The following is a 144,179-nucleotide window of genomic DNA, read 5'->3' as shown; positions in this document are numbered from 1 at the left end:
TTATGAACTCATGACCTTAGCTACCTATCCTAGGGACCACACAGGTGAATACGGGGGTGGGGGGCGAGGGGATACCCATGGTACTTGAGACAAGTGTTGCATCACTTTCATATTAATTATCGAGGCTGTCCTTGTTAAGATCAGGTACTTGCACCAGCAAAAGCTATGGTCTAGAGGTTAGTGTAAGTTTTTTTGATACCTTCAATGGTAGGCTTGGGTCATAATTATCCCAAACTATCTTTGGAAGGTCCTTATCCTCACTTTCTTCTATTTTGGTGTCCGGTACTAATCAACCGGAGCGAAAATACCTGGAATTTTATTATTTGGTTGTATCCTTAGGGACTTTATAGTGGAGTTCTCTTTTCTCTTTGTATTTATCTAGAATTATGTGGATTAGTCTTGTCACTTCTGGACCTTTGATTCTATGTGACTGATCAACCACTCCACTAGTATTGAAAGGCTTTTAATATTTCTTTTGAAATTGTGGAGTTTCCTATATAAGGGAAAAGGTTTGATCGTGCATCTCTCTTCCTTGATAATTCATTTGAACAATCCTGTAAGGGAAGTATATGCATATAAGTTGGGCATGGCCAATATTCCCATGGACGCCAACCAATGGACCCCTCCAAAAGTGGATCCTTGTGCTTTTCCTTTCATTGGAAATGTTGGTACCCCCTTGATGGCCACTTTGAATATTCCTAGATTAAATGTTGGACTACCTGTTTGGTTGTGTTCCTCTCTGAATATTCCATATGTTCTTGAAGCTTCTCAGATGAATGATTTATTTCAAGGGCATAAAATGGGTGTTTATTTTTCATCTCCTTCATAAGATAAATCTAGGCTTCCTTTCTCTCCTCCATCGTGTAGTAAGAAATCTAAAAAGAAGAGAAAGAGGAAGAATAATAAGAAGCATAGTTATCTCCATGAATCATCACCTACATCTACAATTCATGTTGGAGATGAGCCTTCAATCACTACAAGTCGCGCTAGGGGCGTAAGTTTAGTCACTGCATGTCATACTAGCAACTACGTTTGTGATTCATATTTCTGTTGACTCGCCTACTTCTGTGAGTAGTATTGGGGGCACAAGTCATATATCTGTCATGAGAGCATCACTAACCTCTGCAAGTCATGTTGTAGACTCTCCAGCAACCACTTCTAGTCATGTTGGGGGCATGGGTGGTTATCAGAAACCTAGGTGTAGAAGATTTAAAATTAATTTCCCTTGTACGACATGTAAGGGAGACCATCTTACTAATTTGTTCCATGGTATTTCAGTGGTACAAAGGTTATGGTCTGATTCTGAAGGTTCTTCCACTTCTAAATCTATTCTAGTTTCTAAACAATGTAGTCAGCCATTATTTAATGAATTGGTCAAGCTAGTGAAATTTTTAGCTGATTCCACTCCTCTATTAGGAGGTGAATTTTCTTAACAATAAAGTCATCTTGATTTTTAGTATAGAGTCTTTTGGTCTAGGGGGAATTCTAATCCCTTCGAGTGTACCCCCTCCAAGTTCTTGGAGTGTCTCCTTTGATAGGGATAATATTGTTGATCCTCGTCTTCCTTTTGATGAACCTTTACAAATAAGGGTTAGAATTAATTCCACAAATGTTTATCGATGTATGGTGGATCAAGGATCCCATGAAAATGTTATATCATCCTCAAATTGGAAATATTTGGGTTCTCCAAGGTTGTTGGAAGCTGATAGTCAATTGTTAGCCTATGATAGAAGACCCGGTGAATTTAGGGGTGTTCTTCCTTAATTTCCTATTACTTTAGGTGGGAAGACTCTCTTAATTTATATGGTGGTGGTTGATCGCCCTTTAGATTTTAATATTCTACTTGGGCATGATTATGTCTATGATATGAATTTCTTCACCCTTTTGAGTGATGTATTTTCCTCATAACGGAAGTATTGTCACTGTTGATCACCTTGCATTTAATAATCACCCTCCTATTTCAGTTTTAGTTCATAATACCCCTTGGTATGTTCCAAGTGTTCAAGTAGACTTTTACTCACCACAATGTGAACTATATGGCATTATATCCTCAATGCTCAATTTCTTCTGAGAAGGATCCTTTGAACTATTATTTTTCTTCTTGGGAGTTGGTCCTAACAATTGATCGAGTGATTTCTCCTATGGGGGCATAGGACCCATTAATTTCCTCTTTTGATCCTTCTAATTCTCATGATTTCTTGGAAGCTCAGTTGCCTTCATAGGGGAATTTTTTTGAAGTCATGAGTTTCAACTACCCAAGGTGTCCTTGGCATGAGTCCCATAAGGGATTTTCCTGAAGAACTATTATGTGTAAGCCACAAGGTTGCATGGTTCCCTATACCATATTGTATATATAACATACATATTTTCAAGTTTTGTATTCTATAACACAAGATTTTATCTGAATTTTATACATGGGATGTATTAACTTCTTGCCTAGTGTTCCTATTTATTTATACAGAATTTTGAAGACTTCTCCTCTGGGAATTTTTATGGTTGATCTAGTCTAATAGGTATTCATTCTTGAAACTGGCTCATAGGTTAGGTTTCCCACTTGCATTGTGCATTTATCAGTTTCATTTTCTGTTTTTTCCTTAGGATCAACCCCACCGGTATGCGACACAAAACCTTCTCATTGCTTAGAAGTTTCATAACTTGTGTAGTAGAGCCTACCTTATCATGGGTGCCCTAGATAGTACTATGTTGTCACTTGGAGCCCATGGTGAAAGTTTGTTCTTAGGTTTAGGAGTCCTCTTTAGTCCTATCATGACTTCGCACTGAAGTTGCATTATTTTTATTCTTAGCTATCATTCTAGTGTTATACCCTAGAGGCTCCCAAGTGTTAATTTGTACTGATACCTTACATATTAACTAATTGTACATTTTCAGCCTTAAGACAACTTCATTTGAACTCATGTATAAGACACTTCTGACCATCACATTTATGCAAGTTCAAACCATGCATTCATTAGCCTTTGCGACTTGAAATATTTTAGCCATGGAAGAACATTCCTTTGAGTGTTGACAACCAGGATCTGCCACCTTGAATTGAAAATATGAATCTTCCAGTGCCACGAACTAGTGCATTTTTTTTTAAACTCGTTCTTTCCACTGTATTATAGGTATTTTTTATTCTTTTTCATTTGTTGTCATATGTATAACCTATGACTACACCAATGATGAACAGAAGTTGAAACTATTCCCATCCACTCTCAAGGATGCAGCATTGCACTGACTCATGAGTTTACCTGGGGATATCATCACAACTTGGGCTCAGATGCAAGAAATCTTCAACAACAAGTATTGATACTACTGCACTAAAGAGGAATTTTTTAGGATGACCTTAGGGAATGATGAATCCCTAGAGGATTATGAAGAAAGATTCCAGCTTAGCTACAAAAATGCCATGTGCACACTTGACAAGATTCCAACTTAGCTACAAAAGGGCCAGATGCACACTTGACCCTGAATCACTAAAGATAGTCCTACTTAGAGGTGTAAGGGAAGATCTTCCAGATACCCTAAAATTGTTAGTAGGAGGGGACATCTACCAGTTTCCCTATGAGGTTATCGGGACTGTCTTGAGAAACCATTCTAGGATAGCTAGGAAAAAGGGTAGGGGTAGTCAACCTATGGTCAGTCCATCCTCTTCCAATACATCCATCAAGGGTGAAATTGGAAACATGCTGGAGGATTTGAAGAGTGAGATGATGTAAACCCTTTCCCTACATATGGACACTATGCACATTAACATAAAAAAATAGGAAGAAGAGAGAGCATTAGCCATTTTCTACCCTAGGTGCACAAGGAGGAACCCTAGGAATGAATGTCCATTGAATTTGATTGAAATTTTCTTTTTCTGTCAAGAAAACCACTCCACAGACAAGTGCCCTTCTCTACCTTGACTAAAAGTTGTATATCAAGGAGTTGAAGGGGTGATTGAATAGCTCTGCTACATAAATCAAAGGATGCCTCATGGGTCTAGGCCATACCAACAGGGCATGCAAGGGTCATCCCATGCATATTACAACCCCACCCAAATCACATCCATTCCCTCTCGGGGGCCTCCTACTCATCCTTCCTGGTCTACACCTCCTCCTTGGTCATTTTCACCTCAGTATTATTCCCAACCAACCAGCCAGTCATTTCAACCATATGCTCTGCCACAGCCTCAATGGAATGCACCGCCCCAGGGGTGGAGGCCCCCATACAACAATGCTCCATCCGTATTGCCTTCACCACTTGCTCAACCAAAAATTTTACACTCTAATCCACCTAAACAACCCCAAATGCCTACCTAACCAAATCTGAACCTAAACAACAGACGAGCACATCAAGTATACAGTGGAGAGACATCCTATCCTGATTATGCTGTGGAGATTCAGGAAATGAATTTGTGATCTTGGAGAGTACTCCAAGACAACCAAATGCTACCTCAACCTAGGGAGGTTGAGGAAGAAAGAGAGGAAAGAATTCCTAAAGTAAATCCACCACCCTTTTGTGAGATATTAACCCAACCACTCCAACCTACCCCAGAAAAGACTAAACTTCTGGGAGAACTGAAAAATCTATGTGTCAAAATTCCACTTTTCAAAGATATAAAAGATGTACCTATTTAAAACAACTTTATTAAGGAGAATTTCTTCAATCATCCAGGGAGGCAAAAAAGAGATGCCCCTACCATTAATGTCATTTGACAATTGTCTGACTTAATGTTGGGGCAGGTAATTAATCTGAAGTATTTGGACCCTGGAATCTCTATAGTAGATGTGCACATAAATGGCACCACTGTCCCACACACCTTGATTAATCTTGGGGCTTCCATTAATGTCATGACCAAGGACACCATGCTCAATCTCAACCTCCAGGGTTCATTGAGAAATACCACAATAGTCCTGCAACTTGCAGACTGCTCCACACTGACCCCTGAGGGGATTATGGAGGATGTGATGGTCTCCATTAAATCTTGGGAATACCCCACAAATTTTATACTTCTCTAGCCTAAGGCTAAGCTTACTGGTTACCCTCTCATCCTCAGGAGGCCCTGGTTAGCCACTCCCGATGCCTATATTAGTTGCAGGGCTGGAAATATGACTATAGAAAATGGGCATATGTCCAAGTAGTTAGTCCTATACCCTCTTGCTCAGCCATCTCTAGAACATGACTTACCTTTATGGCTGGAAGAGGAGGAAGAATATGAAGTCTATTCTACCCAACTCTATACCTTAGAAACAACCATTGGAGTGGGACAACCAGATGAAGATGATTTGATTGAGCACCTACTCCAAAGTCCAACTCCGAGTACATTGTCCTTAGAAGAAGTAGTAAAGGAAGCCAAGAACAAGAATCAGATTGATCTATGATCAGTTGATTCCAACCCTACCTATGTCAAAACCATAGAATTCAGCCCTGAGAGAACTTTTAAAATCAACCCTTCTCTTTCTATTCACCAAGAAGAAAAATTGTGCAACATGTTAATGGAACATCTGGATGCCTTTGCTTGGAGTTACAAAGAAATGAAGGGAGTACAACCCTCGATGTGTACTCACCACATTTACATAAAATAAGGTTGCAAACTAGTCTGACAACCCCAAAGGTGGATGAATCCATCTCTCAAGGATATAGTCAAAGAAGAATTGCAAAAGCTACTAGATGCAGGATTCATTTACCCTATCTCAGAGAGTAAGTGGGTCTCTCCTTTGGTGTTGGTTCCAAATAAAAATGGTAAGTGGAGGATCTATGTCGATTACAGAGAGTTAAACAAAGCTACAAAGAAGGACCATTTCCCTCTACCTTTCATCGACCAAGTGCTAGATGGCCTAGTAGGAACAAAGTTTTTCTCTTTCCTAGATGGATTCAACAGGTACAATCAAATCCAAATCAGCCCATATGACTAGGATAAAATGACCTTCACTTGTCCTTAGGGTACTTTCGCCTATAGGTTCCTTCCTTTTGGCTTATGCAATTCTTCTGCCACTTTCTAGAGAACAGTCTTGAGTATCTTTGTCGAGCAAGTCCATGATGCAGTAGAGATTTATATGGATGATTTTACACCTTATGGGTGTGATTTCAAGAGGCTCTATCCAACTTAGGTAAGGTTATGAACAAATGATTTGAAATGAACCTGTCCCTTAGTCTTGAAAAATGTTAGTTCTTGATGATTGTATGGACTGTGCTAGGTCATTCAATATCCGAGCAAGGACTGCAAGTGAACCCAAACAAAATAGCTACCATTGAAAGGGTCCCACCTCTGCAAAAGCAGAGAGATGTCAGAAGCTTCGTAGGTTTAGTCGGATACCACCAGAGGTTCATAAAAGACTTCAGAAAGTTAGCTTCTCCTTTATTTGGGTTGTTGTCCAAAGACTCTAATTTTGTATGGTGAAAAAGTTGTCAAGAGACCCTAGACACCCTGAAGGACAAGTTGACCACTGCACCAATTCTTCGAGGCCCAAATTGGCCCCTTCCTTTTCATATACATGTTGATGCCTCACACAAAGCCATAGGAGAAACTCTAGGCCAAATAGATGAGAAATTACCTTATGCCATTTACTTCATCAGTAAGAATCTATCAAAGGATGAACTGAACTACATTGTGACAAAAAAGGAGCTCCTGGATGTTGTGCATTCATTGAAAAAATTTATGTATTACATTATAGGTTATCAAACATTTGTACATACTAACCATGCTGCAATTAAATATTTAATGAATAAACCAATTGTGAATTCTCGTATTATTATATGGTTACTTTTATTATAGCAGTTTGATCTAACTATTGTTGATAATCCTGGCAAGGAAAATGTTGCTACAGGTCTTTTGTCCATATTAACTTTCCCTGTAGGTGAGGAAGGAATGGTTGATGATCAGTTACTAGATGAACACTTATTCGCCATTTTAGTTCTCTCTCCATGGTTTGCTAACATAGAAAACTATTTGGTATCTGCATAGTTCCTACCGAAGTTGTCCTCCAAAGAGAAAAGCAAGATTGTGAGGAAGAGCGCCCCATTCACTTGGATTAGGGGAAACCTCTTCAAACTAAGCCCAGATCAAATTATGAGAAGATCTGTCAAGGAGTAGGAAGTTTTTGACATCCTTTTGACCTGTCATGATGGGCCTTGTGGAGGTCACTTTTTAGGAAAGACGACAACATTCAAGGTGTTACAAGTTGGTTATTATTGGCCTACTCTTAATCAGGATGTGAGAAGATACCCTAGTCAGTGTGATCGATGCCAAAGGATGGGAAAGCATACTCCTAGGGATGAAATGTCTCTGCAACCCAAAGTGACGTTCGAGCCATTTGGAAAGTGGGGCATGGATTTCACTGGACCTATTGGCACTCCTTTGGTCCAAAAGTAATATATAATTGTCCGCACTAACTATCTAACTAAGTGGGATGAAACCAAGGCAATCAAGGTAGAAACAGAGGAGAAGGTGACTGAGTTCTTAAGGGAAAATTTCTTTTACAAGTTTTGATACCCTAGAGAACTGGTCATTTGGTCAAGGTAGTCAGTTTACATCCAACATGATTGAAGACTTGTTAAGCTAGCATAAGATCAAGCATAGGACCTCCACTCCCTATCACCCACAAGCTAATGGGCATGTGGAGATGACCAATAGAGCGCTGGAGGGCATTCTGACCAATGTGGTTAGAAACAGCAAAAAAGATTGGGCAATAGATTAGTTAAGGCCACTTGGGCCTATAATACCACCCGGAAGACCACCATTGTATTCACACCCTCTGAGTTGTTCTATGGGAAGAAGGCCCTGTTGTCCATTGAATTTGAGTACAATACATTGAGGATGGCAGCCTAACTAGATCTATATCTCAGCGGTGCTCAAAAAGAGAGATTGCTCCAGTTGAATGGGTTAGATGAGTTTAGAATGCAAGCCCTCCTACACACAGAGGTGACTCAAATTCAGAGGAAAATCTGGCATGACAAGAACATCAAGGACAAGAAATTTCAAGAAGGTGATTGGACTTTGTTATATGATTCAAGATATAAAGAATTGAAGGGAAAGTTAAGGACTAGGTGGTTAGGGCCTTATGTCATAGAAAAATGTCATGATAATGGTTTAGTGTATATTAGAACCATAGATGCAGAGGCCATTCCTTTACTTGCTAATGGGCACAGTTTGAAAGTTTACAAGAGGCCATTATCAAAGCAAGAGTTCATTGAAGGTATCAACAAAATTGTGATGGTGGTGGAGCAAGTCTCAACTCCCACCTCATCAAGTCACTGAAGATAAAAAAGGAAAAAAAATAAAAATAAGGAGACTCAGGTGAAAACCTTCATGAGGCGCCTGAATCCCACTATTAGGTTGAAAACCTTTTGAGGCAGCCCAATGATGTCAAAACAGAAGGAAAAAGAGAGAAAAAAAAAAGATCTCTAGGTAAAAACCTCTCTTGAGGTGTCCAGAGCAAGCAAATAGGATGAAAACCTCTTGGAGGCAGACTAGTTGTTTTCAAAGAAAAAAAATAAATTAAAAAAAGGGGAGAAAATAAAAATTAAGAAAGTATTGTTTGCAGGTCAGCAAGATGATGATCAGAGCAACAGCGGAGAATCAAAACGGACATATCCAACTCATTTTTTATTTATCGATTCATTATCATTCATCGTTCCATCATTCCTTCCATTTTACACTCATTTGCCTCGGTTCTCAAGGGTTTTATGTTTTCTATAAGATTCCCTATAAACCTACAAGATTCCCTAAAATCCTATAGGATGATCCTGTAGGATTTACAGTGGCTTGGGAATCCTAAAGGAAGTAACCCTAGAGCAAGGGAATGACCTACCCATGTCAAAAGAATAAATCCCTACTTCACCATCTCCTCACCATACCTATCTTCACCATGATCACCCCTGCATTCATCACAAAAGTCAGTTTTCAAAAAATTACAGTTTTCAAGAAAAAACATAGAGGACGGAGGATGAAGATGGAGAGAAAGGGGATAAAACCGAATGTTATTTTTACTAATGCACAAATCCCTAGACCCCTTATATTCCCATGTTAATCATCCTTAGGTCCCAACAATATAAAATGACTAAAATTGTTGAGAGAGAAGTAGCTACAGGACATCCTATAGGAAATCCTATAGTAGGCTATCCCACAGAACAGAAATCATAGGTTGCAACCAGCTTCAAACATGGATATCCAAAGGTAGAAGAAGCTCCTCCAGAGACTAGCAGTAGCATCGATATCATGATCATAAACACTAGGTACCTGCACATCAAAGAAAATCATCAAAGGACAATAAAAAAAGGGAGAAAAGCACATGCAGCCAACACACAGCAAATACTTCATTTCTTCAACAAACTATAGCAAGGTATTATTACTACAGGTAAGTATCTCGCTTCCACTCTCTAATTAGCATAATGTGATCAAAATATGTAAAAATTTTCAATGGTTTGGTTTATAAGAAAAAGGTAGCCAGTTAACTTGGCCACCTTCATTTAGTCAACGAGGAAAAAAAAGTTAGTCCTCACACGCGTGGTAGCAATCAAGTCAAATGAAAGGAGGATGAGGTCGAAAGTAGTTAATCTACAAATGCCCTAAGTGGGAGTTGATTACAAGGTGAGCAGAATGATGATGTGGTAGTGGGATGAATGGTCCAAAAATAGACATTCATACCTCACTTCCCATAGGAGTTCCTTGGAGAAAGGAGGACAAGGGGAAAAGCCAAACTACAAAGAATAAATTCTTTTTAGAGGGAGAGGAGGCCATGGAAGATAGAAATGGAGTGAGAAGAGCTAGCCTACCATATCTCTAAAATGAAATAAGGTACCACCTTATAAAATATATATCTTGTTAAGGTAGGTACTGTGTGATATATGGATACCACTTTAGGCTTCTTAAAGATTTCAGGTTTGGGGAAGACACACCTCCTCAACATAGACTCAGCTTACCTTACTTCCTTCTCCAATCAATGATAGATATTAGTATGAAGGTGCAGGAAGAAAACCATCAATAACTAGCCCATCATGGGTTAATTAGACTAATCATAGAAGATGCCCTCTATTGGGTTATGTTATATTCTTTCCACAACTGGCTCTCCTAGTTAACTGAGGGGTTAGATGAGGGGCAGAGCCCCCCCTTCGTTGCAGATTGTGCAGTGGGGGGTTACATGGGGGTTTGAGGGGGGAAGTTAGCCCCCCTTTATGGGGTTCAGGGCAACACCCCAGGGAAATTTTTTCTGAACCATATATTAGGTGAGGCAAACCTACCTATGGTTTTGTGCATGGTTTTCGCACATGGTTTTGGGTGCGATGGTTTTCGGTCCATGGTATTGGATGCTTCGACATGTATATATATGTATTCTAACATTGAAAGGAACATAATAAAAAATCAAGTTGGTAGTCCCAGTTTTGGGATCCAAGGTAAAATCTTTGTGCATATGTGTTTTATGTGTTATGCTCTTGCATTCTTTATTTTCTATGTTTTAGAATTCGTATGCAGGTAATTTATGTATGAGGTTAAAACCTACACCCTCCAACACCTCATAATTCCTATCACATGGGCAACCTTCAGAGACATGCAAATAGAGGGAGATATAAAAACCCTTGAATATGACAAGAGCCCCACTGCCAGTGAAGAGGATGAAGAAGAAACTAAAAAAGAGGAAGAAGAAAAAGAGAAGGATGAAGAGGAAATAGATGAGGAAGAAGAAGAAGAAAAAGAGAAGTAAAGTGGTGAAGAGATAGAAGGAGATGCCAAGGAGGAAACTGATGAACAAAGTGAGGAACTAGAGGAAGAATAAGAGGAGAAAGACAAACATGAAAATGGGAATGGAAAAGAGGAGGAAAAAAACAAGGAGTCACCCAGGGTGTCTCCAGAACCCACTGAGAGAGAGGCAGTAGCTGCCCTCACTACGCTTAACACCCCTATAAAAAAAAACAAAGGACAAAGACAAACTCCATTGTACTTTAGGACAATAAAAAGTACAAGAATAAGGTAGGGAAAACCTAAAACTCCCACCAAGGTTCCTATTGTTATTGAAGACTTAGCTAAGCCGTAGGAGAAGATGGCTCCTGTTATGCAAACCCAAGGAGGCTGGATCCTTAGGACAAGCCTCCCCTAAGTCTGCTATCACTTATGTGAGAAGGCCTATGACTAGATTAGCCTCATCCAAAGGAAAGGACATCCTATAGTGTTGTAGGGAAAAGTATCCGACTCGGATGACCCTATCCCACTCTAAGGGTGATAGTTCCTTAGCAACAACTGTAAAACAAACTACTTAAGGTTTACTTCTTTATGAAAGCAAAAGAGAATGGAGAAATGCACTAACCGTTGCCTTGCGCTTAATGTCGAATCCAAACTCTACTCTTTGGCCGCTTGCTCCTAGCTCCTTGTTCTTTTGCTTGCCCAGCTACAATGAAATCCTGCAAAATAACAAAGAAGGAAACTACAAGAGGCATGCAATCATAACTGGTTCATGGATTAGTGTAAACCAAACATGCAATCATCACAATATATTATTGAAACAAGAGCACATAGAAGAACCTCAATAGCTTTTATTAATGAAGAAGTAAAGGTTCTGAGAGTATTACAACCATTGAAGGCTCCAACCCAGCAACACCTCCCAGCAGAAAGAATTGCTCCTCTTCACCTCTCTCAAACAATCACCCAATAGCTCAATAGTGAAACCAACAGCATATCATTACTTTGCACAAAATTCCAGCCCCCTGAGCTCATAGGAGAGAGCTCAATATATAGATGAATTGAGAAAGGATGAGTCAGCTTGCAACTGATGTGTAGCTGCCTTGTGTCCTCTCTCTCTTCAGTTAATCTTTAGTTAGTCCACTTGGAGAACTTTGCTTCCACTTGGAGAAACAGAGCCTCTGACTCATCACAAGGCGAAATACCTGATCCAAGTGTCATTTTTGGAAGATTCCAAAGCAATGACTCACTGTGCCACTTGTCCCTTCTCGCTCAGCGCAGGTGGCCTTTGTCCCACTTGCTTTGCAACGCAGGTACACCATGGAGCAACTGAGTTTCAGCGCAGAAACCTAGTGGAGCACCTGCTTTGATTTCAGGATTGTTTGTTTTTGAGTGTTTTCAGGTGGAGAACTGATCTGAGAGCTGTTGGTTTACTGACCTTGTTCCTCTAGGGGTAGGAACATCATGTTTAGGGAACTTTGGATCCCTTGGATTATTGACAATTCATGCTTGTTGCTGTAAGGCACAAAATTGTCTATAACAGATGCCCCCTAAAGTATGAGGTCGTTTATCGGGTGAAATGCTTTATTGAGAGGATCCGAAGTTCATTCAATCTGCTGAGAAGTGTCCTGTAATAAGATACAATACAATACATTATTTTTCATACATTTTTCATGATCTAGCTGAGGCGGGCATTCCCATGCTCAGCTTTATAAATACATTTTGGTACATAGAACAGACGATCTTCTGATTGTAGACTGATAATTCTCTGCTGAAATTATCATCCTTTGAGAAGGATGATCATCTGCTGTAATGATGTACATATCAAATGTCTTTATGTCCTGAATATATATCGCAGCCCGGATGGATGAAACTAGATCCGGGGTCTTCAATCTCTTCTGATCTTCACTCGATGTACAAGTCGATCCATGTGAGAATTTCTTGAAGTCGAACATGGAAAGACATCGCTTGATTACCGGTCAATGATGTAAACCGTTAACAAGCGCAAGAGGAGTCACCGATAAGGATGATGACCCTCAAGGTACGGCAGTACAATCCACGTGGTGGGAATAAAGGACTTGGCGTCGACCACCATGCAAAATCTTATGGTCGAAGGTCATTGATGTATACCTGTCGCCGGAAGTGAGAAACTTGCCATTGAGGCATGCAAGCTTCAAAGTACTGAGGGGGGTGTTCCTAGATCAACTCCTTGGATAATGAGCTGATGTCGACAAGGAGCGATCCGTCAAAGGAGGGCCTTAATGAATCCCACATCAGTGACACGGAACGGAGCTAGTGATTGTGATGAGGTGAAAACAAACTGTGATGTATGATTCAGGGTGGCGGTCATGAAGTGGATGAAGGATAATGTATGGCAGTGGGTGGAACATGGTTGACTCTTTACAGAACCACATCTCTTGAACATATAACGACACTGATGTGATGGATTGGTAGCATTACCCCAATTGTGGATGGTGTGGCGAGGACCATGGTTATGAGACCGGTGAATGAAACAACCCAACCCGATGTGATACGGAGGACAAAGTGTCATGTTCAAGAGCGACTTGCTACCATTAATGCTGTGAGGTTCTCCCAATTTTTCCCCAGTCATTGCTGACCAGTACCTCTTTATTTTTGTCAAGCTTGAGGAGGATAACATATGCTTGTTCTATAACCTGCCCTTCGGGCAAGCCCATCGCTATGTTTTAACGAGCCTAGCGATAGGGAAACTTGTTCTCGTCTAAAGACAAGTTTGTCGCTATTTAATCATTTTAACGAGTCTAATGACAAAGAAAACTTGGTCCTTTTCATTTTTAGAGAGTCTGAAAAGGTACGAAAAGTTAACTCCAAAATTCCTTTTTCGTCTTCTAATCCCTTAAGTCCGAAAAAGTATAAAACAATACAGAAGGGATGAATTTTCGATTTCTTTAACGAGCCGAACAAAACAAGCGCTCGATCTTTTTGTGTAATAATCCCTCAGGTCCAAAAAGATTAAAATCTAGAGGAGGGATAGCTCTTCTTGTCCTTTAACGAGCTGGAAGGCCAAAACTCGGCAAACTTTTCATATTTTACGAGTCAGTGAAAAGAGCTCAAAGAAGACTCGTCTTTTGAGGAACGAGTGATGAACAGGGATAGCAGCAGATTCCAGGTACAGGTTGGAATTCTCCAATCACGGCAGTGTCACAAGGATGGCTAAGTGGAATCACTCTTCGCAGCTGTTCCTCAAAATGGGTAAACAAACACATGGAGGTGAACGATTGGCCAAATGAACGGTTGGAGGTGATGGCATATAAACACGACCAAGGGCTTTTAATATGGCTTTCAAAGGTTACATTTCTCGAGGTTGTTTACCGGTTCATTTTTTCTGGATGAGCTTGAACTGTAGGGAAAGATTGCTCACAACTTGTGTTTATTTTTTAATGAGCATGAACTCTGTACAAAACTGCTCGATTCTTGCGTTTATTTTTTAACGAGCATGAACATTGCTAAAACTGCTCGATTCTATGCATGCCCCCAGCATCATAATAACGCATGTCAAAGGAGGGTGCCCCCCAAGCTTCATTGCATTCAACTTGGTGGTTGGAATGAAGGTTTACCTTTGAATTTTGAAAAGGGGATTTGTTTCATTTTTTAATGAGGTTGACATAGTAAAAGAACTATCCTCGTGACTTTTTGTTTCATTTTTTAACGAGGTTGACATGAGATAAGAACCGTCCTCGGGGCCCAATGTATTTACAGTATTTCCATTAGGGTGACGATCCATGCTGAAAAAATATTTAGGAATCTTCTGAATCCGTTGGATATAGAAGATTTCATATTGTAGGTTTCCACTGTGGCTACTTCCACCAGATTACTCGCCGGCAGTAGGGCAAAAGTACCCATTAAGGCAGGGTCTTTTAGGAGACCTACTCCGATATTTTGGAGTGATTGATTACTTTCATGGATCATTGTGCTGCTTCCCGTAACTTGAGAACTGTTGGGGAGAAATGTTTGTTGGTCGACGATTGTAATTTTTCCTTGAAAAGGAAATACAATCCTCCTGAAGTAGGTCGACACAACTGCAGCCATGGCATATATCCAAGGCCTTCCCAGTAGGATGTTGTAATCGAGGTTTCCGTCGATTACTTCAACATCAACTTCTACTGTTTTGCCCCCCAGTTCAACTTGCAAGTTACTTAAAATCCCGTATGGAGTGTATGATCGTCCATCAAATGCTTTTAAGGTCGTCGACGATTTCGACAAGGGTGGTGAGCCTAAATTTTTCCAGCAACTTATCGACATAAGACATGTAGATGCCCCCTCATCAATAATTGTTCGATGAACAGTTTTGTTGAGGGCTTTCACTTGAATAAGGAAAGCTAGTTGAGCTGGTATCTGAGGGTCATATCCTTTATGATCAAAGGCCACAAGATTGGAATCCATTGGGCCAATCCCACCTATGGCTGATAATAAAGCTTGCTCTTGGGAGGTGCAATTTTGCGCTACCTCAACCGTCGACATAGCGGATGACGATTGGGTCAGGTCCTCTATTATATTATAATTCTGTGCTACTTTTGCACGAGGATTAAATGTCGAGTTGTGTACTACTCCCTTTGGCGAGTTTATTATTGGCTTAGGAACGATGGGTGGCACAACTTCGTTCAAAGTTGTTGTCGAACTACTAGGTTGTTTATCAGCCTTGTTATCCGACCGCTGTGGATTCCGGTAACCTTTATTCCTTGTCAAAGCGTTATTCTGCTGCTTTGAGGTGGACAACATAAGCACTTGGGATCGGGAAGCATTTTGATTCGCAACCAGATTTTGTCTTGGATTAGGAAACGGATCAGTCAATACTGCCGGGGTTTTTGAACTCTTGAAGAGTTTCTTAACTTTAGGTATATGTGGACAATCTTTTGTCCAATGATCCTCATCGCATATATGACACCCTATCAGGGGTCTCCCTTTCCGTTTCTTTTTCTTCTTGCCCCCTGGTTGCTTCAGTTGTTTGCCCTTGTCGGTCAACATGGCATTTACTTCTGAGGCAAGAAGTCCCTCATTTGCATTTTGACTAGAAATTTTGCGTTTGCCAGTCACGCCATTGCTGGCGTGAGAGTTAGTATTCGATTCAGGAGGGGGAGGAATTGAAAATTCAGGTCTAGGGGCGTCAGGTATTTTGTCGTAGAGCGTGCCCGACTGAGTATATACTAAGTCTAAGTATTGAGCACGAGCAATGACTTGCTCCTCTGTTACGACTCCTCCCTTGGCCACATCTTCCGTTATAGCCGGAAGTAATGACTTTATAAACCATTCAGCTAACAGCTGATCGGGAACGTAAGTTTTCACCATCCTACGACGACGTCGCCACTCATGTATATGATCAGATATGTGAGTGGCCATTGTCTGTTTGAAGTTGGTAAGGAGTTCTGTTCCTGTTTCATACCTTATCGGTAATTGAAAATGGGTTAAGAAAGTCGTGGCTAAGGAGCTGAAATTGTCGAAAGAGGCTCTTGGCAATTCAATGTACCATTTAGCCGCTGGACCTGTCAATGTCCTCTGGAAGAGGCGAAGTCTTATCGAATCACCATTCAGGGTGTTTGATGAACACCATAGGTGGAATGTCATCACATGATTCGACGGATCTTCACCTGGATTTCCATTGAATTTAGGAATGTCCGATGGAAGTTTATGCGGAATCGCTGGCCACCAAGAGGCATAAGCAATTGGATCATTAGTCAGCCAGTTTAGATCTGGTAATTCTAGAGTTGCTATAAAGGGCAACTGCTGGTTCAGGTTAGGTGAAGCATATCCGGGATAAGATGGTATCGCTTGAGCAATGGGTCTTTGCAGACCAGCATAATGCTGACAACCTTGACAAAGTTGATGGGTATAACCATTATAGCATGGTTGCCCATTACTTACAAAGACTTGTTGCTCAGGTCCTTGATATGATTGTTGGAATGGCGGTTGTTGAGTTTGAACCAGCTCTGGTTGTTGGACCATTTGCTGTTGACCAATACCGGATGATTGACCAAGATGATGAGTCACAGTACTTGTTTGAGCCTGAGTCGCTCCAGATAAGGAGGCACTATCCTGAGATTGCGATTGAGTCGTTGAGACAAGCGGTTGTTGTATTGCATCCTAAGATTGGGGTTGACATACAACAGGTGGAGCTTGTACTTGCGACACATTCACTATAGCAGGTATGGTGGGAATATTCGACACAGGGTGTACTGGTTGCATCGAATATACAACTCCTGGTTGTTGAGGCAGTATTGGTACCCAACTGCTGGATGTAATTCTAGTTTGACCTGAACTTTGTTTTGAACTCACGTATGGGTATCCTCCCAGAGGAGGTAATGAAAGGGCATACTGCCCCCCATACGGTATCAATCCGGAACTCAAGGGGATTGATTGCCCAGATTGACCTCCAAATGGATCAATTTGGCGAGTTTCAACATAAGAAATACCAGATGATAATCCGGATGAAGAAATAGGAACTAACCATGTCGTTGTCCCTGATTGGACTCCGGCTTGTTGTTGACAATTCGCCGGGACAGATGGTATACCAGCGAACATCGTTGGAGTAGCAGCAGGAGGCTCTGCTGCCGCTGTGTCGGACGACACAGTCCTAGATGTCGACGGTTGTTTAGACATATCTAGTCTATCCAAAAGATTTCTTAGCGATTCTACAGGAACTTCCACTTGTGGTGGACTAACTTCGAAGATCAACGAGGGAAGGGTGATGATTATTCCGCTTAAAATAAATTTTATAACGACGCTTTAGACACAACTTGCTTTTTCAGTTTTAAAGAGTCGAGAAAAAGCTAAAGATGACTCTAGTCTCCTTCGATGTTTTAACGAGCCCGAAGTGACAAATGCTCGGATGAACTTTTTCAGTTATAGAGTTTGAAAAAGGCCAAAAGAAACTGCTCCGGAGATCTAGGCAGAGGGTGTGCCAAACTTTTCGCAAAACCACGGAATACGTTTTACGGTACGTGTGGTCAATCTTCGTGAATGATGTGTTCACTGCATTGCGATCAGTAGGGCGGTCGACACGGCTTCCTAAGGATAAAGGATATATGCCTATAGGGGTCTCCCAATATATACTCGACGGTACGTGGGAGCACAAGTCCGTATTAGTGCCACCGACTCTCAGGAGGAATCACCCACCTTCTTCGAGATCGACAGTCACTATGTTTAACGACGCCGGAACACGTCTCTAGCTTAGACCTCTATGTGTTTGCGTTATGTTTCAATGCGTTGTTAGGTTCATTCAGTATATTTTAAGTTGATCTTTTTAAAGTTTGCCTTTCAAGGTTCACCACGAGATGTATATGAACAATTCCTAAATGCAGCCTAAGATGAGAAGCAAGCTTTTTCAAATCTTTTTGACTGATGAAAATCTTAACTACTGAGGGAGAAGAAAGGCAAATCTTTTCACACAGTTCATACAGCACAAACTAATGCACTTTCTCCTAAATCATCATGCAAACTTTTTCAAATGCAAAATGCACAATGCATGTATTTTCTTTTCCCTTTCTTAATGTTGATGTACTACAAAAAGAAAGTTGTTATATAACTTTGATTTCGATTTAAAGCGAAAACAAACAAGTTTGTCCAAAATCAAAAGACACCTTAAGATTTACTTGTTTAATCACTGGAAATACATGAAATCAAACCATAATGACGAAAGTAGAAAGACTAATCAGCTATGGACAGCAAACAAGCTAACTCTTTAGACCAGCAAAATGCATAACACAGGTTCAGATCTAAGAGGCCAAGGCAAGACTAGTTTACTCTTCGTTATGGGAAATTGTAAACGATGTAAGAAATACAAAAGAACAAGTACAATTTCGTTATATAACAGAGGTGGAATGATGGCAAGTAAGGTTGGTTTCAGAACAGGTACAAGAAAGACAACTTGTTGCAAAAACTATAGTGAAAACAGGCAAGAAAAAGGGAGGAAACCCCAACTGCACAAGGCAAAATTGGGCCAACGCAGGTGCTTCTCAGCCAGTCCGGCTCTCAGCGCAGGTAGCCCCTTCGGGACCTGCGTTGCAAAGCAGGTAGCCTGTGTACTACCTGCTTTGGAAAACGAAAGTTGCGTTTTCACAGTTTCCGGGTCACAATTTTCTCAAAAATTCACGGTTTTTGCTCAAATCAGAAGCTATCAGTCAAGCACACTCTAAGGGATGACAAGGAAGGTGAAAAGCTATCACTAAGAGCTTACAAGGATCCTTGTAGATCAGCTCTTCAAATCATGAACATGCTCAGAAATGAGCTAGAGTAGCTGCCCTCTACTTCGCTTTTAATATAGTCAAAAGCTTTTCGATTTGGTACTCTCTTGTTCAGGAAATGAATAGCAAAATACTACAAACACAATCAAATGGATACGATCCCCAGCATAGTCGCCAGTTTGTTGTAGGGAAAAGTATCCGACTCGGATGACCCTATCCCACTCTAAGGGTGATAGTTCCTTAGCAACAATTGTAAAACAAACTACTTAAGGTTTACTTCTTTATGAAAGCAAAAGAGAATGGAGAAATGCACTAACCGTTGCCTTGCGCTTAATGTCGAATCCAAACTCTTCTCTTTGGCCGCTTGCTCCTAGCTCCTTGTTCTTTTGCTTGCCCAGCTACAATGAAATCCTGCAAAATAACAAAGAAGGAAACTACAAGAGGCATGCAATCATAACTGGTTCATGGATTAGTGTAAACCAAACATGCAATCATCACAATATATTATTGAAACAAGAGCACATAGAAGAACCTCAATAGCTTTTATTAATGAAGAAGTAAAGGTTCTGAGAGTATTACAACCATTGAAGGTTCCAACCCAGCAACACCTCCCAGCAGAAAGAATTGCTCCTCTTCACCTCTCTCAAACAATCACCCAATAGCTCAATAGTGAAACCAACAACATATCATTACTTTGCACAAAATTCCAGCCCCCTGAGCTCATAGGAGAGAGCTCAATATATAGATGAATTGAGAAAGGATGAGTGAGCTTGCAACTGATGTGTAGCTGCCTTGTGTCCTCTCTCTCTTCAGTTAATCTTTAGTTGATCTTCAGTTCTTGAGTCCACTTGGAGAAATTTGCTTCCACTTGGAGAAACAGAGCCTCTGACTCATCACAAGGCGAAATACCTGATCCAAGTGTCATTTTTGGAAGATTCCAAAGCAATGACTCACTGTGCCACTTGTCCCTTCTCACTCAGCGCAGGTGGCCTTTGTCCCACTTTCTTTGCAACGCAGGTACACCATGGAGCAACTGAGTTTCAGCGCAGAAACCTAGTGGAGCACCTGCTTTGATTTCAGGATTGTTTGTTTTTGAGTGTTTTCAGGTGGAGAACTGATCTGAGAGCTGTTGGTTTGCTGACCTCGTTCCTCTAGGGGTAGGAACATCATGTTTAGGGAAATTTGGATCCCTTGGATTATTGACAATTCATGCTTGTTGCTGTAAGGCACAAAATTGTCTATAACATATAGGATACACAACAGGACCTATAGGAAGCAAAAGAAATCCTACAAGAAACTCTACCAAACCTAGAGGAAACTTATAAATTGGATAAAGAATGGAGTATGCAAAAATAAACAAAGAAGGACGATCCAGAGCTAAGGGAACCTAGTCCTCAACCTAACCTTGACTTCTACTATAGGTTTATTGAAGGGGGTAGGTTCATTCCATAAAACATTTCCATCCCATTATTCTTTGAGCTAGAGAAAGAAAGAGAAAGAACACATAGATGGATGCAAATTTCCATGTCCAAGGAAGTGGATGACATAGGTCACATGGAGGAAAATATTAAGGATATGGGTAGAGAGAACTGAGCAGCCTAAGGGACAAAGAGGCCATAATGAGAGCTCAGTTGGAGGTAGAAAATGCATGGTTGAAAGGAAAAATACAAGAAAGAGATAATAAATTAGCATCCATGGTCAGTCTATCCTTAGAGGCAATCCAGTGTAGGATGCTAGCTAAGTCCTATGCATTATACCTTAAGGAACAATGGCTACAGTTCCAAATCAAGACCCTAGCACAAAGAGGCACTATTCCAATCTAAGATTATAAAAAATTCATTAATCTTTGTGATCAAAGCACACTGGAGGATAGGGCTAAGATGTCTAAGTTATACCTACATAACTTAGCCTTGACAGATATGAATGTATGGGACCCTAATGGAAAACTAGGGGATTTACAGTTGATGGCTTTGGCATCATGGATGAACCATGAGGAAGCAAGCATTGTTAAATTGAAGAAGATAATGGGAAGGGAACAAACAAAGCACTCTCATCAACAAGCATAACTTAATTGCAAATGATCCTGAACTTTCACCCAGGTATCTTACTACCCAAGAGCAAGCAATTACACATTTTGAGGATATGTTCAAGTTGTTAGGGGATGACAACATTCAAGCTTTCCAAAGGAGATGGAATACATTGTCGTGCAATTTGAAAATCAGAGAGTGCCATTCTCCTCAAAGAATGAGAGAAGCACTGAACATGACACCTATGTACAAGCAAACCCTCCAAAGACTCAAAGTCAATTGGATTTGCTTGAAACTCAGTCTACCATTGCTCTTAGGGATGTTAGAAGGAAGGAAGGAAGAAGAAAAAGAAATCAGTGGGAGGAGATAGAAAGGAAGGCATGATTCTATGCATAAGAAGAGGAAACTACATCAGAAGTATGGGATGTCAGGGAGGCCACTAGAGCTATGGAAGACATGGATATTGATTGAGTTGCTCAAAGGATGAGACACACTTTTAGTAGGGGGTAATAATGAGCCTCATCATTGGGTAACTATATGGACCTGAATTCACCTCCTAGCTTAGCCAAATCAACTCTTGTCACAATTTATTAGATATTTTGATTATATTTTGTTTAATGTGATGAGCTAAAGTGAGATATTATTCCTAGTGGACTAATGTGCATTGAATGCAGGTTTGTGAGAGAAAATTGAGGAATTTTGGCAAGATTAAGGGGAAAAAATCGAATGGGACAAGGAAGAGAGATTGTAGGAGGTAAATCCTCCTCATCTAACTCCTCCCTCATTCAAATATTCCTCCATCAATCGCACTAGCTGAGAGCACGAGAAGCCAAGTCATGGAGATCAAAAGGCAGCCAAGAAAGTCATAATAAAAGAGTTAGTTTATCTTGAGTTTGGGAGCCGAGCCTCCCTAGATTTAAGGAAGACATTGTAGACATCAGTTTTATAAATAAAGAAGCCTAGAGCCTCATTAGGATTCGAATTTTGGATGTACAAACACTAGTCATTTTCGAGTTCAAGACTTGTGGAAGACATTCCTGTGTAATTTCTTGTTTTGATAATGAGAATGAGCATTTTCTTTATCTAGAAACTATTTAACTTAGAGGGCTGAAGCTCTTGGTTTAGGGCCCAACTGTAGCAACAAAGGCTTCTCTTCTTGTATCTATATACTTAGATTGATTTCATAGTTGAATTGTCTTTATAATTATTTCATTGCAAGTAGTGTAGATTTGATTAGCCTGCTTATTAGTTTTCTTCCATTTGTTCTTTACTTTAGTAGTAGTTTAGAAGAGATAAAGGAACATAAAATAAATATGTCAATAGATTTTTTGGGCTCACTTCTTCCTTTAGGGATCATGATTTGAGGAAAGGACTCATATGCAGCCCCAAAAAGACAAGAATCTACTTTCTCATAGAATTTAGGGTTTTCTATACTGAAGAAAGCATTTGATCAGTGTACAAGAGTAGGATTTAGTTATGAATCCTTCCATATTTAGTATTACATTAGATCTCATCAATGATTACATCTTATTTTTCAAGTTTTCCTCATGCATGAGGTAGACAACTAGCTCATTAAACTTTGTTTTCCTAGATCATTGAATTTCTTCTTGTTTACATGATTTTTGGGTAAATGTCAATGTTTGATGCATTGCATGTGTTTTAGAAGTACAAAGAGATATCATAGTCAGTAACCTCCTTCCAACTTCATCCATGCATGATCATTCCTTGCTTTCACTAAGACCCTCACCAATTTCATCATTTTACAAGGAAGCTTCTCCAAGCTTGTTAAGAAAATCCAACCATCTTCCAACGATGGTTTTGAGTTCTAAGTGATCCTAGATATTTTCTTGCCTCATTCCATCCTCCACCGACCTTCCCTAAGCCTTCCATCACCTTCAATACCCATCATTTTTCTCTCAGCTGTATCATGTAGAAATACAGGGAATCCTGTAGGTTTCTAGGACATCTTGTAAGTTTTTCTGTAGTTGCCTGTTTTGAGGCTGAATTGAGGGAAATGCCTCTAGGAAGCTAAAAAATGGCCACTTAATGGTCTCCCCAACCTTCTAACCATTCACCAACATCCCTAACCCACCTACCACATGACCAAGAGAGATTAGATTTTACACTTTTCCATAAGAAAGACAAAAAGAAAAATAGATTTATTTTAGCCATTTATATGAACAGTAGTATAATGCTTGATGTTTTGAATTTACATTCTTAAGATAGTAGGATTGTATACATGTTAACTTAGAATTCTTTTTCAATAATAGTCTCTCAGCAGTTAGTCAGAAAATGGTGTGTTTTAGCATTTGATTTTAGTCTTTTTCCTTATTGCAGTAGACAAGATTTCTCTTAGAGTAGATTTCTCTTTCCCTCATCAGTAATCAAGCTTCGTATGAATCCATTGAAGTTTGGCTTGAAAAACCCTAGTGTTCTATCACCAGATGAACAGTGACAAAGGGCAGAACCATCACTTTTACTTGTGTATACAAAATTGTCACCTCCAAGTTTGTATGAACCCTGGGTTGATAAAGTAAAGTTAGTAGCCCTAGGAGTTACAACATTCTTGCTGTAATATTGTTACTCATCGGACATGACAAGGAAACCCTAAGTTTGATGATGCCCTAGCTTGAAAAAATCCCTAACATTGATGCAAACCCTAATCTTATGCATGATTCCTTAACATTGTTGAAGCCCTTGCTAAATATTACCCTAAATTTGATGCTCTAAGAAAGGCCTAGTTGAAACCCTTGCATTGAAACCCTAATGTTTAGTTGAAGCAATGTATTTATTATCCTTGTTCTTCATTTTATGAAAAAGACTCAATCCTAGCCTAATGACTTAATTATAGGAGATGTGATAAAAATATAGGGTTGACATGGAAAAACAATTCTCACATTTTTCGAGCAGTAAAAAGGGTCTTTTTCACCTCTATTTACCCTACATTAATTATCAATCCAGGGACGATTTTTTATCTCAAAGAGTGTACTCAGTCTGAGGCAGTCATTTTGTCAGAGTATTGTTGGTAGTATAACGCTTTTGCAAAAGTAACTAAATACTGGAAACAAATTTGTAAAGGTAATGGCAGGAACTAGGAATGCTTGTAACTAAATCATTCATTTAAAGAACTACAACACTTTATCAGTCAAGGGTGTAGTAATAATAACTCCTCCCTTTGTAAACTAATGCAATTGAAAAGCAATTAAGGAAAATATCCTCAACCTGGGAACTGGACAACAACTGTCAATGTCCTCTACAGTTTCAGATCATTCTGTGCACGCCAGAGCAATGATAATTCAAATAATAGGAAAAGGAACAAAAACAAACTATTTAACAAGAGTAAACAGCAAAGCTTTGACCTACGGAAATGAATGAAGAAATAATTATAATCTACAGGAATTAAGCAACAATATTTACCTCATAAATGATTTGAACAACGAATGGAAATGGGACAACAAACTAAACGAAGTTATGAAATATTGAAAGAAACCCGAATCAAATGTCAATGCACAGCAAACCAAATCGGATATTGCACACAATGCATCTATATTGAAAGAAATAGTAATCTGAGTTTTGGCACAACAATTATTAACCACGGTTCTGAAGAAACAACAATTGCGATCACGGTGGAACAACAATCCCAAATGAATAGCAATCACGTTTGGAAGTAAACCATAGATAAATACACAATAGTACCATTTTATGAATACACAGCACTACTACTCTGTAAACGAGCAGTAATGGTAATCTGTAAGGAACAGTAATGTTATACAATAATATTAATCTGTAAAGGAACAACAATACGATATAACTTTAGAATGAATAGCATAACATTCCAGTTGTAGAGAATAGCTTTAATATTCAAATAGGAATGAGATATAACAGAGCCGATACATGAAATAATAAGGAATAACAGATTACTGAACAAAGCGAATAAGAGAAATCAAACCACACATGACTTGGAATCGGAAAATAATGGTACATGAAGCAAGTGATCCACCAAGGCCGGGCCCTTAGCCTTCAGGGACGCACTGCTATGATTACTCCAGAATCAAAGATGAAACAGCAACAAAGTTTATATATTAAGCATCAAAACAGAGTTACAGTAATCACTCTTTTAAAGAGAGTGGACGATCAAAGTTTAAGTTACAATAGTGAATTTCATAAAAACAATAATTGTCTACCCCCTAGGCTAGGAATGTTGTCCCTTCTTATAGCAGCCAAGTGAAAATATCAACGATACAGATAATATTTAAGGTATTGATCCCTCAGGATCAAAGGATCCTAAGGGATTCACCATATCGTTATTTCTCAATTATCTCTTTGTTCTCTTGTGCCGATTTGGTATCTCCTCTTCTGGATTGCCTCGTTTGGATGCGGTTCCCTGTCAAAGGGACAGTAGTTGATTTCATCTTGTCTTTTCCTTTGGAGTGGCGATTTTCTGTTTTCCTCTTTTTCTACATAAGAAAAGGTGATTATTAGTCTTTTTATGTTGCTCACAAATCTTCTAAAATTTATCATAATATTTTACCATATGCCTATTTCATATTACAAAGAAGTTATGAATTTAAGGAAAAGAAAATGAAATAAGTAGTAACTACATACCTTCTCTAATGCTCAACACACCCCCTTGCTTATCCTTTTTCATGCCCTCATGAAAACATTGTAATTGACATGCAAGGCAATTAGGGAACAGGCTGGAGAAGGGATCTCATTAGGTGGTCTACAACCATGATGCCTAGCTAGGAGTTCAAAAATATGTCCTGTCTAACCTTCAGGAATTTCATATAAGGCTTGATATCCTGGTGCAGGGTGCCAAATCACTGGACTTCGGAACCTACAGCCTAACCAAGACGAGCATTCTCTCAAAACGAGGTCACCATAGATACCCAAGCGGTCAACAACTAGATTAAAGTTCTCATAGTTGAATGATTCCCTGTTTTGGATATTCTGATTAGAAGTCTGGTATTGGAATTTGGCCGCTGCTATGGCAAGGTCTTTGATGGTAAAGAAGTATTCTACCCATTGTTGGATGACTTCTGTGTGGATAGGTCCCAATGCCTCGATCACTCCCCGAGTTCTCATTAGGCTCCTATGTTTATTCCATAGTTGGAGAGGGTCTCTAGGTTCACCCCTCACCCATAAATCTAATCCGTTCTTTTGTCTTTGAAAGACATTGTAGGCTTTAAGCTACTTTATTTTATTAACACCAAAAGAAATAAATTCCTACAGTTGGACATCACCCATAAAAGGGCTAGGGTTCTGCTATGTTTCTCCATATAATACAAGATTGTGCAAATAGAATTCACATAACAATCACTGAACTTTCACCCCGTAATTCTTACAACAATTTATGAAGTCATCAATGGTTTTTTTCTCTATAGATACTCCTACCTTGATAGATTTAATTTTCAATTGTAAATATCTTTCCATTAAAAACAAAGCATAGTTTCTAGCAAGTGCCCTACACGGTATAACGTCAATATACAGAGAACATAAGGTATCCATTTTTTTGATGGCTATGCCTAGTCTATGGGTTACCTTTTTGACACTTTCTTCTACCTTTCGCCATCCTTCAAAGGTCTGGCTTTCGGATGAGTTAACATTCCTCAGCTACTGTTGTAATTTCTTGTATTTTTCTTGAGGGACAGTCTGCTCTGTAAGTTTCTCTATTGTTTGTTGTGCTTGTGCCAAATATTTTCATAGAGTTACTATCCTCAGGTCCTTATTCAACATAATAGTTGTACGCAGGAGATCTACTTGGATCTTCTTATCACAGGTCAATATGTTATCCGTTTGTACTTCGACATGGGAAATAGCTAGATGTTGTTCCTTTCGGTTTTGAATGGTAGGTTGGACTTGAGTCCTCTTGATCTTTTTCTTAAGGGGTTTTTCCTAGGCGGTTGTATTCTTTGCCACATCAGTTCCTTTTGATTTTTGCCCCATTTTCAAAACCCTTATCTATTGTCGAAGTTGCTTAATCAAGTCAAGCAATCTCTTTTGTTCGTTTCGCAGTCTTTTAATTTCCTCTATTTTCTTGGAAGGAATAGCCATTTGTTTACTCAGGCCTGAGCTTTTTACTTCAAGTATTGTACCTTCATTTTTTCCAATTCCCTTATTTTCTTCTTGGGGTGCTTCTTCAGTGTTATGTTGATAAGGTTGTTTAGGGGTAAAAACTCTAGCTATCTTTGTCGTTTCCTGGGTAACTTCTTCTTCTACCCCTTCTTCGTCGTGGAATTCTTCTGGTGTATTCTAACTAGGAACAAATTGTTCCTCTTCTTCATTCTCGTCAATCTTCTTCCCAGATACACTTTCGTTATGAGTGGAGTGGTCCTCTTCTCCCTCCTCCTCATCACATAGTTCCTCGGATGCACTTTTGTCATGATCAGAGTGCTCCCACGGTCCTTCTTCCTTATCACACAGTTCCTTGGATGCACTTTTATCATGAGCAGAGTGCTCCTGCGGTCCTTCTTCGGTGTGGGGGTTAAGTGGGCTACAAGGTTGGACATATTCGCCCATATTGGCCAGAATTTGGGCCAATTCATCTTCTTTCGGTGGGTTTTGTAGTGGACTTTCACTGCGTTGCTTTGCTTCCTCTTCTTCCTGACCAGATTGCTCAATCTCCTCCTCTGGTTCTCCTTCATTGTTTTCCTCCAATTCTTTTTCGTTCTCCCCTCCTTCCAATTGTGGGGGTTGTTCATCTCTTAAATCATGTATCTCCACAGATTGGCTACTATTTTCCTGGTAATTTCTCAGCATTCCTCTTATCCTTGCCAATCTAACAGATTTTATCTGTTTCAGTGGTCTGCTCGATGTACTGGCAACATGTTTTAATTTTTGGGCCTGGAAAAGCAAGTCCCCCGTCTATCACAAAAATCAGTTCTTCCCAATTGCTCTACTATTGGGCAAGACTGTGGCTTACTATTAGTCGTATTAACCCATGGTGGCTTACTACTAACTCTAGATGGCGATATTTCTTCATACTTCAGGAAACATCATGTAATAAACAATTTAAAAATGCAGGCAAATTCACAACACACTTTTGCTTTAACACAGCTAAAAGTTTAAGATAGCGTGGTCTTACCACATCTTTCCTGTCGTCGCAAGTGATGTAGCTCTAGATAATTCTCACTAATTCTACCCACGGCTCTCCCAAGGTTGTTGGCAGAACTCCCTTCACTTTTACAGTTAGGTTCTGCCCTTCATCCTAGAATATTTTTATGGCGTCTCGTAGTCTCACCTTTTTTAGTGTCCACACAGTTCCAGTGGCTGGAAATCTCGAAACTTCTGCAATTATGTCGTCAGTGACTACTATCTGTCTCCCTCTCACCATGGAATGATGTTCATGCAAGTTCTATAGAAACTCAATTGCCACCATCTCATTGGATTTTTTTAGATGGTTAACATAAATTATCCATCCTGCCCTTACTAGGATTTCTCATGTAGCATCAGAGACCATCAACACTGTTGGGACTCAGAAATGTCATATTTTCATCCACCTTTTTCTTCACTATTCCTTACATTTCATCATCCCATTAACCTTTTATCATATCATTTTCATACATACATTTGGGTTTCACCTTCTTATTTTCCATTTTATTCATTTTTGTATTATAAGTGAATTTATGATTAATTATTAGAAAATGTACATATTTTTATACATATCTCAAGAATATGTGAGTTTTGTGATGTGTAGGAAATATGTGAAGAATTAATATCTCCTCCACCATATCAAGGAGATAATTATGCAAGCCTTTTTCTGAGGAGAAAATCATGGAGGCATATCTTATCCAATTCCTAAGGAGAAAATCATGGAGGCATATCTTATCCTAAGGAGAAAATCATGGAGACATATCTTATCCAATTCCTAAGGAGATAATTAGGAGAAATGCATGGAGGATTTGGTTGGCATATCTTATCCAAGATATGTGAGAGATTTATGGGATCATGTTTGAGAGATTTGTGCGATCATATCTTGTAATAATGGGAAACTAGTTGAGAGTGCTTGAGAGAATATTGGATATGTAATTATGGAAAGGTTATCTTCCTCATGTATATAAGAGAATGCTCTCTCTTCATTGGGAGGATGAATAATGAATAATAGAGAATGGAGATTAACTTTGATTCATATTCTTTTATTGTTATGCTTTCATGATTTGTAATTTAGTTCTTGTAATATAATTTGACATAGTTTTATTTTTGTGAGCTCACATATGTTGTTTGTCATTCACTTCTTCACATGTTATAATGGTTTTCCTTTATGCAATTTCCTGCTTTCATAGTTAATGTTTCAATGCCTTCTTAGAGTAATTTGATTTCAGTAATTTAGATTAGATTAGATTAGTTCCACTTCAGTCCTTCATATATATTGCATGTGTCTCATAAGTCTACGAACCTCGGATTGACAAATTAAATAGTTGGGTAAGTACTACAACAAAATTAAACGAACATAGTTTTACCCAACATTTTGGCGCCATTGCCGGGGAGGCACGATGGATTGAAGTTTAGTTTGATTTTCCATGCAAGTGTGTTTAGACATGTTCCTAACTCCAAGGTGTTAAGGCGGTAAGACGTGGGGAACAGCCTACGCATCACATTCGAGATACCGTAACGGGCTCGACCTCTTATGGATCAGGGCATGTAGGGTGTGTTTACATTCATGCAAGTGTGAATTTCAGTTTCTGCAAGTGTGTTTGATTTTGGCAACTATGAATAATGTTTGATGAATTCATGGTTCATGGTTATAATTGAAGCATTCAATTACTCAATTAATGAGCAGTCCTTGTAAGAGGGTTTAATTGAGTATTGAATTCAAGATTATTTCTGTGGTCCTTTTGTTTTTAATCTAATTTTTAGTGTGCTGATTTTTTTTTTTTTTAGAATCTCTTTCAACATGGTTTTATAATGAGTGTCAGCTTGGAACTACTCACTCAGATCCTTGCAGAAGTTGGAATTTCCTCTTCCCTGGAAAAGGAGATCTTGACAAAAATTGAGAGTTCAACTACTCCCCAAGAAATAAACAAATATTCAACACTTGAAGAATCCTGTGTATCTGATGGCGAACAATCATTCGAACAGGAGATCGAGGAAGAAGAACAACAGATCGGAGTAGAAGAAGAGGAGTTACAACATGATCTGAGTGAGAGTAACTATGCTTATCAAAGATTTATCGACCAATGGTTCCAGGTAAGTATTAGATTAGATTCATCTTTTTATTTTTTAGTTGATTTTCAATTCCAACAACTAGACTCATCCACTCTCGAATATTTTCATTTTTCATTTGAAAAATTGCTACTAAATCTATTGTTGTTACTGCTACATGAGTGGATTCATTGGAAGTTTAATTACACGTAACTAATTTTTTTTTTCTAATTAGTATAGAGTAGGTAGGCTTTCATTTTTAGTTTTTGCTTTCATTTTCAGTTTTGCTTAGAATAAGTATGCTCTCCTCCTGCGTCTTTGTACGATCTCGAGGATCAGAAAATAGGGATGATTTAGGCGACTAAATTCAGGAATAAATAAATGTTTTGCAATATGCTTCATCAAAAATATCTTTCAATATGAAAATCTTTGTGTCCATTTGTTAAAAAGAAAATTTAAAACTAACCATTTTTGTTTTTAAAGATAGGGTTAATTTCATTTTCTATATTGTTAATAAATAAATAAAAAAACAGTCAACCAACTCAAAATCAAAAACAACTCTGCATCATTCATTGTATATACAAAACATCAAACAAATCCAAGCTGAGTAGCTGATAAACCGAGCACGGTTCAATATCTGAGTATTCCATTCGAGCCCAGCCAATGAGCCCATCCAAGCTCTCACTGGCAATGAATGTCATTATGCCTCTATGCCTCTATGCAATGTTGTAGTGACCTTGTGTTTTGTATGGCGGTGCCCTTACATTCTATACAAGCATGTGGTTTCACAAGCAGGTCGCTTTTCAATCAATCTTGTCCTGTCCACTTTTAGCTTGTTCCTCCTTGCACACAAGTAAAATTCCACTGCAGTAAATACAGGACGACTAAAATCAGCACTTGAACGCCGAGACTCAGGCAATGCAGCTACAAATCTATCCTTGTATAAAGACAATGCTCTTTGGGCAGACCCAATTAATCTAAGACACCCAAATTGGATTACCAGTTCTCTTATGTCTAGCTTTGGTCTGACACCGAGAGCATTGTGCATCGCATTCAAGGATCTTATGTAGGCCTTCTCTGACATGCCATCGAGCTTAATGGCCTTTTTTCTATCAAAAGGAACCTTCCGTTTGGCAGCAGCTAACTCAAAGCAGAGCACAAATTTGCAGACCTCGAACACACCAAATGTTGAGGAATCAAAATGAACATTGCTAAGGCGCCTCAGCTCCTCGGCTTTTCTAATAGATGCCACTCAAATCCACCATCGAGGATTGGGACTATTTTTCCTAGAGATTGATACTGGTATCCACTTGTCATGAGATCCATAAACGGTCTCTGCCAGAGCCTTGGCCATATTCCGCTTGCCAACCTATCAGGGCCCAACACTAGCACCCACGCATCGCTTTTGAGATTTAGGTTTCCAGGACTTTCTGCACGCCGGATCTGCAGTCTAACACTATGCTCGCAATGGCTCAGATATTGTTCTCACTTTTCCATGGAACTTTATCAGAAAATCTCCTGCAGAATACTTTCAAGGTTTTCGGATCCTTTCATTTCCCATTGATATCACGGACTCCGGCGGAGAACATGGAAGCCATTTGAAGGATGTCGGCAGAGCTGAAACAATGCAGTTATCAGATTCATCGCTAGGTTTTGCTGCGTGTTCTAACTCGAGAGCGAGCGTTGTTTTCACAATGGTTCTTGGATTGGAATCTTCGGTATTGGAGTTCACATCTTGGCAATTCTCGGCTCCTGTGCTCCATGATAACTGATGGGGAGTTTTAATCCAAGGAACCGAAGGGACTGGAACCGACTGGCTTCGTGAAGCCGGCGCGAACTGCTGGTTTGAAGGAGCTGACCACATGGTGCCTTTTGTGAATCATTCATGCTATTTGGCATTTTCTAATTTGGGTGGTCGATTGTTGATAGTTTTATAACAATTTTTCTGGCATTTTCTGATTTGGGTGACGTGTTTTTTATTTACGCCCTGTAAAAAATAAATAACATTAAAAAAAAAAAAAAAAAACAAATCAACAAAAATTTTGCGCTCATTCATTCCTAAACTCACTACTTGTTCCCTCAGACATACCGTAAAGGTTTCGTCAAATTTCTGAATGCACTAGGAGTGGCACTGTTCAAATTTCTGTATCGGGATTCCAGGCATAATGGCTCTATCTGCTGCTGGATACTCTATAATAAAAAAAAAAAAGAGACATCACCATCTGCATTTACCCACATGATCCTACTATTTCCTTGGGCAGCTTTTCTATCGTATTCTTGTTATTATCATCGATTTTTGGTGTTGTATCAATATTTATCCCTACAAAGGCAAGGCAGTTCCTGTGTATGCTCTTCAGAGAAGTCCTGCTCTTGTAGTGTTTTCAGTTATTGTTGTGGCTATCTTTTTCCTTACAGAAGGCCTCCTGATGTGGGTTACCATCACAGGTGGTCTGCATCAAACCTACAACACACATCATGATTTACAGACAACTTGCCCAATTGTATGTTTCACTTTCTCAGCTGTTGATTCTATAGGAACATCCCGGAAGTTCAATTCATGATCACCATCAATTGTGTGTTTCAACTTCTCAGCTAATTCTATAAGAACATCCAGAAAGTTCAATTCATGAGCACTATCATATTGAGGATCAGTAGTCTCAGTTGATTGATAATTAGATGATGGTTTTATGGACTTGTGAACTTTAACAGATGAGATAGCGACACTGGTTCTTTTTGTTCACCAAAATGATCCTGGTGGGGAAGATCTTTGGGTTGTCGCAGCAGGTCTTGAATAATTGTTAGGGTAAAGCAAAAGGCCATACATGTATGAATCTGATGTCAAATATTCTACCAATGCTCTCAGAAACGGCCTGCGCCGACTTCTCTGGGGGCGCTTGCTAATTCCGTTACGTTTCATTGGAAAATACGATCTCCTTGCTCTGAAAATTCTGGTTTTATGTGTATATTTTCAACAGAGGCTCCTGCATTATTCTTTTTTATTATTAGTTTTGTTTTTTTTTTATTAAAAAAAAAAATCGATAATTTTTGTTTTTTTTAATTTGTTATTTATTAATAATAATAAAAAATAAAAAAATAAACTTGCCCTCATTCTTTCATAAATTAACTGCTTGTTCCCTAAGAAATACAATAGCCTTTTCAAATGTTTTCAATCAATTTTCCTGCATACCACTAAAAACATTTTGAAAAAGTATTCCACAATCAATGAGTACATTTCATGGGGACATGCAATATTTCTAGTTGGGGGGAAATCAAAGTATGTTGGATTTTTTTTTTTTGTGAATTTATGGGCAAAAGTTAGGATGCATATACTAACAAGATAAATAAGATTGGTGTTGTGTAGTTCAACGAGAAGCTTATGCAGAAAGCTCAGCATTACGATACGACACCCTTTTCATCCACAACTAGTGTAACTTCAAAAAATAATTTACAAATGGACATTTCATAAATTCTTGAAAATGCGCTAATTTGTTTTTAAGTCACTTCATACAGGGATGATCGATGGATATGGCACACAAAGGTGACAATTTTTATGCAGGGATGGTGCTCAGAATTGAAGATAATCTCATGCAAAAGTGATTTTTTGAATCACAATGAAACATGCATCATTGGACGTTTGAAGGAACTAATCCTTCACTGCACATATCATGACATTTTCCACTACACAAAAATCCTTTTGCGTCATTATTACCCCCCTTTTTCCTTCCAAACGCCTAGACCATCCTTGTGTTGCAGCCCATCTTCCATTTCCTTATCTTTCACGACTTCATGCACACCTATTTTTCTGAATCGCATACATCCCTTTATCATTTTCAGTTTATTTTTGCTTTCTAGTTTGCCTTCTGAATAAAACTCATTCCCTTTCCATGATTACATTACCTTGATCCACACTGCTTGTCTGTGAGTTCTTTCCATTTATAGTCCTACCAAATCTTTTTTTACAAACTCGCGTTGACTGATGTGGGATTCCTTAAGGCCCACCTTTCAACAAGTATTGCCCCATCGACATCAGCACCTTATCTGGGAAATAGAGTAGATTTCCTTTTGATTACCTAGAGGCTTGCATGCCTTAATGGAAAGTTCTCTCGCTGACGATCATGGGAATACATCAATGTCCCTTGATCTTCAGATCTTGCAAGTGGCTCGACCTCGACACATCCATTCGCACTTCGCAAGATGTACTCCGGTACCTTGGCACTCATTGACATCAATGGTGAGTTGCCTCGCTTTGGTTAACAGCATACATCAATGGCCAGTAATCCAATGATTTCTATTCATGCTCGACATCGACACATTCATTCACATGTTTAGAATTGTACCATCGGGTTTGTAGCGGGTGAATACTATACACTTTTTCATGACTCCCTCAGCAGTTACAGCAGCATGCATTCTGATCTCTGAGAGTACCACAGTTCCACTTTCAGCATTTATCTTTTCCATGATTCAGCATCAGCAGTTCAAATTCCTTCATTTCCCAGGATCCGGTTACATCAGTCACATTTTCCTGATCCAGCAGCAGCAACAGCTACATTCCTATTGCATAATTCATCATTCTTGGGTAAGTAGAGGTATGTTGTTTTCTAATCTTTAATCATGCAATTCCTTATATGCTAACTTGAATATTTTGGGAAATTCCCTCACCATGCTACATTTCCTTTCATGAGCCATGTCAGGTTGCATGAGGACATGCAACCAATTCAGTTGAGGGGGGGAGAACTACATTCACTACATATTCACTTCCATGATTCCATTTCTTCACCACTATCACTTCATTTACCATTCACCAACATTTAGTTTCCAATGACACTTTGTTGCACTTTGCTTCATACGCAATATTGGCATGTTTCATTAATATTACAAAAAGGCTTTCTTATGCACATTATGATTTCCAGTGAGTGCTTACATTATTATTGAAGAAAAGAGAACAGAAAATGAAATGAATGTTGTTAACACAAGAACCAACATTCTTTGTATTCATGGTTGTCACATAAGAACCAACCATAAGAAAATGTAAATTGTTACTCATGTCTTTCACATATCCTGGAAACATTCATTATTAAAAGATATCATCATGTAAAGCCAAAGTTCAAGATGCCAAATGTTCTTAAAAGATACCCATGCATGGTTGCATGAGGACATGCAACAAATTCAGTTGGGGAGGATGTTGGGACTCAGAAATGTCATATTTTCATCCACCTTTTTCTTCACTATTCCTTACATTTCATCATCCCATTAACCTTTTATCATATCATTTTCATACATACATTTGGGTTTCACCTTCTTATTTTCCATTTTATTCATTTTTGTATTATAAGTGAATTTATGATTAATTATTAGAAAATGTACATATTTTTATATATATCTCAAGAATATGTGAGTTTTGTGATGTGTAGGAAATATGTGAAGAATTAATATCTCCTCTACCATATCAAGGAGATAATTATGCAAGCCTTTTTCTGAGGAGAAAATCATGGAGGCATATCTTATCCAATTCCTAAGGAGAAATTCATGGAGGCATATCTTATCCTAAGGAGAAAATCATGGAGACATATCTTATCCAATTCCTAAGGAGATAATTAGGAGAAAAGCATGGAGGATTTGGTTGGCATATCTTATCCAAGATATGTGAGAGATTTATGGGATCATGTTTGAGAGATTTGTGCGATCATATCTTGTAATAATGGGAAACTAATTGAGATTGCTTGAGAGAATATTGGATATGTAATTATGGAAAGGTTATCTTCCTCATGTATATAAGAGAATGCTCTCCCTTCATTGGGAGGATGAATAATGAATAATAGAGAATGGAGATTAACTTTGATTCATATTCTTTTATTGTTATGCTTTCATGATTTGTAATTTAGTTCTTGTAATATAATTTGACATAGTTTTATTTTTGTGAGCTCACATATGTTGTTTTTCATTCAATTCTTCACATGTTATATTGCTTTTCCTTTATGAAATTTCCTGCTTTCATAGTTAATGTTTCAATGCATTCTTAGAGTAATTTGATTTCAGTAATTTAGGTTATATTAGATTAGTTCCACTTCAGTCCTGCATATATATTGCATGTGTCTCGTAAGTCTACGAACCTCGGATTGACAAATTAAATAGTTGGGTAAGTACTACAACAGAATTAAACGAACATAGTTTTACCCAACAAACACCTATGGCTTACTGCGAATTGATCTTCCTCCCATGCTTAGCACATTGTAAAAAACACAGAGACAATAATGGAACAACAAGCTATTCAAATTTTTAGCTCACTATTAGAAAACATAGAGAAGATGACAGAACAACAAGTCTTACACAAAAATATCATCACCATGATTATTTGCAATCAGTATGGGTCTATCATCACTTGTACTATCCTCCTAAGCAAGTCTCAGACCTCAGCTCTTCAAGTCAAGCTTTGAAAATGAGAAAAAGACATTGAAAATCAACAAAGCTCTGGTTCTGCACTTTCTCTCACTATTGCCTGCGATCCCGCACTTCCTGTTTACAAAAACTGCGGACCTGCCCGCTCTGTCCCTAAAGGAGTGGGTGCGGACCCCTGTGAAAGTCAAAAAGGCAGAATTTTATTCTAAAAAACTCACTTTGGGTTAATTCTAGATGATTCTAGAAGGAATTTTGACGTGGATTGGTTTCTCTTAGGTGGTTCATGCATCCCAAAAGAGAAGGAACTAATCCCTTGATGAGAGGAGCTATCCCTTTGAAGGAGGGCTTTATCCCTTTGAAGGAGGACCTAGTAACTTCCCTCCATTGAACTATAAATTAACGCATTGGGCTAGTTGCTGGGGAGGTTAGAAGCTGAACATTTTTGAGGGTAAATGCTGGTGGAATTGAGACTTCCTAGTTAAGCTTGAGAGGAGAGATCACATACCTTTTTGGCTTCATTGGGAAGAGAGTGAAACTTGTCAAAGTAGAGGAGACTTCTTGTTGGACCCTGGGAGGAGCTTGTACAGCGTCAAGGCACGGGTTGTAAAGTTCTTCTTTGATTTGAATTAATACAATCAGATTCATTTTTCTCAACAAATTGTCTTATGTCATTTGTTTCATGAATTCCTTGATCTTCATGTTAAATATGTTTTATGATATTGGCTTTTCAGGTGCTATTTAATTTGTTTGCTTGTTTTTGTTTGCAGATTCGCAACAAGGGAGCTCACTTGGATCAGAGGAGCGAGGCTTCCACAAACTTGCATTAGACCCAAGGTAGGCCTAAAACACTTGTTTGCCTTTGTTTATAAATGCATTTTTAGAGAAAGATAGTTTTGGATTGGCTTACTTGTCACTAGGTCTCTTTAGATTCTAGGAAGGTCTATCTTGTCCGCAAGATCGACTCATTCCATGTGACAAAATGGCGACCATATTGGGGACTTTATTTTTTCCTTATTTTTACTTTGACCTGAGAAACTGTGTTTTTGTTTCTGTTTTTGGCTTGTTGTGTGTGGAATTGGGTAGAATTAGTAGATCCAGGGTTATTTTTTGTTTTTCATAACTTTGGCAGAGGACCACACCCTAGGCTTTTGACACAGTGCATACCTATCCACGCTTTTGCTTTTAGCACAAAGCGGTACCACACCTATGTTAACTGTGGGCCTGCAGACCTTGTCAAAATTTTGGAAAACCTAAGATTTTCTCTGTTAGTCAGCTTAGTTTTTGTTTAGAAGTTATTATCCCCTGCCCAGACCTGCATATAACCTATGAGAAGCTTTCCTTAGGTTGATTTCATTGGTGTTAGGGTTTTAGGTGAAATTCCTAGAAGTTTTGCTTGTTGGGTTTGGTTTTCATTTTGGCCTTGTAGTAGCTCTGATCTTAGAAGCTGTAGGAACCTCAGATCACCTTAGTTTTTACCAGCCTTCTTATGAGTTTGACCATTTGTGAAATCTACCTTTGTGGAGGAATCCGCCTTGTGTTTTCTCTTTACAAAACTTCGAAAAGCTTGTGTTTAAAAGTTTGGATTTAATTTTTAAAAAAGAAAACAAAATTGGTTGTTTTTTCACTGATTTATGATTCTGCATAAATTGGTCCTTAGTTTACATCTAGCTAAGTAAAACATCCTTAAAAAAGACATCTTGTAAGCTTTGACTTCAAATAGGTTTTTATAATTTATAGATCTCAAAGTTAGTCGTTTCCATAGTTTTGAGTGTTTTATAAAAAATAAAAAAAATCTCTTTTGGAAAAAGTTTTTTTTTGTAGTGGTTGAGTGTTTTGAAAGAAAAGGGAAATTTTTGTGAAAATAACTAGTTGTCTCATTTTGAGTGCATTGGAAAGGACAAAAAGCTCTTGTTTTAATTTGTGTGTTAAGAAAGATTTGTGTTTACAAGTATTTGCATTCTCAAACTCTTTCCTAGCTAGAAGTTCATTGAAGGGAAAAGATTGTTTAATCATCTTAAGTGCATTTTTAGTGATTTTGAGTCGAGTCTTCATACCACGAGTTTCATCTCCGCACCTCTTGACTTAAACAAAAACCAATAAAAATAACGCTTAAATTAAAATTCATCTAGTAATATTTTTATTTCTAGGGCTCTGATACACCAACATAGCTTAGGCTAGTGTCTTGGAGTAGGAGAGTAATTAACTCTCCAAGACAGTAAAACAAACAAGTAGCTATATCTTGTGGTAGGGATGAAATCCAATTGTTGCATTTATGCTCTGGGAAAGCTCCTCTTAAAGGAGAAGCACGAGATCGTGTCTGAACCAGTGTGGGAATCAATCCTTCCTCATTGGGAACGACGCCAGATATTCACGTATTAAAAATGGTAAACCTCGGATTGACCATTGTTGAGGAGCGTGGGGTCACTTTTTGGTAAAACTTGGATTATGTTAAGGAGCCTTCAAGGGGTTGAGCTTGCTACTCTGCCCTTGCATGCATATCAGATCGTAGTCTGTTCCCCCAGGTATATTTGTTTCGGTTGGTAACCTTAGTGACCATATTCTTTAGGATTCTTCCTAAGGTGACAGTGGTGGGAAGATCCCACTATACCTGGAGCAGATGTTGGTTAGAGTCACTTGGATTTTTGGGGGGGTTCTCTTCACTCGAGACTGTTAAGTGGAGGAACTTGTGCCAGTCTATTCATTAAGAAAGTTGCTGGGTAACTATCCCAACCGCCATTTCTATATTGAACTCTACGATGTTGGGCTTCATCACCAACTAGTGTTTTCAATACGGAAAGTTATTGTTTTTGTGTGTTTGATCTCCTAGATTCTTTAGGTGTGTGATTCAAATTTGTTTGGTTCTTTAGAGGCTTTAGGTGGTTTTCATTGAGATTTTACTTTGTTTGCGTGCGAAGTAGTTAAATTTTTTTAATTGTGGCTGAATTACCGAGGAAGGCCCGTAGACTTCGAGGCCAACCTCCTGAGTTTTCACCGAGCCAGCCTGAAGGGTTAAGAGCCCTCGTAACTCCTAGAGACAGTAGAGTTGGGTCACCTGAAGAAGGAGAGTCTTCTTTGGCGGTACATCCTAATTTTCAAGATTTAGTAGCAGATTATAATCCACAATCAGTGTCTGTTTCCGAAGTTACTGGTAGCTTTTCGTCTACTAGTGATATAGGTGAGGAACCTGAAATATCCGAACCTGAAAGTGAATTTGTTGCTACTCCAACATCAGAGTTTTCTTCTTCAACTTCTAGTGGTCCTGGTTCACCTAGGGTAGAAAGAACAATTACCCAAAATCTTCCTTCTGGACTTATAGCTAACAAAGAACTTGCTACTCTGAAAGAAGAAGTAGGCATCCCTATCCCTAAAAATCAACCTGCTATTGAACTAAGGGAGCGTGAATCAATCTTTTACAATCCACCTAGGAGCAGTGCTTGGTATCTTTCTTTGACTAATTTCTTAGAAAACCTAGGGTGAATTTTTTCACCACCTCGTGTTACTTATCACCCAACACCTAGAGGTTACTATCCTCCTTTAAATATGTCAAGACAGTCGTCCATGTTTACTCAATTGCCAGAATCCTTTTTGTACGGAGGTCCTTTTGTTCCCTCTGTGTATCAGTCATTTTCTAGTAATTTTTCAGGAGCATCTCCTCAACCCATTAAACAAGGGTTATTAACTGGAAGCAATGGTACTAAGCCGTTGAGCGTAGAAGATATTCTCATGATGTCAGATACTATTCCTAATCCTCAACCTCAAGGTGGCCAGTTACCGCCTGGGGGGCAGCCTCAAAATAATCAATTATCGCCTGGGGGGCAACCTCAAGGTACCCAATTTGCGCCTAGGGGGAAACCTCAAGGATAGTACATACCTACGGGACAGTACGTTCCTCAAGGTCAACCCCCGACTCAATATGTACCCCAAGGTCAACCCCAGTATCAATATGTACCTCAAGGTCAACCCCAGTATCAGTACGTGCCTCAAGGGTATCAACCCCAAGGTCAGTACTCGAACCAAGGTTTCCAACAACCCTCTGGTTAATCATATGTTCAAGGAACGGGAAATGTACCTTTGAATTATCAATCCTATCCTCAACCCGGTTATGGTCCTCAATATTCTCAACCTGTTATGGGTCCGTACCGTGGAATGAATTTAGTGTGGGATCCATCGCAAACTCAACAGGTCTTGCAACCGAATGTACAGTTGTCATCTCAAGCTGGACAACCCTTAGTTTCTAGTACACCCCAGAAACCTGTCCAGTCTACTATTCAAACTTCTGTACCTTCGATAGTTTCTCAGCCTGGGCCTAGTACGCCTCGTACTCCACCTCAAACGACTGTTGCAACTGCCGCAACATCTGTTCAATCTACCCCACCTACTTCTAGAGTATCGACAGCTCCGTTTTGTAATGTTCCTGTATCTACCCCTCAGACATCTTTACCTCCGTCTGGATCCACAATTCAAACTTCGGTTCAGATGCCTGTAGGACAAGCTAGTTCAAATACGGTTGTCACAAGTCAACCACAATTTACTTATCAATCGTACCAGGGACAGTACCAATTCGGTCCTGCTGTGCAGCAACCAGTCTATCAGTATCAACCGTACCCTGGGTACACATATCAACAACCTCAACAACCCCAGTACGGTCCGGTTAATCCTAGTTTTCCGGGAGGATACAATATCCCAAATGCAATTCCTATTCCTAGTTATCCTGGATATCCTCCTCCTGGGGTTGGTCTCATGACCCAGAGTTTTAGGGACCCTAATCATCAATTATCGTTTATCGCAACTTTGGACTTGCCTGACTTGTTGCGCCTAATGAACGATCCCATTAATTATTTGGCCGCCAATGCCGAATAAGTTTCCTAGTGATATTCCTAAGTTTGAAGGCAAATCAGGAGAGGACCCGTCAAACCATGTGATGACTTATCACCTATGGTGTGCGTCTAACTCCATTTCAGATGATTCAATCCGTCTAAGGCTTTTCCATCGCACTCTAATTGGTCTCGCGGCCAAGTGGTACATTGAGTTACCACGAGGCACTTTTTATAATTTTAGTCAGTTAGCTACCTCGTTTTTAACTCATTTTCAGTTGCCAGTCAGATATGACAATGGCACGGAATTACTAACTTCATTAAAGCAATCGACGTCCACTTACATTTCAGATCACATTCATGAATGGAGACGTCGATGAAGTTTAGTGAAGGTTTTTATTCTGGATCAGATCTTGGCTGAATGGTTTGTAAAATCTTTGTTGCCAAAGATCACTAAAGATGTAGCTAAGGCCGGAGTCGTTACTGAGGAGCAAGTAATTTCTCAAGCACAGTACCTTGACTTGGTCTATACTCAGTCAGGTACGTTACATGAGAAAATCCCCGATCTTCCCAAGAAAAATCAAATCATTGCAGCTCCTTCAGGGTCTCATGCCATTGATGGTCTGATTGGTACGGTTAACACTAAAATTAAGAAGAAGTCTTCCAAGAATTATTCGCCTATCATAACCTTGCCTGATTCCCCGACAGGAGATTCTTCCGCGGAGATTTCCGCCGATATTCACGTTGTAGAGTCATCTACAGCCAAATCAAAATCCGATGGCAAGAAGAAAGGGAAGAAGAAGAATAAAATGGGCAAAAATTCAAAAGAGAAACCTAAAAAATCAGAATCCAATGATGAAAAATGCAAACCTCATTATCCTTGTCTCATTTGTGACGAAGAACATTTTACAAGAGACTACCCTCATCGTGCAGAGGTTTCGAAGATTGTCAAAGGTTCCCAAACACTTGTTGTTTTGAAGGATCCCTTTCCAAGTCAAGACAGTAAGATGATAGGTTCTTCCTCGAGTGCCAATGAAGAACCCATACTGATGATGTCCCATGTTAGGATTGCAACTTGATCGCATGATTATGGTAGTAAAAGTCCTGTTGATGGTAAAGAAGCAGAATCTTCTCATTCTTACCCATCAACCTCAGCTCCCAGTTCCAATCCACTATAGATCGAGAACCCTAATCCAGACTTGGTAATCAAACCGCCCGCCAAGGGTATACTTTGAAATTCATCTTTCAATCCACATGCAAGAGCGGCTCAGAACTATAACATTGTTGAGGATTTAGCTGTTTCACCCTCAGCAATGTCGGCTTTGGAAGTGCTGCAATCATGTCCAGCACAACGTAAATTACTTTTGTCGGCTATAGGAGCTGTTGAAGTTCAAGACTCGAACCTAATAATTTTCGATCTAAAAAATAGTACACCGTGCTTACCTCATCATATGGCTTTCCAGATTCCAGTGATAGTCAAAAACAAGCCTATTCATAGGACTGTGATTGATGAGGGAGCCTCAACGTGTATTATGTCGATACAATGTTGGAGATCACTTGGTTCTCCTTCACTAAATCAATCCCCGACGCTTCTAAAGGCCTTTGATGGCCGTGGGTTTCATCCTTTTGGCATTCTACAGGATTTACCTATAGGGGTTGAAGGAAAAACCGTTAATCTAGATGTGGAGGTGGTTGATGCCCCTCTATATTACAACCTTCTCTTGGGTCGCAGTTGGTCTTACACTATGACAGCTGTCGTTTCATCGGTCTTTCGGGTTATAAAGTTTCCTCATAATGGAAAGATCGTAACAATAGACCAGCTGGCTTACTTTTCATCTGACCCAACCTCTTCTAAAAGTATTCAGCATGTCGTTAAAACGACTATCCCGTATAAGGATGTTGGAGTAGGACTAGTTAAAGATGTCGGTTTACTGGGAGATTTTCCTTTTCCTCCGATCAATGCATCATCTTCGTTTGCAACCATTCATATGATTTCGTCAGACACCATTGTTTATGATGATCCTTGGATCGTTCCTTCTGAATATTAGATAGACTCATTTGGTGATGTTATGCCTTTGAGTCCATTTGAAATTGCGTATGAGGCCGTGCAATCGTTTACCGACCCATCTTCAACCAAAATTGACTTAATGACTGTGGTCCGTGAGGAATCACTTTTCACATCAAGCTCGGATTCAATCACGTTTTCTGAACTTGTTCACTCTGATGAGCAAATTTGTGAAATCCTATGTGTAGATGATTTACCATGGGAATATCTCCATCGCAGATCTTCGTTCTTACCCGAGAATGATCGTTTTGAAAATGATTTTTCATCAATTTTTACGACTAAATATGTCAAGGAACCTCAGAATCCAATGAAAAATCCTGATTCAGAGTTAAATTTGGGAAACATCTCTTGAACTATTCCTATTGACATTTCGATTAAGCCTGGAATTGTTGAGAACATTCATATAGGTGCCTCGTGTACAGAAGACGAAATTCGAATATATAAGGCCCTATTTCAAGAATTCTGCGACGTGTTTGCCTGGTCCTATGACGAAATGCCAGGAATTGATCCCGCGATTGTTGTTCATGAAATCAAGACTTACCCAGACGCTAAACCTGTCCAGCAACGTTTGCATCAGATTCACCCAAGAAAAGCTGCTGCTATTAAAGCAGAAGTTGAAAAATTACTCAAAGCAGGTTTCATTTATCCAATCCCGTTAACGGATTAGGTATCGAATATTGTTCTGGTTAACAAAAAGAAAGGGACAATAAGAATATGTATCGATTATAGGGACATTAATTGAGCATATCCAAAGGACAATTTCCCAACTCCCTATATCGATCAAATCATTGACGATTGTGCCGGCAGCGAAATATTCTCCTTCATGGATGGTTTTTCCGGATAAAATCAAATCAATATTCTACCTGCCGATCAACCAAAAACGGCTTTCATTTGTCCATGGGGGACATTTGCTTATTGCAAATTACCTTTTGGGCTCAAGAATGCCGGAGCAACTTTTCAAAGGGCCATGTCCTATGCGTTTCATGACATCAAGCACATTTTGCAACCCTATCTCGATGATTTGCCTACTCATTCATTACATCGAGCTGATCATCTCATCCATTTACGAGCAATCTTTATGAGGTGTAGGCATTATCGGATTCAATTGAATCCACACAAGTGTGTTTTCTGTATAGAAACAGGTCGATTGCCGGGGTTTGTTGTTTCGAAAGTCGGTATTCACGTCGATCCCTCGAAGGTCGAAGTTATTGTCAAATTGCCTCCTCCTTCGAGTCTTCGCCAACTCCAAAGTTTGCAAGGGAAAACAAAATTTTTGTGATGATTCATTCCTATCTATGCCGAGGTTACAAAGGGTTTTACCCAGTTGTTGAAACGAAATACTCCATTCTATTGGGATCAGATAGCTCAGAAATATTTTGATGCACTAAAACACGCGTTGACCCATGCACCGTTATTGCATCCTCCCAACTACAACCAGGACTACATCTTGTATCTTGCCGCCTCTCATTCCACCATTGGAATGGTCTTAGTTCAGGAAGACGAATTCGGTACTGAACATGTGATATATTACCTTAGTCGAACTTTAAATCCAACTGAGCTAAAATACTCACATGTGGAGAAATTGGCATTGGCAGCTGTTCAAGATGTCCAACGTTTTCATCACTACATTTTACTACGTAAAACTACAGTAATTTCTGATTGCAACCCTCTGATCTACATTTTGACCAAGAAATTGCTAGGGGGCAGGTACTCTAAATGGATTGTTATCTTGCAGGAGTTCGGCTTGGAATTTGAAAAATCTAAGTCTAGGAAATCTTTAGTTTTTGCGGAGTTAACGTGCGACTTCCCGCGTGCTGACACAGAAACTGTGGCGGAAGAGCCCATTGCGGACGAATCCTTGTTTCTAATCAGCACTTTAGATCCATGGTATGGGGATATCATCGTTTATCTCCAAACCCAATCCTTTCGGCCAAAAATTTCAAGGTCAGAACGTCGAAACTACGATTCCAGTCCCAACAATTCAGGATTATTGGAGATACTCTTTATCACCGTGGGCAAACTCTGTTTTTCGACGTTGTTTAAATCACGAGGAAGCTGAAAGGGTTCTAAATGACTGTCACTCTGGAGCATGTGGCGGTCATATGTCTGGGTATGCCACAGCCCAAAAGATATTGCACGCTGGCTACTTCTGGCCGTCTTTGTTTAAAGATTGTATTATCGCGGTCCAAAAATGCCACAACTGCCAAATTTTTGATAGAAAGTTGCGTGCTCCACCTACTCTTCTCCACCCTATAATTGTTGTTGGTCCTTTTGCCAAATGGGGTATCGATTTTATTACATGTAACCCTCACTCGGCCGGGGGGGCATGCGTATATCATCCTTGCGGTAGATTATTTTACCAAGTGGGCCGAGGAGATGCCTACATTTGAGGAAAACGGCAAGACAGCTGCAATTTTCGTGTTCAATCATATAATTGTTAGGTTTGGTGTCCCACAAGCGATTATCATTGATCATGGGCATCATTTTCGAAACATTATGATGACCGGACTTACAGGCCAGCTTGGTTTGCGTCATGATATTTCAACTCCTTATTATCCACAAGCTAATGGTCTGGTTGAATCCATCAACAAAGTTTTAGTCATCATGATCCGACGAATCATTGGGATCCGTCGGTCGAATTGGCATAACATGCTATTTTCAGCGGTTTGGGCATATCGAACCTCAGTGAAAACATCAACAGGGTTCACTCCTTTCCAAGTAGTTTATGGTCTGGAAGCTGTGTTACCCATTGAATGTGAAATCCCATCATTGCAAATGGCCATCGAATTACTTCCAGCTACTTCCGAAGAGGAAAAACGTTTGTTATACTTGGCTCAATTAGATGATAATCGACGTGATGCTGCATTGGCGATCGAAACTCACGCAAAACATATGAAAGCTCAGTATGATCAAAATGTGACCCCTCGAAATTTTTTAGAAGGAGATCTAGTCTTAGTGTACGATCAAGCTAATGATAAATTAGGCACTGGAAAATTCGTTCCTATGTGGCATGGTCCCTATGTTGTCAAGCGAAAGCTAGCAAAAGGGGCCTATGAATTGGTAGACTTTGACGAGGACTCTTTAGTTAAACCCAAAAATGGTCTTTACCTGAAGAGGTATTATGCTTAAAGAATGGGTATGGATATTTTTAGTTAGGATAGCTTTTCTTTCTAGCTGGTGTTTTTTAGTTTAAAAAGTGTGCTTAGCTTAGAGAGTGTTTTTCGCCATCATTCCTGCTTATCTTTGGTTTTACTCTTGGTATTGCAGATTTCGATGCCTCTCCAAACATACATCGGTTTCACTGATGGTGCTTTTCGTAATACACGGAACATTTCTTCCGTAGCTTGGGTTATCTATTCACCCTCTAACGAGTTGGTATCTATGCATGGGGTAAGCCTCGGTCAAACAACGAACAACATTTCCGAGTATAGTGTAGTGATTGAGTTATTATCTGAAACTATTTCATTTCGGATTCAGAGTTTGATAGTGAGGTTAGATTCTGAACTCGTTGTATTACAGCTTAATAGAGTGTATGCCATTAGAAATACAGTGTTATTGAGATTATTTTTGAGAGTGCGTCTCTTGGAACGTGAATTTGATTATATTGAATATCAGCATATTCCAAGATCTTTATATACATTAGCAGATGCAATTGCTTCTCGAATGTTAAGTAGACATTTGCAATAATCATATATGTAAATTTAAAACCATTCCATAACATGATTTACAAGATAAGTCGGTAATAGTGATATATATATAGGAGTGTGTCAAAAAATACATCGTCCTCAATCATAGGTTGAAAAACACCTTATGATCAGCAAAAATGATAAGTACAAAAAGAAAAAATGACATATGTGCCTACAATAGGCAATCATCCTATTACTGGTGGTGATCTCGATAATAAACCACTGCACGGGCCACCTTGCAAAGGAACCTCCTAAAAGGTCTTGGGACCCCAATCACATAGTGCTGAAGTCGACGAGGAATGTAATCTATGCTGGTCTCCGGAATATCTCCTGTCAAGCGCTCTAGATGACTCTCCAACTCAGCCAAAGTCTCTGCTGATTCGTCCTGTAGGGCTGGCACGGCTGCAACTGGTTGTTTCCTCTCTTAAGGCCGGAGAGCGGCTGGTTGCTGTGGACCCACATTTGCATTTGAAACTTTTACTATTAGTTTTAGGATGATAGAAAAAAAAAATTAAAATAGGAAAATGTTGAAAATGATTTTACCTGAGTCATCCCATTGCTCTCCTGGTGGAAGAGCCATGTCTGGGTCACCACGAAAATCTACTCCAGTGTAAGGGAAGTCCTGAATAGAAAAAACTTGGTTTTCCAACCATTGGAAATACTCAGGTTTGAATCGAACAACCTCTATCCTCTCATCCGGATGATGGGCCATAACTGCAACCCATCGCATCAGTTTGGGCTCTTGAGGAAGCCTAGCTCCAACAGTAAGGTGCTGCGGGATCAACATTGGAACCCTCTCCAGACCAAAGCTCACAACCAAAGCCCCATAACCAAAGGTCTTCAGTTGTCCGTTCTTGGCTCTGGTCAGTTGGCCTTTTACATTGGCCAACACAGCATCGCACGAGTTGAAGATGGTGCCTCGAAATCAGTCAATTGCCATCCGCATCTGGGATCCGGTGGCAATATGTAATGCGACACTCCCGCAAAGTCTGGTAAAAGTAAACGCGATCACCATGAGTTCAGGACGGGATATGGTTTTAATGTCTATCCCTTTGTCTCTAGCCTAGCTATTGCAGAACTCTAGCCGGAGGCTATCGACAGACTGGCAACCTGGCCTAGTCCCGAATAGAGTCAAGTCTTCGCCTCTCTTAGGCAAACCGGTCAAGAAGTATATGTCTGTCGGCTCGATTTCGAGCTGGTGGCCACCAATGAAGAAGCACTGGTCCTGTATGCTCCATCTGTCAACCAGCCACTATAAGAAATCCACCTGGGCCCTCATGCCAGGTATGGCCCAGAATTTGTACAAGTCACATGCCTTCAATGCATCAATCGAAGGTTGGTGATTCAACACGGCAAGATCCACGTCCTCATTCTCTCGTTCATGCCAATATAGCATGATGTACCCTCTACATCCAATAAAAAGACAAATTAGAATGCTAGAAATTAATTCGTTTGGGTCAAATTTGAGAATTTTTGGGTTAAAAACCCTTGCTGCGGGGACCGCACCCTCTGTGTTAGAGACAGTTCGTGGGTCCGCACCTTGCCTACATGGAAGGTGCGGACCCCTGACTTTTTCCCCATTGAGAAAAAGTCGGGGTTAGCGGGCTGCCACTGTTACGCCTGCGGGCCCCCACGCGCGGGTTTTTAGCCTAAAAACCCTCCAAAAAATGAAATAAAAGCCTAAAACAAAAAATGAAACGGTTAAAAATGAAGAGTAGGATGATGTGGATTACCTGGAGAAGACGACGTTCGATTCTGACAGTTGGATTTTCCGCAATCTTCACGGGAAGTTTATGAACAAAAGCACTATTTTCTCACCCAAATCTCAAACGGTAAAAATGAAGACGAAAGACCTTTTTATATGTTTTTTGAGTAAATAAATTGCAAATTTGTTTATGTTTCAATTTGGAAAGGTAATTTCTGCAACATTTTTATCCATTTCATACAGGTATGAGTAACGTTTGCATTTTTGTTCAGGATAATGGATTATTCAGGCGAAATCTATCATTTTCGACGAAAAAACATTTAGAGTCACCTTTAAGCTCTTTTCTGACTCCTAAAACATGAAAAGATCGCAAAAACTCGTTAAAACGGAACTAAAAAGACGGTCCTCTTACAACTCTTTTCTGACCGTAAAAACATGAAAAGATTGCTGGATTTTTGTCGTTTCAAATTTGATATTGGTTATAAAACGACGTGTCCTTGATTGCTTTTTAACTTTTTCGGATCAGAGGCACTAATTACGAAAAGTACTCCTTGGTCGTAAAGATCAAGCGGTTCTCTCAAGTATTATTTTATACTTTTTCGGGCTTGGGAAACACAAATTTACGAAAAAGGTCAACCCTAAAGTCTTCTTAAGTTTTTTCAGACTCTCTAAAATTGAAAAACACCGAGTTTCTCCTATACTGGACTCGTTAAAATTTCACAGTAAAGGACTTGTTCAATTACAAATAGGAACGAACCACTCCTTCTTAGGGTTCGAATTTAAACTAAGTTGGACTCATCCGAAGGATGAGCTTATAATCAAGAAAATGTTATCCTCCTCAAGCTTGTCAAAAAATAAAGAGGTACTTGCCAGAAATGGTGGGGGGAAATAGAGAAAAATGAGCCTGTTTGTCATACTTTGTAACCACTCTTGAACACGACACTTTTATTCACCTGGGTTGGGAAATCCTTTGCCTAACAGTTGATCAAACCACATTGAAAGTCTTCAGCCGGTTTCTAGGTATTAATTTTGGGTCAATTGTCACCAAACCATCTGTTGTGTCATTATGTGTTCAAGAGGTCGCTACCAATAAGCCATTCATTTGCAAAATGTCTGTCATCCATCTTGACCATCCCTGAGTTAGTCCTTGCAACTAAATTTCTTCAACTTGATCTATGATTTCGTGTTGTAGGCTTTCTTGCAACGGATCACTTTCTATCGACTTCAGCTCATTATCTAGAAAGATGATCTAGAAATCGTCAATACCTTGGGATATGCATGCCTCAATGGCAGGTTTCTCGCCTTTGATGACAGGTTGCATCATTGACCTTCGATCAAAGGATTCTGTGACATGTTCGACATCAACACATTTATTCACATCTCATGGGTTGTACTGGGTACTTTGAGAGCCATTGACATCACTGGTGGTTTCTCTCACACTTGTTAACAGTTTACATCATTGACTGGTAATCAAGTGGTTTCTACCATGTTCGACATCAACACATTCATTCGCATGGATAGAATCGTACTGTTTCGAGAAGTAGAAATGAAGACCCTGGATCTAGTTTCTACAATCTAGGCTGCGAGGAATTTTGTATTCATTATATGATGGACTATTCATAAACAGATGGTTGTGTCCATACTGTGTCCAATGAGTCTATACTTGTGATGTATTACAAGATCATTCCTGTATCAGAGCAGTAGTTAATTTTCTAAGTTAGTTTTGATCTGAGCATGGGAATGCCTACCTCAGCGACGATATGATCTCATATATAGCTTGCATTGAATGTTTTTATAGGTTCTAACCGGGCTCTGCACAAGATGATCCTCAAAATGATAAAGTACTTCACTCTTCCTAAATGATAAATGAAATCCTCATCTACTACAGACTTCGCACTTTAGGGGGCAATCTGTTACACAAAAATATCGTCACCATGATTATTTGCAATCAATATGGGTCTATCATCACTTGTATTGTCCTCCTAAGCAAGTCTCAGACCTCAGCACTTCAAGTCAAGCTTCGAAAATGAGAGAAAGACATTGAAAATCAACAAAGCTCTGGTTCCGCACTTTCTCTCACTATTTCCTGCGGTCCCGCACCTTCTGTTTACAAAAACTGCGGGCCTGCCCGCTCTATCCCTAAAGGAGTGGATGCGGACCCCTGTGAAAGTCAAAAAGGCGCAAGTTTATTCTAAAAAACTCACTTTGGGTTAATTCTAGATTATTCTAGAAGGAACTTTGACGTGGATTGGTCGCTCTTAGGTGGTTCATGCATCCCAAAAGAGAAGGAGATAATCCCTTGATGAGAGGAGATATCCCTTTGAAGGAGGGCTTTATCCCTTTGAAGGAGGACCTAGTAACTTCCCTCCATTGCACTATAAATTAAGGCATTGGGCTGGTTGCTAGGGAGGTTAGAAGCTGAACGTTTTTTTAGGGTAAATGCTGGTGGAATTGAGACTTCCTAGTTAAGCTTGAAAGGAGAGATCACATACCATTTTGGCTTCATTGGGAAGAGAGTGAAACTTGTCAAAGTAGAGGAGACTTCTTTTTGGACCCTAGGAGGAGCTTGTACAGCATCAAGGCACAGGTTGTAAAGTTCTTCTTTGATTTGAGTTAATACAATCAGATTCATTTTTCTCAACAAATTGTCTTATGTCATTTGTTTCATGAATTCCTTGATCTTCATGTTAAATATGTTTTATGATATTGGCTTTTCAGGTGCTATTTAATTTGTTTGCTTGTTTGTGTTTGTAGATTCGCAACAAGGGAGCTCACTTGGATCAAAGGAGCGAGGCTTCCACAAACTTGCATTGGACCCAAGGTAGAACTAAAACACTTGTTTGCCTTTGTTTATAAATGCATATTTAGAGAAAGATAGTTTTTGATTGGCTTGCTTGTCACTAGGTCTCTTTAGATTCTAGGAAGGTCTATCTTGTCTGCAAGATCGACTCATTCCATATGACAGCAAGCTGTTCAAATTTCTAACTTACTGCTAATTTTTGCAGAGCAAAACACGGAAATAGCTTTGGAACAACAAGCCATGCAAATTGGGAAACAAAATACCATTAAGCTTTGCTATTCCCGAGTCATTAATTCTCAATGATGAGCTAACATGTATGCCAGCAAATTATGGGGATCACCCTCCCCCGCCCCCCTGCAATGTGATAGGCCGTCTTCGGTCGTCAAATGAAGGAGCAGCGCAATGAACTGCCATAGTATAGAGTCATAAAGGAATAGCGTATAAAGATATGCCATGTTTACAAAAGTGAGTGGATTGCCAAAATTGAGGTGTATAATAGAATCACTAATAAATAAGGAAATGTCGTGATATGATGTGAGAATTAGAGGATAGGACAGCTGACGTGAATAAAAGGTCTTATGCAATCATTATCGACTTTTACCATCATAATTGATTTGTAAATAATTTTCATGTATCAAAGGTTCGAAAGGGTTATATACATAATCTCATTTGAACCATTTATAAAGATATAAGAAGAAGGATTTTATAATTGCTATTGGTGTATAAAAAATATGACTTCAATACCATCAACAGAGCTCTGTTTCCCTCAGGTGTCCAAAACCTTGATATAGTTGCTTATTTCACCCTTGGAATCACAATCCTTTGTGTATGCCTAGGAAAGTGTTGTGCAATGTCAGAATGGAGGCCATGCTGGCTTGGTAACCAAATAAATCATAATGCCATTCACCAGGAAGGAGTGAAAGGTGGGCAGGCTTGATCGTGATGAGACCTCCTGTTCCAAGGACTTTCTATTTTTTTGGATATGCCTCTTGGATCATATCCCTAGTGTGGTGACCATAGTGGGAATGCCACTTCACTTTCTTCCTTATGATCATGGTAGGCTGGCTCTTGATAAGAACCCCTATCCTTCATCTGACAAATCATGTTAGCAATCATATAAACATTTTTCTTTTTCTTTTTCTTTTCTTTTATATAGCACTTTTCCTATTTATATACAGAGGGTGGTTCAACACTCATTAAGAGTAGGGATGGTGGAAGAAGTCTTAACATCTCAATAGAGAAAAATATGCCCTTATTCTTATTCAATAATAATGATTAAAGAGAATTATGGGGATTTAGGAAGAACCAGCATGATAAAAATAATCAATCATATTGGTATTAGTAAAATAATGACAGCAAGGTGATCAATAATTGTGTCCTCTCCTCTTTTCTCTTATCAATTCAAAGCAATTTCTTCTAAAGATAACAATTTTTATGTGATTTGTTGATTTCAGTATCCTCTAGTTTTTGTATTTGTTGCATAAATGTATAGTTGTGCTTTAAATGACCATGACTCACAAAAATGATCTAAATGGTAAAACACACAAAAAAGAAGAAAATGCACTCTAAAAATGTTGTTCTCAAGATAGAACAGCTACTGTACACAAAAACTGCAAGAAAAAGCAAAAACATGCTCGAAACTGCTGCTCCTTGAGAGGAACAACAGTTGTCCCTTAATCAGAACAACAAAGAAAGCAAGTGCAAACAAAAAATGTGAAAATGTTGTTCCTTCAAAAAGGAACAACAAAAAAATGAAAGTGTTGTTCCTTCGGAAAGGAACATCAGAAAACGAAAGTGTTGTTCCTTTAGAAAGGAACAACAGAAAACAAAAGTGTTGTTCCTTCGGAAAGGAACAACAGAAGTGCAGAAGTGTTGTTCCCTCAAAAATGAATAGAAAAACGTAAAAGTGTTGTTCCTTCGGAAAGGAACAGCAGAATCTGAAGGAACAGCAGAAAGGCGGAAGTGTTGTTCCTTCGGAAAGGAACAGCAGAAGCCGAAGGAACAACAGAAAGGCGGAAGTGTTGTTCCTTCGGAAAGGAACAACAAAAATGCAAAAATGATGTTCCTTTGGAAAGGAAAAGCAAAACATGAAAGTGTTGTTCCTTCGGAAAGGAATTGCAAAAAAATGGAAATGTTGTTCCTTCAGAAAGGAATAGTAGAATGAAAAAATGTTGTTCCTTCGAAAAGGCACAGCAAATGGAAAAAATGTTGTTCCTTCAGAAAGGAACAGCAGAATGCAAAAGTTTTGTTCCTTCGAAAAGGAACAACAAAATGAAAAAGCGTTGTTCCTTCAAAAAGGAACAACAAAGCGGTGAAAATGTTGTTCCTTTTGGAAGGAACAGCAAAATGCAGAAGTGTTGTTCCTTCAAAAAGGAACGGCAGAACGGTGAAAATGTTGTTCCATCCGAAAGGAATAGAAAAATGTAGAATTTGCAAAAATGCATAAATCTGTACAGAAAGTAATTTAAACAAACAAAACAAAAGAATTATGTACAAAATTTAAAAGCAATCAAATCACTTAATGAACCAAAGGTGAGGAAGAGTTCTCTTCCTCAACCAAAATCTGCATGTCGGAGTCCTCCCGGAGTTGCTGGTAGAAGGATTCTCGAGTAAGTGGTTTGCAGTACAATCGAACTCAATGGCCGTTTTCCTTAAAGGTATGTCCTGATCCATTAATGGTGGTTAAAGTAATGGTTCCATTATCATGTACCTTCTGGATTTCGTATGGTCCCAGCCAGTGAGTCTAAAGTTTCCCCGGAAAATCCTGAAACTTGGAATCATATAGGAGCACCCAATCGCCTTCGCGGAAGACTTTCCTTTTGATGAGGGCGTTGTGCCATTTGGCTCTCTGTTGTTGGATTAATGCGGTATGTTGAAGAGCAGAGAGCCTAATTTCATCCAGCTCATTGATCTATTGTAGTCTATTAATCTAGGCCTCGTTTAAATCTATACCGACTTTTTATGTTGTTCTAAAGGTTTGTATTTCAAATTTGGAAAGATGGGTTCCTTTCCAAATACTAGCAGATATGGTGAATAACCAGCAGTGCTTCTCCATGTTGTTTTGTATGCCCACAAGGCTTCCAACAATCTTGTAGCCCAATTGCATCTATATGACTCAATGGTTTTTGTCAGTATTTCTTCTATTCCTTTATTCGTACTCTCTACTTGGCCATTTTCTTGTGGGTGGTATGGAGTAGTAATTTTATGCTGATTATGATAGTTCTTTAGTGTTGCTGCAATTTTATTACCAGCAAATTGTAGTCCTCCATCCGCGATTATGTCTATTGGGAGGCCATATCGCACAAATATCTGGAACAGGAAATGGATGACGGAATCCTTTGTAGCTCTTGGTAGTGCCTCTGCTTCAACCCATTTGGTCACATATTCCATTGCTACCAAAATATATGTTTTCTGGTTTGATGATGGGTTGATTGAACCAACAAAATCGAGTGCCCAACACTCAAATGGTTCAATGACTAGCTGTGGGTTCAAAGGCATTTTGTCAGACTGTCCAGGGCATCCTGCTCTTTGGCAACTGTCACAAGATTGAACAAATTTCTTTGCATCTTTGAAGATTGTGGGCCAATAATACCCTGTTTGCAGAACTTTGTGACCAGTTCTTCGATCTACGAAATGTCCGTGTTAAAATTGGAAACCAGGGAAAAACTTCATGTGGGTCATCTTATTCATGGCTAATAATATTTTTATTAGATTCCTCTCGTCGATAGGTGTAGGATTGATATAAAGATCATCCAATTCCGATAAGTATTCATGGAGATATGAATTTATTTTGATTATGGAATTATTATCAAGCCCACCTACAACTCATGTAGGCTCAGAAGCCCAACAGTCGCATCTATTCACCCACGAACATTGTGTATAAATATAAGAGGACTTTTCCTCATTTGAACTCACTCATCTCATCACATCTCTCTCTTCTCTACTGCGCTGAAATTGGTCTCTCTCTCTCACACGTGTAAAGACGGAAGCTGTTGAATTTGAAGCTGCAACTGCAGAAGTAAAGATTGACTTGCATGGCCTTGAATATATCCTCTTTGGAACTACACTGTAGGTTCATCTGAACCTCCTTTGAAAGCCGCAACTTTTGGTGGTGGAATGAAGTCAATCCGATGAACGGTTTGCAAGATATCGACTGCCCTAGTTTGAAGCCGGAAACTGCTGAAACTGAAGCTGCAACTGCAGAAGTAAATATTGACTTGCGTGGCCTAGAAGATCTCCTCATCTGAACTACGTTGTAGGTTCATATGAACCTCCTCTGGAAGCCGAAACTTTTGGTGGTGGAATGAAGTCAATCTGACTGTCGGTTTGTGAGATATGGTCTGCCCTAGTTTGATAATGAAGCCGGCAATGCTGATGCTACTGATCTAGGGTTTGCTATTGCTGATATGAATCAAATTTATTGTACTATTTCTCTCTGCTGAATTACTGAAGATAAAAGAATATTTGATCAAAGGGTTTCCCCACACATTGTGAGGTTTGTCCCTGGCTAGCCGCCACATCTTTTGTCTCTTGTCTTGGCTTGTTTTCTGTCGATCGTTTAATGTTCTATCTGCACTTTATTTTATGTACATGTGATTGTTAATCGGTGGAATATAATAAGAAAAAGAAGTAAACTGTTATAAGCATAGAATATACCATAATTTAACATGGTATCGGAGTTGAGGTGAAGACAAAGCCCGAGCAAGAGCAAGAGCAATCATTGAAGAGACGATTGGCAAGGCTATCCTAAAAGAACTATGGGGTCCTCAACACTCTTTCCTGCCGAAGACAAGCTCCGTGAGAAAGCTGACTACCACGGATTGAAGATGTCTATTGATCTAACCCTTGAAGATCAAGGAGTGCTGGACCATGTAAGAGGCAATATTGTTGAGCCTTCATCAAATGCATCTGCTGTTGCTGTTGAGCCTCGAACCTGCACCTTCCCATACACCCTCTCAGCCTTCTTTTCCACTCATTTTATCCATCAAGTTGATTAAATCATTGTATTTTAGTTTAAAAACGAGCTTTTGACATGGTTTTCTAACTACGCTGATGACTGTTGTTTGGTTTAGAATTTTGTTCAGACAGATGCGGAAGCTTCTCAGTTTCCGCAACCGATACAGGTTTCCGCAGCCGACCCAGGTTTCTGCAGCCAGCATAGGATTCCGCAGCCGTTTTGTCAAACACCATGCTACAGGTGTCCTCTCAAGAAATGAGCCACATGGGCAAGTTACAGGAGTCAAGGACATGGATCATGTCCCTCCAGATCATCCAGCATGGCCATAAAAGCCCGCGGTCAAACAAGGGGCAAAGGATAGTCAACGAAAGTGTTCAGTGGTGGCACAGCTCTGCGTAGCTTTATTTTTGAGCACGTGAAGTTACGTGGCACAGTCTTTAGCCACGAAGACATCCTGATAGCGTGAATCCAACAGCCATACCTCTCAGATTTAATAAACATGATGACAGTTACCTAGATCCAGGCTGAAGAGGATTTACGTGTCTCTGGAAGTGTGGTTAATAGCGTAGATTTAGTTAATTTGTTTAGATTTCTTTCCTTATAAATAATGCGTCCATGAACGCTGTAAAAGTTAATCTTCTTGTAATGTAATCCGAAGCTGTTGTATTTCCCCACTGCACTTTTATGTTGATGTTTAATATATGAGAAGACTGGTTTAAACTTAAGCTTGTAGCTATTCGTTGAATCGGTTGAAGTGGCAGAGGGCCCCTGCTTACTGAAGCCTTGTACAGTTGTCTTTTAACTCTTGCATTACTTTTTCTTGTTCATGTATATTAGCTGTACAGTTGTCATTTAAATGCTACGTTTTATTTCATCATGTATATTAGCTGTACATAACAAAGCTTTTGATTTTTGTTGATTTACATTTTCATTACTGCTCTTTTATGGTTACAACTGATCAGTGTTTTTGCAGGTTTTCTTAGGCAGCCCGAGGCAATTTTTAACCTTTTCTTTTTATAACTATTGGCATACGAGATCATCTTGTCTTTGTCGCTGACTCTTGTTTTCTGAAGTTTGATTTCCAGAACTGTCATTTCCTTAAGTTGTACATTTATTTTATGTTCTTAGATATCATGCTATTCATCTGTTAACGGTTCCTTTCTATAATCAAATAACTTTATTAGGAACCAGAATATCACTCATTATAACTTGATTTAGTTTGCTTTAGATCTCACATTGCTTGACTTGTTCATGACTGTTTCTCACAGGGTAAATTAAGCTGAAAGGCAAAAGGTCAAGAAAGTTAAAGTAGTGTGATTAGTTTCTTTTATGCAGTTTAACTTCTTTTAGGTTTCACATTGCTTAACATTTCATGATATATTTTCACAAGGAAGATTGAGTTGAAGAGTTGAAATAGTGTGGATTAGTTGTTCTTACTTTTAATTGAATTTAGTTTAGATTTCACTTTCATTTTCGTTCAGCAACAAAGATATTGGGCCGATGTCATAGTTCATTGTTTTATGTCTTTATTTCTTTTGAAGAATTGATTTCATTGCAGTTATTTTAAAGCTTTCTCTCTTTTAAGTTTTGAAAACCACTTAGAGATCACCATAATCATCCATATTTCACTTTCTTTATCACCTTTTCATCATCTCACATTAGGGAAAGATAAATTCAAAAACAAACTTAAAAAAACTAAAAACAACAAAAGACTAAGGAAATGGTTATCTAGTACATATAGTACACTTCACTTCGTCAGTTTACGAACCCCGGGTTGACATTATAAATAGCAATTTAGATCACACTAAATTGACCAAACATTTTGGCGCCGTTGCCGGGGAAGTGAAATTAGGTAGCCAAATTCTTAAAAAAAAAAACAAGAAAATTTCAAGGAAGGAAAATTGATAACCTCTCAAAGTATGCTCTCCTCTTGCACTTAATGTGATCTGGAGGATCAGAAAAGAGAAAGTTATTGGTTTAATAGTTTCTTGAGTATGCTCTCTTCTTGCACCTAGAGTGACCTAGAAGATCAGAAAAAGAATTATTAGCCGACTTGAAGAAAAATAAAAAAAATGACATGCATAGAGCAAGAGATTCTGGGGGAAGGTTTTTAGCTAGAGCTAAGAGTTCGATTTTTACAAGTCCATCTACTTCAAGGAATAGAAAAGAGACACCTCCATCATCTCCAACTTACACTCCTAGCCCTAGGATTCCTGGAATTCAAGAGGAAGGAGTCGACTCTCCCACACCTTCCATCGAATCTGAATTAGAAAGAGATCCTTTCCTTCCTTCTACAGAGAGACAAATTGTAATTGAAGAAGTAGAATCATCTGAAGAAGAAGAGGGAGAAATTCCTTCTCGTTCACCCTTAGTAGAAGAACCAGAAGACTCTGAAGTCTCCAAGGAAACTACCATGACAGAGGAGGGAGCAACTGTATTTGGTAGAGGTAGAGGTAGAGGAGGAGGAGGAGGAGGAAACAATGGAGGAGGTAGAGGTAACATTGGGGGAAATAGGGATGGAGATAACTCATTCGGATTTCCTATAGTCGATGAGGACTCCCGAGCCACAATGAAAAACATCTCACCATCTGTCCTCCCAAACTTCCATGGGTTAAGGAATGAGGACCCTGAAACATTTCTATTTGAGTTTGAAATCGTGTGTCGAACTTATGATTATCTGGAAGACTCTCAAAAACTCAAACTGTTTCCTTCAACATTGAAAGGAGCAGCCTTGAAATGGTTCATGGGATTACTCACTCAATCCATTAGGTCTTGGAATGATATGAAACAAACATTTTTGGATAGGTACCTGGACTATTGTATGCACACCAATCACAAGGATGAGGTATTCAAAATGGTGCAAAAAGAAGATGAAAACTTGGAGGATTTACTTGAAAGATTTCAATACAACCTGAAAAGAGCAAAAATGAGTAACTTAGATGAGGAGACCTTGAAAGCCCTTCTATTAAAAGCCATTAGAGATGAATGGATAGATATTTTGAACATGATGGGAAAAGGAGACATATCTCAACTTCCACTTCATGATATAGCAGAGCTACGTGTCCATCTCTCAAGGGGGAAATCTGAAACTCAAAAAGGGCCTAGAGATCCTTCTCTCATCAGGGCAAACAAATCTGCAATTGGATCAGTAAGTAGGGCTGAGATTGGCAACATGCTTGATGAATTCAAAACTGACATCTTAGGGAGTCTTAGCGAGCAAGTGGACACCCTTAAGATTCATAATAAGCAGAAAGCAGAAGCTGAGGCTTTGGCCATCTTTTGCCCAAAGTGAAGGAAGAAACATGCTCTAAGAGAATGTCCCTTGGATGCAAAAGTTGTAGAAACATGTGTAATTTGTTCAGAGAATCATGAGACTAAGGATTGTCCTTCAATTCCTGGGCTCAAAGCTGTCTTTCAAGAAGATCCAAATACAATCGAATCTCTTTGTTTTGTTGCAAGGAGACCTTGGCAGGGGCAACAAAATCAAGGGTTTAGCAACTCTATAAATTTTCAACCCCCATCAAATTGGAATCCTTGGCAACAACCTTGGTCCCAACCTCAAAATCCTTTTCAATCATGGGTACAAGGTATGCAAAATCCTTATGGGAGATTTGCTCAATTTTACCAATATCCCCCATATTTTCAAAACCAACAAGCTCCAGAACTTCCAAATCAAAATCCACAACTATCATTGCCATTTCCACAACAACAACAACCTTCTCAACGGAATCTAAATTCTCAACTCTTGCTTCCATTCCAACAGAAGTCAAATCAACTTCCTTCTCAGCCATTTCCAAACCCCAATAATAAAAACCCTCAAAATGCTTACATGATGGAAGGTAAACAATTTCCTACCTATATGATTGTTCCTCTCAATGAAGTACAACTCAGATCAGGTAGAGTCCTAGATAAGCCTTCTATAAATGCTCAAAAGCAAATCATTTTTGAGGAAGAGTCTCTTGAAGCCAATAAGGGTTCTGAAGCATCTCTTCAAAACCCAAACACTCAAAAAGAAAAAGAAAAAGAATTAACCCCCACAACTCCCATAGTTGAGCAACCTGCATCTTTATCCACACCTCCTTTTCCTGAAAGATTACAAATTGACAAAGGAGTGGAAAAACAAATTTGGTTGCCTGACTATAATTTTCTAGATGAATTAAAGAATGTCTGTATCAAGATTCCCTTGTTACAAGCCATTAAAGAGATTCGTATTCTAGCAAAAACAATAAAGGAGTTGAGTCTTAAAAGACCAGGAAGGAAACCAAGAGATACCAAAAGAATCCACCTGGTAGGGAAAATTACAGATATCATGATGGGAAAAATTACTATGCAGAAATATGTAGATCTCGATAGTCCAATTGTCAAAACACATATCAATGGGGTAGAAATACCAAATACTTTGATTGATTTAGGGGCTGCTATCAACATCATGAGTAGACAAACTATGGAACAACTAAAACTTCCTAATCTTCTTTTTACACCTACTTTATTGCAACGTGCAAATCGAGCAATTATTAAACCAGATGGTGTATTAGAAGACATTCCAGTCTCCTTAGACTCTTGGGAATATCTAGTGGATTTCATGATTTTAACTCGCAAGAGTAATCTAGGAGGACATCCTCTTATTTTAGGAAGACCTTGGCTAGCCACAGCTGATGCTTTCATAAGTTATAGGTCTGGGGATATGTATATTTCTGATGGTAATTCGACAAAGAAGTTCAATCTGTATCCTCCAGAAAAAGCAATTACAGAAATAGGAGATAATGAGTGGGTTGATGATGAAGATACTATACAACCTGTCTTTACCATTTTTGAGATCAGTGAAGATAGTCAAATTCTGAACACATTAGAAAACTTTGAACCATCTTCAGAATATGACCACACACAATTTCAGTTGGATTCTGACATTGAGTGTTTATCATCTAGACAAATGTCTCTTTTCTCTATGGAAGAATTTGGTAGTTCTGCCATTGAGATTTTTCTAGGAATAACATTGAATATCAACAGAAACTTGGAAAAATCACAACAGGGGGAGCTAACCAAAATCTTGCAAAAACATTCTACTGCATTTGCATGGGAGTATACCGATATGTAAGGTATTTACCCTAAGACTTGCATTCATCACATCTACATTGAGGAAAACAGTAGACCAATCAGACAACCTCAAAGAAGGATGAATCCAAACCTTAGGGAGATAGTGAAAGAAGAGCTCCAAAAGTTACTTAATGTAAACTTCATTTACCCAATTTCAGATAGCCGGTGGGTTTCTCCTTTGGTTATAGTACCTAAAAATAATGGTAAATGGAGGGTTTGCATTGATTACAGGGAATTGAACAAAGCAACTTTGAAGGATCACTTTCCTTTACCCTTTATTGATCAAGTATTAGATACTTTAGCAGGCAAAAAGTATTTCTCATTTTTGGATGGTTTTAGTGGTTACAATCAGATTCAGGTAGCACCTGAAGATCAGGACAAGACCACATTTACCTTTCCATGGGGAACTTTTGCTTACCGAGTACTTCCTTTTGGATTATGTAATGCACCCGCAACATTTCAAAGGGCAGTACTAGGAATCTTTTCTGATCTAATTCATGATTGTGTAGAGGTCTATATGGATGATTTTACAGTTTATGGTAATTCATTTGAAGAGGCATTAGAAAATTTGGAAAAAGTCCTTATAAGATATAAAGAAACAAATCTTTCATTAAGTCATGAAAAATGTTTTATGATGTTTACTGAAGGGATTGTTTTAGGACATCATATTTCAGGAGATGGTATTAAAGTTGATAGATCAAAAGTTGAAGTCATATCCAAGTTACCTATTCCAAATTGTGAAAAATATGTTAGAAGTTTTCTTGGATTTACTGGATATTATAGGAGATTTATTGAAAACTTCACCAAGATAGCATCTCCGCTCTTCAAATTACTTACAAAAGACTGTGAATTCAATTGGGATCCTGACTGTCAATCTACATTTGAACCTTTGAAAACAAGAATATCCGAAGCACCCATTTTGAGAGGGCCAAATTGGAAACTTCCTTTCCATATTTCTACAGATGCTTTAGATACAGCTCTAGGAGCTGTGTTGGGTCAAAAGGATTTAGTTCCTTATGCCATTTACTGCACCAGTAAAAATTTGACTCCTACTGAGTTAAATTATACTGTGACTGAAAAAGAGTTCTTAGCTATTGTTCATGCAATCAACAAGTTTAGACATTATATAACAGGCTATGAAACTTTTGTCCATATTGATCATTCTGCAATTAGATATCTCATGAACAAACCTGTTACTAATGGCAGAATTACAAGATGGCTTTTACTTTTACAAGAATTCAATATTACTGTGTTAGATAGACCAGGGAAACAAAATACTGTAGCTGATTTCTTGTCTAGAATCCAAAATACTAACGAAGATTCTCCTGTAGAGGATAAGTTTCCAGATGAATATTTGTTTGCAGTAACTAATAAAACTCCTTGGTATGCAGATATTGCTAACTATTTGGTTACAGGGAAGCTACCTCCACACTTATTTCCTAATCAGAAAAGGAAAAGCATTCAGGAGAGTTCAAATTATTCATGGATTTCTAATGAATTGTTTAAAACAGGGCCTGATTGTGTGATCAGAAGATGTGTTCAGGAAGATGAAATGCCTGACATCCTTAAGGCATGTCATGATGAACCATGCGGTGGACACTTTGCTAACAAGAGGACGGCCTATAAAATCCTTTCTTTAGGATATTATTAGCCTTCCCTCTTTAAATATGCAAAACAATATGTTAGAAAGTGTGACAACTACCAAAGAGTTGGGAGACCAACTCTTTCAAATGAAATGCCATTACAGCCACAGGTACTCATCGAACCCTTTGAAAAATGGGCTTTAGATTTCATTGGACCCATTAATCCACCATCTAAACAAAAGAAGTATATATTGGTTTGCACTGATTATGTCATTAAATGGGTAGAAGCCAAGGCATTGCCTTCTGCCACTGAAAATTCAGTTGCTCAATTTCTTTTTGAGGATATTTTTACTCGTTTTGGTGTCCCAAGAGAAATTGTGACAGATCAGGGAAGTCAATTTACATCTAACTTGATGGAGAAGCTGATGGAAGAATACAAAATCAAGCACAGAAAATCTACTCCGTACCATCCGCAAGAAAATGGTCAAGTGGAATCTACAAACAAAGTTCTTGAGAGCATCATCACCAAAAGTGCTCATCTCCACATAAGAGATTGGGCAGAAAGGCTTCGTGAAGCCTTATGGGCCTATAGAACTACATGGAGGAAAACAATAGGACATTCTCCCTATGAACGTGTTTATGGGAAAGAAGTCCTGCTCCCCATTGAGTTTCAAGTCAAGACCTTCAAGATGGCAGTTCAGTTGGGGATGAATCTATCAGAAGCCCAAAAGCACAGAATGGAGCAGCTGAATGAGCTAGATGAAATAAGACAAGATGCAATTTTAAGGACTGATCTAGTTCAGCACCAAAGAACTAAGTGGCATGATAGAGATATCAAAGAGAGAATGTTTCAAAAGGGAGATTGGGCGTTACTGTTTGATTCCAAGTTTAAAGACTTCAAAGGAAAATTTCAGACTCATTGGCTTGGACCATATGAGATTGACGAAGTCTTTAGAAATGGAGCAGTTCGAGTCAAGACCATTGATGAGTTTCAAACTCCTCTCATTGTGAATGGCCACTGATTGAAAATTTATCATAAGCCACTCTCAAAAGAGGACTTTGTCAAAATGTTTCAAGAAAATTTTGCAATGAGGCTGGTGGAGAGGAATCCTTCTCCTCCATCAGTGCTATAGACATTTTTGTGCCTTACAGCTCTAAGCATGAAATTTCCATAATCCAAGGGATCCAAAGTCCCTAAAAGTGTTATTCCTGCCCCTAAAGGAACAAGGTCAACCAATGACAGCTTCTCCCAGAAGTTCTCCACCAGAAACTACTCAGAATCAGTCAAATCAGGATCAATTCAAGTGCTCCACTAGTTGCTTGCGTTGCAAAGCATCCCAGTACACTAGCTAGGTGCGTTGCAACGCACCTAAATGCACTACCAGGGTGCGGTGAACGAGAAATGCCAAATGGCAGTGTCATTCTGCGAGGTGTACAGACAATGGAAGCTTCCAGAATCTTCCTCAATGACACTTGCCTCACTGAGTTCGACCAAGGATGAGTAAGAGGCTCTCAGCCTCCAAGTGGAAGCAAGAACTGACAGAGAGAAGCCAAAAGTCAAAACATAAGCTGACTCATCCTCTCTGCTTACAGATATATATGGATCCCTCATCCCAAAGATCCAGAGGCTGGAATTTTGTACTTTGCAGAGAATTATTGTTGGTTTGAGATTGAGATTAGTACATTGGGTGATTTATGCTTTGTTGGAGGTGAGGAAGGGATTCCTTTTCTGGGACGTAGATGCTGGATCGGGACTCACTTGGTTGTATCTCCTCTTGGAATTTTTTATCATATCAATAAAACTATTTGAGTTTCTCCTACATGTTGTGTATCAATGATGTTTTGTTATATTTGCATGTTTATCTTAATCTGATCCTAAGCTTTTTATGAATGTAAATCTATATCTTCGTGTAGTTTCTCTCTTCTGTGATCTTGCAGGAATTCAGTGAGGCTGGGCCGGTAAGGGAACAGGGAGCTAGGAGCTATTGAAGAGAGGAGTGATTGGATCAACAAACTAGCACAAGACACAGGTTAGTTTATCCTTCCTCTTCGTTTACATTTCATAAAGAAGAATACTCAAGTAGTTTTCCTTGTTTGTTGCTAAGGCACTGTCACACCTTAGAGTGGGATAGGGGCGTTCTGAATATATACTTTTCCCAACAACAGAATGGCGACTCCACTGGGCATCGTATCTAGTTAGTTTATTTGTGTTTCTATTGTTGTTCTTCTCATAAACTTAGGAGTGGCGAATCGAACTGCATTTGCCATTTACAAATGCAAAGTAGAGTTCTGCCACTCTAGTCCACTCGCTGGGCCTGTTTATGATTTGAACAGCTGATCCACAAATTCTCTAATTGCCCTTTGTGATAGCTCTTAGTCCTCCTTTAAATCATCCCTCTAATTGTACCTTACTGATAGATTTTATCCGGCCAAAAACCATAGATTAAACTGCAAACCGTGACCCAGAACCCAGAGAAAATTCTCGTTTCTGCTTCAGCGCAGGCTCTGTGAAGAGGTTCTTCATTTCAACGTAGGTCCCGAGAGGGCTACCTGCGCTACAATTCAGTTTCTCTGTACAACAGGTGCGCTGATCAGCCTTTGCACTGTGTAGCTGTGGTTCTTTGCTTCATTTTGTTCAGTTTTATCTCTGATTTTTGCAGCTTGTTATCAGTGTGTGTACCTATCTGAAAACCCCTTTTCTTTGCCTTAATTCCGCCTCAGTTGTATAAAAGAAACTGTACTTGTTTTTGTGTATTTGTTACATCATTTGCAGTTTCCCATTATAGAAGTAAACTAGTCATACTATTGCCCTTAGATCTAGACCTGTCGTAAGTGTCGCTTTGATCTTAGGAGTAAGTGTGTTTGCTCTTGACAGTTGATTGCGCTTTTACTTTTGTCTTTTGGATTGAATTTGTGAATTTCTAGTGTCGAAACAAGTGTTTACTTAAAAATCATAAAGTGTCGTAATCGTCTTTTTGATTTCAAAAAGAAACTTGTTTGTGTTTTCACTTGAAATCGAATTCAAATTTGTACAACAACTTTCTTTTTAGGCATCAATATTAAGAAACTGAAAACAAATACATGCACAAGTGCATTTGCATTTTGACAGTTTGTATGGTTTGATTTAGGAAAAGTGCATTTACAGTATGCTCTTTGCTCTTTGAGAAAAGATTGTGTCTTTCTTTTCCCCTTGTAGCTAGGATTTTCATTGTTGAAAAGAGATAAATGCTTGCTTATCATCTTTAGATTGCATTTAGGAATTTCATCTACATCTCGTGGTGATCCAAAAAGGAAAACTTCTAAGAAAGATCAACCTAAAATAAATTGAATGAACTTAACAACGCTTTGTAACTTAACGCACAACATAGAGGTCTAGGCTAGAGACGTGTTCCGGCGTCGTAAAACCTGGTGACTGTCAGCCTCACTGATGGTTGGGTGATTCCTCCTGAGAGACGATAAGTGCTAGTACGGATTTTGCTCGCACGTACCGTTGAGTATATATTGGGAGACCCCTATAGGCTTAAAACCTTTTATCCATAGGAAGCCGTGTCGGCCACCGTACTGATCGCAATGCACCGAACACACCATTCGGGAAGATTGATTGCTGTACCGTTAAACGTATTCTGCAGTTTTGTGATTGGTTTGGCACACCCTCTACCTAGAACTCCAGAGCAGTCCCTTTCGTTCCTTTTCAGACTCCTTAACGGAAAAGGTCCATCTGAGCACTTGTCACTTCAGGCTCATTAAAAATCGAAGGAGACTAGAGCCATCTTTTGCTTTTTCTCGACTCTTTAAAATTGAAAAAGAAATTTGTGTCCAAGCGTTGTTAAAATTTATTTTAAACGGAATATTCATACCCTTTTTCCTGCGTTGATCTTTAGGTTGAGAAAATGGAGCCTACCAACCAAGGAATTCCCCTTGGTGGAAATCCTAGTCCCTTCTCCTCTTGGGGAGATGTTGGTGCGCCCCATATGGCCACATTGTTGCTTCCAGGACTGGCAATTGGCTTGCCGGTCTGGCTCTTCTCAACCAATGTCGTTCAGAACACCACTATTCCTGAACAATCGAATCAGCAGTTAGACCAGTCCAAAGTTACCCACCAACCTTCTACTTCCTCTAATTCTTCCTCTCCTCCTTCCTCTTCGCTTGATGGGGCTGGCAAAGCCAAAAGTCAAGTTCCTAAGGAGAAGAAGGAAAAGAAGAAGAAATAGAAGAAGAAGAGGAGACAAAAGCGACTGGGGGCAAACGAGTGTCGTCTAACGAAAATCCACACACTGCACTGACCAGGCCTAAATCTCCATGTGTCATTTGCAAGGGAGACCACTTTCACAGAGATTGTCCCTGCATCCCTTGGATACTAAGGGACTGGTCTCCCCGTTTGCACAATCCGGTGGCGTCAACCTCTGATAGCCATGTTGAATGCACACCATCAACTAGCGAAAGTGAAGTCCCAGGACAAAAAGGGAGAGCTAGATCTCCTTGTAAACTGTGCGAAGGCAATCACGCCATCCACCGTTGTCCCTTCTTAGACGAAGCCAAAAGAGTTTTGGACGATCGTCCGGTTTCACCATTACGACTTCCTCCTGGATATGAAAAACTTTTGCCGAGTCCTTCGTTAGTTGAAAATCCATCTGGCCCGCTCAAGTGGTCAGCTGAAGTGCCGGTCATTGAAGATGAACCAGCTGAATCCATACCCGACGAAAGTCAAAAGGTCGAGGCGGAAGTTGACCCAGTCTTGCCTTCAGAGGTTTTATCTTCGAATGATACAGTCACTGAGGAGAATAAGGATGACACCGTCCAAATTCTCTTCATCAACACGGACTCCGACGAAGATGGGGGCAACCTACCCGTTCCTTTATCGGAGGAAGGAAGTTCGTCAGAGCCATACCCGGCCGTCTACTCGGTCCCACCACCAAGCAACCTAATTGTATCCTTCGACTGGAACCAACTAGGCAGACCCCGTTTGCCAGCAAGCATACCATTCCGAATTATCGTTTAGATATACAGAATGGTCATGGCTGGCACCATCATTGATGAGGGGGCATCTGTGAGTATCCTTTCCTCTATTGCTTGGAAAGCGCTTGGTTCGCCATCGCTTTTGCCTGAAATGAGAAATCTGACAAGCTTTGATAAAGGAACCAATCGACCCTTAGGGATCCTCCCCAATGTGCCCATAACATTGAAAGGGAAGACCGTTCAAATGAACGTGATGTTCATTCAAGGACCCTTGGATTATAACCTACTCCTTGGAAGAGACTATATATATTGCATGGGAGCCATCATCTCCTCACTCTTTAGAGTGATGTGTTTTCTGCACGAAGGAAGAGTGGTCAAGCTCGTAGACCAGCTTTCATTTCCCAGATCACGCATCACAAATAGTCATATACCATCCCTAAATGGTCTCTTCACGCAAGAAATGTCTCAACCCACGGTCCGTCCTCCCGATGAGCGCGAGTAATTCGGAAGGATATGACTGGAACCCAGGGGGCATGCGTCCTGGTCTGCTTCGGTAGGAAAACTTCGGGTATAGAGTAGGTTTCCGTGGGAGAATATGACTAGTCCGTACCCCGTCCGTGATTTGAAGAGGGGTTGTTCTAGAATAAGATTCTTTTGTCAAAGTTATGTGAATCGGCGGGCGTCGTCATTCACCTTTGTTTATCTCGATAGACATCGCCGAAGAAGTGTTTTGTTTGCTGCGCAAATGAGACAATCTTTGGTAACCTGAAAGAGGTAGGCCTTTCCTGGTAGAACAAATGTTTTATCTGCAAATCGAGGGGTAACATTGAAATCGTACTTTATACCTGGGGGCATGCAAACCTTTTGGAGTGCAAGCAAGGCGCGGCTATTTATTTTTTAAATTTTTAGGACCTCTAACCCTTTAAACTCGTAGGCTTAGTCGTTTCCAAACTTGCATAAAGAAAGGATGCGGGGCATAGCTTTGTAAGGCACAAGCTCCATAAAAAAAGGCATCTTACATGAGACATTCTTATCATATGACTGGATAATCGAGCAGTTTTAGCACATAGTTCATGCTCGTTAAAAAATAAACATAAGATCGAGCAGTTTTAGCACATAGTTCATGCTCGTTAAAAAATAAACATAAGACCGAGCAAGTGTTTCAATCCGCGTTTAAGCTCGTTAAAAAATGAACTATCAACCAGTAAATAACCACCGTGAATGTAACATTATCAACCATTAAATCCTTGGTCGTGTTTGCACCGTCACCTCCACTTTTCCATTGGCTGATCATTCACCTCCATTTGATTGTTTACCCATTTTGAGGAACAGCTGCGAAGAGTGATTTCACTAGCCATCCTTGTGACACTGCCGTGCTTGGAAAATTCCAACCCTTACCTGGAATCAGCTGCTACCCATTTTATCACTCATTCCTCAAAAGAGGAGTCTTCTTTAAGCTCTTTTCATCTGACTCGTAAAATATGAAAAGTTTGCCAAGTTTTGGCCTTCCAGCTCGTTAAAGCGACCGGAAGTGCTATCCCTCCTCTAGATTTTAATCTTTTTGGACCTGAGGGATTATTGCACAAAACGATCGAGCGCTTGTGTTGTTCGGCTCGTTAAAACTATCGAAAATTCATCCCTTCTGTATTGTTTTATACTTTTTCGGGCTTAAGGGATTAGATGACGAAAAAGGAATTCCGGAGTTAACTTTACGTACCTTTTCAGACTCTCTAAAAACGAAAAGGACCGAGTTATCTTTGTCGTTAAACTCGTTAAAAACATTAATAGCGACAAACTTGTCTTTAGATGAGAACGAGTTTCACTATCGCTAGGCTCGTTAGAACAGAGCGATGGGTTTTCCCGAAGGGAAAATTATAGAACAAGCATATGTTATCCTCCTCAAGCTTGACAAAAATAAAGAGGTACCGGTCATCAATGACTGGGGAAAAATTGGGAAAAACTCAAAGAATCTTTATTCGTAGCAAGTCGCTCTTGAACATGACACTTCCACTCTGTGCTTGAGTCGGGTTGGGTTGTTTCATTCACCGGTCACATCACCATGGTCTCGCCATACCATCCACATTTGGGGTAAATGCTACCGATCCATCACATAAGTGTCACCGACATGTTCAAGAGAAGTCATCCAGAGAAGTCACCCGTGTCCCATCCACTACCATACATTATACTTCGTTCTTTCATGACCGCCACCCTGAACCATATATCATCAGATTGTTTTCACCTCCATCAAAATCATTTGCTCCGTTCCGTGTCATTGATGTGGGATTCATTAAGGCCCTCCTTTGACGGATCGCTTCTTGTCGACATCAGCTCATTATCCGAGAAGTTTATCTAGGAACACCCCATTCAGTACTTTGAAGCTTGCATGCCTCAATGGGAAGTTTCTCACTTCCGGCGACAGGTATACATCAATGACCTTCGACCGAAAGATTTTGTGTGGTGTTCGACGCCAAGTCCTTTATTCACACCACGTGAATTGTACTGCAGTACCTTGAGGGTCATCATCCTTACCGGTGATTCCTCTCGCGCTTGTTAACAGTTTACATCATCGACTGGTAATCAAGCAATGTCTTTCCATGTTCGACTTCAAAACATTTCTCACATGGATTGACTTGTACCTCGAGTGAAGATCGGACGAGATTGAAGACCCCGGATCTAGTTTCATCCATCCGGGCTGCGATATATATTCAGGAAAAATAAAAACATTGACATGTACAACATTGCAGCACAGATGATCATCCTACCAAAAGGATGATGACTTCATCAGAATCATCAGTCTACCATCAGACGATTGTCTGTCCTATGTACATAAAAATGAATTTATAAAGCTGAGCATGGGAATGCCCGCCTCAGCTAGATCATGAAAACAGTATGAAAATAATGTATTGTATTGTATCTTATTACAGGTCTCCTCCCAGCATTGAAAGAACTTCGGATCCTCCTAATAAAGTATTTCACCCGATAAACGGCCTCATACTTTAGGGGGCAACTGTTATAGACATTTTTGTGCCTTACAGCTCTAAGCATGAAATGTCCATAATCTAAGGGATCCAAAGTCCCTAAAAGTGTTGTTCCTGCCCCTAAAGGAACAAGGTCAACCAATGACAGCTTCTCCCAGAAGTTCTCCACCAGAAACTACTCAGAATCAGTCAAATCAGGATCAATTCAAGTGCTCCACTAGCTGCCTGCGTTGCAGAGCACCCCAGTACACTAGCTAGGTGCGTTGCAATGCACCTAAATGCACTACTAGGGTGCACTGAATGAGAAATGCCAAATGGCAGTGTCATTCCGCGAGGTGTACAGACAATGGAAGCTTCTAGAATCTTCCTTAATGACACTTGCCTCACTGAGTTCGACCAAGGATGAGTAAGAGGCTCTCAGCCCCCAAGTGGAAGCAAGAACTGACAGAGTGAAGCCACAAGTCAAAACATAAGCTGACTCATCCTCTCTGCTTATAGATATATATGGATCCCTCATCCCAGAGATCCAGAGGCTGGAATTTTGTACTTTGCAGAGAATTGTTGTTGGTTTGAGATTGAGATTATTACATTGGGTGATTTATGCTTTGTTGGAGGTGAGGAAGGGATTCCTTTGTTGGGAGGTAGATGCTGGATTGGGACTCACTTGGTTATATCTCCTCTTGGACTTTTTTATCATATCAATAAAACTATTTGAGTTTCTCCTACATGCTGTGTATCAATGATGTTTTGTTATATTTGCATGTTTAGCTTAATCTGATCCTAAGCTTTTTATGAATGTAAATCTATATCTTCGTGTAGTTTCTCTCTTCTATGATCTTGCAGGAATTCGGTGAAGCTGGGCCAGTAAGGGAACAGGGAGCTGGGAGCTATTGAAGAGAGGAGTGATTGTATCAACAAACTAGCGCAAGACACAGGTTAGTTTATCCTTCCTCTTCGTTTACATTTCATAAAGAAGAATACTCAAGTAGTTTTCCTTGTTTGTTGCTAAGGCACTGTCACACCTTAGAGTGGGATAGGGGCGTTCTGAATAGATACTTTTCCCAACAACAATCAGCCTAGTCTTTGTTTCTTTCAGTTAAAAAAAAAATAAATAAATAAATAAATAAAAAATCTTTTGTATAAGCCTGAAAACCAATCATAGATTGGCAGTCTTATACAAAAAATGTAGAGTGAAAATCAAGGGCACCTGACACTCTATATTTTCCAAAAAAAAAATCTCTCTCTCTTTCCATCTTCACTCCACCTCACTTGTCATTTCACTTCACCTCCATCTCATTTTCATCTCCATTCCACTTCACTCCACTTCATTTCCATATCATTCCACCCATTTCATTTCATTCCATCAATAAAAGTCCCTCTCAGGACTATTTTATTTAGTTAGTTCTTCTCTAACTATATTTGTGCAGTTAAAGGGTTGTTGTCTTAGTTTCCGCAGCTGGAAACCATTTCCGCAGCTAGAACCAGTTTCCGCAGCCAGAAACGATTTTCGCAGCCAGCATCACTCTGTCTCTATAGCCGGCATCACTCTGTTTTCAAAAAAAAAAAATCACAGACAAAGGTTAGTGTCATCATCACCAAGTGCAGCAAAGACATGGGGCATCTTCAAGATCAAAGAACAACCATGGGTCAGAAACCTTAATCAAGAAATGATAAACTTCCAAAGGTATGATCAAAAATCTCTACCAAATAACAATTCAATGTCATTATTATGAATAGTTATTTAAACCATGGAAAGTTCCACTAAATGCAATGATTTGATACGACAAGCCCCATACCACTCCTCTTCCACCGACGTCATTCCACACACCCTATTCATTTCTAACGGTTCCATGATCATTCTAAATTTATGGACTACTCTTCCATTTATTGGTCGTACTTTGAGACATGACCTACTGTACTATGGCTCTCCTTCACCATAATTTCCGCAGCCGTCCGCTGAGACGTGTGCGCAAGTCATCTGATTCAAAAGGACTCAGCCATTATTCTGCCCATTTATCACTTCACTCCCGCATGCATTCGATGTTAAACTCGTTACTTTTGCTTACCCTTTACTCCCTCAGTACTCATACCACTCCCTGTTCTCCATTTCCGATGCATCCACTACATTTTGCTCCAAACCCTGGCTCCAGTCACCACATACATCCTGAATTTCGATTACAGCTACTCCAGTTACCCTAAGAATCCCGTAATCAGCCCATTTTTTTTCCTGAACCTTCATACGCAGTAGAATTCTCAGTCGGAATTTAAAGCCGAGAATGGGAAAGCTACTAAGAGCTGAACCGGAGGGACCAAAATATCTGGAGGGTTATCCTCAAACGAAGGAGTCGTTGAAGAAAGCAAGGTGGCTCAGATTCATTCAAAAGTTCAGGGGCTATAACAAAGAAGTGACTAAAGCCTTTGCACGGTCCTTTAATGGACACGCAGTGGAGATAGGAGACCTAAAATTTACAGTGACCGAGGCCACAATAGCAGCTGCAACAAGTCTCCCACAAGAAGGCGAAAGGTGGTTCAAAAACAGAAGTGTGGACGATCAAGGATGGAAAATCATGCTCAAAAACCCAGGTATGGATACCTCTGTATTTACCAAAGGAATCCCTGTGCATGCAATAAAAGAAGAATGGTCCACTCTGTTATTACTTATCCAGAAGTTTATCACATGCGAGGGTCGTTTTGGTACCATGTACATGTATCATGCCAGGATAATGATGAATTTCATGGAAGGTTATACCCTTAATTTGCCTTATTTTCTGTTATCAAGCTTGAAGAAAATGAGCTCTACTGTTCAAAAACACGTAGGTAGTATTGAATCCCATCTTTACCATCACGGGTTCATAAAAATCCTTATTGAAGATCAGTTGAAAAACACTAAGGATACTTGGGAAAAGTTTTTGACAAGAAACCACTTCCAAGAACTGACTGAAGCCTCTGGAAGCAGTTCCCCAAAAATTCCAAAGAGAAGTAGGAGGAAAGAAAAGAATATTACAGCCCAAGACTCTCCTACAATAGACATTCAAGAAACTGTTCAGAAAGAAGAAGAGGAGGGAACTAAAAACAAGAAACAGAAGAAGGAAAAAGGCAAGATAACCATTCAAGAAACCTATCCATCCCCTGAACAATCCATAGAAGAAGATTATCAACCTCTGTCAGAGAGGTTAATAGATCTTCAAGCTGCTGCCATAACCAAGAAAAAGCAAAGAGGAAAACAGGCTGCACAAGAGAAGAGTACTAGTTCATACCTGAGAAGGAGCACTAGGCTAAAAGGGAAGGGGAATAAAACCAAAGAAAAACAGTCTCATTTTATTGATTTAGATAAAGAGACACTTGAGAAATCTCCAACTCAGCCAAGCATTGAGCCAAGTCCTCCACGCGAGGAAAGCCCTTTTCAGCCGGAAAGAGAAAGCAGTCCTCCTTCACCAGAATTTGAGTTCAGGCCGAGAAAAACACCTGAGGTAGATTCCAACTAGCAAGAAGCATATAACTACCTAGAGTCCTTGGAACAATCAGCTGCAGGACCAAGCACCACCTTGCCACTTGATGCACAAGTACAGTCTTTAAAACAGGAAGTGTTTGAATTGGAAGTCTTAAATAGGCACATCAAACAGGAAAACGAAGCACTCAAAGAGCAGAGTAAGGTAGACAAGATTGTCCATGATAACACTATGCTCCATTTAGGACTGTGGCAGAAGAAGAACAAGAAGCTGAAGAATAAGTGTAAAAAGTTGAGCAGGGCATTGATTAATCTTAAGTTCAAATGTCTAGTTAGGAAACCAAGGACCATTTTAGCATCAAAGAGAAAAAGAAGAGGGCTAGATGTTCTTGCAGAAGCCCCAAAGCATATGGATTGAGGGAAAATAACTAAGTTTTGGTTGCATGAGGACATGCAACACCTTCACAGTGGGGGTATGTTGAGCCTCGAACCTGCACCTTCCCATACACCCTCTCAGCCTTCTTTTCCACTCATTTTATCCACCAAGTTGATTAAATCATTGTATTTTAGTTTAAAAACGAGCTTTTGACATGGTTTTCTAACTACGCTGATGACTGTTGTTTGGTTTAGAATTTTGTTCAGACAGCTGCGGAAGCTTCTCAGTTTCCGCAGCCGATACAGGTTTCCGCAGCTGACCCAGGTTTCTGCAGCCAGCACAGGATTCCGCAGCCGTTTTGTCAAACACCATGCTACAGGTGTCCTCTCAAGAAATGAGCCACATGGGCAAGTTACAGGAGTCAAGGACATGGATCGTGTCCCTCCAGATCATCCAGCATGGCCATAAAATCCCGCGGTCAAACAAGGGGCAAAGGATAATCAACGGAAGTGTTCAGCGATGGCACGGCTCTGCGTAGCTCTATTTTTGAGCACGTGAAGCTATGTGGCACAATACTTAGCCACAAAGACATCCTGATAGCGTGAATCCAACAGCCATACCTCTCAGATTTAATAAACATGATGACAGTTACCTACATCCGGGCTGAAGAGGATTTACGTGTCTCTAGCAGTGTGGTTAATAGCATAGATTTAGCTAATCTGTTTAGCTTTCTTTCCTTATAAATAATGCGTCCATGAACGCTGTAAAAGTTAATCTTCTTGTAATGTAATCCGAAGTTGTTGTATTTCCCCACTGCACTTTTACGTTGTTGTTTAATATATGAGAAGACTGGTTTAAACTTAAGCTTGTAGCTGTTTGTTGAATCGGTTGAAGTGGTAGAGGGCCCCTGCTTACTCAATCCTTGTACAGTTGTCTTTTAACTCTTGCATTACTTTTTCCTGTTCATGTATATTAGCTGTACAGTTGTCATTTAAATGCTGCGTTTTATTTCATCATGTATATTAGCTGTACATAACAAAGCTTTTGATTTTTGTTGATTTACATTTTCATTGCTGCTCTTTTATGGTTACAACTGATCAGTGTTTTTGTAGGTTTTCTTAGGCAGCCTGGGGCAATTTTTCACCTTTTCTTTTTATAACTATTGGCATATGAGATCATCTTGTCTTTTTCGCTGACTCTTGTTTTCTGAAGTTTGATTTCCAGAACTATCATTTCCTTAAGTTGTACATTTATTTTCTTCTCTTAGATATCATGCTATTCATCTGTTAATGGTTCCTTTCTATAATCAAATAACTTTATTAGGAACCAGAATATCACTCATTATAGCTTGATTTAGTTTGCTTTAGATCTCACATTGCTTGACTTGTTCATGACTGTTTCTCACAGGGTAAATTAAGCTGAAAGGCAAAAGGTCAAGAAAGTTAAAGTAGTGTGATTAGTTTCTTTTATGCAGTTTAACTTCTTTTAGATTTCACATTGCTTAACATTTCATGATATCTTTTCATAAAGAAGATTGAGTTGAAGAGTTGAAATAGTGTGGATTAGTTGTTCTTACTTTTAATTGAATTTAGTGTAGATTTCACTTTCATTGTCGTTTAGCAACAAAGATACTGGGCCGATGTCATAGTTCATTGTTTGATGTCTTTATTTCTTTTGAAGAATTGATTTCATTGCAGTTATTTTAAAGCTTTCTCTCTTTTAAGTTTTGAAAACCACTTAGAGATCACCATAATCATCCATATTTCACTTGGTTTATCACCTTTTCATCATCTCACAGTAGGGAAAGATAAATTCAAAAAAAAACTTAAAAATACTAAAAACGACAAAAGACTAAGGAAATGGTTATCTAGTACATATAGTACACTTCACTTCGTCAGTTTACGAACCCCGGGTTGACATTATAAATAGCAATTTAGATCACACTAAATTGACCAAACATCTACCTGGAACAAATGGAAAAATGGAGAAGTCAAAACAAAGAAGATCATCCGGGACTCTATCGACAAGCGCTTGGTGGCCTACATATCTGATCTAGACACCTCCAAGGAAATCTACGACAGACTGGTGAGTTTATTTAAAGTTAATGATGCAAATCAAGTTTTGTTTCTTAGAAATAAGTTGAGGGAAATCAAGAAGGGTAAAGATGAAAGTATGCAAGCATACTTCTTAAGAATCCCCGAGATCAAGAACGATCTCCTATCTATTGGGGAAACCATTTCGGACAAAGAAATGGCACTCACAACTCTCGGAGGATTACCATCTGAATGGTATGTGTTCAGGACTACTCTTCTGAACAATAATGTAATTCCTAGTTTCGAGGAATTAATGGCTAGATGCATTCAAGAACAAACAAGGGTAGAAGAGCAGGAAATGCCCTTGCCTAAAGGTCCTCCTGCTGCTTTTTCTTCTCATACTAAGAAAAGAAATAATTCTGGGTATAAATCGAAAAGAAAGGCTGGATTTAAGGGTGGAAGAAAAGGATGATGTTTCATTTTCAACAAAGCAGGTCACTATGCAAGGGAATGCCCTGATAGAAAGGACTCTCACTGTGACAATGATCAAAATCCCTCTCATGGTAATCAAAGGAATGGAAAATTCAACAACAAAGGAAAAAAGAATGCGGGAAATCAAGGAAGAGGGAAACCATTCAAGAAGGCTAGAAATTCCAGGTATGAATCTAACACTGTTGACGATAAGCAGGCTAAATATTATCTACCAGCTACTCTATCTACCTCCTCTCCTTCGGACTCAATGAGAATTTGGCTCATTGATAGTGGTGCCTCAAGACACTTCACTGGTTACAAAGAAGTACTCTATAATCTGGTAGAGAAAGAAACTAACCTGGAAATTGTCCTTGGAGATGACATGAAATACCCAGTGAAAGGTGTAGGCAATGTTTCTCTTAAACTGAATCAAGGTAATACGATTCACTTACAAGATGTATTATATGTACCTGATCTCAAAAAGAACCTGGTATCCATCTCAACAATGGAAGACAGAGGCTACATGGTAGCCTTCAGCAATGGCAAGGTATGTATATGGAAAAATAATGTTAAAGATGCCTTTACTCTTGGGTTTAGTGTTGATTCATTATATCAGGTCGATGGAAGTCTGCTAGGTGTCATGTCTTGTGACACAACTCTTTAGTCCAAACTTTGTCATCGGAGGTTTGTCCACCTTCATTACAAAGCTCTACCCGATGTAAGACAGATGGTAACAGGGATGCCTGAATTCCAAGTAGAGAAAGAAGGTGTATGTCCGGGATGTGCCGAAGAAAAGCTCAAAAGGGGACCATTCCCTTCAAGTCAAAGCAAGACCTCCGATATATTACAACTAGTTCACTCTGACATATCAGATATGATGCCTGTGAACTCCTTGGGAGGATACTCGTATTATCCCACTTTTACAGATGACCATTCTCGAAAGACCTGGATATACTTATTGAAAAAAGAAGGATGAAGTGTTCCCTTGGTTCCGACACTTCAAATCCCTAATCGAGAATCAAACCGAAAAGAAGATCAAGATCTTAAGAACTGACAATGGGACTGAATATGAATCTAATGAGTTCCATGATTTTTGTAAAGAGGCTGGCATCAAGAGGGAGACTACTACACCATATACTCCTGAACAAAATGGTGTGGCAGAAAGGAAGAATCGCACAATTATGGAAGTTGTCTGGGCCATGCTACATGATCAAAGTCTTCCTAAGTTTCTATGGGCTGAAGCTGCAAACACTGCCGTATATGTACAAAATCGATGCCCTCATCAAGCATTGGGTTCCAAGACTCCTGAAGAAAAATTCACCGGTAAGATACGTGATGTTTCTCATTTTAAAATTTTTTGGAAGCCCTGTATACTTTCATGTGCAGAAAGAGAAAAGAAATAAATTGGGAGCATCTGGAAAGAAGGGAATTTTCGTGGGCTATGGTGAAAATACTAAAGGCTATAGAATCCATGTAGCCGGTCAAAGGGAAGTCATAATTAATCATGATTTCACCTTTGACGAAGATATGGCTCTCAGCAAGGTGGACAATCTGCTAACTTTGAGTAGCTCTCCAGAAGCCGACACCAGGGAACCGAAAGAAAAGGATGATGAATCAATGTCTGATGTAGAAGAACCCATGGATCTGATTGATCCTCATCCACATGAGCCTTCCTCTTCTAAGAAGAGGCCTTCATGGCTTAGGGGGATACTTGATGATGCTGAAGGACATGCTGTACCCTGAGGAACCTTCCATCAAAGTAAGAAACTTAACAGGTATCAGGGATACCTGACCATCATGAGCACGATCATACAAAATGAACCTTCATCATTCTCAAATTTCATCAAGCATTAACTATGGAAGGATGCTATGACCATATAATATGAGTCTATTATGGAGAATGATGTCTGGGAAGTAGTTCCCAGACCATGGACAAGACAATTGTTACTTCAAAATGGCTTTACAAGATAAAGCATGCAGCAAATGGAAGTATGGAAAAGTATAAGGTTCATTTTGTTGCTCGAGGTTTATCCCAGAAAGGAGGTATAGACTATGATATTTACACCTGTTTCCATATATACGACCATTCGCTTGATCATAGCCCTTGTGGCTTCACAAGGATGGAACCTACATCAAATGGATGTTAAGACCGCATTCTTGCATGGTTCTATCAAAGAAGAGGTCTATTGGAGCAACCTGAAGGATTTGAGATTTATGATTGAAAATCTCATGTATGTAGGTTGAAGAAGGCTCTCTATGGGCTGAAGCAAGCACCCCAAGCATGGTATGAGAGGATCGATAGCTACTTGATGAAGCTGGATTTCACTAGGAGTGGAGCTGATCCTAACCTTTACTTTAAGGTTGAAAATGACAAGCCTCTCATACTAGTGTTGTATGTGGATGACCTATTTCTAATAGGTACAAACCCTCTCATTCACAAATGTAAGAGGGAGATGGCTTCTGAATTTGAAATGAAGGACCAAGGACTTGAAGTGTGGTAGAAGCCAAGGAAAATTTTCCTATCTCAAGGAAAATATGTGGTAAATATATTGGAAAGATTCGGTATGATGGATTGCAGGCCTGTGACTACCTCGAGGATCTTAACTTTTAGAAGTTATATGGTAGCAATGTCGGACCAGACTTGGGAAATGCCTCTGAGTTTCAAAAACTCCTTCGCATTGATGTTCTTGGTGAACCTCCGTCCAAACATATGTTTCGCAGTTAGCATTGTGAGCTCATATTTGGTTGAGCCTCACTAGATTGATGCCAGGAATCTTCTGAGATGTCTTCAGGACACAATCTCTCATGGATTAAGATACACTTCCGGAGATGTGAGACTACTTGGATATACTGATGTTGATTGGGCAGGCAGTGTGGTGGACCGTAAGAGCACTTCCAGGTACTGTTTCACCTTGGGATCTGCTTCGATATCCTGGATGAGCAGGAAGCAGAATTCGGTGGCTTTGAGCACTGCTGAAGTAGGATATATTGTTGCTAGCATAACCGCGTGTGAGGCAGTCTGGTTGCGAAAGCTCTTCAGTGAGATGTTTGGATTTACATTGGATACCACAGTGATTCTCTGTAACAACCAGAGGTGGGATTCGATTATTGAGGAATCCCATATTCGTCAATTGCTCCAACAGATAGACATCATCTGGGATATGGTAAGTCGATGAGCAAGGAAGCTCCATCACATTAAGATGATGTACAGGTTGATACACCTTGTCAAAGCCCCGAGGAAAGATCTAATCTGTGATTTTCCCAAATGACTTGGAGTCGGCAAGAAACCCTTGTACAAGGGTCCTGCATGTTGCATACATTGAGCCGTGGGAGCTCTGAGGGCTTGCGGTTCCTACTGGAGCAACATATGACCACAGGGTGACTCACCCTCCCCTGGTGGTGCACACTGGAACAAGATGATTCGCTCTCTTGTGGGACAAGATGATTCTCTCTCTTGTGGAACAAGATGATTTGCTCTCCTGTGTAGCAAGATGATGTGTTCTCCTGTGAGGCCTGGATTGATGTGTTCTCCATGGCAGCCTGGATTGATGTGTTCTCCATGGCAATTGTAGCAGGATTGATGTGTTCTCCTATGAGGCCTTGATTGATGTGTTCTCCATGGCAATTGTAGCAGGATTGATGTGTTCTCCTGTGAGGACAGGATTGATTAGTTCTCCTGTCGAGGCATCCTACCCATGCAGTCTGGGACTCATGGGAAGTACCTCTCATCTGATCAATGAGCAGGGAAATGAAGTTAGGGACCATAGTAGTACCGATGGACGCATCGTTGTAACTACCGTACTCCCTATGCTAGGATGACCTCCATTGATCTGGGATCAATGATACTGGTCTGGGACCAGTGGTAGGAGTTGTACCATACTATGACGCTGACTTCGGGTCGGTTGAGACTGGTCTAGGATCAGTGGTACATACTCTGAGACTGACTTTGAGTCAGTGGAGGATGATATTAGTCTGGGACCATTGGAGTTGTACTCACTATGACGCTGACTTTGGGTTGGTTGAGACTAGTCTAGGACTAGTGGTACATACTCTGAGACTGAATTTGAGTCAGTATGATACATCCTCGATCATTTCTTCTTCTTCATAATTCGGAAAAAAGCAGAGTAGAACAGACAATGCAAGAGTAGAGCAGAACAGAACAAAACAATATAGATCAGTGCAGGGCAGAATAAGACAAAGCAGAACAGGAAAAATAGAGTAGAGCAGGGCAAGGGTTAGGCTGTACAAGGCAGTGCATTTGATGGATGAATAGTAACGACCGATAGACAGATTGCAGATGAAGTTCTCCATGGTTGAGAGGGAGTGTTAAAATTGGCAACCAGTGCAAAACTTCATGTGGGTCATCTTATTCATGGCTAATAATATTTTTATTAGATTCCTCTCATCGAGAAGTGTAGGATTGATATAAAGATCATCCAATTCCGATAAGTATTCATGGAGATATGAATTTATTTTGATTATGGAATTATTATCAAGCCCACCTACAACTCATGTAGGCTCAGAAGCCCAACAGTTGCATCTATTCACCCACCAACGTTGTGTATAAATATAAGAGGAATTTTCCTCATTTGGACTCCCTCATCTCATCACATCTCTCTCTTCTCTACTGCGCTGAAATGGGTCTCTCTCTCTCTCACATGTGAAGTCAGAAGCTGTTGAATTTGAAGCTGCAACTGCAGAAGTAAAGATTGACTTGCGTGGCCTAGAAGATCTCCTCTTTGGAACTGCGTTGTAGGTTCACCTGAACCTCCTTTGAAAGCCACAACTTTTGGTGGTGGAATGCAGTCAATCCGACGAACGGTTTGCAAGATATCGACTGCCCTAGTTTGAAGCCGGAAACTGCTGAAACTGAAGCTACAACTTCAGAAGTAAAGATTGACTTGCGTGGCCTAGAAGATATCCTCATCTGAACTACGTTGTAGGTTCATCTGAACCTCCTCTGGAAGCCGAAACGTTTGGTGGTGGAATGAAGTCAATCCGACTGTCGGTTTGTGAGATATGGTCTGCCCTAGTTTGATAATGAAGCCGCTAATGCTGATGCTACTGATCTAGGGTTTGCTACTACTGATATGAATCAGATTTATTGTACTATTTCTCTCTGTTGAATTACTGAAGATAAAAGAAGATTTGATCAAAGGGTTTCCCCACACATTGTGAGGTTTGTCCCTGGCTAGCCGCCACATCTTGTGTCTCTTGTCTTGGCTTGTTTTCTGTCGATCGTTTAATGTGTTAGGATATTCCGACACATAGGATATAGTTAAGTTCAACTTGGTCTAGTATAGAGTTAGGTTAGAGTTAGGTAAAGTGTGTTTCTTTACCGTTGTACATTTTGTAACTTACAATCCGACGGTCACGATATGTAGTGATCCGACGGTTCACTCTCACCTCGGTATTACCGACACTTGATCCGTGGCTTGACACCCGATTGGTCCATGAGTTCTATTTAAAGCGCATGGAGGGTCATTGTTCGAGTAATCCGTGCATGAGAGAAGCTTATGTAAATTTTCATTCTTTGATTAATAAATTGTCTGTACCCACGTTGGGACAGGCCGTGGACTGTTTCCCTCCTTGCACTCTGAGGGTTTTAACCACGTCAAAAATACTGGTGTATTGATTTGAGATCTGGTTGTGAGCGGTGTCCTTTTGGTATTCTTCTGTGGAACTTACCCTGTAAATTCCTACATGGTATCAGAGCTATTTGAGGGCCGCGTCCGTTGGTGATCCAAATCTGAAGCCGGTAGAACTGCATGCGGCTGTCGTTTCCTAGATCTGCTGTTTCTGACTGCTTTCGGGCCGAGAGGACTGCTCTGTTGCATTCGGAGCATCTGTTTCAGTGAGGAACCCCTTTCGTTTCACGCGAAAAGGTTTCCGGTAGCCCTAGCTGCGTCATTTTTCAGATCGGGAGGTATACAGTGTTTTTCTTTGCAGTTTACTGTCATTTTCTCTCTGCTTATTTCGGTTTCGGTTTATTTAGCCTTTTTTTTTCCCGGATCTATACCTTTCATTTCTGCGTATGCTCTTTGCCCTGCGACTCTGTGCGATCTGGGCAAATCAGAAACAGAAAGAAAGGATTTTTCTCATGCGTATGCTCTTTTCCCTGCACCTTAGTGTGATCTCGGAAAATCAGAAACATTGAGGAAAATATTTAGTTTTTCGGCTAAAAGCTAACTTTGAGATTTTTTTTTAAAATTTCTAGTTTTTTGGCTAAAGCTAACTTCGAGCCGTAAGGTTCGTTTTTCTTTGGATATTCGTGTTGGGTTTTGTGTTTTGTGTTTTGTAGGGGAAAAGAGTCTTCCCAAGGCAAGCACGCAAATCGAGGGCCCCCCCCCCCCCCCCCCCCCCCCCCCCCCCCCTCTCTCTCTCTCTCTCTCTCTCTCTCTCTCTCTCTCTCAAATCTTTTGTATAGATCAATTGGTTCAAAGACTTTTAAGAGAGTAGAGGTCTTGGGTTCAAGTCTCCATTTTGTGGGGGCGGATTTTTTCATTCCCGCACATTCGCGCACTTTGCCGGCAACGTCAACAATTTTTTTTCAAAAAGCCATAACTTCTTCATCCGGAAGCCTTTTTCAGAGCCGTTTTTTTTAAAACCGCCTATTTTTTCGAGATCTATCCATTGGACCACTTACTTTCAGCATCTTCAGCTTCAGTTGTTTTTCAAAAATGGAAAGTCCATGCCAAGTCATTCTTGACAGCACTAACTACTTCCAATGGGTAGCCTACATGGGAGATTTACTTAGAAGTAAAGGTCTCTTCAGAATAGCCACAGACCAAGAGAAGAAACCCAAAGATGAAGACAAGGCCGAAAAATGGGAAAATCGACAAGATCAAGCACGTGGTTTGATAGGAATGTCTGTTTCTCCTGATCTTAGATTCCACATTGCAGAAATTGAAACTCCTCATGAAGCATTAGAAAAACTTGCTAAAGTTTTTGGGATTAAAAATGAAATTAGATCCCATCAACTTGAAAATGAGCTGCTTACTTTGGATCCTAATAATTTTTCTTGCATTGAAGATTTCTTGTCAAATTCAAGAACCTTAGATATCTCTTGGAAGGTGTTAAAGTTAAGAAAGATGATGGTAACCTTATTTATTCCATCCTTACTAAGTTGGGCCAGCCTACTCTGTATTTGTTTCCACTTTCCATTCTACCAGGGAAGCTTTCATTTGTCAAGGCAAAGACTACAAGCCCCCTTCCTTTGACTCCTTTTGTGATTCCTTAATAAGAGAACAAGAAAAACTCTTACACCTTGGTCTTCTTAATCTTGGAAACTCTTCCACAAAAGCGTTAGCCGCCCAGCAGCATCCAAATTCAAAGAATCCTAAGAAGTCTTATCCTCAAAGGAATGGTCCTAAACCAACTCAGCCTCAAGATGAAAGATCATTTCAGCAATATGATAAGCCCAATAAAAACAAATGGAAGAAGACTGAAGACATTGTAACTTTTGTAATCGAGATGGCCACTTAGAATCTAAATGCTTTAAGAAGATGGAAGCCTTGGAAGCCGCAATGAAGAAACATAACATCCATCTGGAGCCTACTTCAACTTCAACTTCCGGAACGGCATTTTCTGCATGTCATCGTCAATCATCTCAGTCTGGTTATGCATTAAATGTATCTTCTTCTTCTTCTCATTCTCATGAGTGGCTCATTGATTCTGGAGCCTCTTGTCACATGGCCAAAAACCAAGCCATGTTTTCTTCTTTAAATGATTGTAACACCAAAAATATATATGTTGGTGATGATAGATCTCTTAATGTTGTAGGGACTGGAACTGTTCATCTAGACAATGGTCAGTTCAATGATGTATTATGTGTTCCAAACTTATCCTGCAACCTTCTATCTGTCTATCAGATAACTCATTCAGGTGAAGGTAAAATTGTTGAATTTTCACCTCATGATGTTGTAATCAAGGATCTAAAAGATCCTAAACAGATTCTAGCTACTGGTCTTGCTGATGATTCCAAAAGGTTGTATAAGTTTCACAACTTTGGGTCATCCCATCTTCCCTCAGTATTTGTTGCTCATAATGATGAAGTGAGCAAACTTTGGCATGAGCGGTATGGTCACTTAAACTATCGCTCCCTTCAGCATCTATGTAAAGAAAACATGGTGACAGGTCTTCCTATGGTATCTTGCAAAGATGGTGTTTGTTCCGGATGTGTACTCGGAAAACATCATCGGGACAGTTTTGACAAACGTGCCTCTTGGCACGCCTCAGCCCCTTTACAGCTTGTGCACAGTGATTTATGTGGTCCTCTTCCTGTTGCTTCATTCTCTGGCTGCAAGTACTTCTTAACTTTCATTGATGATTTCTCTAGACGCACTTGGGTATACTTCTTAAAACTCAAGAGCGAAGTATTTACCACCTTTTTGGCCTTCAAAGCATTCGTTGAAAAACAATCTGGACATCAAATTCTTAAGCTAAGAACTGATAATGGTGGAGAATATGTTAAAAATGCATTCATCACCTTTTGCACCGAAAATGGAATTCAAATGCAACATACTGTTCCATACACTCCACAACAAAATGGTGTAGCTGAAAGGAAAAATCGCACTTTAAAGGAAATGGCTAATTGTATGCTGCAATCTAAAGGACTCAGTCTTAGTTTTTGGGCCGAAGCAATTAATTGTGCAAATTATATAATCAATCGCACTCCTACTAAGGTTCTAGAGAATATCACTCCAGAAGAAGCTTGGAGTTCCATTAAACCAGATGTAAGTCACTTTCGTGTGTTTGGAAGTGAAGCATGGGCCCATATTCCAGATGAAAAGCATAAAGCCTTAGAACCTAAGAGTGAGAAATGTACTTTTGTTGGATATTCTGAAGATGTAAAAGGCTATAGACTTATTCCATTTAAGTCCAAAAATGTTATCATTAGAAGAGATGTAAAATTTGATGAAAATAAATCGGCCTGCGAGCCTAGTCCGGCGGATGTGCCACCTCTTCCCATCTCTTCTATCTTTGAGAACATTTCTTCTTCTGATGATGAAAGCGAGGATGATAATCCTTCCCCACCTTCTCAGGATCCTCAACTTCCAAGATGGGTCCGTGCTACTCGGGATGCAGCAGGTGATCTTGCCGGTGATCCTACAGATCAGCGACGTACACGTTCTCAGTTTGAAAGAGCCTCTTCTTTACTGGCTCAAGCTCCAGTGAATCATGATCCTGACACTTTTGCAGAAGCTTCAGGCCATCCACATTGGGAAACAGCTATGAATGAAGAATATCATTCATTGATGACAAATGATACATGGGATCTTGTTCCTCTACCAAAGGGACGCAAACTTGTTAGATGCAAATGGGTTTACAGAACCAAGTATGGACCAGATGGGAAAGTTAACAAACATAAAGCTCGTCTAGTTGCTAAGGGCTTTTCACAGGTTGAAGGCATTGACTACACTGAAACCTTCTCTCCAGTTGCCAAAATGAACTCTATCCGCCTTGTTCTTTCCCTTGCTGCCTCTTTAAAATGGGAAGTACATCAAATGGATGTTAAATCTGCCTTCTTGCATGGGGACTTGCAGGAAGAAATCTATATGGAACAACCCATTGGCTTCATACAAACAGACTCCAGCCTCGTTTGTCGCCTTAAGAAATCCCTTTATGGCCTCAAGCAAGCTCCTCGAGCTTGGTATGCCAAAATGGATAGCTTTCTTTTAGAATCTGGCTTTTCTAGGTGTCATTCTGACAATACTGTCTACACCAAGAAAGTGGGCAACTCTCTCATCATCCTTGTTCTTTATGTTGATGATCTTATTCTTACTGGTAGTGATCCCAACCTTATAAACCATGTGAAGTCCAGCCTTAAAAAGAAATTTGAAATGACAGACTTAGGACACTTACACTATTTTCTCGGTCTTCAAGTCTTGCAATCCCAAGAGGGTATTTTCCTTTCCCAGTCCAAGTATGCTTGTGATATTCTTCGTCATTTTCACATGGAAGACTGTAAGCCAGCCCCTTCTCCCTTTCAGTCTGGAGTCAAACTTTCAGTCTCTTGTACTTCTCCTGAAGTTGATGCTACCTTATACCGTCAACTTGTCGGAAAACTCTTGTATTTAACCCATACTCGTCCTGATCTTTCCTTTGTTGTTGGCCTTGTTGCTCGTTTTATGCAAAACCCCCGTGAAAGTCATTGGAAAGCAGCTAAAAGAATACTTCGTTATGTTCGAGGTACAATACAGTTTGGGATTCATTACAGTGCCAAAGCAGCTCCTCTGTTAGTTGGTTTCACTGATTCTGATTGGGCTGGTGACCTTGATGATCGGAAGTCTACTGCCGGTTATGTCTTCACTCTTGGTTCAGGACCTATTACATGGGCTTGTAAGAAACAGGCTGCCATTTCTCTTTCGTCAGCAGAAGCAGAGTATCGTGGTGCCGTGGAAGCTAGTAAGGAAGCCTTGTGGCTTCGTCAGATCCTATCAGAGTTTGGCTTTGAGCAGCAGCATCCAACCACACTTTGGTGTGATAATCAAAGTGCCATTCAGCTATGCAAAGATCCAGTCCAGCATCAGCGCAGCAAACACATTGAACTACACATGCACTTCATCAGAAAGCTCATTCTTGACCATGTTCTTGAAGTGCAATATTGTCCAACGGATGATCAGGTTGCAGACATCTTCACAAAGGCTCTCACAGAGGCGAAGTTCACTAAACTTCGATATATGCTTGGAGTTCAGGAAGTTGTCACTAAGGGGGGATAGGCTCTAGTGCCTCCTTCCTTCTCCTATTGTGTCATATTTGTAAATCCTTCAATCCTATCCCAAGTTGTTCTTAAGGGGGGATGTTAGGATATTCCGACACATAGGATATAGTTAAGTTCAACTTGGTCTAGTATAGAGTTAGGTTAGAGTTAGGTAAAGTGTGTTTCTTTACCGTTGTACATTTTGTAACTTACAATCCGACGGTCACGATATGTAGTGATCCGACGGTTCACTCTCACCTCGGTATTACCGACACTTGATCCGTGGCTTGACACCCGATTGGTCCATGAGTTCTATTTAAAGCGCATGGAGGGTCATTGTTCGAGTAATCCGTGCATGAGAGAAGCTTATGTAAATTTTCATTCTTTGATTAATAAATTGTCTGTACCCACGTTGGGACAGGCCGTGGACTGTTTCCCTCCTTGCACTCTGAGGGTTTTAACCACGTCAAAAATACTGGTGTATTGATTTGAGATCTGGTTGTGAGCGGTGTCCTTTTGGTATTCTTCTGTGGAACTTACCCTGTAAATTCCTACATAATGTTCTATCTACACTTTACTTTATGTACATGTGATTGCTAATCGGTGGAATATAATAAGAAAAAGAAGTAAACTGTTATAAGCATAGAACATACGATAATTTAACAAATTTCTTTGCATCTTTGAAGATTGTGGGCCAATAATACCCTGTTTGCAGAACTTTGTTACCAGTTCTTCGATCTACGAAATGTCCGCCACATGGTCCGTCGTGACAGGCTTTCAGAATGTCAAAAATTTCATCTTCACGAACGCATCTTCTGATGTGCATATCTGCTCTTGCATGAAATAGGTAGCCCCAAATCCAAGAAAAGCAGGTACTACGCTAGACAATCTACTTTCGTTCATTGGGAGACAGATGTTTTGGTAATTTACCCACTGCTAAATAATTCACAACATCAGCATACTAGGGTGTTTTGACGATATTAGTGAACAAATGTTCATCTGGAAATTGTTCTTCGACTGCTATTACGTCCACTGGTTTTGGCATTCGTGAGAGAAAGTCAGCTATAGGATTTCTTTTCCAGGTCGGTATTTTATTGTGATGTCGAATTCCTGCAATAAAATCAGCCATCTTGTTACTCTACCATTTGTAATTGGTTTATTTGCTAAATATTTTATAGCAGAGTGATATGTATATAAAACAACAAGATATCTAGTGATGTAATGCCTAAATTTATTTACAGCATGTATTACAACTAAAAATTATTTTTCAGTAACAATATATTTCAACTCAGCAGGAGACAAATTCTTGCTAATATAATAGATTGCATATGGTTTTTTGTCTTCTTCTTGCCCAAGGACTGCTCCAATAGCTGTGTCTGAAGCATCTGATGAAATTTGAAATGGTAGGTCCCAGTTTGGACCTCGGAGTACTGGGGTTGTTGACACAAGATTTTTCAAATACTCAAAAGCACGGTCACATTTATCTGTCCAAACAAAGTCAACATTCCCTGTGAGTGCGTATAGAGGTGCATCTATGTGAGAAAAATGTTCTATAAATCTCCTATAATAACCAGAAAATCCAAGAAAACTGCGTACCTTTGTCTGTGTGGTACGAGTAGGTATTAACAAAATTATTTTAATTTTGTCCGGATCTACCTGTATTCCAGATGTTGAGATATAATTACCTAGGATGATTCCTTCAGTCATCATCATATAGCATTTTTCATGGCTCAGGCAAAGCCTGGTAGCGATACATCGTTGCAGCACCTTTTCCAATGTGTCTAGTGATGGGTCGAGATCATCTCCGTATGGTGTGAAATCATCCATGTATACTTCGAAGCCTTCATTTATTAAAACTGAAAAGATCATAAGGATGGCCCTTTGAAATGTGGTAGGGGCATTGCATAGGCCAAAGGATAAAAATCTGTAGGCAAACGTTCCCCAAGGACAGGTAAAAGTAGTTTTGTCTTGGTCTTCCAGGGCAATCTGAATCTGATTGTATCCATTGAAGCCATCCAAGAAAGAAAAGAATTTCTTTCCTGCTAATGTATCTAATACCTGGTCAATGAATGGAAGGGGAAAATGGTCTTTCTGGGTTGCTTTATTTAATTCTCTGTAATCTACACAAATCCTCCACTTTTCATTCTTCTTTGGCACCACTACAAGTGAAGAGACCCATTTTCTATTGGAGATAGGATAAATAAAGTTTACATCTAAAGTTTTTGTAATTTAGCCTTCACAATGTCTTTTAGATGAGGGTTAAGTCTTCTTTGGGTTTGGTGAATGGGTCTTGCATCCTTTTCTATATAAATGTGGTGTGTACATAGCTGTGGATTGATTCCCTTCATGTCCCGATAATCCCATGCAAATGCTTCCTTGTATTTTCTCAATAGTTGGATCAGATTCTCTTCTTGTTCAAGAGTCAGGTTATTATTGATGTTTAAAGTTTTCCTAGCTCAATCTCTACAATTTTGCTATTTGAGACAGAGGTAGTAGGTATTGTTTGATCATGAGTGTCCTTGAGAGGATCTTCTTCTAATTCATTATCAAATGCTGCCTCTATCATGTGACATTGTACGTGGGATTTGGAGTCAGCTTGGTTAATAAAGTTGTTAATAACATCATCCTCTGTTTGATCTTTGAACTCAATGGCATCTTCTATAGTTAATGGGGATCTAATGTTTTCAGTAAGGTATGATACAGGATGTTTGTTAGTTTTTATTATTTCTACACCTAGTTTGGCTGGAGGGTATAGAGCTAGATTTTTGATATTACTCCCTCTAGTTATGGTCATACTACCTTGTCGGCAGCCAATGTAAGCATCAGCGGTTGCAAGCCAAGGTCTGCCTAAAATTAACGGATGTCCATCAAGTCGGTTTTTGGGGTTTATTATCAGAAAGTTGGCAGGATATTCCCAGGAATCAATGGATACCATGACATCATGTAGTGTGCCTTCCAGCCTAACCACTGATCGGTCAACCAATTCTAATAAAGTGGAAGTCAGTTCTACTGATGTAATGCCCATTTTTTGACAAGTGGTGGTTGTTAAGATATTAATTGTAGCCCCTAAATCAACTAAGGCATTTGAAAAGGTTTGTCCATTGATTTGTACTATCACTATTGGATTTCCTGGATCTTCATATTTGACGAGTGCTTCTCTACCTGATAATAGGTCAGATAAGGTGCCAACTACTTGGACTATTGGGTTATTTGTTATTCTCCTCCTTGGTTTTTTTATACATAGCTCTTTGATGGTCTTTGCATATATTGGGATATCTTGGATGGCTTGGAGGAGTGGGATTTTTATGTACAGATTCTTGAGTTCTCCCAGAATATCAAAGTCAAGATGTTCTATGGGGCATGATATAATTAATCATTCCAGGAATGGGGGAGAAGATGTGGTTGCTTGGTCATGAGTCTATCTTCTGACCACATCTTCTTCTTGTAATGTTTGTTCTGCAGGTAACTGATTTTCAACTTGAACATTTTTATCTCCCTCTGTCTCTATAATGCGCCTAGATCTCAATTGAAGGTCATTGCACCCCCTTAGATCAGTTTCTAGCTCGGGTGTTTCAATTATTCGAACAGATTGGGCCGGTCTGTTATTTGGGTTTAGGTTGGGTTGGGCTACGAGTTGTGGTCTTAATTGGACCGGGAATTTTGTTGTAGTGCTGGCAGTGTAGGCTGAGGGAGTGGAATGGTTCCTACCAGCTGATTCATTGGTCTTTGCCAATTTGTCTGCCAGGCTTGACTCTGCAAAGTGGGGGACCATTATGCTGGATACACATTGTTTTGCCAATATGGTGGGGCATAGGGAAAATTTGGCCAATTAGGTTGGCTTGCTAGATTCGGCCATGGTGATGATGAAGGAAATGGTTGTTGTGACCAATTTGAGAAGGGAGGTTGATTTTGCCACATTGTATTATATTGCTGAGCATGATATTGTGGAGGCTGGAAAGAAGAAGCTGGATCGGGGAACATACCTAATTTTCGTGGCTGCCATTGACGGCGTTGATTAAGTAGGTACACTAGTTATGGTTCTTCTTCTGCTTCTTTGTATACCGCTTTCAAACCAGGAAGTGAGGGACAGCTTTCTGTAGAGTGGTCTTTTGTACAAATGGCGCAAACTTGAACCACATCTAATGGGCACTCTTTGTGGTTGTGTTTCTTTCTGCATCTAGGATAGAATATTCCCAGATTTTTCTCTGCCTCTGCTTGTTTCTATTTGGATTGCATAATATCGAGCTGCATTGTCAGAGTTCCCAATATATTAGTTTTGAAATTTTCTAATAGATTTCCAATTTCCGCACAAGTTACTCCTTCTCCAGCGATCTTGTTGTCCCTTGTAAACCTATCATGTTCCATTGGTTTTAGCCTTGTACTTCTTTGTGAGCTCCTGATACATAAATCAATAATGTTAGAAAAATCTTCTTAATAGATGTCTCCTTTTCCCATAATATTCAATCTTTCAATCCATTGTTCCTTCATACCTTTAATTAATGTTGTTTTTAGTACATTGTCAGGTAATGGTAATGATGCTTAAGGAGATCTTTGAAGATTATACTGAAAACGTTCAACATATTCCTCTAGTGTTTGATTAGGTCTAGCTACCATCTGAAATATTTCATCTTTTAACTCTCTAGATCTACAATAATCCTGATATATCTTCAGGAAAGCACCTTTCATCTAATCCCAGTCATTTATAACACCTCCACCCAACCCCATAAACCATCGTAAAGCAACTCCTTTTAATGTAGAGGGAAATAGTTTCAACTTTTGGGGGTTGGTGGTATAGTCATATCCTCTGCACAGCACATCGAATTCAAACAAAAATGCATCTGGGTCTTCTGATGTTAGGCCATGAAATGTAGGGATATGCTGGAGAGGAATTGCCTTCATAGGTGCATTGACTGCAGTATCTACAATGGGATATTGCAGTGTGGAGGTTTGGGTGTTTGGCTGGTTCTGGGCCATTTGGTCAAACATGTGCCAATAACCTTCCAGGATTTCTAGAAGGGTATTCCCAGGTTGGTTGGACGCAGGGATGGTCTTAACGTGAATGGCCTTAACAACACTTCCTTTGTCTCGGATGATGAGAGTTCCTAATGTCTGTGGGGATTTTAGCTCTTGAGGTTCTTCAACTTCGTTCTGGATGATTTTTGCAGCACTTCCCCTATCTGGGCTGCTTAATGGCTGAATTATTTTGAGAGGGGATCTTGGTTCTTCAGTTTCCCCTGTTTCTCCTCTTCCTTCACAGAGGTTACTAAGATTCCCTTCTTGTAATGATTTTGGGCTAGAATTCTCAATTTCTTGAAAATCTTGCTCCTCAGTTTGGTTGTTCACCTTAGCAAAGGCTACAGATGGTGATCATGTGGCTTGAAGGGAGCTAGTAGGTTGTCTAGAAACAACTTTTCTAGGTCCTACTTAAGGCTGAGATTCTGCTTTTTTAAGGATTTTGTCTATGAAGGTCGATCGGCCAAGGGTCACCGACCCCTTAGCTTTATCAGGCCTGGGTAGTGGTTTGGGATTATTTTTAGGATTTTTCTACTTAGTCAAGCACACAAATCAAATACTGATTTCTAGCAAAAAGAACAACAAATCTGCAAGAAAGCGATCGAGGGAGCACGGCTATTACATGTTCCGTACAATTCTCTCCTAGCAGGTACTTACACTACTCTGAAAAGAAACAATTGGCTACACTCTTCCCCGGCAACGGCGCCAAAATGTTGAGCAGTAAAAAGGATCTTTTTCACCTTTATTTAACCTACATTAATTATCAATCTAGGGATGATTTGTTATCTCAAATAGTGTATTCAATCTGAGGCGGTCATTTGTCAGAGTAATGCTAGTAGTATAGTGCTTTTGCAAAAGTAACTGAATACTGGAAACAAATTTCTAAAGGTAATGGGAGGAACTGAAAATGCTTGTGACTAAATCATTCATTTAAAGAACTACAACACTTTATCAGTCAAGGGTGCAGTAATAATAACTCCTCCCTTTGTAAATTGATGTAATTGAAAAGAAATTTTGGAAAATATCCTCAACCTAAGAACTGGACAACAACTGTCAATGTCGTCTACAGTTTTAGATCGTTTTGTGCACACCAGAGCAATGATAATTCAAATAACAGGACAAGGAAGAACAAAAATCTATTTAACAACATTGAACAGTAAAGCTTTGACCTACGAAAATGAATGAAGCAATAATTGTAATCTACAGGAATTAAGAAACAATCTTTACCTCAGAAATGATTTGAACAACAAATGGAAATGGGACAGCAAACTAAAGGAAGTTATGAAATATTGAACAACAACTTGAATCAAATGTCAATGCACAACAAACCAAATCGAATATTGCACACATCGCATCTATATTGAAAGAAACAATAATATGAGTTTCGGCACAACAATTATTAATCACGGTTATGAAGAAACAACAATTGCGATCATGGTGGAACAACAATCCAAAATGAACAGCAATAATGTTTGGAAGTAAACCATAGATAAATACACAATAGTATCAATTTATGAATACATAGCACTGTTATTCTGTAAACAAGAATTAATGTTAATCTGTAAGGAACAATAATGTTATACAATAATATTAATCTGTAAAGGAACAACAATACGATATAACTTTAGAATGAATAGCATAACATTCCAGTTGCAGAGAATAACCTTACTATTCAAATAGGAATGAGATATAACAGAGCTGATACATGAAATAATAAGGAACAATAGATTACTGAACAAAGCGAATAAGAGAAATCAAACCACACATGACTTGGAATCGGAAAATAATGGTACAGGAAGAAAGTGATCCACTAGGGCCAGGCCCTTAGCCTCTAGGGACGCACTGCTATGATTACTCCAGAATCAAAGATGGAACAACAACAGAGTTTATATATTAAGCATCAAAACAGAGTTACAGTAATCGCTCTTTTAAAGAGAGTCGATGATCAAAGTTTAAGTTACAATAGTGAATTTCATAAAAACAATAATAGTCCACCCCTTGGGCTAGCAATGTTGTCCCTTCTTATAGCAGCCAAGCGGAAATATCAATGATACAGATAATCTTTAAGGTAGCAATCCCTCAGGATCAAAGGATCCTGAGGGATTCGCCATATCGTTATTTCTCAATTATCTCTTTGTTCTCTTGCGCCGATTTGGTATCTCCTCTTCCTTTTCCTGGCTTATACGCTCCAATCTGGATTGCCTCGTTTGGATGCAGTTCCCTGTCAAAGGGACAACAGTTGATTTTGTCTTGTTTTTTCCTTTGGAGTGGCGATTTTCTGTTTTCCTCTTTTTCTGCATAAGAAAAGGTAATTATTAGTCATTTTATGTTGCTCACAAATCTTCTAAAATTTATCATAATCTTTCACCATATGCCTATTTCATAATACAAAGAAGTTATGAATTTAAGGAAAAGAAAACGAAATAAGCAGTGATTACATACCTTCTCTAATGCTCAACAACATTCATGAAAGCATCATGAAATGGTTTTGACATCGATGTATATAGGATGTTAGGTCCCTATACTACTAGTGTAACCCCTTATTGTTATTAGTACAACTCCTTTATTATATTGTTGAGCCCATATAGTCCCCATATTGTTATTATTATGCCCCATAAAAGCCCACTATTGTTATTATTGTGCCCTTACATTATTATTGTTATGTCGGCTATGATTATATTATGAACCCTTAGACTCCAATATATAGAAAGGAGGTCTTGTCATAGTTGACTCCACTCAACCGAGATGTCACCCACACGTGCGCACAATCAACTCAAGCATAATATGCCAAGGACAGGTAGTGGGAGGAATACTTAACTCCAATACAATAATGAGGGATGATTACGAGGAGGGGCAATGATGACCAAGCAGGTGGGGACCAATGGTCCTAATTCGGGCAATGTACACCTTGCCAGCTCAGCACTCATAACTGAAAATATTTGTAAAAGGTAATGAGCACTCCTCCCCACGCATTCTCACCACCTTTTCTTCATTTTATCCTCGTAACTCAACCACAAAGTAGTCTTCTTGTGCCCCCACAGCCTCGTAACCACCATCATCCATCAATTTCCTCCATATTCTTGCTCTCAGAATTTTCTACAGGAGCACCTACAAGAAATCTGCAAGAGCACTGTTATGCTCTTAACCTACAAAATGATACCCAAATACAGAATATGCGAAGAAAAGATACCCAGAGCATAGAATAGTAATGATTTTATTATTCAGAGAGTAATGTTCACTTGCCTCTTCGAGGGGGCAACCTCCAATAGAGCAGAGCTCGATTACAAAATAAGACACGATGCTCCTCGCAGGGAGTCTCTATCCTTTATATATGACTCATACATGCAATACCACGGGCCAATACCATGGGTTTTATTAATACCATCTATCTAATACTAGGGCCCATTTGCAACTAACTGTGGTCCCGTCATTAATTGCGGATTAACCACTTACAGTTATTAATATGGGCTTTATTAACTCTTGACTATGACGTGATCCCATTACATAAATAAGGGGGTTAGGGTGGGACCCTAACATGCCCTCCCCCTTAAGACTAGCCTTCTCCTCAAGGCTGAAGCTAAGGAAACTGCTGAAGAATAGTGGCTGGTTCCCAAGTTGCATCTTCCGGAGAGGTGTCTTTCCATTTGACGAGGACTTCCTTAATCATGCGGTCGCGCAGTTGCTTGTCTCGTGTGTCTAGGACCTGTTCGGGTTGAAGCCAGATGGATCCTTCTTCGTCTAATTCAGGTAGATTGGTCTGAATTCTACAATTGTTCCCAATCACTTTCTTGAGGCATGAGACATGGAAAACTGGATGGATTTTTGTAGTAGGTGGCAAGGCCAACTTGTAAGCCACTTCTCCAATGCGTTGAAGTACTTGATATGGTCCGTAGAATTTGGGAGATAGTTTCTGACACCCCTTATCTTTGAGTGATGTTTGCTTATATGGTTGTAGCTGTAAAAAGACATGATCCCCTTCTTGAAATTGGCGCTCTGAGCGATGCTGATCTACCTGTTGCTTCATGCGGTTCTAAGCTTGATGAAGATTCTCTCGAAGATGGGCGAGCATGGTTGCGCGGTGTTGTAGGAGTTGATCCACTTGGACTTTTGAGCACCCCTTGAGATATGAAGTAGGTGAAGGGGGGAGTTGACCATATACTGCTTCATAGGGAGTCATTTTGGTGGTGGCATTATAGTTGGTGTTATACCACCATTCAGCCAGAGGTAACCACTGTACCCAAAGGTGTTGCTTTTCTGAAGTGAAACACCTAAGGTAGGTTTCTATACATTTGTTAACGGCTTCGGTTTGACCATCTTTTTGCGGATGATAGGAAGTACTGAGTTTTAGTTGAGTGCCTTGTATCCTGAATATTTCCTGCCAAAAATTACTGGTGAAGATCGGGTCACGGTCGGACACAATAGAAGTGGGCATGCCATGCAATTTGAAGATCTGATCCATGAAATATTGAGCGACCAAAGTTGGTGTAAACGGGTGTGGTAGGGCGTAGAAATGAGAATACTTCGATAGTCGGTCCACAACCACCATGATGACTGACTTGTTCCCTGACTTTGGAAGACCCATAATGAAATCCATAGAAACCTTTGTCCAAATTGATGCCGGAATGGGCAATGGTTGTAATGTGCCTGGTGTGTTGACGATTTCCCCTTTGTGGCGTTGACAGACATCGCATTCTGCTACGAAAGTAAGGATGTCATTTTTCATGCCTGTCCAAAAAAATGATCTTCTGGTATGATCATACATCTTTTGAAAGCCCGAATGTCCTGCAATGGGAGATGAGTGCAATTCTGCCAAAATGCGACTTTTGAGGGTGGATGTTGGTGATATTACGACTCTGTCCTTGTAGCGAATAATATCATCCTACCACGAGTAGCCCTTGGTGGAATTTGGATCTACCTGCAATTGAGAAATGAGTTGGGAGATCCCGGGGTGTGAAAACCATTCCCTGTGAGCCTCTTCAATCCATTCTGGAATGGGGAGGGAAATTGCTAGCAGAGTACTTTCCTCCTCAAATTGGCGAGATAATGCATCTGCTACACTATTGTCTTTCCCTTTCTTGTAAATGATCTCATAATCATATCCCAGCATTTTGGCGAGCCATTTATTTTGTTGTGGGGAAGATAGGCATTGCTCCAAAAAATATTTTAGACTGCGATGATTTGTGCGGATTTGAAAACGGCGCCCCAATAAGTAAGGTCACCAAGTCTCGACTGCATGTAAGATGGCCATCATTTCCTTCTCGTAGGTAGACTGGCCTAGATTCCTCCCACTTAGTGGTTGGCTTGTGAAGGCCAAAGGTCACCCTTCTTGCATTAAGACCGCCCCAATACCTGTACCCGAAGCATCACATTCAATGACAAAAGATTTGGTGAAGTCAGGTAGTGCTAAGACTGGAGTGGAACACATGGCGTTTTTTAGAGCTGTAAAGGCCTGTTGTGCTTCCTCATTCCATAAGAATGAATTTTTCTTTAGGAGTTGGGTGAGGGGCTTTGCTATGCAACCATAGTTGCGGACAAATTTATGATAATAGCCTGTGAGACCCAAAAATCCTCTCAAGCTCTTCAAGGTCTTAGGTTGAGGCCATTCCTGCATTGCCTGGATCTTTTTGTGGTCCACCTTGACACCTTCACGTCCCACAATGTGGCCCAAATATTCAACTTCTGCCATGCCAAATGAACACTTGGACATCTTGAAAAATAATTTATGCTTGCGGAGCAGTTGCAAGAGTAGATCTACATGCTGAAGATGTGCGTCCCAAGTGCAAATATAGATGAGGATGTCATCGAAGAAGACAAGGACAAATTTCCTGAGATATGGTTTGAGAATGTGGTTCATAAGGCTCTAAAAAGTAGAGGGGGCATTACAAAGACCAAATGGCATGACCAGGAATTTATAATGGCCTTCATGAGTTCTGAAAGCAGTCTTGGGAATGTCGACTTCCTTCATGCGAATTTGGTGGTAGCCTGAGCGAAGATCCAGCTTAGTGAAGAATTGAGCCTCATTGAGTTCATCCAACAAATCATCAACCACCGGGATGGGAAAATTGTCTTTGATTGTCCACTTATTGAGGGCCCTGAAGTCGGGACACATCCGCCATTCCCCATCTTTCTTGAGCACCATGACCACTGGGGATGAATAAGGACTAATGTTGGGACGAATGACACCTGCTTCCAAAAGTTCATTGATTATTTTTTCTATTTCATTCTTTTGGGTGAACAGATATCTGTATGGGCGCACATTTGGGGGTTGGGCCCCTGGAACCAATGTGATGCTATGATCATGTTCCCCTCGCGAGGGTGGAAGCTCATGAGGCTTGTCAAAGACCGGCAGATTGTTATTTAAAATCTGTTGCATCTCAAGATGAATTGGCAGAGGCTTGGTTTCAACTGCCTGGATGGCATTAAATTGAGCTACAACTCCATGATTGCCCTTTTTTAACAAATTTTCCATCCTATGCGAGCTAATGATAGAGGGGGCTCCCGCCTGGAGTCCACGGAGGGTATGTGTGTAGTTGTTCTGCTTAAAACTCATATATAACTCCTGGAAATCCATTGTGATTGGCCCAAGAGTGCGGAGCCATTCAGCGCCGAGGACAATGTCGCAACCCCCCATGTGTATGGCAAACATGTGGGTTTTCAACTGATAATCCCCCATTTGAAGTTTGACATTTTCACAGCGGCCTTCACATTTCATTGTGCCTCCATCCGCAATTTGAACTTGGAAGTTAGAAACTGCTCGTAAAAAAAAATGCACTGCTTCTGCGACTTTTTGATGGATGAAATTATGTGTACTTCCACTATCAATCAAGACTACTATTGGGCGATGTTTAATAAAACCTCGGATTTTGAGAGTTTGAGGGGAAGAAATCCCTGCCAAAGCATGCAACGAAATAACTAGTTTGTCAGAGACATTGTCCTTTTGGTTGTCTTCTTCTAGCGGCTCATGTTCCTCAAGTGGTCGATCTTCCTCTGTTGAGTTGTAGTCAGTGGCATCAATTTGAAAAAATTTGGGCTCCTTGCATTTATGGCCTGGGGATTATTTTTCATCACAGTAGTAACATAGGCCTTGCTTTCTTCTTTCGGCCATTTCCACAGGTGACACCTTTTGGACCTTAAGTGTTTGAGTCATGTTGTGAGCCTGTGGGGGGCGACCTTTAGCTGAGAAATTTGGGCGACTGTATTGGGCTGATAATGCACGTTCCACGTTACGAGCTACCTTGCAAGCCTCCGTCCATGAGGGAGGGTGGTGCAGTAGGACTTGGGCTTTCATAGCTTCTTTAAGACCGTTGATAAAACATTTCGTGTAGAACACATCTGAGAGACCCCAAGTGCGAAAGGCTAAGGCTTCAAAAACTGTAATATATTCATCCACTGTACCAGTCTGTCGGAGCTTAGTAAGACGACCCAAAAAAAGATGATTCCTGGTCAAAGCGGTCTTGAAGAGCTTTAGTGAATTCGGTCCAAGTCTTAAAAGGTCCAGTGCAACGTTGATGCCATTCCCACCATTGCCACCTTTCATTGTCCAAGTACATGCTCCCCAACATAAGCTGAGTCGCATCATCGAAGATGTGATTCAGTTTGAAATACTGCTCCATTTGTGCTATCCATGCCGATGGGTGAGAACCGTCAAATTTATGCATATCCAACTTGGGAGGTCACTGACTGGGTGGTGGGTGGGTGTGCCAGACGTGAGGAGAGTGGCTAGACTCACCCTCATTGTGTTCATTGCCATTATACTCCTCCTCGTGGGCTTGCTCCTTGCCCTTCAGGACTATTTTCTCGACCATGCTACATAGTCCGATAAGCTGAAGGTGGAGGTTTTGCATTGATTCTTCAAGTTTTTCCATCCTTTCATTGGCCATTGCTTGAGCTCCAGTTTCTACCATACACCAACCTGATTTTTTATTTTTTTTTAAATTGTGACCGCCTAAAAAAAAATTTTCACTAAGAAGTGAATGGTACCACCGTGCTCAACTCGTCGTCCTGATTCTGATGGACTAGATCACCAATAAGCGCACCGTTCTCAGCTCGTCGTTCTAAAAACTCCTAACGAAGTTTTACTCCTTCCTTATCAATACTGCAGTCGCCAAATCCTCAAAATGTCAATGCGGCCAAAAGTCCTGCGAAAATTATACCACGGTATAGGAATGACTCCGATCTGGTGGAGCTGAGAAATCTGAATGGCGGATCTGATAGCTCTAGGCGGTGGAACAGACCGCTTCTGCGGATCTGATGGATCTAATAGATCAGAATAGCTGATCTGCGAACTTGAGACTGCGGGACTGATGTCTGCTGCTGCTGCACCCCTTTGCACAAGCGGATCTGGAAGAGATGATGTGTGATCCCCCGATAGAAAAGGGAACTATGGTCTTGAGGAGTGTCAGGTGCTACAGATCGCAATATACATAAGGGTCTGGCAGTAGTACTCGGCCCAATGTTTCAGGGCTCTAACTAAGGAGGATCGACTGTACCCTTAGCCGTACAACCCGACTACCCTATCGTACGGGTGAGTAATCTCTCCGAGTGCTGTTCTCGGTGTACTTTAGCCGCAAGATGGCCGACGGTTTATCTATGGCGAGGTTTGAAGGGAGCCTAGGGGGCTTCTGATATACCCAGAGGGTACATGGAAGACAGTCCGTGTGCGGTTCTGTCTAATGCGATACTACTCGAAGGGGTACCCACAGGGGTTACAAGGGAGTCCAACAGACGTGACCACCTCTTGTATTTCCTACGTGCATGCCTCCCCAAATCCGCAGGTTTATGCGCTCAACGACAGATCTCATGGTTTGAAGACGCCGGAACACGTCTCTAGCCAAAAAGAAAATTTGCTAAGAAATGGAGATCCCACTGGCCCTGGAAAGTGCTCTGATACCACTTGTTATGTTCTTAACCTGCAAAATGATACCCAAATACAGAATATGCGAAGAAGAGATACCCAGAACACAGAATAGCAATGATTTTATTATTCAGAAAGTAATGTTCACTTGCCTCTTCGAGGGGGAAACCTCCAATAGAGCAGAGCTCAATTACAAAATAAGACACGATGCTCCTCGCAGGGAGTCTCTATCCTTTATATATGACTCATACATGCAATACCACGGACCAATACCATGGGTTTTATTAATACCATCTATCTAATACTACGGCCCATTTGAAACTAATTGTGGTCCCGTCATTATTTGTGGATTAACCACTTACAATTATTAATATGGGCTTTATTTACTCTTGACTATGATGTGATCCCATTACATAAATAAGGGTGTTAGGGTGGGACCCTAACAAGCACCTACAGGAAATCTACAGGAGGGACAGCGAGCTTCTATAGGAGGGGCAATGAGTCATTTTGAAGGGAGAAAAATCAATTTTTGGCACGAATTCCAGTTTGAAGAGGTAGGGTTCATGAATACCCCCTATTAAATATCAATATATGAAGGAAGTGATCTCAATCTAAGGATGAAATGAGTCTTTAGGAGGATAAAAGATACATAAAAGGAATTTTTTTTTTTTGGAAAAAACACAGTCCTGTTTGTTTTCCTATTTCACTCAAAATCCTTGTCTCCACCTCCATTTTTTTTTTTCAAAATAAGTACAGGCAATATGACAAGGGCATTTATGAGAAAATAGCCCACTAACTCCACTAGACTCCATGCACATTCTCAAGTGGTGGACATATTTACAAGGGGCAACTGGATGAATTTCTTTGAGAAGTTTAGAGGGTTTGATGATGAAATATCCCAATAATTTTCTCTCTCTCTAGCCGCTCACACAAGAACTCATGTCATTGTAACCATTAGAGGCCTCTCCATCGATATAACCCCTAAATTCATCAGTAGGTTCACTACCCTTCCTCTTGGGTTGCCTTGGAGTAAAGATGAGAAACCAATTGGCCAGGTTGCCAAGAAGAAATTTTTCCAAGATAATGAAACCCTTTTTGAAGACAAAAATGGAATTAGGAGGGCTAGTATACCATATCCTTAGGATGAGGTTAGCTACCAAATAATAAAATACATTTCTTGTGAGGGGAGGTACAACATTCTTTATGGACATCATTTCAAAATCCTCCAAGAATTGAGATATGGCATGGATACCCTAGCACATCAAAAGCTTAGTATCCCTTGCTTTCTCGTTCAATCCCTCATTGACTCCAGCACCAAGGTACAAGAAGGAAATTCACAGCAGCTAGCTCACCATGACCTAATCAAAATCCTAGTAGAAGAAGCCCTCCATACCCTTACAATCCCCATAGCATGGGAAGTTTTCATAAATATGACAGTTGAGGATGACATCAAGGAATTAACCTATGATGTCAATCCTACTGTTAGTGAGGAGGGAGAACAACAAGGAGGAGAAGGTGAAGCTAGTGGTAGCATAGCAGAGCAAGAGAGGGAGGAGGAAATAAAAGAAATAGAGGAGGAGAGAGTTGAAGGGATAGAGCAAGATGAAGAAAAAGAGACAGAAGAAGGAGAAAAGGAGGCAAAGAGGGAATAGCAAGGAGAAGATTCCCCTAAAACTTTGGAAAGAGAAGTAGAAACTACCCTCACTACCCTCGATACACCAGTCAAGGCAAAGCAAAAGAGGAAAATAAAAACCTCCATGTATTTCAGGGCAAGGAAGAGCACAAGAATTAAAACAGGAAAACCTCAGCCATCCTCAAAGATTCCCATTACCATTGAAGATTCACGATCTACCAAGGTGAAAGAATCTCCTTCCAAGACTCCTATAACCTATGAAAGGGGGACTCCAAGATCTTCTACATGGAAGGGAAAGGCAGTTCTACAGGACCCCGAAACAATCCTACAGGAGACACTGTCCAAACTACAGGATACACAAAATCTTGAGAAAAAGATAGGAGGATAGCTAGAGGTGAAGGAGGAAGCACAAGAGCTACAAGAACTTCACCCACAGCCTAGTCTTGCTTCTTATTACAATCTACTTGAGGGAGGCAAGATAATACCACAGAAATTTTCCATTCCATTGTTTTTTGAATTGGAGAAAGAGAGAGTGAGAACACATAGGTGGATGAAAATAGCCAAGTCCAAAGGAGTTGAGGATGTTTTCCATATGGAAAACAAACTTAGGGAAATGGGTAAAGAATTGAGTACTCTCAGAGACAAAGAGGCCATTACAAGAAGCCACCTTGAAAATGAGAATGAACTACTAAGGAGATAGTTGCAAGAGAAAGAGACTTAGCTGGCATACATGGCCAGCTTATCCATGGAAGAATTAAAATGCAGAACACCAACCAAATCTTATGGCCTCTATCTGAAGGATAAATGCCTTCAATTCCAAATAAATACTTTGGCACAAAGAGGCACAATTCCTTTCCAAGACTATAGACAGTTCATGGATTTGTGTGACCAAAGCACCTCAGAGGATAAAGCAAATATGGCAGAGTTCTACCTATACAATGTGGCCCTCATAAACATGAATGTGTGGGACCCCAATTCCAAGCTAGGGGATTTCCAATTAATGGCCATGGCATCATGGATGAACCATGAGGGATTGAGGGCAGCAAAAATGAAAATATTGTTAATAAAAGAGCAGAATGAACCATTGATGATAAGAGTTGAGCCATCAGATCCTATGGAACTCATCATCACACACAACCTACTTGCAAATGACCCTCAAATTGCCCCTAAATATCTAGCTAATCAAGAACAAGCCATTGCACACTTTGAACATATTTTTAGGCTACTTGGAGAGGACTATGTGTATGCATGTATGAGAAGATGGAACACCCTACCCCAAAGTTTGTAGATTTGGAAATAACATTCCCCCATGAGGCTAAAGGAGGCATTAAAAAGAGTGCCAATGAACAAGTGCTCCATGCAAAGGCTAAAGGTCAATTGGATTGGCCTCAAACTGAGTCCTCCACTCATATTAGGCATGCTAGAAAGTTAAAGAGAAGAAGAAGAGGAGCAGTGGAAGGACATAGACAAGAATGCAGGATTTTATGGAGAACATGAGTAGACCACATCAAAAGCTTGGAATGCTAGGGAGGCCACCAGGGCCATAAAAGATGAAGAGATTGACTAGGTTGCTCAAAGGATGAGCAACACCTTCAGTAAGGGGGTGATGATGAGCCTCATAAAAGGGTAATTATATGGGCTCATTTTACCGCCTAACCTAGTCAAGTCAACCATTCTCTTAGCTTATTGTATTATTTTCTGATTATATTTATGTTTATAGGGTGAGTTGAGTTAGTTATGATGCCATGTGGTCTAACATGTATTTAATGCAGATTATTGATGGATTTTGAGGTCAAAGTCAAGGATCCAGTGACCAAATTATAGCAATAACTCGAAGTAGACAGAGGAAAGGACTTATAGGAGGGAATCCCCCTCATTTATTATTGCTCACTTCGAATTCCCCTTCATTCATCTTGGAGTTCAAGTAGCCGAATCATGCACTAGAAGGCTGTCGAGCAAAGCGGAGGATGAATGATAGTTATCTCGAGTTTTGGTAGCCAAGCCTCCCTGATTTTAAGGAAGCTATTGGTAGCTTCAAATGTGTAAGTAGAGAGGCCTAGGGCCTCACTAGGGTTGACTTTTTTTCTTATGTAAATTATGCTCAAATTTCGAGCTTATTTTGTGTGACAGTTTTATGTAATCTTGTTATTTTCTTGATAACAAAGATGGAATCCTTTTTGAGCTAGAAATGAGTTACCTTAGAGGGCTAAAGCTCTTGGGGTAGGGCCCAATCCAAGCAACCAAGCTTATCTTTACTTGTATTTGTTTGCTTTACTTTAGTTTGTAGATTAATTTGTTGTTAGATGTATTTCTTTTATGGTTAAGAATAGGTTGCTTTTGATGATTTAGTCACTTGCTTCCATTTGTACTTTTTGTAACAGGTTAAGTAGTGATTAGAAAAGATTCAAAATTCTAGCAGTAGTGCCTTGGCCTCTCTTCCTCTCTCTGGGACCATGATTTGAGGCAAATACTCTCTTGTTTCCCCAAAAACATAGATTTTCCTCATTCATAGGACTTCTAGTGTTTGCAACTCTCTAGTAGGTTGATAGTCCAGTTTTTCTTTGCTTTAGATCTTATTCATCATGTTCAATTTATGATTTGCAATAGTCCTTTTGGATGCTTTCCTTCCTTACATAATTTCCCAGCATTTCCTTCTATGCATCATAGTCTAGGCCATTTTAATGCGAAACTATGTTTTTCCTAGTATGCACGCATTTCATTGGTTGCTTGATTTTCTTGGTTGACTGTCAGTTTCTATGTAGTAGAACTCTTATAGTAGTAGGCTAGCTTACCAGCAATCACACCCTCCATCTGATCCATGTCTCCCAAACCTCACCTCATTTTTGCCCTAGATTCCTTCATTTTTCATAGAACTTCTTCCTCTCTCCTTGAGCAAACCCAATCATCTTTCTCTCTCCTGGTGATTCATGGTAGACCTTAGGCACCCTAGCACCTCATTCCAACCTTGATCTACCTTTTCCACCAACTCTCACACCCTTAAGACAATAGAAATTGCTCTCGGCCTCCTCGTATAGGCCTCTTATAGTTTCCCTGTTTTCCTCCTATAGATTTCCCGTGTCCTCCTGTAGTTTTTCCTGTAGGATTTCCTTTTAAGGCCGAGTGTAGGAAAATCCTCTATAATGCCACCTAAGACCTCCTAGGATCCATCCACACCATCCTACATCCTCCCAAGATCCAAAACCACCCTCCAACGCCACCTGTTCACTGCCACACTCACTCACAATAAATTAGATGCATGTGAAATTCACATAAAAACACATAAAAATCCAAAAATATGTTTTTTGCTTATTTACTTCTAGAAATAGCAAGGTTATATATTGTTTACTTCCTTGAGTATGTAATGGCATTTCTTTCATGGTCTTCATAGTGTTTTTGGCAAAAGTAGAATTAACTTGTTAAGTAGGCTTTACTAGGTTTTGCTTTACATTCTGGTCTTTCTTCTTTCTGAAATTAGAATAGCCTTGGTAGAGTAATCTTTCTTTCCTTTCATCACACATAGAGCTTCTTCTGAAATCTATAGAATTTGGCTTGAGCTCCTAGTGATCTCGTGTCGGTTGACTAAGTGACAACCTGCAGTGAGAACTAGTACTTGTACATACAGGATCGACGCTTCCAAGTTTGTTACAAACTACCAGGTTGATAAAAGTAAAGTTGGCAGCCCAGGAGCTGTAGCATTCTTGCTGCAATACTGGTGCTCACCAATCTTCCAAGTGCTTACAAACTCTATCTGCCCTGGGCACACAGCTGCAGGGGTTTGCGCACTCAAATGTGGACTTCTACCCTAGGCCTCTACGCACTTAGCTGTAGAGCCTCTACCTACACTACAACCCAAGACTTAGACTTCTTACTTTCAAGCTATAAATCTCTTACATTGTATGTCCATAAAACTACTTAGAGCTTAGCTCTTTTTATACAATCCCATGGTCTGCAGACCATGGGTATATCTCTTACAACCGACTTTACTTTACAAAACTAAGGGCGGACTACCCTTTATGACGCATGACACCTTTGCACTTTGCGACCACAAAATGCGAAGACTTTACAATTTTATTACAAAATTTGACTCAAACATGGGCTTTTAGCCCGAAAACTGCCCTTGGGGGATATCGCTCCCAACATACACTTTATCATCATGGTGTTGATTCCATCCCCATAAGATGTTTGAATCACTAGGAAGTTGAAAAGGCATCAAATGACTTCCATTTTGGATCTTGCAGCGGTCATATGTCAGGGTTTACCACTACCCAAAAGATCACGTACACAGGGTATTTCTAGCCTTTGATGTTCAAATATTGCATAACTGTGGTCCAAAAATTCCACAATTGTCATATCTTCGATCAAAAAATTTGTGCACAACCAACTCCTCTTCACCCAATAATTGTTGGGGCATTGATTCCCTTACATGTAACCCTGACTCGGATGGGGGGCATGGGTACATTATCATTGCAGTAGATTATTTTACGAAATGGGTTGAGTTGATGCATTCATATAAGGATGAGGTGAATCAACATCCATTTTCATATTCAATCATGTGATTTTTAGGTTTGGGGTTCCACAAGCCATCGTCACATACCATGGTAGCCATTTTCGAAACTTTATAATGACTGATCTTACATCGAAGCTAGGCCCACATCATGAAAATCATATTCCATATTACCTGCATGAAATTGGCAAGTAGAAGTCATTAAGAAGATTTTGACCACCATGATTAAACAAATTAGCGAGATTCATAAATGAAATTAACATCTGATGCTGGATCCTAGTTGGGATTTGAAACGTTGGCATAAAAATGTTCATACTGTGGATTCTCTGGTAACTGATTCAAAAGATACAAACCACAGATCTCTTAAATCCAGAATCTTGTCCCTATACGGAGGGGATGCTTGGAGTGAAATCCTTTTACTCGAAAGATTTAGAGTGAGGATAGCAAGAAGAGCTGCGGATCTTCATTTTCTTAAAAACTGTCGGGACAATAATCTCCTCATTATTATTTATGTCCTTCTAAGCAGCTCTTCTTTTATCATCATTCTTAAGTCCTGATGATGGATCCCAGTTGGGATTTGAAACGTTAGCATAAAAATGTTCATACTGTGGATTCTCCGGTAACTGATTCAAAAAATTAAATTATTACCAGCCACTTATGCAGAGGATGAATGTTTTTTGTACTTACCACAACTAGATGAGACTTGATGTGATGCTGCATTAGCTAGCGAGGCCCAAAAGAAACGAGTTAAAGTACAGTATGATCAAAACATAAAACATCCTTCACATTCATAACAGGACCTAGTCTTGGATTATGATCAAGAACATGATAAGTTAGGAGCCTGTAAATTCGATTCCATGTGGCATCTCCCTTATATTGTAAAACACGTACTCGAAAAATGGCCCTATGAGCTAGTTTATTATGACAAACATTCCATTAGGAAAGCCCAAATTTTTTTTTGCCTAAAGAAATATTATTTCTTAAATTGTCCAATGAAGGATTTGTATATTGTTGTATCATATTTTATGTATGGTAATTTTTAGTAGCTTTTTACGATTTTTTGCTACTTCTCCTACTTATCTTGTGTTATACTTTATTTTTAGATGTTGATGGTCCCTCAAACTTACATTGGCTTTACTGATGGCACTAGTCATAGTACACTGAATTTGTCTTCCTCAAACTGGGTCATTTATTCACCCACAAATGAGTTAGTTTCTATTCATGGGATATGCCTTGGTCGGTCAATGAATAACATCATAGAGTATATAGTGTAGTGATTAAACTATTACCTAACATCATTTCATTTTCCATTTATTGATGGATTGTTAGGTTAGATTTTCAACTCATAGTATTACATTTAATTAGTGTCTATTCAATTAGAAGTGCTTCAACGTTAATAATTTGTTTGTGGGTTCTTCTCTTAGAGAGAGAGTTTTATTACATTGAATATCAACATATTCCAAAACATTTAAACACATTAATTGATGCATTTGTTAATTACATGTTAAATTGTGATTTGTAAAACATCTATAAGAAATCAAAAACAATATTCATCCATATATTGTACAAGATATACTGAATAGTATTATTTTTTATTAGTGAAATGTTTGTAAAAAGTGTGGTTTTTACAAAAATGTCATCCAAAGACATGAAGCCTCGTGGCATTTATTGTCCGTACATGTTGATACATCATCAAAAAGAAAAATTCTATCTATTACACATGGTGATCATGGCCAAAGACAACAACGTGTGCTACCCATTGTAGCAAGTGACTAATAGGTCCAAGAACCCCCACGGTGTGCCTCTAATACAAAGAGGCAAGTCATAAATACCGACATCCGAGATGTCTAGAGTCAACCCCCAAAGGTTGTGCTCCAGCTCAGTCCTTCCTCTATTGCATTAGGGTTCTATACTATGGGAGCTACTCACTTCTCCTTGCACCTATCAAATCTATGTAGTCCTACTGACCTCACCTGGGCCACATCTGCATGATCATTTCGAACAATTAATTTTGGATGGAAAAAAAATAAAAATAAAAAATATTCAAAAACAACCAAAGTGTGAAGGTTTTTACCTTCACCCCACTATATCCCAACTGATAGTGGAATATCTGGATCACCTATGTAATCCATGCCTACATATGTAAAGTATTCAATCATGATGATTTGATTCTCCATCCATCCAAAAAAATCAGGGGTGTATCAAATCATTGGGGCTTCACCACCTCTTTTGCATGCCATCAGTGTGACCCACTTCAACATGTCAGGATCTTGCATTCCTCCTCCATCTATAGCTACCTGTGGAGTGAGAAGGGGAATCCTCTCTAGAGAAAACAAGATGACAAAGGAACTATACCAAAATTCTTCAATTTTCTGATTTTGATTCTAGTTAGTTTCCCTTTCAGATTGGCAACTACCCCTTCACACTAGTTGAATATTGTAGGTTGCATGAACTCTACAACAATCTGCATCTGAACCTTTGTAAGCAAGTGAAGAGATGAACATCTGCATATTTGTGCAATAGTGAACCCAATAACACTCAAAGGAAGCCTCTCCATGGTTTTTATATCAATTCTCCCATCATTGAGAGCAGCTCCTCGGAATCAATGTTGCACTACATAGGTGGCATTTGTTTCACCAACTCGTCTATGTCCATACAGAGAAAGGCCCACCCAATGGCATGGGAGCCCAGATAAAAATTAAATTTCGTCGACATCGATAGCTATTCTATGGTCTCCAATCAAGAAGCATTCTTATTGCACATTCCACTTTCTCAATATCCATTCCAGCAAGTCTTGTTGGGCCTTCATGCCTACAATGGTGAAAAAATTATATAAGCCATAGTTTATCAGTTCCTATATTGTCTCAGGATGGTTCAAAGAAGCTGTATCTTGTTATTCATGTTCACTCTCTCTCCACTCCATTTTTGTAGCTCAAACCCCAACATAGAAACATGGAGGATCATTATAAGAAATTATGGTAATTTTTTGCAAACATATTGGGAATTTTCAATTAAATTTTCAATGAACTCAGTGATGTGTATGACGACATGAGGAAACCAACGCGGATTTTCATAGTTCAAGGCCTAGAAACTGTGAACATCCTTTTTTTCAGTGTACAAAACTCAACCTGTGTGCAAGCCCGATAAGGGCGAACTGCACACACCGAGGGAGATTTTTTATTTGAAAACCCTCCCCAAAAAATAAAAATACATGGTCAAATGAAAAATAGAAACAATGGAAATGAATATATTAGAGGGACCATTTACCTAGAGAATATGGCTCACGATTTGGTTTAACAGTTTGCCCAAAATATGCCTGTGAAGCTCTTGGTGAAAAATGCACTCTATCACTCTCAAATGTTAAAAAAACAAAAATGGTAAAACTTTTTACTTTTTTTTTTTTTTTAATAACTTTTTTGGCCCATTAAAATAATATTATTTTCCTATTAGCCTTTGAAATCTAAATTTATAGTGCTTTTTGACTATATTTTTGAGCAATTGAGTGTATTTTTATCACTTTCTCGATCTCGTTAAAAACTTTCGAAAGGGAGAAATAATGAGTTCTATTTATTCCCTTTTCAAACTCCATAAACATGAAAATATCATCGAGCACTTGGCTATTCGAACTCATAAAAGTAAATGAACAGTCACATATTCTATGTAAGTTTACCCCTTTTATGGAGTGAATGAGACTATTCATGAAAAAGGTATATGTTGACTAATCATGTTTAATAGAGTTCTCTCTTGCATCATTTTACCCCTTTTCAGGCTTGATGTACTAAATGTATGAAAAAGGACACTGTGGAGTTTACTTATGTTTTTCTCCTGACTCACTAAAAATGAAAAACACTGAGATTTACTTTCTTCGGCCTTGTTAAAATTTGCATTGAAAGAATTCAATGCTTTTTTTTGTGTCTTTTTAAACTATTTAAACATGAAAATGTTATCTATTTACCCCTTCAGTGGACTCTTAAAACTTAAACAATGCATGACTCATTAAGCATGATGATCCCGAAACACTACTTCCTAGGGTTCTTTAAAAATACTTCGAAGGACTCATCCGAAGGATGAGATTACAAGATAAGAATATGTTATCCTCCTCAAGCTAGCCAAAAATATAGAGGCACTTTCCAATAATGGTGGCGGAAAAGTGGGAAATAACCCCTTTTTTGTATTGTAAAAGGAAGCATGTCACTCTTGAACATGACACTTCGTCACTTTTTGTGTTCAGGTTGGGAAATACATTTGCATCTCAGTTGACCATACCTCATTCAAAGTATTCAATTGGTTTGGGTATTATTTCTAATCCAAATGCTGCCAAGTTAGAATGTCTTGTCATCGATATATTCAAGATAGGTTCAACCTTAGTCAAATTACTTTTCCATTCATAGAATCCAATCATGCCAACAATCCTTGAGTTAGTATTGGATTACTCCCAACTGCTTTTCTTCAAAACTTGACATTAATTTTGTGTTGTAGGTCGTCCTGCGACCTGTTGCTTCCTATCAACTTCATCTTACTATATGGGAAGTTGATTTAGAAACCTTCAGTACCTTGGAGCCTACATGCCTTAATTGTAGGTTTATCACCTTCGATGAAATGTTCTCATCATTGAACTTCGATCGAATGATTCTATGAGTGTTCGGCATCAACATATCTATTCGCACTTCATATATTATACTTGAAGTACCTTGAGAGCCATTTTCATTATTGGTGGTTTCTCTCACAGTTGTTAACGATTCAAATCATTGACCAGTAATCAAGTGGTTACTACCATGTTTGACTATGATAAATTCACTCACATAGATATATTCGACCTACGGATCGAGATATGGAGATCAAGACCCTGGATGTAGATACATCCATCCATGATGCATGGAGTTATTAAATATTCATGATTGTAAACACAGATCCATTGATGGATACATCCATACTATGTCATCTATTGACATGAATCTTTAGATGTATTTATGTACTAGTTCTTTGAGACATTTATGTTATGATTATTCGAATTCCTACCTCAACGATGATTATATATTGTATTGTAACATTTGATTGATAATTTCAGGTCTCTGACTGCAGTCTCTAACCAAAACCTTGGCATGATAAAACATTATAGTCATCAGATATCTCTTGTGAATTTTCACTTTAGGGGGAAATCTGTTACATGTCATTTTGTCACATTAGGCAAATGACCATCAGTTTGGATCTTTTGCTATCCATCAACGTGTTCCAAAGAATTTTCTTGCAAGGATAGAACCCAAACAATCCTAAAGAGAATAAAATTCTTGGATCCTGAGGCCCAAAAACAAAATTGTGGCTTCCTACGCAGTTCACTAGTTCATTTATGATCATATGTAGAAGAGGCCATTAGAAATTGCACAAAAGTATGCTTCATCTAACACGATGGCCTGCAAAAATGACTTAACACAACTAAAACTAGAAAGTAAACTTTGGAAGCATTGTTATTCAAATATTTCCCAACTAACAAGCTTTGAATGGTTTCTTATTAGCCCTTGATCCCTCCCATCATGAAGTTGCTTCCCTCTCTTTGGGGAACCCCTATCACAGGATTTATGGATCTCAAACCTTGGGAAGTGGATCCCTGATCCAAACTAAAATAGGAACACAACAACTTATGGATATAATCATAAATACAAAAATGCAGCAGAAAAACACTGCATTTCATTAATAGAAAAGTATTGAACTATGCTTACAAATAGAATGGAAATAAGATAGCTTGGGCGGTGGTAGCTTATCTTTAAGAAGGGATGTGGTGGGTACATGCCTCTGAACAGTGGTACAATGAGGCTCAAAGGCCTATTTATTATTGAGAAATAATGGAAAGCCCTAAACATCCAAAAACCTAACCCTAGGAAATGAAGTGAAAAAACTATGGGCCCCATTTGGGTAAATTAGTACATCAACTTCTTGGGGTTGTAAATTTGGCATATGATCTCCATTTTCCTATCGTAATACCTTGTTTCAAATAACTTGAAGATAGGCCCAAGAAAAATTTGTCATGCTAGTTTGTGACATTTTCAATCTCTCCGTTTTCCATAAAAACATCTTTTAGGGCCTCAAAACGACTTCGAAAGTTCAGGGCCCAAAAAATTGCCAATAGTAAACTGTGCTACAATTAAAGAAACCGAAAAACTAAAAGAGACAGTGTTGGGGGTCCAAGTGGAATAGGCGGGTGGTCACTAATATCCACCTGGATCATTCCTCCCCCCTTAGGAAGCAATGGTCCCCATTGCATTGAGTGCCTCTATGAGATGGGGAAACTTCTGTTGAACTTGGTCCCTAGTAAGCCACATGCCTTGGTGAAGGTGTTGGCCAGCTTTGACAATCAGATATAGTTGGATCTTCTGTCGGTGAGTGTTCTTGATTTGTGTGTCCATGATTCAATTAGTGGTGGCCTCTTCCATGCAGTCTGAGTTTAGCTCTATTGGTGTGAGTTGTTCTGCAATGTTAGATGTATCTAGCAATGGTGGAAAGTATGGCCAAAGGTGGTCAACATTGAACACTAGGTATAGACCAAGGAATGGCAGAATTCTAAGCTTGAACGCACTGTCCCCTACAACCTTGATGATGGTGTATGGCCCATATCAGAGCGGGTGAAGCTTGTGGTGGGGTCCAGTGAGGCGCTCCTTCTGCAAATGTAGCCAAACTTTGTCGCCCACCTGGAACTTGTGTGGCACGCGATGTTGATAATGGAACTGCTTGTACTTAGCATTGGCTCGGTCTAATATATCATGGACCTACTAGTGGATGTATTGAATACGCTCAATGAAGTTGTTAGCCCTGTCAGCTTCGGACTGGACATGAGCCGAATCTGCCTAAGTAGCTGCAAATGGTATGGCCACCTCAATGGGACATAATGGCTGAAATCCTAGCCCTACCTGAAAGGGGTTATGGCTCGTTGAGCTATGGAGAGCTCTATTGTAGCTATGTTGGACATAGAGGACACTTTCATCCCATGTGTTATGAAGAATTTGGTATTTACGAATAAATACTTAACACGCTTGAGAAGTACCTGTAAACATCAACGGAAGACAAAGAACCAATCAAAGCAAAAGAACTATTGATTACAAGTAAATGGAATCATATACATTCACACATATAAGCATCATATATCAAGATAACCATATGGAAAAAGGTGTAAATACTTTATTGAATAGAAGGAAGAATTACAACCATGAAGCCTGATTCAAAGTCACTCCTCCAGCTTTGGTTCCATCCACATCACAACATAAGAATAACATTCTGACAACATAAATACACTTACAATAGTCTCAATTCTCAAACTAACATTATCTCCTTACAATTCATCAAAGTCCAACCCCTAATCGCTTAGATGAGTGCTCAATTTATAGGAATACGGAAGAGGTTTTGTCATCAATGAGGGTATTGAATGGCCTTCCATGCTTAGAATTAGTTCCATGGAGGAACCTTAACTCATTCCTCATCCATTTTCTAGCTCATAGGAGATGATAAGTGTGGAATCTTCCAGAAGGCTCCAGAAGATAGGAATATTCCCCAAACCCTATGTGAATTTCACTCAAACTCGCCCACCACAGGTCAAAGTGGGCCTACGTGCTCTCTAGAGCACCCTTGCATGGGCCTACCTATGCTGATCCCTCTAGGAGTCATTTCAGGATGTCTTCAAGCCATGAAACTATCAAGGAAGGAGGCATTCAAAGTGTTGACTTGTCTAGGGCATGTAGCAACTAAATTAGGGTTTGATGAGCCCTAATGGTACTGATATGAATGATGGGAGTGATGTGCCCAAATGGATCCATAACAACTGCCCCCTAAAGCATGAAGTTGAAAATAATAATGTCGAGTGATATGCTTTACGATGTGATGAGGAGGTTCCGAAGTGGATGGTGACTTGCATCGATTACAATACATAATATCATGATATTTTTATTTTTTTTCATGAATCTCTGAGGGAATGCATACCCATGCTCACAATATAAAATTTCATTATAAGTACATAGACACTCATCTACAGATATAGACCCATGATAGGATGACCATAAATGTAAAGCCATTGTACGGATGATTTGGTACATTTCCTGAAATTGCAGCACGAATGGATGAAACTAGATCTGGGGTCTTCTATCTCGTTCAATCATTCAATCAAGTACAAGTCTAACCATGTGAATATGTGATCTGAAGTCAAACATGGGAAGACATCGTCTAATTACCAGCCAATGATGTAAGTTGTTAACAGACGCGAGAGAAATCATCGATAATGATAATGATCCTCAAGGTATTGCAGTACATTCTGCATGGTGCGAGTGGATGTTTTGATGTCGAACACCATACAAAGTCTTTCGGTTGAAGGCTAATGATTTCAACCTATCACTAGAAGTGAGAAACCTGCCATTGATGTATGCAAGTCTCAAGGTACTGAAAGGGTGTTTCTAATTCAACTTCTTTGATAATGTACTGATGTCGACAAGAAGCGACTCATCGCAGGAGGGCCTTGATGTATCCCACTTCAATGACACGAAATGAGTGTAATGATTTTGGAGATGGAATGTGACTGACGACACAAGGTTCAGGAATGGCGGTCATGAAAATGAAGGTTTATGAGTGTTGCAAAGGATGAATTTCAAATTGAGTGACTTCTCTTGAACATGTCAACGACACTAAATGGATTGGCAGCATTGACCTAAAACAAAAGTAATGGATGGCATGATAGACCAAGGTATGATGACCACCAAGTAGATAACCCAACCCAAATAGTCACAATGATGAAGTGAAAGTGTCATGTTCAAGAGCGACCTACTGCCATAAAGTGGTTTACCACTTTTCCCATTTTCCCCTGTCATTGTTGACCAGTACCTCTTTATTTTTATCAATCTTGATGAGGATAACATATTCTTGTTGTATAATTCCACCCTTCAGGTGAATCCATCAACATGTGACGTTTTAATGAGTCTAGAGAATGTGAAACGCGGTCTTTTAATTATGGAAATGTTTTTCGCTATTTGATGTTTTAATGAGTCTAATGACAATGACAACTCGATCCTTTTCATGTTTAGAGAGTTTGAAAAGGGACAAAAAGAAAACTCCACAAGTTCTTTTTCGTAAATTTTTTTCTCAAGTCTAAAAAAGCATAAAATAATATAAGAGAGAACCTATTGACCATGTTCGATCAACGTATTCCTTTTTCGTAAATAATCTATCTTAGTCTAGAAAAGGGTTAAACTTATATTGAGTATATGTCATTTCCAATCCATTAACGAGCTAGAAAGGAAAAGCACTCGACAATATTTTCATATTTAGAGAGTCTGAAAAGAGATTAAAGAGGACTCCACTTTGAGGAACGAGTTGATCCAGATTTAAACAGGAACGCAACAAATTACAGAGATAACCATATACACAAAGATGCAGCGGAAATAATACTTCATTTCATTAATGGAAAATACTGACATATGCTTACAAACAGAAATGGCAATAAACTAGCTAAGGCGATGGTAGCTTATCTCTGAGAAGAGATGTGACGGCTACATGCCTCTGAACTGTTCTGAACTGTCTTACAATGAGGCTCGAAGGCCTATTTATTGTTGAGAAACAATGGAAAACCCTTCACATACCGAAACCTAACCCTAGAAGATGAAACGCCAAATTGTGGGCCCCGTTTGGGTAAATTGGTACATCAATTTCCCGGGGTCGTAACTTTGGCATACGATCTCCGTTTGACGCGTACGATAGCTCGTTAGAAAGATCTATCCGAGTACTACTACTTTGGGAGGCAACAATAGGGCTCGGTCGCCCCAGAATTCCAAAAAAACGTCGTTTAGGGCCTCAAAACGGCTCCAGAAGTTCAGGACCCGAAAAACTGCTAAAAATAGTAAACTGTGCTACAATTAAGGAAACTGAAAATGCTGAGAAAGACAATGGTGGGGGTCCAGGTGGACCTGGCAGGTGGCCACCAATATCCACCTGGATCATTCCTCCCCCCTTAGGAAGCAATGGTCCCCATTGCGTTGAGCTCCTCCATGAGATGAGGAAACCTCTGCTGAACTTGTTCCCTGGTGAGCCACTTGCCCTGCTGAAGGAGTTGGCCTGCTTTGACAACTCGATACAGTTGGATATGCTGTTGGCGAGTGTTCTTGATCTGTGTGTCCATGATCCGATCAGTTGCAGCTTGTTCCATGCAATCGGGATTTAATTCTGTGGGTTTGAGCTGTTCTGCAATGTCGGATGTGTCTAGCAATGGTGGAAAGTATGGCCGAAGGCGGTCCACATTGAACACTGGGTGCAGGCCAAGGAATGGGGGAATGCTGAGCTCAAATGCATTGTCTCCCATAGCCTTAGTAATGGTGTAAGGACCATATCGAAGTGGTCTCAATTTCCGATAGGCTCCAGTAAGGCGTTCCTTTTGCAAATGCAACCAGACTTTGTCGCCCACCTGAAACTTGTGTGGCACCCGGTGTTGATCATGTCGCTGCTTGTACTTGGCATTTGATTTCTCAAGAATGTCATGGACCTGCTGGCGAATATGTTGGATGCGCTCAATGAAGCTGGTGGCCTTATCTGTTTCGGACTGGACATGAGCTGAATTCATGTGAGTAGCTGCAAGTGGCATGGCCACATCAATGGGGCATAGTGGCTGGAATCCTAAACCCACCTGAAAAGGGCTATGGCCAGTGGAGCTGTGAAGAGCTCGGTTGTAGCTGTGCTGAACATAGGGGAGGCTCCCGTCCCATGTGCGTGGATGCTTTGAGTTATACATGCGCAGAATGTGCACAATCATCCTGTTGACAACCTCTGTCTGGCCATCAGTTTGAGGATGGAAGGCTGTGGACTTCGTGAGTTTGGTGTCCAGCATTGACCAGAGACTGGACCAAAATGTGCTGAGAAACCGACTGTCCCGATCTGAGATGATAGACTGTGGGATCCCAAAGTGCACCCACACTCGTTCAAAGAAGAGTTTAGCAGTGGCTTCTGCTGTGATATTCTTCTTGCAGGCCATCATAATGGCCATCTTTGAGAACCTGTCGACGACCACAAAAACACAGTCATTTCCATGCTTAGTGGAAGGAAGGCCTGACATGTAATCCATGGAGATGGATTCCCAAGGTCGACTAGGGGTAGGCAACGGGGTATAGAGGCCTTGCTTCTTAATGGTCGGTTTGGCAATGGCACAGGCAGTACATGATCGGATGTACTTCCCAACATCCTGTCGAAGATTCGGCCAATAGAAATAGTTTTGCAGTACTGCCACTGTTTTCTCGACCCCGAAATGCCCAGCAGCCCGACTGTAGTGTGCTTCCCAAATCATCTTGGCACGCTCGCTTGAAGGAACACAAAGGTGACCGAGGTGGCATAATAGGGCATCCTGGAGGTGAAAATCTGCAACCTGCCGACCCTCCAAGAGTGTCTGGTATGTGTGGCCGAATTCTGGGTCGCTTTTGTAGAGAAGTGGCCAATCAGAAGTCTCGTGCCCGCAAGAGTTGAGCACGGTGGTTAGCGCCATGATCGGTGGTCGACTGAGGCAATCTGCAACATTATTGGTGCTGCCCTTTTTATACTTGATATTCAAGTGAAACTGTTGCAGGTATGTAGACCACTTCTGATGGCGATCATTCTGCAATTTCCCTTGGGTCTGTATGAATTGCAGAGGTCGGTGGTCTGTGTGGATGACCGTTTCCTTCCCCAAAATGTAATGCTTCCATTGTCGGCAGGCCTGTACAATGGAATACATCTCTTTATCATAAGTGGGGTACTTCCGGACTGTGTCTGAAAGTGTTTCACTGTGATATGCCACTGGATGTCCATGTTGAGTAAGGACTGCCCCAATAGCATAGTCAGAGGCATCTGTCTCGACCTCAAATGGTTGTTGTAAATCTGGTAACGCGAGCACTGGTGCCGTGCAGAGGCGATCCTTCAACTCCCTGAATGCCTTCTGTTGAGATTCAGACCAAAAGAATTTTGCTTTCGCCCCGCCCTTGGTGACTTGACTCAAGGGCCAAGAAATATGAGAAAATCCCAACACAAACCTGCGGTAGAAGTTGGCAAGACCTAGAAAGCTGCGGAGCTCTGTTAGAGTGGTTGGAGAGGGCCAATCCCGAATGACTTGGACCTTGGCTGGATCGACATGCACCCCCTGTTCATCAATGATGTATCCCAGATACTGGACCTCGGTCATGCCAAAAGTGCATTTCTCCAAATTGGCACATAGCTTGTGTTGCCGCAGTGTTTGGAGAACCTGTCGGATGTGGTGGAGGTGCTCTTCCCAACTCTGGCTGAAGATCAGAATGTCATCCAAGTATACTACTACAAAGGAGTTGGTGAATGGCCGCAAGATGTCATCCATTAGCCTCATAAAGGTTGCAGGAGCATTCGTCAATCCGAAAGGCATGACCAACCATTCGAAGAGGCCCTCCTTGGATTTGAAGGCAGTCTTCCACACATCTGAGGGTTCAATTGGTACCTGGTGATATCCTGACTTCAGATCGATCTTGCTGAAATATTTCGCCCCCTTTAGTTGGTCTAGGAGGTCATCAATCCGCGGGATCGGGTACCTATTACGGACAGTGATCTTGTTCAGCGCCCGATAGTCAATACAGAGTCTCCACGTCCCATCCTTCTTCTGTACCAACACTATCGGGCTCCCACAGGGCGAAGAACTCGGACGGATGTGACCTTTCTGTAGGAGCTCCTGAATCTGCCTCTTGATTTCATTGTTCTCCAGAACAGAGCGCCGATAAATTGGTCCATTGGGTAGCGGCGCACCTGGGGTCAGATCAATGGAGTGCTTGACTTGACAGTGCAGAGGAACCCCTGCCGGGGAGGTGAAGATGTCTTTGTACTCCTCCACAATCTTGTCCATTTGTAGCTGTCGTGCAGAGGGACCTCGTTTGGAGGCCGCGGCCACTGTCTTCTTCTTCCCTTGAGGGCGTATCATCAGGAAAACAAATTTCCTGGTTTTGGAAATGATCTTACTGCATTGTTTTGCAGTAATCAAAGAGATGGCGGCAGGTGGTGGTACCTCTGGTATCCTGAACAACTTATTTCCCAATGTAATAATAACAGCACGGGGCCTTGATTCATACACAGCATGTCGCTTCCACAAGTATGGTTGTCCTAGTAATACATCACAAACTTCAAGGGGAGCAATGTCACACAATACCTCATCCGTGAAGGGCTTGATGTTGTATGGAAGGCGACACTGCTGGCTCACGCGAAGATCTCGCCCTTGGTAAAGCCACCCAATGGTGTATGGTTGTGGATGTGCTGTGGTCGGTAAGCCCAACCGCTTCACGACCTCTGCCGAAATGAGGTTCTTTTGACTCCCGCTATCAACAATGAACTGTATCGGGGAGCCCTTGACCCACATCTGGGAGTGGAAGAGACGCTCCTCCTCCTCTGGATCTTCGGGTTCATTTTTCTGGATCTTTGCGGTAGCAACAGTGGCGCTGGGATCCGCATCAATGATCTGCTTCCCTTTTTCATACCCCTTATCGGGTTCTGACTCAGAGTCGGAACATGCATCTGATTCTGAAACCTTTAGCTCAGCCACCAGTGACTGTTTGGCCCGACACTCACTTGTGTTGTGAGTGGAGCTCTTATGGAACTCGCACCATTTTCCAGTGTCCTTTCTCGGCTTCGCGGCGTTGCTCTTTGCTTGCAGCTTCAGCTGGTTGTCTTGGGCTGTCCCGCCTTGGCTTTGTCCTTTGTTCTGTGGTTTAGGGGCACCTTTCCCCTGCTTTGGATTTGCAGATCCAAAGTCTCGCTTCTTTTGTTTAAACTTCTGCTCGACTTTGACGGCATACCGGTATGCTGCGCCGAGCGAGGGGATGTTTAGGAACTGTATTTCTTCCTGGATGTACTTGTGCAGGCAGCCACGGTATTTGAGTATCAAATGTTGCTCCGAATCCTTGATACCCAACTTTGTGCGAAGGGTATGGAAAAGATTGGTGAACTCCGGCACATCTTGGTCCCTTCCCTGCCGCAGCGTGGTCCACTTTATGTATTCATCCTCATAGCTTCCGACAGGGTAGTACTGCTCCTTGATGGCATCCCGGAACGAATCCCAGGTGGGTGCGGCTGAAAATAGTGAGCCAGTACTTTCATCCTTCTGCTCGCAGTAGGTTTCCCACCAGTCCTTGACGTGGGGGGCTGCTTTGAGAAGAGCAAAAACAATCTTTTCCCGACTCGAAAATTCATGAACAGAAAAATAACCCTCTAGCAGATTTAACCATTTATCTACGGCATCGGCGTCTATCTGACCCTCGAATATGGGGATTTCAAAATTAACTTGTACCTTAAAGGGTGTGGCGTTTCCAGAGGAGCTGCTGGAAGCCGATGTGCCGCTTCTGGGTAGCCGCTGAAGGATCTGCGCAAAGCTGTCCATCATCGCGTTCCGTTGTCGCTCGAGCGCTTCTTCGAGCAAGATTTTGATGGGATCTCCTGCCCCCTCGTCTTTCTTCTCGTCCGCCATGGGAGGCCGTCGGGATTTGCGAGGCTGGTCTTGCAAAGGTTCAACCAGTTCAAGCCCTAACTCCTTATATCCCGACCTTGTTGGGGACATGCAAAGAAAAACAGAGAAAAAGCAGACCGCTCTGATACCACTGATCCAGATTTAAACAGGAACGCAACAAATTACAGAGATAACCATATACACAAAGATGCAGCGGAAATAATACTTCATTTCATTAATGGAAAATACTGACATATGCTTACAAACAGAAATGGCAATAAACTAGCTAGGGCGATGGTAGCTTATCTCTGAGAAGAGATGTGACGGCTACATGCCTCTGAACTATTCTGAACTGTCTTACAATGAGGCTCGAAGGCCTATTTATTGTTGAGAAACAATGGAAAACCCTTCACATACCGAAACCTAACCCTAGAAGATGAAACGCCAAATTGTGGGCCCCGTTTGGGTAAATTGGTACATCAATTTCCCGGGGTCGTAACTTTGGCATACGATCTCCGTTTGACGCGTACGATAGCTCGTTAGAAAGATCTATCCGAGTACTACCACTTTGGGAGGCGACAATAGGGCTCGGTTGCCCCAGAATTCCAAAAAAACGTCGTTTAGGGCCTCAAAACGGCTCCGGAAGTTCAGGACCCGAAAAACTGCTAAAAATAGTAAACTGTGCTACAATTAAAGAAACTGAAAATGCTGAGAAAGACAATGGTGGGGGTCCAGGTGGACCTGGCAGGTGGCCACCAATATCCACCTGGATCACGAGTGGTGTCTAGGATAGCAACTAGTTGTAGTGATGTTGGAACTTCTCAAAACATGTTGATTTATGTGAAGAGGCTCACTAATAAGACCACTCATTGCAACTTTTCCTCAAAAAGGGTAAAATAACCAAGTGAAAGCATATAATCAGCCAAGAAGATAGTGATGATGGAAGGAGAAAAACCAAGGCTGATCTGACAGAAGATGTTGATAGAATGGAAATCACGAGGGTTAAAATGGAGATGGGTTCATTTTTACACAAGCTTGAACCATAGGGAACTATGCTTAGATTCAGTTTCATGTTTACACAAGCTTGAAATGAAAAACTATGCTTGGATTCAGTTTCATGTTTACACAAGCTTGAAATGAAAAACTATGCTTGGATTCAGTTTCATGTTTACACAAGCTTGAAACAAAAAACTATGCTTGAGATTTTTTTACAAGCCCCCAGCATGATGACTCGATTCTAAGTGTGTAGCCCCCAAGCTTCATTACATTCACCTAAGTAGACTACTCATGGCTCTCAGATGGATGGAATGAAGGTTCATTTACGAGATCAAGTGAAAGACTCGACCGAGATATACTCAAAGACTAGACTTGGAACTTTTCTCAAAGGAACCTTGTTTCATTTTTTAATGAGCTTGACACAAGACAATGAACTCTACTCAAATTCCTTGTTTCATTTTTTAACGAGATTGACACAAGGCAAGGAACTATGCTCTGGGACCTGTTTCATTTTTTAATGAGGTTGACACAGTAAAATAACTATCCTCATATTCCTTGTTTCATTTTTTAACGAGCTTGACACAAGACAAGGAACTATGCTCGTACCCGTTGTTTCATTTTTTAACGAGGTCGAAACAAGACCAGGAACTATCCTCGTATTCCTTGTTTCATTTTTAACAAGGTTGACACAAGACAAGGAACTACCCTTCTACCCTTTGTTTCATTTTTTAAAGAGGTTGACACAAGACTAGAAACTATCCTCGTACCCTTTGTTTCATTTTTTAATGAGGTTGACACAAGACCAGGAATTGTCCTCGTATTCCTTGTTCATGACCCATAAGAGGTCATGACTTCCAAGAGTTTCTCATCAAATGGGAGAACAATTCTTTGGAAGGGATCCGTAATAAGAAATCCATTAGAGAGATCTGGTTCTAATGCCCTGAGCACATAATGTACAACATCACAGAATTGATCGTCAGTTTATGTAGGCATGGAATGGGTTGCCACATAATTGACCCATGGCAAGGAAGATACCATTTGGACAAAAGGACCATTTAAGGAATATGGTTGACTGTAAGCCATATTTGGACCAGGAAATGAAAGCTGGTCAACAGTGACAATTTTTCCTTTATGCGGGAAACACATCACTCGAAAGAGTGTTGAAACAATAGCTCCCATGTCATAAACATAGTCACGCCCAAGAAGTAAATTTTAATCTAAAGGGCTTGGGACTACCATCACATTGAGACAAACAATTTTTCCTCCCAAAGTAATAGGCAACTAAGGAAGGATCCCTAATGGTTGACTGGTTCCTCTATTAAAAGCCAACAGATTCTAGGTAACTAGCACAAGCGACAGTGAACCAAGCACTTTCCAAGCAGTGGAGGAAAGGATACTCATAGATGCACCTTCATCTATAATAGTGCTAGATACAATCATATTACAAACATGTACTATGATCTAGAAAGGCACATAAGAAGGAAGACAAAATCCTGCCAGTCGATTAAAATCAAGGAAGTGACCAGACTACTTGATGGGAGAGTTATCCCCTTGAGCTATGAGAACGGGAGGATTTTCCTCTTGTCTTGATGGAACATGATGGTTATCTCCAAGATCATTGGAATCTGAAGAAACAAAAATAACCTGAGTGGTATCATACTCACTCTCTATAGGAAAGGTACGATTAACTGAAGGTGAATCAGGTCAACTGTTTCCTCAACCTGTGTTTGGTCAGGTATATACTCATGGGATTAACATTCAGAGAGAGTGAGTTTGAATGATGGTTGATTTGGATCAGTCACTTTGTCAACTAGTGAATGATTAAGGGAGAGTCTCTTGTAACCAGATGAAAGTCATTGCGGAGAAGTAGGACGGTTATCCAACACTTTTTTGGCTTCATCCAGATAGGGACAAAGGTGAATGGGGTGATTCCCTTCACACAACCTACAAGGAAACTTAACTTTACCCTTCTTTCCATGAACTTTACTACCACTAGTTGATGGTGTGTCACCAGCGTGATCTCTAGAATTTGATGACACAGGATGATGTGAACGAGAAGACCATTCTTCTAAGATCTAAGGAATATTAGTACAATTTCGAAGAAGATGGTCTCCCATACAAAGTTTGCATGGATATCGAACTTTGTGAGGCTTATCAGATAGTTTCTCATCAGAAGTTACATTCAAAGAAATGGTTGCTTGGTTTCCCCCTACTGAATTTTCTTCTTCTTCTTCTTCTTCTTCTTCCCTTTCTTCTTCTTCTTAGCTACATGGTTACTAGTACCATTACTTTCACCAGGCGAAGAGGAAGAAGGGGAGGAAGAAACAGTCGCGGAAGAAGGCAAAGGGTCAACTTTAGAATCAACTGGAGGTTGATTTTGTCCAGTTGGAGGAGTACTCGATTGCAGAGAGGCCATGACATTTTGAACCAAGATTGAAAATGACCATACTGGCAAGCCAATGGTAAGTCCCGGAAGGGACAATGTAGCCATATAAGGAGCACCAATATTTCTGAAAGGAGGAAAAGGACTAGGATTCCCATCAAAAGGAATTCCTTGATCGGTGGACTCTGGATTTGTCGCCATATGTCTCAACCTAAGATCAACTAAGGAGTGAGCATGGAGGATGTTATCTGCATCAATTAAATTTATTTTAATCAAAATAACAAAACAAAACAAAAGAAGGATGATATAGGAAAAAGGATTACCAAGTAACTGTGAACTGTAGAATACCTCCCGGAGAACTAAGAAGTACGGTTAGGCAATCTCTCTGAATGCTATGTTCAGTGTATCACAATGTACAAGGCGGACGACTCGGTTACCTAAGGATGGATAGCAACCTAGTGTTTTCCTCCCATATATACCTGAAGGTACATGGAGGCCCAATCCGTATTAGCATTGTCTAATGTGAAACTGCACAGTGAGAGCATTCCCATTTACTTTACGTACTGTAACACTGCCCTATATACCCGAAGGTACATGGATGAGCTATGATATACTCACGCATGTGGAATGAGGTATCACACTCGGGACGTATCTCAGACAAGCTAACAACAACTTCTATGTTTTACGATGCCAGAACACGTCTCTAGCCTAGAACCTCTAAATGTTTTGCGTTAGGTGATAATGCTCCATTAGGTTAATTCAGATGAATTTTAAGTTGATCTTCTTAACAATTTGCCTTTCAAGGTTCACCACGTGATGTATGTTTTCAATTCCTAGAATGCAACTAATATGATAAGCATTCTTTCCATTCAATTTAAGAATGAAAACCTTAGCTAATAGGGATAGAGCAATCAGATTTATTTTAATCAAAGAGAAAAGAGCACAATCTAATGCAATTTCCCTAAACTATTCCTATGAGCACACACAAACTTTTCAATGCACGATGCATGTTTTTCTTTTCAATTCCCTTAATGTTAAAATGAATAAAAGGAAACTAATGCACATACAGTCAATTAATATATTTTCAAGAACGAAGACTTTACGACAGTTCCTTTTCGAAATAAATGAAGACTTTTACGACACTTCCTTTTGAACAAAGATTAATAGACTATAATCTAACTTTGACAATGAATTGATAATGATAAAGAAATCATTTAAGAAAAATTAATAAATCAAGTCAAAGTAGGGCTAGGAAAGTAAATACAATGTTGATTTCAAAGACATAACATTCATTGATCATTCAGCAAGAAGAAACATAAGGAAATTTGGTGAAAAAACCCAATCCAAAGGTGGAAATTTGACCTAAGGTGGATCAGCACATGTTTGAATGCGAGACAGTGTGTTGAAATGCACTGTCTCTAAGCCAAGGGTGCACTAATTAGCACACTGTCTCTAAGCCAAGGGTGCACTGATTAGTGCACTGTACCCTAACCAAGGGTGCACTGATTCTAGCACATTCCTAAAGTAGGAATTTTAGTGGAAATTTTGACAAAAAAACTTCAAAAAGGTTGAAATAAGATCAATGAATGCAAGTAAAGTCTACTATGGTGTCCTAGGATGTGGATAAACTACCTGGAATGATGATCGTTCCCCAGGGGAGTCGCCGATTTGTTATGAAGAATTTGGTATCTATGGATAAATACTAATTCCCTAGATAAGTAGCCATATCTAGAACAACAGTTTAAAGAACTTTAACCTTTTTCTATAAACAATAGATAAGAAAAAGAGAATAAGAGGGCCTACTTCTGATTTTCTTTCCTCTTGTCTCCTTTGTATCGGTCCTATCGCTCCTTCCCATACTTAACACACTTGACAAGTACCTGTAAACATCAATAGAAGACAAAGAACCAATCAAAGCAAAAGATATATTGATTACAAGTAAATGGAATCATATACATTCACACATATAAGCATCATATATCAAGATAACCATATGGAAAAAGGTGTAAATACTTTATTGAATAGAAGGAAGAATTACAACCATGAAGCCTGATTCGAAGTCACTCCTCCATCTTTAGTTCCATCCACATCACATCATAAGCATAACATTCCAGCAGCATAACGACACTTACAATAGTCTCAATTCTCAAAATAACATTATGCCCTTACAATTCATCAAAGTCTAGCCCCTGATCACTTAGATGGGTGCTCAATTTATAGGAAGATGAAGGAGGTTTTGTCATCAATGAGGGTATTGAATTGCCTTCCATATTTAGAATTATTTCCATGGAGGAAGGGATGAGAGGATAGGAGGTATCTTAACACATTCCTCATCCATTTTTGAGCTCATAGGAGATGATAAGTGTGGGAATCTTCTAGAAGGCTCCAAAAGATAAGAATATTCCCCAAACCCTATGTGAATTTAGCTCAAACTCGCCCAGCACAGGTCAAAGTGGGCCTAAGTGCTCTGCAGATCACCCTTGCATGGGCCTACCTACGCTGGTCCCTCTAAGAGTCATTTTAGTATGTCTTCAAGCCATGAAACTATCAGGGAACGAGGCATTCAACTTGTTGACTTGTCTAGGGAATATAGCAACTGAATTAGGGTTTGATGAGCCCTAATGGTACTGATCTGAATGATGGGAGTGATGTGTCCAAATGGATATGTAACACCATGTGCGTGGATTGTTTGAGTTGTGCATGCATAGAATGTGTACGATTATCCTATTCACAATCTCTATTTGACCATCAATTTTGGGATGGAAAGTTGTGGACTTAGTATGTTTTGTATCCAGCATCGACTAGAGACTTGACCAAAATGAACTCAGGAATATGTTGTCCCGATCTAAGGTAATGGACTGTGGGATCCCAAAGTGTGCCCACACTCGCTCAAAGAAAATCTTAATAGTGGCCTCTATTGTGATACTCTTCTTGTAGGCCACCATGCTGGCCATCTTAGAGAATTTATCGATGACCATGAGAACACAATCGTTGTAATTCTTAGTAGAAGGAAGGCCCGACATGTAATCCATGGAGAAAGATTCCCAAGGCTGACTAGGAGTAGGTATAGGGGTATACATTCCTTTCTTCTTGATGGTTGATTTGGCAATGACACAGGCGGTGCAAGATCTAATTTACTTCCCAACATCCTGATGAAATTTCAGCCAATAACAATACTTCTTCAATACCACCACTATTTTCTTTACTCTGAAATGTCCAGTGACCTCATTGTAGTGTGCCTCCCAAATCATCTTGCAGTGCTCACTTAAAGGAAAAAATATGTGTCCTAGGTGGTGTTGGCTTATATGGGCCTGACCCAGGTTTGGAAGAATTATTTAGCCAAACAAATCGCGGAGCTACTGGCCCTTTTGGCAACAACCTACGGAGCACTGATTGAGGTCTCACCTAAGGTAGTAGGGGAGGGTGCTGGAACCAAGTTTCCGTGCCCTTGAGATTTATTGATGTGGTTTGGAGACTTCGTGCATCATTTCTTCGCTTCACACCACTCTGCTTCATGCAGATCTAATCCCAGAATACTCCTTAATACTTATTAGTGTGTTGTTTATAGATTCAATCTACTTTTTATGGTCTTTAAGCAAACATTGATTAGAACTAACCATTTCGTGCGCTTAGAATAGATACAGATTCACATATATTCATAACCTAAGCATATGTGCATAGATCAAATAGTTATATTAACCATACATTAGCTAGACCCGCGATAATTCAAATTTAGCACAGAAGTGGCCTTCCTTACGCATTTCCAGCACACCACCTTTACAGGTTTTCCTGGAGATTTAGATCTCCCTCTAGATTTAGATCTCCCACTCAATGACTTATTTTAGTTTCTATTTTGGGACCGTCCTAGTATAGACAAGGCATCACCATTCTGGCTCTCCATATTTTTACCTCTCATCTCCTCCATTAGCGAGGCTGAGACTATTTCATCAAACTACAAGGTAGTTGCATTGCTACCTATTTCAATAACTAGACTATCCCACGAATCTGGTAGAGAACACAACAAACTAATGCACTTATCTTCATCTGAAATTTTAATATCAACAGATGCTAACTGACTTACCACAATATTAAATTCATTTAGATGCTCTGCCACTGAGTCTCCATCTTTCAGCCTCAGGTTATACAGCTTTTTCTGTAAGAACAGTTTATTCACTAGAGACTTAGATTGGTACAAAGTCCCTAACTTGTCCCACAAAGCCTTCGTCGTAGCTTCCCCTGATACATTCAGCAATATTGAATCTGAGACACACAATCGTATTGTTTTCTTTTTCTTCCGATCCAACTTCTTCCATTCTTCATTGGAAAATCATGTTGGTTTAGTACCCAAATCTACCACGATCCACTAATCTTTAACCACCAACAAATCCTCCATCTTGAGTTTCCACAGCTCAAAATTTTGACCATTAAATTTCTCGATCTCTATCTTTCCACTGCTCACCATCTTCCTTCACCACTAGAATCATTCTTGCAAATCTCCCACTGAACAGGGTCTACCACAGGCCCAAGCGAAACCCCTTAGCAACAAAGGCATCCCCTTGAAGCCAAAATAGCTCTGATACCAAATGTAGGTTTTAAACCCATACGGAAATTACCTGCGTATGAATTCTAAAAAACAAAAAATAAATAATGCGAGAGCATAACACATAAAACACATATACACAAAGATTTTCCCCTGGATCCCAAAACTGGGACTACGAGCTTGATTTTTCATTATGTTCCTTTCAATGTTATAATACATATTTATACATGACTAAGCATTCAATACCATGGATTGAAAACCATGGTGTCCAATACCATGGACTGAAAACCATCGCGTCCAAAAACATGTGCGAAAATCATGCACAAAACCATAGGTGGGTCCGCCCAACCTAACATACGGTCCAAAACCAAAATTTTATAGGGTGCTGCCCTAGACCCCATAAAGTGCGGTTACGGTTATGCCTCAAATCCCCTTTGATCCCCCCCCTGCTATAAAATCGGTGCAAAAGGGGGGCTCCACCGCCCCCCCCCCCCCCCACCCCCCGGTTAACTACGTGGGCTAGTCTTGGAAAGAATATAACACAACCCAACATAGGTTTGCATCCGCTTCACTCTTTGTGAAGCCCAACTTAGTGAAGTAGTTATCTATCTTAGTGTACCAAGCACGAGGTGCTTGCTTCAGCCCGTACAACGCTCTCTTGAGACAGCACACATGTGACTCATGATCGAAGGTCTAAAAAACTTATGGCTGCTCTATGCACACCTCTTCCTCAATCTAGCCATTAAGGAATGCAGTCTTCACATCCATCTAATGGATCCTCGAACCCATATATGTTGATAGTGCCAACATAGATCTGATAGATGAGTACCTTGCAACAGGAGCAAAAGTCTCATCATAGTCAATTCCCTCGACCTGTGAAAAGCCACAGGCAATAAATCTTGCCTTATGCTTCTCCACACTACCATCAGCAGCTTGCTTTACCTTGTAAAGCCAACGAGAACTCACAACTGACTTGTTATCCGGTCTCAGAACAACGTCCCAAACACTATTACGAACTATGGAGTCATACTCCTCCACCATAGCATCAACCCAAATCGGCCTCTACACTGCTTCCTCAAAGGAAGATGGCTCGTTCTCAACACATTCCATAGCAAGGGCCACATATCTAGTGTACCTCTGAGGTGACCTTCTCTATCTATGCTGAGAAGATGGTGCTCCCACATTCTCTCTCGCATTCTCCAACAATCTATCAACTTCTTCTCGTAGGTGGATACTACATGTTACCTGGTCAACAGGCCTCCCCACAGCGATCGCCACGCATCCCAATGGGGAGAGGCAGTGGATACTGCATGTTACCATATGGTTGGTGATGGATGTATCTTCTGCTAGCTATAGGGTGACCCTGCCTGGGGGTTGCACCTGTAATGCCTACAATTGCACTACGATATCCCCCAACACAGTTGTCTGCTCAGTGATTAGTTCGGTCAACGCACTGGTGGAAACATTGCTTGCTAGCTGGCTATCGTAAATGAATTCTTTTTCCAGAGCCTTCATTATTTTGGATGTTTGCCTTGCGGCCTGTGATTCCTTACCGTGCAACCGCTTGAGGTGGTCCTATGTCTCCATTTCCAGTTGTGGTTCCTTTTCCAAGTCCATTTCCTGATCTTCCTGGTTCTCTTTTTTTGTCAGGCTCTTGGTAGCCTCCTGCTGTGAAGCGGCCTGTTGTTCCTAACATGTCTTTTTGGCCAGTTGAGTGAGTCACTGCTGGTGTTCCTTCTTTTGCTGTTTGGTTGTCATCTTGTCTAGAATGGCCTTGTCTGGGGCATGCCATTCTAGAGGCCATGCTGCTAATACCGCGTAAATGGCATCATCTGTTGCAATGAATGGAAGTGTGACCCATGATCGCCTTGGATCCTTTTGCGCCCAGATATATAAGTGATGCATGTCTGCTTTGAACTCGGTCGTGCTTTGGAAAGTATTGTAGATTGTGGGAGACATCCATGGTCTTCAAGCAATCTGTGTACGTATGTTCCCTTCCATGGAGGTCCAAAAAGCCCGAATTTTAGAAACCCTTGCTGCATCCTTTGTAGCCCAGAGCGAAATATATCGCACTTCTTTAGGTAGGCTATCTTCAATGCTAGGAAATTGGCTCTCCTGTGATAATTCGCCTATAACCAAAAGGAGTGATATGAGCAACCATGCATAATGAAATTTGTTACCTTTGTCTTGTGCTTCTCAAAAATTGGTCAGAAATTCATCACCCAAAAACCGTGCCCAATTGAACTGAACCCCTTCGACACACTGCCTCACCAACGCAATGATAGGAGCTGGCACCTCATCTACACGACACTTCCTCATGAGTTTACTAGCTAGTAGCTGAGTGGCGACTCATACTACGCAATCGTTCATGCTTGCAATGACATACCCCTGCTTTCCTTTTTCCAGCTGGTACTTCACCTTCATTGTTTCGGCAAGGCCTACCTCGCTACTTGTTCCTGCTATGTCTATGGGGCCATTCCCTTTAAGTGGTAAGTGTGTAATTCAGTGTTTTAAAATCAACTGTGATTGGGATCAGCTCTTCCAACCAGAGATATCATCAAGTATGAGACAGAGCAGCTATCGGATCATAAATATGGTGATGGTCGTGCGGTGATTGTGAGGTATCCACATGAGGTTCAGTAGTCCCACCTTCTCCACACCTAGCAGCCACTTCTACGGCAATAGCTTGTCTTCAGCCAATTCGGGGAACTCGTCACTGTCTGCAAGGTCCCAATCTTCAAACTTGATACTTGTAATGCACCCCATCGGAAACCCTTCAAACCTTATTTCATCCAAAAGAAGCGGACTCTGGAGCATAGTCTTCGCAGTGTCCATGTCCTTCGGTATCTTGTTTGTTCCAGTCTAGGGAGAAATATATGAAGGTAGTGATGAAAGTTGGAACACAACATCTTCTTCCTCAACCTATGTGTCAATCTAATCAATCAGGGCTTGCAGATCGTCGTCATCCTCAGCGGGTTCGGTGGTGACTGCCTTGCCTTTGTCAACTACTCACTATTTGTTGAATCTTGGTGAGGCCCGGACTATTCCTATCGCTTGCTTCTTCTTCCTAGGTCGCAGTGTGCATGGAGACTTTGGAACTTCCAAAGCTTGAGTTACATCCTCGGGTTCTTCATGATTCAGTTGCATTTCTTCTGTGAACCGTGCTTGGGTTCTGGACATGGTACTCATGGGGTGCCTGGTAGCCAAGTACTTGATGTTATTCACTAGTTCAAAGCGCCAATATTCCAGTGCCAACCACAGATTATGAGATTTTGAAAAATCCCTTCCCTCCTTTTCCAGTTTATTAGTGGCGTCTAGTCGGTAGATCTTTGTGTATCTAATCTGGAACTCTCGTCTTAATGTCCTGCTACCCGCTCCTCTCTTATGTACCCTAACATTCTTATCAGGACTACTGTTGCCAACAGTCATCTTTCGACTTTTCTCTGTGGTAGCGCAATCCTTAGGGCGCAACTACGATCTTGTGGAATTCCATAATTGCTAAAGAATCCTTTTTCCGCGTTGGCTTTCCGCAGAATTGTTTATAGTCCCATGCCTTCTTTCAACTACTTGGGGCATTGAGACTGTAGTTTCTACTACTAGTCAGGTGTTTGCACCTTTGGTATGATTCTGCAACTTCCCTGCTAGCCCGGGCTGCGAGCACTTCTTGAGCATCTAGGTAGCTGGTCTGTCGGAAGGAACTGTTATGGGGGGCATGTTCTTCCATAAGTGCGGGTGCAACCATGATAGCAGGGTCACAGCCTGTTCATGTGCTACTCGGCTGGATCCATCCCTTCTTAGTGCACTTTTCTTCTTTGGCCATACCCAGAGTATATTGATGTTGCGAGGTCACCTGTTACCCTATATTTTTTGGGCTCCTTTCTGTCATCTATTACAGGCCCAATGAACTTGTGGTATCTGCAACTTCCCTGATTCCCTGCTGACCTTGGCGCCAGCTACTGGAAAACCAGTTTTTTGTGGTGGCTTTGGGCTACTAATTCTATGTTGTTGGGTGTCTGCACTGCATACACCTGCAGCCTATACAGGCAAGGAATTCTTACCTCGTTTCACTCTCCCATCCATGCACATGCCTACCTCCGACACCCATGCCATTTCCTTCATGTCTTTGGAATTGTACCCTTTCCTAAAGCAATGGTTGCACATGGTGCCTTCCCAAATATTTCCGGTGGGTTTGTTCTTCCCTTTGTCGATTCATACTGATCAATTGGTTGCTCCTTTGCCCCTATTATCACAATCCTGTTACAATTTAGTGTGGTTACTTCATGCAGTCAGTTCTTCCATCGTTCAATCTCTTCATCTGAGTCCGACGTGCAAGAACTATCCCGGTCCCATGAGATTCTACCGTCCACTGTTGGATTTACCCTGTCCTGATCTTGTGCTGTAATCTGGTAGATACAGTCCAATTCACCATCATTGTCTTCATCGTGCACTAGCTTAGTATAGCGTTCCCCTTCAGTTGGATCCAATGCAACCACTACACAGAGAGATTTCTTTTCGAATATCATTTTGTGTTTCTTGAGGTTGATGACTCCATTCATATCTATTGCTTAATATATCCCTAGCAATGCAGGATATGGGTTAGTATCATCCATAATTTCTATGACCTCAAAGTTGGTTTGTATGATAGTGCCATCGACGTCTACTGCAACCCCATGCAATCTTCCCATGGGCAGGATATTTTTTTGGTTAGCCATTCGTAACTGGATCGGGGACCATTGTAGTGTGGGCCTGCCCATGCATTCCCAAGTTTGTTTTGTTAGGACATTCGCGTCGGACCCCAAATCCAAAATGACCTGGTCCATCTCATAGTCTCCAATCTAGATAGTCAATCGCATTTCCTGCCCAGTGCGCAAAGCATGTTTACCTACCTTCTTAATCATTCACGGTTCATCTGCTCCCACGTAGTGAATTATCAATTCTTGTAGTCCCTGAACTACGTGAGCATCCCAAAGTAACTTCATGCATGTTTCCAAGAAGGTGGTTAGCATAGAAGTATCCTTCTCAGGTCCGAACTGACCCTTAGTGCCCGAAGTAGAAGCTTCCATGAAGTTCTTCTTGGCTTCCATAAAGGTTTCCTTCGCACGCTCCAAGTCGAATTCTGGTTGCTTCGAGGGGGCCTTCTGGACCCATGTATCCGCTTCTAGCTGCTTCCCCTTATCTTCCCCTATAGCAGTGCCACTTCTGAGCATCATATTTACGTTAGAATATTCCGCGCGTGGCTCAGCCTTCATCATTTGGATGTTCTGAATAGGGTTAGTCGAAAGCACCCCCTTTTCCTGCATCTAAGAAATCAGCGTGGGGCAATCGACTGCTTTGTGATCAAATTGGTAACAGTAAGGGCAACAAGCTTTGGTTGGGTTCGTGCAATCACGCACGTAATGCCCTGGTCCTCCACAATTATAGCAGATTAATTGTCCTCATCCCCATCCAGGTCCCATTCCCCTATGGCCCCATCCGTGTCCTTGGTATCCTCCTCACGTGAATGGTGCAGTGGGATCCTACCCGCACACCTCCATCTGCATCCTATAAGTGGGTGTTTGATCCATCAACATCTCGTAACTGAAGCAATTCCTTTCATCGTGGCCCACCATCCTACATAAGTTACAAAATAATTGTTGAGGGAGGGGAGGGGGGGGATTGTCTTAGGCTCGGCAATAGGTGACAATTGTCCATGGCATGCTTTCCTCCCACCTGACAGATTGCACACCAAAGTGCGGGTGTCGTGTTTGGCCCAGCTAGTACCTCTAGTCACAATGGTGTTGGCCCCTCTCTTGCCATATAGTTCACGAAGATCGAACAGTGGTCCTTATCGTGGCCCTAGCCCTTACATTTGATACACCACACCTCTTCTCATGCTTCCATCTGAGGCACCTGCCCTTGTTTAAACTTATCATTACTAGACATAGGTTTTGTATTTACACTTGGATTTGTTGTACTCCCAACCCTGGATCCTGTATTGGGGTTGGGTGCAACCTCATTGTTGTCTCCAATGCTTTAGCTTGGGTTGAGATCTTTTGTTGTGATAGGGCCATCCTCAAATATGGTGTTAATTATGCAACAAACCAAGCACAGTGTTGCACATCCATCAACGTCATGTTAGCCTCACGAATAGTGCTTTTTAACCTCTGGTCAAGACCCCACAAAGTTTCACTAGGTAACATTGTGATCTCCTTAAACCCAATGACCAATTGTGTTTCTAATTTTGGTCGGCCAAACTCCTTGTTTAGTGCCTCCTGGATTGCTACTATTCCCTCGTTCAGATGATTGCTTGAGTATTTCATGTATCAGGTCAACTCGTAGTCCTACAACGCACTAACGAGGGTAGCCTTCTTGATGTTATCATCTGTGATGTTTTGAGCGTCCCATACAGACTTTATCACAAACTAGAACTGGCCCTGCTCCTCATTTCCTACACCCTTAAATATTGGCAGCTGGATTGCACTCGCCATCCCAACTCTTGGTGGTGGTGGGGTTGGAGGTGGGGTCGGTGTTGGTGTGGGCAGATTTGATGTAGGTGAAGTGGGTGGTGGCATGGACGGAGGTGGTATCAGCGACAGACTGCGCTTCGCAGTGAGAACCTCGCGAGCTCCTCCTCGCTTTCCCATGAAATAGAAATCAAAGGACTGTTCTCTGCCTCCCTTGTTTCATGGTAACCTCTTCCACTCCACGTTACTCCGGACATCAATAAACGCACATAATATTTTTTTCACACAACAACATCTTAATCCAAGTATTCAATGATTTGATATACTTACCCCGCGGTCCTTGGAGAAATCGCCTTTCTACTTCACTATAACTCACAGTTGTGTCTATCTTGAACTCAATGATAAATCCTCCTATTACCCAATCCAGCCAATGATCTACTTTGTGTACGAATTTATCTCTAGTGGCTTCTAGCCTATGCACCAGTTCTGGAGTCCACAGAATAGGCTGATCTAATTTGCACCTCCCCACAATGTCATCTAACCTTGCGATCCACTCGAAAAGCTCTACCGAAAATGTCACGAAGAAGACCTCGTGGATATCTGTGTATGTATAGCAGTCCAACCAATCTTCCTCTGATATCTGCAGATTTCTTTTTTCCTAAACCGCGAACTCGTGGAGCTTCAGATCCAACCACTCTTCAAGATCTTTCTTTGTAGGGTTCCAGTGTTCCAACATCAGACACCCCTTAGGTAGATCCTGGTCTCGGAAATGGAACCATTTGTTGGCTTATATGGGCCTAACCCAGGTTCAGAAGAATTATTTAGCCAAACAAATCCCACATCTACCGGCCCTTTGGGCAACAAACCGTGGAGCGCAGATTGAGGTCTCACCCGAGGTAGTAGGGGAGGGTGCTGGAACCATGTTTCTGCACCCTTGGGCTGTCTTGATGTGGTCTGGAGGTTTCGCACACCATTTCGTGACTTCGCACCACTCTACTTCGCGCAGATCTAGTCCCAGAATACTCCTTAATACTTATTAGTGTGTTGTTTATAGATTCAATCTACTTTTCATGGTCTTTAAGCTAACATTTATTAGAATTAACCAGTTCGTGCACTTAGAATAGATACATATTCACATATATTCATAACCTAAGCATATCCACATAGATCAAACAGTTATATTAACCAGACATTAGCCAGACCTGTGATAATTCAGATTTAACACAGAAGTTCAGAATCAACTTATCTTTATTCACTTTCTTTACCCAATACATCCAGATCTATCCTGCGTACTCAGCTGTAGGGGTCCGCACACACAGCTATGGACTCTTCCAGGCCTCTGCGCACATAGCTACAGAGCCTCTATCTACTACCCAATACCCTCGACTCAGACTTACAGACACTTCAATACCTTTCTTCTCAAAAACCCATTACATATTAGATCCAAGATTACATACCAAAAAACTACTTTCTATCAATAGAGCCTCACTCTATTTATACATTTTCATGGATCACGATCCATGGGTGGGCCAACTCAACTTACATTTCTTTCCATTATTTTTTGGCGGACTACCCTTTGACTCAACTTATTATAAATCATGCTCTGTGCATCCCGCGAAGTCTTTACCCTATCTTTACCCAAAATTTCGGGCTTCGTGCCCCCTAACCATTACGCGGGGCTTCCGCTACCCAAGAGGTGGCATAACATTTCATCCTAAAGGTGAAAATTTGGAACATTCTTCCCTTCATGGAGTGTCTCGTATTCGCTACTGAATTTTGAATCACTCTTGTAAAGATGTGACCAACCCTAAGTCTTGTACCCACAGGAATCGAGCACAATGATCAGCGCCATGACTGGTGGTCGGCTAAGGCAATAAATGATATTATTGGTGCTTCCATTCTTATACTTAATGTTCAAATGGAACTCTTGCAGGTAGGTTGACCATTTATGATGGCAATCGTTATGCAACTTACCTTTTGTCTGTATGAACTATAAAGGTCAGTGGTCTGTGTGGATGACCATTTCCTTCCCCAGAATGTAACGCTTCCATTGATGGCAGGCCTGCACAATGGAATACATTTATTTTTCATAAGTGGGGTACTTTCGGACTATGTCTAAAAGTGTCTCACTGTGGTAAGACATAGGATGTCCATGCTGTGTAATAACCGCACCAATAGCATAGTCAAAGTCATATGTCTCAATCTCAAATGATTGTTGTAGGTCTAGTAATGAGAGCACTGTTGCAGAACGTAGGCTATTCTTCAACTTGGAAAACACTTGTTGTTGGGTTTCATACAAAAAAAACTTTTCTTTTGCTCCTCCCTTGGTGACTTGACCAAAAGGCCAAGTGATTTGAGAGAACCCCAACATGAATCTATGGTATAAGTTGGCAAGACCCAAAAATTTGTGGAGCTCTATTAGAGTGGTTGGGACTCGCCAATCCCAAATGACTTGTATCTTTGATGGGTCCATGCTATAGACATTTTTGGGCACTGCAACCCCAATCAAATATGTCCATAAATTGAGGGCTCCTAAGTCCCTAAAAGTGTTGTTCCATCCCCTAAAAGAACAAGGTCAGCTAATTACATCATCTCCCAGAAGTTCTCCATGAAAAACTACTCAGAGCTGGTCAAAACTGGACCATCTCACCCATGGTCAAAGTGCGTTGCATCCCACCTAAATGCACATGGGAGGTGAAATTCATACTGAAAAGAACTTCTATGGGGTGCGATTGGCAAGAGTGGACAAATGGAAGAGTCAATTAACGAGGTGGAGGATCATGGAATCTTCCAGAAACTTCTCCTGTGACACTTGCCTCTCTGCATTCGCCCAGGGATGAGTAAGAGATAATCGATCTCCAACAGGAATCAACAACTATCAGAGAGAGGACACTAATCAAATCTCAGAAGCTGACTCACCTCCTTGCAATCATCTATATATGGATCCCTCATCCCAGAGATTTGGGGGATGGAATTTTGTATCTTGTAAGGAAGTGTTGCTGGTTTCCTGGTGTAACATCATAGTGTTGGGTGATCTAAGCTTTTCATGAGGTGAAGAATGGATTTCTTGCTAAGAGGATGACGTTGGGTCAAAACAATTGGTTGTAATCCTCTTTGCTTTTCTTGATATTAATAAAGCTATTCAAGTTTTCCTCCACATTCTTGTATGATTGATGATATATGCATTTGCGTGGTCAATATATATCTGTTCCTATATTGTTTATGATAGTAGATCTCTGTTCTTGGATAGTGCTATGCTGCTTTGATTCCACAGGTGCTCTTTGAAGTTGGGTAGATGAGGAAGCGAGTGGAAAAGATCTATCAGAAGGGAGAGGAATCAAGCAAGGAACCAAGCGCAAGATAGAGGTTGGTCCCTTTTATTCCCCTCTTATCTACTTCTAATAAAGGGAAACGAAAGTAGTTTTAGTTTGTTTGTTTCTAAGATAGCTACCAGTATTAGTGGGACTAGTAGCTCTGCATAGACACTAGATTTCCCGATAACAAAATGGCGACTCCATTGGGGAGTGAATAGATTGTTTGTTTGTCTATATTTGTTTGCTTTATAAGCTTACAGACAGAGCCTGAAGTCAAGCCAGCTAGCCTTCGAACTGCATTTGCTATGCAAGTGCAAAGTAGATCAATGTTGCTTCAGTCTATCTCCGAGTTTTGTTTATGAACTAAACAATTGATTTAAAAACTCTCTAATTGCCCTTGTGGTGGCTCTAGTAACCTCCTTAGATCTACCCCTGTGATTTATTTACTAATTACCACTTGCTCGGCCTAAATCCCTGAACTGTGCTACAAACTGTGATCAAGAACTGGATCAAAAGTATCGCACTATACCATCACACCCTCTCTTCAAGGATATCAGTATGCATCGCACTTCCCGTGTGTTGTAGGTGGGATGCATACTGGAATCCCTGTGTAACAGGTGCGCTGATCAGAAATAGTTTTTCTTCACTCTTTTCAGCTCTATTCAGGATTTTGATGTCTGTAGTCAGTATACCTCTATTGGAAACCCCCTTCCTTGCCATTATTCCACCTCCATTGTGCAAAGAACTGTAAAATTTTTTATGTATTGTGAGTCATTTTCAGTTCTCTTTTACAAAGAAGTAGCGTAATTGAACTGTCGTTTCTTGATTTGGAAGTGTCGCAAGTGTCATTTTCAGTCATAGAAGAGAATCTGATTTTTCTCGATAGTCGATTACATTGTTACTCTTGTATTTGATTTGAATTAGTAGTCTTCCAAGTGTCGAAAGAAGGTCTTCAATTCCAAATCACAAAGTGTCATCATTGTCTTCATTTTGTCTTGAAAAGAAGCTTGTTAGTAATGTCGCTTTGAAAAATAATTCAAATTTGCGCTTAGATTTTTTTTTATCATTCACACATTAAGAAGGTCGAAAACAAATACATGCATGTGCATTTGCATTTAGACTGTTTGTTGGTTTGATTTAGGACAGTGCATATAGTGTGTGCTCTCTGCTCTATGTTGAAAGAATATCATCTCTCTTTCTTTAGTAGCTGGGATTTTCATTGCAAAAAGAAGATTAAACGATTGTTTATCATCTTAAATTGCATTTTAGGAATTGTATATCTACATCACATGGTGAACCTGAAAAGAAAATTTCTTAAGCAAGATCAAACTTTAAAATAAATTTAATGAATCTAAAAACGCTTTGGAACCTAACGCACAACATTTAGAATTCTAGGCTAGAGACGTATTCCGGCATCGTAAAGCCTGGTAACTATTGTTTTCATTTATGGTTAGGTGATTCGTCCACTTTGAGACGACAAGTGCCAGTACGTTCTAGTGCTCCCACATACCATCGAGTATATATTGGGAGACCACAATAGGCTATATCCTTTATCCATAGGAAGCCGTGTTTGTCGCCCTATCGATCACAATGCACTGAACACAGCATTCAAGAAGATTGACTGCCGCATCGTAAAAAGTATTCTACAGTTTTGCGATTGGTTTGGTAATCCCTCTGTCTAGATTTCCAAATTAGTCTCTTTCATTCCTTTTCAGACTCCTTAAAGGGAAAGGTCCATCTGAGCACTTGTCACTTCAAGCTCATTAAAAATCGAAGGCGACTAGAGTCATCTTTTATTTTTTCTCGACTCTTAAAAATTGAAAAAACAAGTTGTGTCAAAGCATCTAAAATTGATTTTAATAGGAATAAACATCACCTTTCTTGTGTTGGTCTTAGGTTGAGAAAAATGGAGTCCAGCAACCAAGGATTTCCCCTTGGAGGAAATCCTAGTCCTTTCTCCTCTTGGGGAGATGTTGGTGCACCCCATATGGCGACATTCTTGCTTCCAGGATTGACAATCGGCCTGCCCGTATGGCTCTTCTTGACCTCTATCATTCAGAACACCGTGATTCCTAAACAATCAAGTAAGCAACTAGACAATACCAATGCTACCCCGCAACCTTCTAGTTCGTCTGATTCTCCCTCTCCTCCTTCCTCTTCGCTTGGTGAAGCTGGTAAAGCCAAAAATCAAGTAACTAAGAAGGAGAAGAAGGGGAAGGAGAAGAAAGAGAAGAAGAAGAAGGAGCCAAAGGTGAAAAGGGGAAACTAGGCATCATCTAGTGAAAATCCACACATTGCGCTGTCGAAGCCTAATCTTCATGTGTCATTTGCAAAGGAGATCATTATCATCGAGATTGTCCTTGCATCCCTTGGATCTTAAGGGACTGCTCTCCTTGTTTGCACAATTCGGTGTCAACAACCTTTGATGATCATGTTGAAAGTACACCGTCAACTAGTGAAAGAGAAGCATCTGGATAGAAACGGAAAAGTAAATTCCCTTGTAAACCGTGTGAAGGAAATCATGCCATCCACCGTTGTCCCTTCCTAGAATAAGCTAAAAGAGTTTTGGACGACCATCTGGTTTCACCGTTACGGCTCCCTCCTGGATATGAGAAACTCTTGCCAAGTCCATCGCTAGTTGAAAATCCGACTGACATGCCATTGTGGTCGGTCGAAGCATCTATCATTGAAGATAAACCATTTGAATTCACACCAGACGAAAGTCAAAAGGTTGAGGCAGCAGTTGACCCGGTCTTGCCTTCAGAAGGTCCATCTTCATATGATACAGTCACCAGAGAGAATGAGAACGACACCGTCCAAATCCTCTTCATAAACATAGACTCCGATGAACATAGGGGAAGTCTAACCATTCCTTTACTGCAGGAAGGAAGTTCGTCAGAGTCATATCTGGCCGTCTATTTGGTCCCACCTCCAAGCAACCTAGTTGTTTCCTTCGATTGGAATCTACTAGGGAGACCCCATTTACCAGCTAGTGTACCATTTAGAATCATTTCTCAAATATACAGAATGGTCATGGATGGTACCATCTTAGATGAAGGGGCTTCTGTGAGTATCCTTTCCTCAACTGCTTGGAAAGCGCTTGGTTCGCCATCGCTTTTGCCTGAAACGAGAAATCTAACAGGCTTTGATAAAGGAACCAGTCGACCGTTAGGGATCCTTCCCAATGTGCCGATAACATTAAGAAGGAAAACCGTTCACATGAACGTAATGGTAGTCCAAGGACCCCCGGATTATAATTTACTCCTTGGAAGCAACTATATTTATTGCATGGGAGCCATTGTCTCCTCACTCTTTAGAGTAATGTTTTTTCCGCATGAAGGAAGAGTGGTCAAGCTCGTAGACCAGCTTTCATTCCCCAGTTCACACATAGAAAATAGTCAAATACCATCCCTAAATGGTCTTTTCACGCAAGGAATGTCTCATCAATCCCCAGTCCGTCCACCTGATGAGTGCGAGTGATTCGGGAGGACATGACTGAAACCTAGGGGGCATGCACCTTGGTATATTTCGGCATGAAAACCTTGGGTATAGGGTAGGTTTCCGCGAAGGATATATGACTTGTTTGTGGGATTAAACTGGAATAAGGTTCCTCCATCAAAGTTATGTGAGTGGAGGCAAGTTGCACCACTCGCCTTTGTCTATTTCGGTAGACATCGCCGAGGAAGTGTTTTGTCTGCAGTGCGGATGGAACAATCTTTGGTAACCTGGAAATTTTTCGCTATACCTGGGGGCATGCAAACATTTTGGCATGCAAGAGAAGAGCGACCATTCATTTTTTAAATTTGTAGGTCCTCTAACCCTTTAAACTCATAGGATTGGTTGTTTCCTAACTTGCATAAAGAAAGGATGCAGGGCAAAGCTTTGAAAAAATTCCATCTTAAATGAGACATCCTTATTATACGACTGGATCGAGCAATTTTTATGTGGAGTTCA

General features: G+C 40.3%; 1 pseudogene; it reads right to left on the bottom strand.

Moving 5' to 3' along the window:
* Positions 1 to 30,798: 30,798 nt before the first annotated feature.
* On the bottom strand, positions 30,799 to 132,272 carry LOC149213060 (origin of replication complex subunit 6 pseudogene; annotated as a pseudogene).
* Between the last annotated feature and the right edge of the window lie 11,907 nt (positions 132,273 to 144,179).

The sequence above is a fragment of the Pinus tabuliformis genome, chromosome 1_1 (genome assembly GCF_031772625.1).
Source record: "Pinus tabuliformis cultivar Carrire ecotype Pingquan chromosome 1_1, CPIR1, whole genome shotgun sequence".
Lineage (NCBI taxonomy): Eukaryota > Viridiplantae > Streptophyta > Pinopsida > Pinales > Pinaceae > Pinus > Pinus tabuliformis.
This window is presented reverse-complemented; position numbering and strand designations above follow the sequence as displayed.